The 125162-nt window shown below is 40.9% G+C and overlaps 2 protein-coding genes across 4 annotated transcripts; both read left to right on the top strand.

The window, feature by feature from the left end:
- The first annotated feature begins 8123 nt into the window (after nt 1-8123).
- On the top strand, nt 8124-47082 carry commd5 (COMM domain containing 5). 3 transcript variants are annotated; one of them, XM_060832022.1, is made up of 8 exons: nt 8124-8715; nt 10805-10914; nt 13826-13986; nt 14463-14491; nt 27293-27343; nt 34219-34314; nt 35238-35313; nt 46055-47082. In XM_060832022.1, exons 1-8 carry the CDS (start codon nt 8360-8362, stop codon nt 46154-46156), a joined length of 981 nt encoding a protein of 326 aa, XP_060688005.1. In that variant the 5' UTR covers nt 8124-8359; the 3' UTR covers nt 46157-47082. The 3 variants fall into 3 exon arrangements, with proteins under 3 accessions (XP_060688005.1, XP_060688006.1, XP_060688007.1); XM_060832023.1 differs by having other exon boundaries at nt 8671-8743; XM_060832024.1 differs by having other exon boundaries at nt 8689-8734.
- A 15314-nt stretch (nt 47083-62396) lies between these two features.
- LOC132820099 (LON peptidase N-terminal domain and RING finger protein 3-like) lies at nt 62397-100647 on the top strand. The gene is made up of 12 exons (XM_060832020.1): nt 62397-63115; nt 69218-69336; nt 69461-69583; nt 70519-70674; nt 78231-78465; nt 79248-79332; nt 86407-86521; nt 88016-88137; nt 90905-91063; nt 98435-98597; nt 99290-99439; nt 100259-100647. Exons 1-12 carry the CDS (start codon nt 62488-62490, stop codon nt 100415-100417), a joined length of 2214 nt encoding a protein of 737 aa, XP_060688003.1. The 5' UTR covers nt 62397-62487; the 3' UTR covers nt 100418-100647.
- The last annotated feature ends 24515 nt before the right edge of the window (nt 100648-125162 follow it).

The following is a 125162-nucleotide window of genomic DNA, read 5'->3' as shown; positions in this document are numbered from 1 at the left end:
ATGCTACCTTCTCCCCAACCCCCCACCCTCCTCTAGCTTATCTCTCCACGCTTCAGGCTCACTGCCTTTTTTCCTGATGAAAGGCTTTTGCCCAAAACGTCGATTTCGCTGCTCGTTGGATGCTGCCTGAACTGCTGTGCTCTTCCAGCACCACTGATCCAGAATCTGGTTTCCAGCATCTGCAGTCATTGTTTTTACCATAGCATTGACACTGTCCATACTGCATTATTACTGCCCTTACCCAGTGTCACTGCATTATTACTGCATTGATACTGTCCAAACTGCATTATTACTGTTCTTACCCCAATGTCACTGTATTATTACAGCACTGATACTGTCCCCAGTAACGCTGTGTTATTACTGCAGTGATACAGTCCGTACTGCGTCATTACTGTTCTTACCCCGTGTCACTTCATTATTACAGCACTGATACTGTACATACTGCATTATTACTGTACTTTCCCCAGTGTTGCTGCATTGATACTGTCCGTACTGTAATATTACTGTCCTTACCCCAGTGTCACTGCATTATTACAGCATTGATACTGTTCATACTGTATTATTACTCTCCTTACCCCAGTGTCATTGCATTATTGCTGTGCTTACCTCAGTGTCACTGCATTATTACAGCACTGATACTGTCCATACTGCATTATTACTGTCCTTACCCCAGTGTCACTGCATTATTACTGCATTGATACAGTCCATACTGCATTGTTACTGTGCTTTGCCCAGTGTCACTGCATTATTACTGCACTAATACTATCCATACTGCATTATTACTGTGCTTACCCCAGTGTCACTGTGTAATTACTGCATTGATACTGTCCATACTGCATTATTGCTGTCCTTACCCCAGTGTCACTGCATTATTACAGCACTGATACTGTCCATACTGCATTATTATGGTCCTTACCCCAGTGTCACTGTGTAAGTACTGCATTGATACTGTCCCTACCGCATTATTACTGTCCTTACCCCAATTTCACTGTGTAATTACTACATTGATACTGTCCATACTGCATTATTACTGCATTGATACTATCTATGTTGCATTGTTACTGTTCTTACCGCAGTGTCACTGCATTATGACTGCACTGATACTGTACACACTGCATTATTAGTGTGCTTACCCCAGTGACACTGCATTTTACAACACTGATACTGTCCATACTGCATTATTACAGTCCTTACCCCGGTATCACTATATTATTACTGCATTGATACTATACACACTGCATTATTACTGTGCTTACCCCAGTGTCACTGCATCATTACAGCACTGATACTGTCCATACTGTATTATTATTATCCTTACCCCAGTGTCCCTGCATTGATACTGCCCATGCTGCATTATTTATGTGCTTACCCCAATGTCACTGCATTGATACTGCACTGACACTGTCCATGCTGCACTGTTACTGTGTTTACCCCATTGTCACTGCATTACTACTGTGTTTACCACAGTGCCACTGCATTATTACTACATTGATACTGTCCATGCTGCAGTATCACTGTGCTCACCCCTGTGTCACTGCATTGATACTGTACATGCTGCGTTATTACTGTGCTTACCCCAGTGTTATGGTATTCATACTGTCCATACTGCATTATTAATGTGCCTACCCCAGTGTCACTGGTGGAGAAGTTGACATTTTGGGTGTAATCCTTCTTCAGGACTAGGGGTGAGTGTGGGGGGAGCTGCAGAAAAAGGGGGTGATGGGGACAGGTTGGTGAAATGGGGATAGGTGAAGACAGGTATAGGGAATGACCTGATTGGTCAATGGGAGGAATGAATATAGTTGGTGGTGGCAGGGTGGAGTGGAAGGGATGGGGAGGGGCTGGGAAGGGAGTTGGGGGATGGGAAGAGAGGTTATTTGAAATTGGAGAACTCAATGTTGAGTCCAGGCAGAAGGTGAGGTGTTGTTCCTCCAGTTTGTGGTGTGGTTCGTTGTGGCAATGGAGGAGACCAAGGATGGTCATGTTGGAAAGGGAGTGGGAATGGGAATTAAAATGGGCAGTTACTGGGAGGTCCAGTCAGCCCCTGGAGGCCAGGCTGTAATACTCAGCAAACCGTTCCCTCAGTCTATGTTCAGTCTCCCCAGTATAGAGAAGACCACATCGGAAGCACCTGATGGAGTAAACGAGTTTGGAAGAGAAGCAGGTGAACCACTGTCTCACCTGCAAGGACTGTTTGCCGCCCTGGATGGAAGTGAGAGGGGTGGTGTACCAGTAGGGTTTGCATCTTTTGGGTTGCAGGAGGAGGTATTTGGGGGCTTGGGGGTCGGGGGGCGGGGAGGGGTTCTGTGGGGCGAGTGGCGCAAATCAAGGATTGGCAAAGGGAATGGTCCTTATGGAACGTAGAGAAGGGTGGTGAGGGCAAGATGCTCTTGGTAGTGGAGTCTAGTTGGAGTTGGCGCAAGTGGTTCAGGATGACACATTGGATGCAAAGACTAATGGGATGGTAGGTGGGGAAAAGGGAGACTCTCTCTTTATTATCTTGTGGGTGTTTAGAGCAGTGGAACAGGGAGTGGTGGTGGTGTGGCAGAGGGTTGTCTGGATGACAGAGGGAGGAAAAGCACATTGTTCGAAATAGGTGGACATCAGGAATGCTCGTGAGTGGACTGTCTCCTTGTCCAAGCAGATGCGATGGAGGCAGAGGAATTGGTCGAATGGGGTAGAGTTATTGCAGGATACTGGGTGGGAGGAGGTGTAGTCCAGATAGTTATGGGAGTCTGTGGGTTTGCAATAAATATCTGTCGGGAGATTGTTGCTGGAGTTACTGTCCTTACTTCAGTATTACCGCTATTTACTGTTACTACCCTTAATTCACTGTTACTGTCAATGTTTTACTACTACTACCATTCGCTGTTACTACCCTTACTTCCATGTTACTGCCATTCAGTGTTACTGCCCTTACTTCAGACTTACTGTCATTCAATGTTATTTCCATTACTACAGTGTTACTGCCATTCAGTGTCACTGCCTTTACTTCAGTGTTACTGTCTTTCCCTGTTACGACCCACACTTCATTGTTACTGCCATTCACTGTTACTGCCCATACTTCAGTGTTATTTCCATTCAGTGTTACTCCCCTTGCTTTGCTCTTATGGCCATTGTTTCACTGTTAATGCCATTCACTGTTAATGCCCTTACTTCAGTGTTACTGCCATTCGGTGTTACTTCCATTACTGCAATGTTACTGTCTTTCACTATTACTGCCCTTACTTTAATGTTACTGCCATTCACTGTTACTTCCCTTACTTCACTGTTCCTGCCATTTAGTATTACAGTCATTCACTGTTACAGTCTTTACTTCAATGTTACTGCCAGTCTATGTAACTGCCATTACTTTAGTGTTACTGCCATTCACTGTTATTGCCCTTACTTTGGTCTTACTGCCATTCATTGTTACTGCCCTTACTTCACTGTTACTCTCATTCACTGTTACTGCCCTTCAATGTTATTGCCCTTACTTGTGTTACTGTCATTCAGTGTTACTACCCTTACTTCAGTGTTACTGCCATTCAGTGTTACTACCTGCAACAAGATAACTGCCCTTACGTCAGTGTTGCTGCCTGCAATTTAAATATTACTACAAGGTAAAGTATTTTACTATTGCAAAGATTGACCCTACTTCAGTGTTACTACCTGAAATCTGATGCTGCCTGAGCTGCTGTGCTCTTCCAACACCACTGATCCAGGAAAAATTAACCCTTTGTTTCACCCCACACAGCTGCTGCCAATCTTGCTGAGATTCTGCAACATTTCTGTTTCTATTGAATAATATTTCTTGATGATTTTTGTAGGATGTGGGCATCACTTGCACATCTAGCATTTATTTGTCATGTCTAATTGCCCCAGTGGTCAGCTGCTTCTTGATGCGCTGCAGGAGCAGAGGCAATGCTTCAGTTGTATCTTTTGCTGGCTCATAATTGAGAGACTAAGGTAAGGCTCTGGTTTGAATCCGACCACCCCATGGGTTGTGAAATTTGAGCTTTTAAAAACATATGGAATTACATGTCAAATGATGACCATGAAATAATTGTCTTAACCTTCCATCCCATTTACTAATGTCCTTTAGGGAAGGAAATCTGTCCACAGCTATTCAGGCTGATGTGATTCAAGACCCAGCACTGAGGTCAACTCATAGTTGCCCCCTGAAATGGCTGAGTAAGTCAATCTGCATCAAACTGCTAAAATTCTTAAGGTGATAAGAAGATGCAATAATTAGTGTTCAGATTTCTTAACATGGAAGAACCTTCTTTAACATGAATATTATAATTATAGACAATAGACAATAGTTGCAGGAGTAGGCCGTTCAGCCCTTCGAGCCTGCACCGCCATTCAATATGATCATGGCTGATCATTCCTAATTAGTATCCTGTTCCTGCCTTATCTCCATAACCCTTGATTCGACTATCCTTGAGAGCTCTATCCAACTCTTTCTTAAATGAATCCAGAGACTGGGCCTCCACTGCCCTCTGGGGCAGAGCATTCCACACAGCCACCACTCTCTGTCTGAAATGGTCTACACCATATTTTTAAGCTGTGCCCTCTGGTTCGGCACTCACCCATCAGCGGAAATATGTTTCCTGCTGCCAGAGTGTCCAATCCTTTCATAATCTTATATGTCTCAATCAGAAATAGAAAGACAGAAAATATGAGAATATCTCTTGAGCCTGATTCACCATTCAATGTGGTCATAGGTGATCATTCATCTTGACATCTTGATCAGATTCTCTCCCTTGACATCTTTATTCTCTTAAACTCTATCTGCTCCTCCACCCTCAACACCCTCACACCCCAGTTTGCCAGAATTTTCAATATTACAATTATATCCCGTCTCATTCTTGTAAAACATCTGTAAACTAAGGTTCAGTTGACCTAATGTCTCTTCATCCCAGGAATCAGTCTGGTGAACTTTCCCTGCATTCCCTCAAAACAAGTATGTTTTTCTTCAGTAAGGAAGCCGAAACTGCACATGATCCAGGTGTGGTCTCACCAACTGCAGATGCTGGAAACTAGATTCTGGATTAGTGGTGCTGGAAAAGCACAGCAGTTCAGGCAGCATCCGAGGAGCAGTAAAATCAACGTTTCGGGCAAAAGCCCTTCATCAGGGTATCCTGCTTTTGTACTCAAACGTTCTCACAATGAAGGCTTACCTTTTAACACCCTAAGTGCTTGCTGCAAAGGCTTGCATGCCTTCAATCCTCCATCCTGGGGAAAAGATACCTACCATTATTCCTATCTATACCTCTCATTATTTTATAAACGTGGGTAAGGGCACCTCTCAATCTCCCATGCTCTAGTGAAAAAAGTAATGTCATTGACTGTGTGGATGGCATGGTGGTACAGTGGTTAGCACCGCTGCCTCACAGCGCCAGAGACCTGGGTTCAATTCCCGACTCAAGTGACTGACTGGGTGGAGTTTCCTCCCACAGTCACAAAGATGTGCAGGAGAGGTGAATTGGCCATGCTATATTGCCCCTAGTGTTAGGTAAAGGGGTAAATGTAGGGGAATGGGTGGTTTGCGCTTCGGCGGATCGGTGTGGACTTGTTGGGCCGAAGGGCCTATTTCCACACTGTAAGTAATCTAATCTAATCGAAGACCAGAAATTTAATAAGCCATACAATGCTGTCACGAATGCAAGTAAGAGATTGGGAATTCAATGGTGATAGAAGAAAAATTGTGAATACTATATGCTTTAATGATAAAAATATTTATTGATATAAGAACGATCTTCAGAGCAAACTCATATTCATTTCGAGATAGTGCCTCACAGTAACTAAAAGTTGTTTTACCACAAAGTGTCGGACACAAATATTTAGAGACAATGCTGGAAAGATTAATGAGAATGCTTCAGAAGTTGATTTATATAGAGCCATTAGAAAGGATGGCACTATTATATTTGAAGAAAGTTGGGAGGAATTTTGATAAAGTTTACCAAAATTCTGAGAGGTCTGTTCAAGGTGAGCAACCATCCCAAATTTTCCGATCTGCCCCATAATTAGCTGTAAGGTATAGGGTTTAAATTGTGCAGAATAAGGGAACAGGTGTTGCTTCTGCAAAAGCTTATATTATAAAATTAAGCTGCACATACAAATACTAAACAGTGAGAAGCGAAAGCAGGTAGAATTATCTATGACTAATAGGGCAGAGCAACCGTGTAGGGGGATGTACCAGTAACAGGAGAATAGTGTGCCAGTCGCAGGGGGGATATGGCCAACGGATGGAATTCAGTTTGGCAGGATGATCGCACGAAGACAGCAAACTATGCCAGGATAGTCACATATAAGGAATGAGATAAATAAGAGTAAGGGGCGACAGGCTTAGAGTAATGGGAGAAGTAAACAGAGGTGGAGTGAAGCTAGACAAAGGTGGAGTGAAGCTAGAACTTGTGATACGCTACGCGCCACAGCAGAAGTAACCAATAGGGTGAAAGGGGAGGACCGGGAGATGCAGCTGAACAGCATAAATCAGAATGCAACCCTCAGATCGGGGTGCTTACTTGTTAGGCACCTGTTCTTGCAAGTACGTATCAATAAATTTCGCTGCTTCAGAATTTCACACAGACTGAAATTTATTAATATGTGAGTTTTATTTCTCACATTAGCCATTCCAGCCTGGGCCACACCTTCCCAGGATGTGTTTGTCCTTGTTTTAATCTTGGTCAGTGGGCTGTATGATTATATGTGACTACAGGCTGCAGCTGTTTGATGGTTGCTTAGGTTGGGCTGGGCACACCAATCTAACATTAGTCAATGTGAGGGGGCTCCAACACCTGCTGTCTGGCAGCATCTCTCCCACCCCCCAGCCCCTGAGGCTGGATGGAGTAGATGGGAACAAACTGTACCCATTGCTGGGGTAAAAAATGAGGTCTGCAGGTGCTGGAGATCACAGCTGAAAATGTGTTGCTGGTTAAAGCACAGCAGGTCAGGCAGCATCCAAGGAACAGGAAATTCGACGTTTCGGGCATAAGCCCTTCATCAGGAATGAGGAGAGTGTGCCAAGCAGGCTAAGATAAAAGGTAGGGAGGAGGGACTTGGGGGAGGGGCGATGGAGATGTGATAGGTGGATGGAGGTCAAGATGAGGGTGATAGGCCGGAGTGGGGTGGGGGCGGAGAGGTCAGGAAGGAGATTGCAGGTTAGGAGGGTGGTGCTGAGTTGAGGGAACCGACTGAGACAAGGTGGGGGGAGGGGAAATGAGGAAACTGGAGAAATCTGAGTTCATTCCTTGTGGTTGGAGGGTTCCTAGGCGGAAGATGAGGCGCTCTTCCTCCAACCGTCGTGTTGTTGTGTTCTGCCGGTGGAGGAGTCCACTGCTGGAAGACATGACGTGAAGGTGCCAATGTTGGACTGGGTTAGACAAGGTCAAAAATCACACTACACAAGGTTTTCGTCCAGGTTATAGTCTAGCACCTGAAGGAGGAGTGAGGCTCCAAAAGTTTGTGATTTTAAATAAACCTATAACCTGGTGTTGTGTGATTTTTTTTTGACATTGCTGAAAGAATGAAGGAGCAGATTGGAGAGCACAGTTTGGAGATGGTTCCAAGAAGCAGTGGTGGTATGGAAGAGGAGCAGTTCCACCCAGTGCTGGCATGAGGGGCAGGCTCCCTTGGAGGGGGATGAGGGGGGTGAGGGGGGGATGAGGGGGATGAGGGGGGGGTGAGGGGGATGAGGGGGGTGAGGGGGGGGTGAGGGGGGTGAGGGGGATGATGAGGGGGGTGAGGGGGATGATGAGGGGGGTGAGGGGGGTGGGGGGAGTGTTTGATGTTAGGTCCATTCAGGATTTTAAAAGGTAATTGGATTATTATCTGAAAAGATTAAAAAGGTGCAAGTGGACCACCACAGACACAACGGGCCGAATGGCTAAACTGCAACTAATGTGTGAATGAGTTACTGTTTGACATGTCTGACCCTGCCCCATGAGACCTGTCATTGACCGTGTACAACAGCGGATGTGAGGTCATGAGCGGGGCGGAAGTGTTGTCGCCGCGTGGATTAACGGTGAGTTCATGGGCGGGGCGGATGTTTCGTCACCCGTACGTACCCAGCTAGGCGGATGTGAGGTTAAAACGGGGCGGAAATGCTGTCGCTTTCCGTCGTTGCCGACAACACTCAGTCTCACTAACACCTGATGAAGGAGCGAGCCTCCGAAAGCTTGTGTTTTCAAATAAACCCTTTGGACTATAAAACCTGGTATCGTGTGGTTTTTCACCTTGGCCGACCAGGCAGACGGGAACAAGTGCGGGGCGGAAGTACTGTCTCCGGTTTGGCACAGGCGGAACGGATGTGAGGTCATGAGCGGGGGCGGCCGGACGGTCACCGGTTTTGGGGAAAATTAGCGAAACGGATATGAGCTCACAGGCGGGGGCGGAAGGATTACCACCGGTTTGTGAAAACAGCGGGACGGATGTGAGGTCACGGGCGGGGGCGGAAGGACTGTCGGCTGCCTGGAGGCATCGGAACGGATGTGAGGTCACGGGCGGGGCGGAAGGACTGTCGGCTGCCTGGAGGCATCGGAACGGATGTGAGGTCACAGGCGGGGCGGAAGGACTGTCGGCTGCCTGGAGGCATCGGAACGGATGTGAGGTCACGGGCGGGGCGGAAGGACTGTCGGCTGTCTGGTGTCATCGGAACGGATGTGAGGTCACGAGCGGGGCGGAAGTTAAGTCATTGCCTGGGGAACGGATTGTGAAGAGACACCCGAAGTGAGTGTGGAGGCTGAATGTGAGGGAGGTTAGAGCTGACTACCTTGGGGGTTATGAGGGTATGGGGCGTCTGTGGTCCACAGCCAAGGAGCAGCCTTAACCTTTGAGTGCCTTGATGCCAGTTTTTTTTAATGTGGTATACAGACAGGCGGGGGCTGTGTCCCTTTAACAACAACAACAACAACAACAACAACTGTGGTAGCACCATGTCCTCTGATCCTCTGATACAGGGGGACCACACCCTCTCAATGGCGAAGGGATGCAGAGCTCATGAGATGCAGAGGGATCTGGGTGAGCTGGCCCATGAATTCTGCAGAGTTAGTCTGCAATTAATTAGGAGAAAGTGAGGGCCGCGGATGCTGGAGATCAGAGTCGAGAGTGTGTGGTGCTGGAAAAGCGCCGCAGGCCAGGCAGCCTCAGAGGAGCAGGAGAATCCATGTTTTGCGTACCAGCCCTTTGTCAAGAATTCCTGAAGAAGGGCTTATGCCTGAAATGTCGAATCTCCTGCTCCTTGGATGCTGCCTGACCTGCTGCGCTTTTCCAGCAACACATTTTTTAGCTCTAATACAAAGCTCTGATCACCAGCATCCGCAATCCTCACTTTCTCCTTATACCTGAAATGTCAACTCTCCTGCTCCTCTGATGTTGCCTGCCTGCTGTGCAATTAATTAGGAAAACTAATATAAATGTTGTCATTTATCACAGGCAATTTAATGCAGAAATAAGGAGATTATATTTCAATTATACAAGACATTGATGACGCTGCAACTGGAGTACTCCACACAGGCTCAGGGCACCTTTATTTAATGAAGAGTGAAAAATATTAATGTTGTTCAGACTAATGCCTTGAATGGGCAGGTTGTTTTTTGAGGCAAAGCTAGTGGGGGGGCTAGCCTCCAGTATCAGCTGGAGTTTAGAAGAGTAAGATGTGAATTGTTTGAGACTTTTTATTAACGGGCACCTGTGGGACCAGGAGTGTGCTGGTTAATCAAAAGGTCCACATAATGTAAAAACATACAGTAACTGATAGAAATGTAATACTTTATTTACAATATAAATCACTTAAATAATAATTCAACCTTGCCTTATATAAAACTGACAAGCTGAGAACCTTCCCACTTGCACTGATGGGCTAATAATTGACTGGGTTGGATTTTTCCTGCTATTTGTATACAGAACATGCTTGGGCAATTTTCCACATTGTCGGGTAGATGCCAGTGTTGTAACTGTACTGAAACAGGTTGGCTGGGGAGTGGTGAGTCTTGGACCACATGTTGTCAGTAGTATTGCCGGAATCTTGTCAGAGATTCTTGCAGCCCTTTCTTCACATCAAATGGAGTAAATCGATATGGTTGAAGAGTGGCATCCATGATGCTGGGACCCTCTTGGAGGAGGCCGAGCTGGATCTTCCTGTCACCACGTCTGGCTGAAGACTGTTGAAAATGGTTCAACCTTGTCTTTTGCACTGATGCATTGGTCTTTTCCATCATTGAGCATAGGGGTTTTTTTGTGCAGTCACCTCCTCCAATAAGTTATTTAATTGTCCATCACCATTCATAATTGGGTGTCGCAGACCTTAGACCTGATTCATTAGTTGTGGAATCACATGGCTCTGTCCATCATTTGTCACTTATGCTTTTGGCAGAAAAGTAGTCATGCTTTTTATTTTCCGATGGTTAACACTTAATTCGTATACTTGGCCGGTTCTGCTCTTGCAATGTCCTTCTGCAGTCTTCACTAAATCGGGGTTGATCTCCTGGCTTGATGGAATTGGTACAGTGAGGGTGATATCATGCTGCGAAGTTACAGATTGTTGTGTGTGATTCTTCCACTTTATATATGCAAGGTACCTAACACTTACTGTAAATGCTGCTTACAATGCTGCTGTCTGCCTCTATTTTGAAACCCTAATCCATAAACTCACCATTCGTCTCTGGGGTAAAAGATGGGCAGGTAGAGTTGAGATAACAAAAAGCATTTTATCTAATGAAATGCTGGAACACACTGGATGGGCTGAATAGCCTACTGTAATTCTTGCTATGTTGTCCTCAGAAAGTACTCTCATTTGGCGTAACTTTATTTGCTTTAGCATGTCCCACGGAAGTTGTTTCCTTGGATCCAGAACACCAATGGAAGTTGACTTGATGGTAAAGCAGTTAAAGGATTTAGACAAAGAAATCTTCAGAAAAATACTTAAAGGTGAGTGTTAATGGTTATGACTGGGATTATAATTTTGCTAAGAAGATAGGCATCAAATTCCAATTTTCATGGGTTCTAAAAATACTCAAAATTGGTAGTTACAATGTCTGTAATGAAATGTAATGAAATAGAATCATAGAGTCTCACAGCACCGAAACAGAGCCCTCAGTCCAACTCATCCACTCCAACCATATATCCCGAGCTGACCTACTCCCATTTGCCAGCATTTAAATCCTTCATATTCATATATCTATCCAGATCCCTTTTAAATGTAATAATTGTACTCACCTCCACCACTTCCTCTGGCAACTTGTTCATACATGCAACACCCTTTGTCTGAAAAAATTACTCTACAGGTCCTTTTTAAATCTATCTCCACCCACCTTAAAAATTATGAATGGTGATAGAGTGCCAACCAACTTCAGTGGTAATACATAAAAGAGGCAGTCAGAATCCATGACACTTGCAAATTATGAATTAAGAGCTGCCTTCAATGGACTGATCCCTTTTACAACTTCGAACATGGGAGGCAGCCTGTTACAAAGCTGCAGAATCTGGAACTTTTGCAAAGTTAAAATCACTGACATTTTGAACTTGCAGTTTACTTCACTTCTGTCTTCATATTCTGGTCTGGTCAGTGCATTCTATTAGGCACTATGAGGTAGCAGCAAGTGTTCTCTATTTGAGTAGGGAGTCTGCTCTATCTCTAGATTAAATACTTGCTCAGCTCTTAGTCCAGATGTTGATTAATTTCCTTGCTGCCATATATGCTGGTGGCGGTCACAAATCACAACATTGTTACAGAGCAGAAGGAGCTCATTCAGCCCATCATGTCTGTGCGGGCTTTCCAAATGAACTCAGTGCCATGTTTTGCCTTCTGAACATTTCAGACACTAACCTGCTCGCTGCACATCCCCAGAATTGTACAGTTTACAGGTTTAACTGAATTGCTTGCATCTCACAATGAATATATTTTAATCAACAGTATTTTAACTTTGCTTTTGTGCCAAATATCCCTTTTACCTCACAAAGGCTTTAAATTCTGACTGCAGCGGAGATGCTGCCCTATGAATTCGACAACCAAGCGATGTCTCATCTGCCTTCTTAAATTGGATATAAAAGATTCCCCAAGCACTATTTCACTACAAATAAGCAGTTTACTTGGCAATGTTTGTCTCTCAAGCAGCACCATTAAAAGTAGATAAACAAAAGTGAGTTGGTCTGGATGCTGGAGTTCTGAAATTAGAAACAAAATATGGTGGAGGACATAGTCAGATAGACAGCTTTTGAATCTTTAACATTCTCCAGTTCTGGTAAAAGATCATTGACCTGAAACACACACCTTGTTTCTTGCTCCTCCAATGCTGCGTGATGCTTTGAATGTTTTTATGATGTGAACATTATTTATGTCACATGTTTGTGTGTGTCTTTGCTGTGTAAATTGATGATCAAGTGTTTTGAAACCGCACTAGTGTGGGAAAGGCTCTGTAAAAATGGACAGTTTCCTTTTTCCTAAGGTTGAAGTTTATGTATAAGAGAAATATTTGTCCTCAAACAAATAATCTTTTGACCCTCCCAACCTGCCTGCATTGCATCTGCTTTTGCCTCTGTTTTACTGAACTTAATCTCATTACTATTCTTCTGAATCTTCAATGGCATATCAAGGGGTCAATGTCTTTCGCTACTGTACCTCATTATTGAGAAGCCATTGTTCTCTCTGTTAAGTTTAGCCATTAATGGGATGTGGGTATTGCTGACAAGACCAGCATTTTTTTTGTCCATCTGTAATTGCCCTTCATAGAGCAGTTAAGAGTCAATCACGTTGCTGTGATTTGGAGTTACACGTATAGCTGATTTCTTTAGTGAAGGACATCAGCGATCCAGGTGGGCCACCATGTCTGAGACAACCTTCATAAGTCAGACTTGTGAATTAAATGCAAAGTCTGCCAACTGCCATGGTGGGATTTGAACTCATATTCCCAGTATCTTAACCTTGGCTTTTGACTTACTATCCGTGACATTACCACTGCACCACTGTCTTTGAAAGCACTTTACAAGTGCAAGTTGGTTACTGTCCTGAAAGGAAGTCCTTCCTGGCGCATACGAGCAAAACAAATAGGAGCAGCAGTAGATCGTGTGCCCCACCAACCGAATTTGTGAATCCCTATTTCCCTTTCCATTCCCTTTCCTAAAATCATCGTTTTCTTGCTTTGATCACATTGTGAGGTTTGAAATGTGCCACAGCAAATTCTAAGCCGATGAACTTTGCCCTCTTCAACCATAAAACATTGAGTCTGCTCTGCCATTCAATGAGATTATGGCAGTCTGATGATCCTCCTTTTGGAAGTTACCACCATCTTCCCTGAATTGTACTATTTCCTTCTCTTGTTGTTCCAGAGTCTCAAAACCTTGCACTTAAACTCTTCTCCCTCTGCTAGCGTCATAGTATTTTCTTGCTGAAATAGTTTCACATGTGGGTCATCGTATTCGGCTTTTCATCCTTCCTTCAAAAATAAAAAAAAATTAAATGCAGCTTGCTGTTGCATATGTGTTGTGGAACAAAATCATTAGAGCTATTAAAATGTTTTCCTGTGGATGCAGGTTGTATTGCACTTGTATCAAACAGGAAGCAGTTTATAAGAATGTGCATTGTTTTTAAAACGTTTACTAAACTAATATTCTAGCCAAAATCTAGAAATAGTGGTCTTCTGAACTTGAACAACAATATATTGATAATGCACAAACTGTTGTGCCCTTTCTAATGTTGGGTTTATTTGAATTTCAGCCCTGATGTGTGATGGATGAAAAATTTTGACTTTGTCTCTTTTTTTTTTAAAAGCAATGCTTAAGTTCTGTACCACAGACCAGATATTAAATATAATTTCACAGAAAGCACGATTATCTTCCATAGCTGTCGTCAATTCACTCGAAGGAAAAGATTCCAGAGAATCTGTGAGAAGTATCGTCGAGACAGAAAGCCTGTCTGAGGAGCAGCTAAGTTATATCCTAGCGGGCATGTACACTTTGCTTGGAGAAGCTCTGCGGTTACCACAAACATCCCTCAAGCAAGAGGTGAGTGTAAGTTGTGGATAAAATAAAGGAAAAAAAATCCAGCCCTACGCGTGGCTTTTAGTCGCACCAAGCATAAAGCCAACTCAGATGACATAAGCTGTGCAGTTCTGAAAATGCTCATGACTATCAGTGCAGGTTGGATATGCAGACTCCTGATGTTTGACTGCTCGATGTCTTCAAAAATAATCAACTCGATAATACTTTTTTGTTTACTGAATTTAGTTAAATAGAACAGTGGCACACTGTTTTAATCATGTAACTGAGTTGAATCAAATGATCCCTGACCCACCCACCGCAAGTGTCATAATTCCAGGAAAATCTAATATAACCCAAGGATGTCAGAGTTTGATATTCAACCTGCATTAGAGTCAACTAGTTGTGTGTATGCTTGCAACCTTCGTATCTAAGTGTTGTTAGTCTGTGAAAATGGAACAACGTGCTTTCTGATTAAAGTTTTGTTTGAATTTTGTTTGCAGGTTTTTAAGGGGGATCTAAGGGACCTCAGGTAAATAATACATTCTAGTGCTGAACAAAGAAATGAAATCTTTTCACATTAATGAATTCATTTGTTCCTATTGCTGTACAAAGTTAAGAAAGTGAAGGATTTTTACTGATTTTGCTGGCTGTTAGAAATTTTCAGTGCATTTGGTGCTTTGAATAGCAAGTGTTTGAAGATAGGTTCTGTTCTTGGATTTGCTATAGTACGTTAGCACATGAGAAGCTATAAAGTCAGTCGCCTGAGGTATAGCATAAGCCTAATTTTTGGAATTCTCTTGAAAAATCCTCTGTACTTTTAAGGCACTCCTTAGACTTTGCAACTTTGACCAAACTTCTATTCTAATAGCTTGCCCCATCCTCATATCTCTTTGTGCTAATCAGTGTCAAATTCTATTTGGTAACTGCTTCCATGAGTTGTCTTGGGATGTTTTACTACATTAAATACACTTTATTGTACTAATTGGTGACTGCTCTGAAAGGAAATCACTTCTGGCCCACAAGAGGAAAACAAATAGGAGCAGGAGACGATCATGACCCTCACCAACCAAATTTGTCAACCACCATTTCCTTTCTTCCCCTTTCATAAAACCATACTGACTTTGTTTGATCACACTGTGATGGTTGAAGTGTGCTGTGGCAAATTCTGACCCAGTGAACTCTGGCCTCCTAACCCATAAGGTTGGAGCATAGTACAGCATTCTGTTATGGATCAGGCCAAATCGCCCAATCCTCAAATATATTTAAAAACGTAGCCTAGATGCCATATTTTTATTTTGAAAATAAGTCTAAGGCATTGTATTCCAGATGCAATTTGATCGGTCAAACTACCAGGCTTGAAGCAAAACTCACTTTATTATTGCGCTCCAGTTAAAGTACAGACAAAAAAAACTTAATTGTAACTGTATTGAAATAATTAACAAGATAATACATATGTTAACTACCTCTAACTTGCTGTTCCAAGATAGTAGCATCTCATAAAGACACCCGTGGCAAAGGCAAATTCAGTAAAATAGATTGTCTGACATGTAACACTCCAATCCAGGAAGAAAAACATCAAGCGAAAGCTCTGAGAGAGAGAGAACTCTAGCATTATGCTATAGCAGGGAGAGATACATTTCAGCTTCCCAACCCAAACAGCTACTGCAAGTTAAATTAAAACCCTGGTTCTGTTGGGGGCTTAACCCCACCCATTCAGGCTGCTTTTATTGTTTTAACTTGAAACAAAAAATGCAAGGCCTCATGCTGTTTACTCTATTGACTTGGAGCAGACCGTTTGACACCTCTGCCTCAAGCTCTTCATGAAAAAAAATGACAAAATACAGCTCTTAAAGCTCTAGTATCATCACAATTCAGCCCATTGAGTCTGTTCTGCTATTCAATGAGATCATGGTTGGTCTTATCATCCTTACTTTCACTTTCTTGCCAGTTTCCCATAACTCTTGATTCCCTCTTGACTTAGAAATCTCTCTAGCTCAGCCTCTACAACACTCTGCAGTAACAAAAATCATTAACTTTGAGAGAAGAAATTCGTCCTCACCATGAAATTACGCTACCTGTTCGAAGACCCTCCCACAAGGGGGAACAATGTTTCTGCATCTACGCTGTCCAGTCTTGTATGTTTCGATTATATTCCAATGATTACAGATAAGGGGTCCGCAACTGTTCACAATATTCCCTTCTGTGGTCCGATTAAACCTTATGGTTTTAGCAAAATCTCTGCACTTTTGTAATCCGTACTTTTTAATGCAAAGGCCAATATTCTGTTTGCCTACCCGATTACATGTTGAACTCTGAAGCCAGCTTTTTGTGATTTATGGGTAAGACCCCCCCCCCGCCCCTCCAAAATTCCTGTGTTCTGTAGCTTTCTGCAGTCTTTCTCAACTAAAAACATATTTAACTCCTCTATTCTTCCTGCCAAACTCATTACCTCATGCTTTCTTACACGAGCAGCACATGTTTTATTTCCAAGTAACAGCACTTCACGGCTCTTTTGGGTCCTATTTTTAAGATTATCGATTGAAAATGTGTAAAGAATTCACTAAGAAGTCGTGAACTCTTGCTGCTGTAGTCAGCATCTAAAACATGTACCAGTTATTTCTGGAGATCATCAATTACTCAGGCACAGACAAAGGACAATTCAGTTTTATTCATCGGGATCCAGTATTGTCTGTTCGACAACAGTTGACGGCTTGTGTAAAAAGGAAAGTCTGATTTCATGTTTTAGACTGTAGATCGTTTATCAGAACTGCCAGGTGGTTTGACAAAAATAGGTTTCAGCTTCTGGAGAGAGCGAGAGACAGAAAAAAGTTAAAGGAAATTTGGATTGAATGATCAGCAAACATTCAAGTTGAATCAGAGAGGTAAAGGAATTGGAGGAACAATTACTTGAAAAAAGCATTAGAAGTTTCTGCCAGTTTCCTACTCTTAGTTCCTTATTTGTCAAGATTTGGAGGTGCCAGTGTTGGGCTGTACAAAGTTAAAAATGGCACAACACCTTGTTATAGTCCAACAGGTTTAATTGGAAGCACGAGCTTTCAGCGGCTGCTCCTTCAAAGTTATATTCTCAAGTGAACTTTAACAATAGGTGCCATGTTGACCCAGATAATGCATTGAAGATGTGAGGTGCCCTGCGCGAGGCAATGTTCAGACTGATTCTAATCTAAAAAAGGGATTTACCAAATCTTACATGGAGTCATGCAGTTTTTGAGCAAAATAAAATATAATTCTGCAAATACAAATTCACCCCACAAACTTATATGTGTATATTAGCATGCGCGCGCGTGTGTGTGTGTGGGTGTGTGTGTGGGTGTGTGTGTGGGTGTGTGTGTAGGTGTGTGTGTTTGTGTGTAAAGGGATATAAGTCTGGGAGAGGGTGCATGAGCATATGAGAGAGGATCTGCGTGAGTGTATGGGTCTGTAGGAATTGGTGTCTGTGTCTGTGTGTGTGCAAGACATGTCAGAGTGTTGACACAGATACCACCATTGCATGTGGGGACACCTCCCACTATGTATGTGGCAGGTACTCCTGTGACTCGGCCGACATTGTCTATCTCATACGCCGCAGGCAAGAATGGCCTGAAGCATGGTACATTGATGAGACTGAGCAGAGGCTATGGTAACGGATGAATGGACACCGCACAACAATCAACAGACAGGAGTGTTCCCTCTCAGTCGGAGAACACTTCAGCGGTCTGAAACATTTGACCTTGGACCTTCGGGTGACTGTCTTCCAAGATGAACTCCGGGACAAGTAACAATGAAAAGTGGCCAAGCAGAGGCTGATAACAGTGTTCGGTACCCTGGGGATGGCCTCAACCAGGACCTTGGGTTCATGTTAAACTACAGGTGACTCCACTGCACCACACACCCACACATAGACATATACCCCTTTACACTCACACTCACATACACGCACTCTCTCACAGGTACTCCAACCCCCCCCCGCGCACACGCACTCGCACACACACAATTTTGTGGGATGAATTTGTACTTGCAGGATTACATTTTATTTTGCTCAAAAACTGCATTCATCCATGTAAGATTCTGGAAATCTCTATTTTTAGATTAGAATCAGACTGAACATTGGGGCACAGACAGCCTCACACAGAGCACCTCATATCTTCAGTGCATTATCTGGACCAACATGACACCTATTGCTAAAGTTCACTTGAAATTGTAACTTCAAGAAGGTATGGAATTTACAAATGAAAGAACTGAAACCAACATGCCCATTCTAAAAGAAAAGAGACTTAATAAACAATCCAGGTCTTTTTCAATACATAATTTCAGGTACATCGCTCTGTAAACTAGTGCTGTAAATTCTGTCCTATGATCTTATACAGATCAAACGGCTGAAGCTAGTGCTTCTAAATTAAACCTGTTGGACTATAACCTGGTATTGTGTGATTTTTAGCTTCCTTATTTGTACTACCCAAGAATGACAGCAGATGGCAGAGGAACTGGAATTATATCTGTATTCTACCACTGAGGTTAATCAAGAAGATTGTTTAATTTAAAATAAACCGGATGATGATGATGATGATGGTTTGTGAATATATGTGCTGTGTTGCAAGAGGTATGTAAGATGAATGTGTGATTAAACTTACCTTCATTTCCAAAATGTGAAGGAAAATTATTTTCCAAGGACTTCAAAACGTTGCAGTTGCTAGTCATAGAATAGAACAGCACTGAAGGCCATTTGTTCCATATTTCTGTTGCTTGCTTCTTGAAGGATCTATCTTATGAGTCCTATTTGCTCACCATCACCTTGCACTTTTCTCCCCCTGAACAGCATCAACTGATAATTAATTAGCACTTTGAATGTACTATACTATCCCAGGGCACTTCACAGGAATGTTGTACAACAAAATTTGGCACTGAGCCACTTAGGCCAAACATTTGGTCAAAGCAACGCATTTTATTGAGCATCGTAAAGGGGTGCGGGGAGATTTAGGATGCAAATTCCAGACCTTAAGCAGCCAGAGGCATGGTTGTAAATTGAATGCACACATGTCAAATATTTACCCACTTCTTAGGGTAAGTTTTCTGTTTCTGAATTTAATTTGATCCGGAGGTGCTGGTGTTGGACTAGAGTGGACAAGGTCAGAAGTCACATAACGCTAGAGTATAGTCTAACAGGTTGAGTTGGAATCACGAGCTTTCTGAGCGCTTGTCAGGTGAAGTGTAGAGAGGCATGTAGACACAGAATTTGTAGCAGAGAGACCAAAAGATCATACGAGTGGTGTGACAGGAGTGTCAACCAGTTGAATAGTCTCTGCAGGTGATTGAAGTGTCAGCCAGTGTGAGTAAAGTGTCAACAGCTGGATAGCAAGCAAAGGGATCAGCTTTAATCCAATTAATTGAAGCAGTGATAATTGCAAAAAAAATTAGAAGGAAGGAGACAAACTAAATGGCTGGAATAATGTGAAAGGTATAGGGTCGCGTGCTTAGGGTCTAACCAAAGTAACAAATAATCCAGACCTGTACAAGCTAATTAAAGTAGAGCGATCATAGCAAGTTATCAAGGTAATGGTGTCAAAACAGGACAGTAAGGAAGATTTTACAGGTACAGAACAGTATGGTGGGGTACATGTAGCGCAACATGGACCCAAGATCACGGTTGAGGCAGTCTTTGTGAATACGGAACTTGGCTATCAGATTCTGCATTGTTTTGTATCTCAAAGGCCACCTTGGAGGTTCTTACCTGAAGATCAGAGGCTGAATGTCCTTGATCACAGAATGCATAGTGTCCGTTCGTCCACTGTCATAGCATCTGCACCTTGGGGCATCCTTGTCTGCAGCATATCAGGTGGATGACATAGGCAGAGTCACATGAGTATCTGCCATGTATGTGGTGGGTGGTGTTCCTGAGTATGATGGTAGTATCCATGTTGATGATTTGAACTTCTTGCAGACATTGCTATGGCACGGTTGTCTGGTGTTGTGGTCAATGTTATCCTGAAGGCTGGATAGTTTGTTGTGAACGTTGGTCTGTTTAAGGTTTGGTAGTTGATTGAAGGTGAGAAGTGGAGGCATAGGGATGATCTTGGCGAAATGTTCATCATCATCGATGACATGTTGAAGGCTGCAGAGAACATGGCTTAGTTTCTCAACTCCGGAGGAATACTGAACAATGACGGGTACTCTATTGGTCATGTCCTGTGTCTATCTTCTGAGGAGGTCGTCACTTTGTTTGGCTGTGGGACATCAGAACTGGCGATTGATAAGTTGAGCATCATATCCTGTTCTTATGAGGGTTTCTTTCAGCACCTTTAGGTGTCTGTTGCATTCTTCCTTCCCTGAGCAGATCTTGTGTATACATAAGGTTTGTCCGTAGGGATTGGCTTCTTTAATATGTTTCGCGTGGAAGCTAGAGAAGTGCAGCGTCCTGAGCTTGTGTTAGTGAGGTACTGAGGTGTCCATCATTGATGGAGATGCGTGGGTCCAAGAATGGGACTGATTCTGAAGAGTAGTCCATGGTAAGTCTGAAGGTGGGATGAAACTTGTTGATATTGTTGTGTAGTCGTTTCACTGAATCGTCGCCGTGAGTCCAAAGGATGAAAATGTTGTCAAAGTATCTAAAGTATAGTGTTGGTTGGAGGTCCTGTGCAGCAAGGAAGTCTTGTTTGAACTTGTGCATGAAAATGTTGGCATATTGGGGTGCAAATTTGGTCCCCATGGCTGTTCTGTGTCTGGATGAAGAACCGGTTGTTGAAGGTGAAGATGTTATGATTGAGGATGAAGCAGATGAATCGTAGGATGGTGTCTGGAGATGGCAGTTGTTATTGAATATTGTTGTTGTTGGGGGTGCTGGTGTAGAGTGCTGAAATATCCATTGTGAAGAGGATTGTTCCTAGTTCAATTGGTCCGTGGGTATTGAGTTTCTGTAAGAAATCTGTAGTGACATGACAGAAGCTGGGGTTTCCTTGTACAATAGGTTTCAAGATGCCCTTGACATAGCCAGAGAGGTTCTCTCCCAGGGTACTGTTGCCTGATACAATGGGATATCCAGATCTGTTGATTTTGTGTATCTACGGAAGGCAGTAAAAGTCTCTTATGAGACAAGTTTGCAGGATGAGGGTGTGTAGGATACCTTGAAGGTCTGGATCAAAAGTCTTGATCAGCCTGTTGAGTTGATGGATGTGTTCTTTGCTTGGATTGGCAGGTAGATTCCTATAGCGTTTCTGGTTGTTCAGTTGTGAGTATGTTTCCTTGCAGTAGTCTATTCTGTTCTCGAACAGATGTCAGAAGTAGTTTCTTTACTCGGAGTAGTTGGGGCATGGAATGCACTGCCTGCAACAGGAGGAGACACACCAACTTTAAGGGCATTTAAATGGTCATTGGATAAACATATGAAAATGGAATAATGTAGATAGATGGGCTTCAGATTGGTTCCGCAGGTCGGCGCAACATCGAGGGCCGAATGGCCTGTAATGTTCTATGTTCTGTATGATGATGACTCCTTGTATCGACACCATCACCAGTTGTATGATCTTTTGATCTCTTTCCGATAAATTCTGTGCCTATGTGCCTCTCTGCACTTCACCTGCTGAAGGGGCAGTGCTTTGAAAGCTTGTGATTTCAAATAAACGTGTTGGACTAAACCTGGTGTCGTGTGACTTCTAAATTTAATTTGAAACCCAACAGTAATTTGTGAATTTGAGTTTTTTTTTTGGTTTTGATCATATTTACAGTGAAAAATATTGATGTTGTGAAAGCTAGTGCTAGGCACCCCATGTGGCTTGCTTCACCTCCCTCTGTCGTTTTGAGGAAGCTGAGTTTCCCTACATGAGAGACTGATTTTCAAAGCTTTAATATGAGATGGGGTGTGAAATCTTGGAATAATAAGTGCAAAATTAGAAAACTCTAGCAACATTTTTTAAAAATTAAAATGATACAAAAAAGCCAGTATTAAATTCGAAAAAGAAAAATTAAAAAACTTTCACTTGGCCATTATCTTTTAACCAACATCATGGAACAATCCTGTAATGTCTTTTTCAGGGACCTTTCCCAAAGGAAATTTGATCCCATAAGAGAGTTGTGAATGCATGGAATGCGTTGCCAGTGGTAGTGGTGGAAGCAGAGTCATTAGGGACGTTTAAGATGGACATGCACATGGACAGCAGTGAATTGAAGGGTGTGTAGGTTAGGAATAATCCACGCACAACATCATGAGCTGAAGGGCCTGTTCTGTGCTGTGCTTTTCTATATTCTATAATTCCAGCTAATCTAATAACAACATTGACCAGACTTTAAGGGTACTTAATTATAAAGCATTTTAGAATGCTTGAGCATTATTAAAATAAACATTAAGTCATTGTTAAGTGAAATAATATGCATTTTTAAGAATTGGAAAACTAACGTTGATGCATCATAGTCAAAGCTTAAGCTGTCTGTTAGCAGAATTCCCTTAATTACAGAGAGTTTGTAATAAATTATGTATAAATCATAATTTTATGAAGTAAGTGTTTTGGCCTCCAACCTCTTCATATTTGTACCCAACAAGCAAAGGCACATTAATTATAAAAGCTGTAATTAGACCCTGTTCATGTGGTATCTTTGCTGTCCCTGTCTCTTTTGTGTTTTTTTTTGGTGCAATTTGTGTTCACATTTTTAAGTGCTATGCTACTTAGAATCATTTCTGTTTCAAAATGGGAGTTTATGTAAATTTTTAACATCAGTCGCTGATCTGTTTTCCTAGTTGCAGCTGTTTACTTGCATTAATCTGTCAAGTGTCTCACGGTACACCAGTACTAAGACCATTCTACTACTGCGTGTCTAATTTAATGAATGCTAAATTTCTCAGATCTTCTCTTGGAGAAGATTATTCCTCATTTAGTAAGCAGTTCCAGATTAAGCAGTCCTTTCAGTTCCATGTTACTTGCAATGAGATCACTTACTTCCTTTTGAGAATTTGCTTGAGCTTTCCATAATGGTATTAACGGATTAACTGAAAGACCATAAGATGTAGGAGCGTAATTAGGCCTGTCGAGTCTGCTCCACCATTTGATTATGGTTGTTATGTTTCCCAACCTCATTCTCCTGTCTTCTCCCTGTAACACTTGATCCCCTTACCAATCAAGATCCGATCTATCTCTGTCTTAATTACACTCAATGAGTCGGCTTCCACAGCTGTAAGTTACTCACGTTAGCCATCCTCTGGCTGAAGAAATTCCTCCTCCTTTCATTTGTAAAGGGTTCTCCTGAGGCTGTGCCCTTCGTTCCTAGCCCTTCCTACTCGTCGAAACATCTTCTCCACATCCAGTCTATCCAGGCCCTTCTGTATTCTGTACAACAAATTTACAGAAAGGAAGCTTCCACTAATGAGTAATATGTAGATTAAATCTCCCTTCTGATTCTGATCGAGAGAAAAATTTTGTTCAGGAAATGAAAGACATTAGATAAACGCAATTGAATTTTTTTTAAAGCGTGGATTTGAATTAAGTAAACGTAACTAATTTTCCTCAAATGCGTTGAGGATGTCCTGTTCAGACGATCATTCTCATGATAAAACAATTGGTGGCACAGCTGAGATTTATCGGCCATTTCTAATGCTAAGAACATCCCTTCCTTGAGCCAATTTTTATTTGTCATTATTTGAAACAGCCAGATCGCTATCTACACCACTTCAGAGGGCATTTAAGAATCAGCTTACAGTTAAGAGCAGGAATAGGCTGTTCCGCCCCTTGAGCCTACCCCACTGTTCAGTAAGGTCATGGCTGATCAGATTGTAACCCCAAATCCGCGTTTCCGCCTACCTTTAATAACCTTTCACCTCATTGCTTAACAGGAATCTGTCCACCCCTGCCTTTTAAAAATATTCAAAAACTATGCTTCTACTGCATTTTCAGGAAAAGAGTTCCAAAGACACTCAACTTTCTGACAGAAATAAAATTGCCTCACTTCTGTTTTTAAATGGTTGATCCTGATGGAAAGCAGTTACCCCCAAGTTCTTCACTCTCCAATGAGAGGAAACAGCCTCCCCACATCTCCCCTTTCAAGGCCCTTCTAAGTCTTCCAAACTCCAGCAGATACAAGTCTAACCCATGCAAGTTTTCCTGAGAAGGTAACCAATTGTTCCCTGTATTTGTCTAGTAAACATTTAAGCTCTTCCAAAGCATTCGCATCTTTCCCTATAAAAGGTAACATCTATTGGACACAGGAATTGAGATGTGGTCTCACCTTATATTTGAAGCATAACTTCTCTACTTTAGAAAGAATGATGATCTATTAGCTTTCTTAATTACTTGATATCTCTGCGTATCGATCTTTTGTGATTCACCTAGATCTCACTGCATCTCTGAACTCTTCAACATTTTACTAATTTGTTCATGTGCTTTTTGATTCTTCTTGCCAAAATGGGCAATTTGACATTTTCTACATGATACTCCATTTGCCAGATAATTTCCTTCTCACTTAACCTGTCTATAGCCCTTTGTAGCCTCATTATGTCCTCTTCACGACTTAGGTTTCCATTTATTTTTGTGTCCTCAGTGACCATACCTTCCTTATCTTCGTCACATTATTTGTGAACATTTCAGGCCCCAACAGAGGCACAACACTTGGTACATCTTGTAATGTTGACAAAGGCCCATTTCTGCTTATTTTCTGTTAGCCAGCCAACCTCTGTCCATGCCCATGTACTAGCCTCCACGCCTCAAGCTTTTATCTTCTGCAACAATCTTTGATAAAATGCTGTCTGGAAATCCTACAGTCAGCATGTGTTACTTCCTCCAAGAAGTCTAATAGGTTGATTAAATATTACTTTCCTTCCACAAAACAATTTTGCCTGTGCCAGATTACCATGAATTCATACAAGATTCCTGCTGCAACTTCTTTATTGACCTTCTCAATGTAACAACTTCATTTTCCCTATGTCAAATGTTAAACTAGCTGGTTTACAGATTTCTGCTTTGTCTCCCTCCCTTTTTGAATAAGTAATTACATTTGCTGTCTTCCAATCCAATGGGATCTTCCCCAAATTTTGAAAATATTGCAAAATTAAAACAAATGCATCAACTATTCTGCTATCCCAGAAGCCACTTCTTTTAAGACGTTAGGATGAAGTCTGTCAGGGCACTAGACACTTATCAGCCCACAACTGCAACAATTTACTCTGGTCATTGTCATTTTCCAGAGTTCCTCCTTTCCTTCCATTTCCTGATTTCTAGCTGGAATGTTACGTTTTGTATTGTATTGTAATCCCAACTGATGTTACTGAAAGAGTCAGATCCCAGGTTGAAATGTGGCCTAATAGATCAAATTTTGTTTGTTTTGGTTTTGATGAGACATTCTCTACCTGAGATGCAAATCCACAATGCTGCGGATTTTGTTTTAACAATAAAACAGAGGCTTATTAACTGGAAGAAGTGAAGATAAAATAGAACATATCCCCAACTTATAATACTAATTCAAAGAGTTTTAAATACGCAGTGAAAGTATAATCCTATTAATCCCAAAAATTTGATTACAAGTTTCAAAATAAAATAATATCTCTTATGCAATATCCAAGTCACCCTTTTCACATACTCATCTAAGAGAAAAAGATATTTCCTAAAACCTTGATAGGTTTAAGTGTGACCTTTTTCACTTTTCCTAGATCGGAAACAATGATGACTTCCCCCTGTCCCGGTGCTACTATACACCTGAGTTTAAACATGTTCAGATTCAAGATTAGGATTTTATTCTAATGCTTCTGGTTTGGAACCATCACTGACTTATTCCAAAGTAATTTAGTTTTACTATATTCTCCCCTTCTTGGCAGCAAAATTCTATATAACTGTTTCCATCCAAGGACTTAACTGATCAAAACAAAAGTTTAAAGCAAAAAGCCTTAGGTGTTTCACAAAGCTTACAAGCCACAAGTCTAGACCGAAAGCATAATGGTTAACTTTGCTAAGTCATAAAACGTTCTACAGTAAACAGGAACTCATTACTGTTGTCAAAGTAGCTGTGACAGACTGTTTCAAAATAAATCACCATGGCTACAGAAATACTTGGGTTAATTATTAAATTCAGGCATGCACAAAACTCATATATCCGAATCCGAAACCTGAATTTTAAATAAATGATTTTAAAATACATACAAATCAGAATATTCATGTCACTTTTATGACCTCCATAGTGAAGACTAGTGCAATATACCTGTTCACTTAATGTGATCATCTCCTTATTTTCCATTATTAATTCTCCATATTTTCCTTTTCTATTCTTCAATTTTATTCAGCCACTGAAGTTGCAGGTAGGCCACTGTTCTGTACCTGAATCTTCTCAGTTTTCTTCCATTTAAGTATTTATTAAATTCTGTTTTGAAAGTTACTATTGAAATGTCCAGATCACAACAAAGTGCTTATTAATCCTGCATTCCATTTTGTTTCACTTTTCCCTAGTCACACCTTTCCCTTCATTTCGCTTGCATCCTATAATATCTGTCCAAGATCTGCCTGTTAACAATAACACACAGACTTATTAAACAGAACAAACGAAGGTAGAATATATCAAACTCTTGTAACACCAATTGAAAGAGTGTTAAATGCACAGTAAAAGTATACTTCCATTAATCTCAAAACACTTTGTTCCAAAACAAAGTAGCACCTTTTTTTGCAGTATCCAAGTCACCCCTTTTTCAATATTCATGTCAGATAAAAGATCTTTCCTAACGCCATAATATCTTTAAGATTTAAGTGTGACTGATCTTACTTTTTTTTTAAGATTAGATTCCCTACAGTGTGGAAACAGGCCCTTCAGCCCACAAGTCCACACCGACCCTCCAAAGAGCAACCCACCTCCCTCTGACTAATGCACCTAACACTATGGGCATTTTAGAATGGCCAATTCACCTGGCCTGCACATCTTTGGACTGTGGGAGGAAAGCAGAGCGTCCGGCGGACACCCACGCAGACACTGAGCGAATGTGCAAACTCCACACAGACAGTCACCTGAGGCAGGAATCAAACTTGGACCTGGTGCTGTGAGGCAGCAGTGCTAACGACTGAGCCGCCCCTAAACCAGAAACACTAGCGGCTTCTTCCTGGTGCTATCCTGTATGTTAATTGCCTGTTCTGATGAAAGAATAGTCATATATTCTAAACCAGGACAATCTGAGGCTTGGAGGGGAATTTGCAGCATTCAATGTGTTTTATTTTTGTAAAATATTTCCTTGTATGCAAGTTTACACCATGTAGAGAATGAAACAAGTGCATATAAAAAGCAATTTGATCCCTTTCCCACAACCTGATTTTACAATCAACATTTGGAACTTGCCTTTATGATCAGTACTTGACTGTTTCCTAACGTTTCTCTATTTCAGGATTCCAGAGGAATTTATTTCTGACTTTGCGAGTGTTGTGTTTGGCAACAGGTTAGTTGTTATTTTTAATTGCTCATGAGGTATCACTGAACAGACTACAATGATGGGCTTCAGATTGGTATGACAGGTCGGTGCAACATCGAGGGCCAAAGGGCCTGTACTGCGCTGTAATGTTCTATGTTCTATGATTTTTAGTACCTCCATTATAAGTTATGTCTGCTGCTTCAAGCCTTCATTTATATTTCTTTGAATTATTTTCTTGTGAGCAATCAAGTTTTTAGATTAGATTAGATTACTTAGTATGGAAACAGGCCCTTCGGCCCAACAAGTCCGCATCGACCCGCCGAAGTGCAGCCCACCCATACCCCTACATTTACCCCCTTACCTAACACTACAGGCAATTTATCATGGCCAACTCACCTGACCTGCACATCTTTGGATTGTGGGAGGAAACCGGAGCACCCAGAGGAAACCCACGCAGACACGGGGGAGAACGTGCAAACTCCACTCAGTCAGTCGCCTGAGGTGGGAATTGAACCCAGGTCTCTGGCGCTGTGAGGCAGCAGTGCTAACCACTGTGCCACCGTGCCGCCCATAAGTTAGAACAGGGATTCCGGTCATTTATTGCTTGTCACACAGTAAGTAGAGTATGGCTAATCAGTTGATAGAAAAAGCGCCTTAACCCAGGGCAGCTGCTTTAAGCTGTTAAAAACCAAAGGGACTGCAGATGCTGTAAATCTGAAACAAAAACAGAAATTGCTGGAAAAGCTCTGCAGGTATAGCAGCATCTGTGGAAAGAAGTTCCGAGATAGGGTCATTTGACCTGAAATGTTAGCTCTGACTTCTCTCCACAGATGCTGCCAGACCAGCTGAGCTTTTCAAAACAAAAACAGAAATTGCTGGAACTGTTATTTGTTGGAATCAACTTAAGCATGAAATCTTGATACTCTCTGATGTAAAGATTTGGTAGTTTATTGCCAATAATTTATAGTGCACAATTCAGTGATTGGATCTGGTATTCATTGGAAACAGAATTGAGTAAAATCACCAATAATATTTTTTATGAATGTTAAAATGGAAAATTAAAGTTATAACGGAGATGAGTAAAAGCATGATCTTAGACTCATGTTCAAATCAGTCTGTACTGCTAAAATGAAAATTATTTCCTCCACCTCCTTTACCTTGAGCTGAATTTACAACCTAATGCTGTCTCTCTGACAAAGGTTTGTGTCTATATGTTATCACCCACATCTCTCTCCACTAATCTGTTGCTGAAGCCCACATCTGTGCTTTTGTTACTTAAGGACTTGAGCAGACCAATGCTTTGCAGACAAATCTTTCTTCTTCCTACCCATGCCATCAAAACTCTGCCTCCTTCCTGGCTATCACTGTGTTGTTCACTTTTCACCTCTCTGCTCACTAACCTATCATAGAATCCCTACAGTGTGGAAACGGGCCATTTAGCCCAACAAGTCCACACTGACCCTCCGAAGGATATCTCACCCAGACCCTTCCCCTATTACTTTACATTCCCCCCGACTAATGCATCTCACCTACACATCCCTGACCACTATAGGCAATTTAGCATGGCCAATTTGCCTCATGTGTGCCCCTTTGGACTGGGGAGAAAACCGAAGCACCTGGAGGAAATCCAGGCAGACACTGGGAGAATGTGCAAACTCCACACAGACAGATGCCCGAGGTTGGAATCGAACTCCGATCCCTGCTGTTGTGAGGCAGCAGTGCCAACCACTGAGCCACCATGCTGTGTATGTTGACCTATGTTGACACCCAGTCCATTGATACTTTGATTTTTAAAAACAACTCTCATCCTTGTTTTCAATTCTCTCCATGACCTTGTTCTTCCTTTACTTTGCAGCTGCTTTCAATCTCTACAGTTCTCTAAAGGAGTTTGTATACCACCCACCATGGCTCTTGTGTATCACCCACTCACAGATGCCAATAGAGTGCGTCATCCCTAAAACTCTGAAATATGAAATGTTTCAAATGTTGGACTGGAAGCAAATTGACTGTTAATTATCATTCATTGACAGTCTTAAGCAAAGACCCTCTTTTCCCTCCAGTCTATTCCAGATACCAGCAGGCTGAAGTTGGAATATGAAAAATATACTATTAATTTGTAGTATTGAAAGTCAAATCTGGTGGTTTAATTATTTTATTCTTTGTGTGCCTGTATTTGTCCCTTCTTAAAAAGATTCTTTCTCGATTAATAACCATTCAGCTGATAGGGTAGTTTTTGTTTTTATTCATTCATGGAATGAGGGCATTGCTAGCTAGGTCAACATTTATTGCCCATCCCTAATTGCCCAGAAGACAGTTAAGAGTCAACCACATTGCTGTGGGTCTGGAGTCATGTGTAGGCCAGACCAACTAAGGATGGCAGTTTCCTTCAGTAAAGGACATTATTGAACCAGATGAGTTATTATGACAATGGTCATCATTAGACTCTTAATTACAGACTTTTTAAAAAAAATTAAGTTCAAGTTCCATTATCTGAAATGTTGGGATTTGAACCTGGCTTCCCTAGAACATTCTGGATCACTGGATTAGTAATCTTGTGATAATACCACTCAGCTATCTCATTCCCTAATTGAGATTGGTTGTTCCCTGCCTAAGGTAGACCAAAAGGGATTCCACAGCAGTTTGTTTTTCTTCTCTCTCTTTCTGTGTTGGTTTTTCCCCAAGCTTTGTTTCATTTTTCCCCTTGGCTGCCATCCCCCAATTTTGGAGAGTTGCATGACTTCAGAATGCCACATTTCCCCCTTCCCCCCAATGATATTGTGGAAGTTTATAGAGTAGGGGGAATTGGTCATGTGTTTCTGCACCCCACTGTGCCTGTCCACTTTTTGTATAATAAGGAAAATGTGTTTTCATAAACTGCAGCTGTAAAAGAACATTAACTTTATATTGCCTCCAAACTTCTTCTCAGTGCCATTATGTTAAACCGGGGCACATGGGCTACCTTTAAATTCTAACTGTGTTTGATTCCAACATCCTTTCCAACCAAGCATTTCTCTGTTAGGAGTTTAATGTGAGAGCATAAAAGGTTTATTGCGAATTGAGTGGTTAAGTCTGCATGCAGCTTGACCATTGGATTAGTGAATGAATACAAATGGCGTCATAAAATCAACAGATTAATTAATTTAGCAGTGATTGATAATTAATCTTCTCCAGGAGGCAATAGATTAGGTTCAGAACCAAGAGGAGTAGAAAATGCTAGCTACTGATTATCCCTGGCTGTGAAGCATATGATAATCCACCTCTTCAGATATGGGTATCAGGTAAGGATATTCACTGACTGAGTTGTGATGGTTGACCAATCTCCATACTAAGAGAAAGTGAGGACTGCAGATGCTGGAGATCAGAGTCGAGAGTGTGGTGCTGGAAAAGCACAGCAGGTCAGGCAGCATCCGAGGAGCAGGAGAATAGACGTTTTGGGCAAGAACTTGGATGCTGCCTGATATAAATGACCACGCGTAGAGTGAAATATTTTCATTATAGATGCTGGGGGTACATGGCTGCAATTGCCATGTATTTTCACATGCACCTTTTTCAAAACAGTCTGGGTATTTAACTGTTTTAAAAAAAAATCAGAATAGACGATGCTTCATCCGCTATCCATAGCAACAGTGAAACCGTTCTATCTCTGTGTAACAACAATGCAAGAATTTAACTCCAGAGATGGTGAATTTCTTGGCTGTTAGAGATACTGGATAGAGAGGTCGCCCTTCGAAAAAAGATAGTGTTGCCTTGTAAAAAGGGCTTGATGATTAAAGGCCATTGTCGATAACTTGAATTACCTGTGGTTTCAGAATGCTTGATGTTTAGTTTATATTATGGAGATTATTTGCATAGAGTCATACAGCATAGAAACAGACCCTTCGGTCCAACCGTTCCCTGCCGATCACATTCCCAACCAACTAGTCCCACCTGCCTTTTCATTCACCTTATCTATACCCCTCATGATTTTATAAAACCTTGATAAGGTCACTCCTCAAGCTCTGACGCTCCAGTGAACAAAGTCCCAACTTTCCCAGTATATTTTTGTCTTAAACCTGCCATCCCTGGCTACAGCTAGGTAAATCTTTTCTGAACTTTCTCAAGTTTAATAATATCCTTCCTATAAGAGGGCAATCAGAACTGTGTACAGCACTCCACAAGAGGCCTCACCAACATCCTGTACAACTTCAACATGACATTCCAAATTCTGCAATCAAAGATCTAAGCTATGAAGGCAAGCATACTGAATGCCTTGTTAACTACCCTGTCTACATATGACGCAAATTGCAAAGAATTATGTACCTGAACCCCTCAGTCTGTGCCCAGAGCCCTACCATTAATTATATAAGTCCTTTCCTTGTTTGTTTTATCAGAATACGATATCTTGCACTTGTCCAAATTAAAGTCCACTTATCACTCTTCAGCTCAATGACCCAATTGATCAAGATCTCTTTGTAATCTTAGATAACCACCTTCACTGTCCACTGTCCATCAATTTTGGTTTCATCTGCATACTTACTAACCATGCTTTCTATATTCTCATCAAAATCATTTATATAAACAAAAACGGACCCAGTCACTAATCCCTCAGAACACCTGCTGATCACAGGCTTCCAGTTCGAAAAACAACTCTCATCCACACACTGGGTCTCCTACCATAAAGCCAATTTTGTATCCAGTTGACAAGCTGCTTGAAAGGGTTCAGAAAAGATTTACAAGGATGTTGCCAGTGTTAGAGGATTTGAGCTATAGGGAGAGGCTGAACAGGCTGGGGCTGTTTTCACTGGAGCGTCAGAGGGTGAGGGGTGGCCTTATAGAGGTTTACAAAATTATGAGGGGCATGGGTAGGATAAATAGACAAAGTCTTTTCCCTGGGGTCAGGGAGTCCAGAACGAGAGGGCATAGGTTTAGGGTGAGAGGGGAAAGATATAAAAGAGACCTAAGAGTCAACTTTTTAATGTGCAGAGGGTGGTACGTGTATGGAATGAGCTGCTAGAGGAAGTGGTGCAGGCTGGTACAATTGCAACGTTTAAGAGGCATTTGGATGGGTGTGTGAATAGGAAGGGTTTGGAGGGATATGGGCTGGGTGCTGGCAGATGGGACTAGATTGGGTTGGGATATCTGGTCGGCATGGACAGGTTGGACCGAAGGGTCTGTTTTCATGCTGTGCATCTCTATGACTCTAATTAGTCTACTATGTGGAACCTTGTCAAAGGCTTAACTAAAGTCCAAGTAAACAACATCTATTGGTCTGTCGTCATCAGTCTTTTTGGTTCATTCATTAAAAAACTCAATAAGGTTTTGATTTGAAGATGCCGGTGTTGGACTGGGGTGTACAACTTAGGCCACTATTACCTGATGAAGGAGCGGCGCTCCGAAAGCTAGTGCTTTCAAATAAATCTGTTGGACTATAATTCGATGTTGTGTGATTTAACTCAGTCAAGTTTGAGAGAGATACGATTTCCCTCATACACAACCTTGCTGGTTCTCCCTAATCAGTCCTCGCCATCTGTCTTGAGTTTTTCAGAGTAACTGTTTATACAGATTCACCATAGGAGGAAAGACCAAGTTTATTTATAAAATAGAGACTGCTTTTTATTGGAGTCAAGAAGGGTGTAATTTGCTGAAATTATTTAATATTCTGAAGGGATGAGACTGATTATCAGAAAGAGTCTATTTATTCGAAGGATCTGAAGGTTTGAAGATTCTAATCTAACGTTGAATGTCTGAACTTTAAGACTGACAGGAGTAACTCTCAGGGATTCTGTGCAGTTCCCACAGGAGTTGGTGATTGGAAGCAAAGACTGTCAACATTTAAGAAAGGATTGTTGATGGGATCTAGCAATGGGTCAGACTCATGGGGATAGTTCTAAAGCTAATGAGCAAGATGAATACAGACAACCTGTTTCAGAATTGCAATTTCTGTGTAATTCTGGCAATGGTTAGAATGGCCCACAACAGAAAAATCAGGCAGAAACTCTCTGCAGGAGATAAAAACTAGTTTGTGAAATGTTCAATTTCTTGCAGAATAATTTTCTTAACTTATTACTTGGCTTGTGTTCATATTAAGTGGTCATGTGACTTTTGAAAGCATCGTATTTGAACTCTATTTTTAAATGCTCACAATGGTATTGGAGTATGAAAGTAACAAAGTCTTGATGCAACCTCGGGGCATCGAAGATGAGACTTTGCTGAGAGTATTGTGTGCAGCTTCGGTCTTGTTACTTATGGAGGGGATAGACAGGGTGTCCCTGGTTTGTGACCTTGTTCCATTCTTGAGTCTGTTGATTCCACACAAATTGGAACATGGTGCAGGGCAATATAAAATAGCCTTTCATAAGTATTAAGAAGTATTTGTATGTCGACTCTTTAAAATTGCACCTTGAATTTCTAAGTATGACCAAATTGGACGTCCACACTCTGGGACCCCTTTACCTGCATTCAGAAACACTCAGAGAAGGTAAACTAGGCTGTTTGATAAGATGAAAGTTATCTTCAGAAGAAAGCTTGAATAGATTGGTTGATACTCATTTGAGTTGATAAAAATAACAGACTCTTACTGAAACATAGATGAATCTAGAATTAGGAGACATACTTTAAAAATCAAATATCTCCAATTTAAGACCATGATGAGGAGAAATTTTCTTGGTATGTGGATGTCTCGGCCTTTGGGATTGCCCTGCTCGCTGAACAGTGGAGGCTGTCATTGAATATATTTGAAGCTTGGATTAGACAGAAGTTTGGTTGACAAGTGAGTGGAGGGTCATTGGAGATAAGCGGCAATATACAGTTAGGATGCCATCAGATTAGCTGTGATGTCACTGAGTAATGAAACTGACCTAACAAACCACTGCTCCTGCTTCTTAATGTGATGGTCATATCATAAATACTATTTTTGATTTTAGACGGTCAGTACTGGAGACTGCAGCCTTGCAAAACCGGACTCGATTGCCAACTCTTAAGGATTTCAGATGGAGAGTTGATGTGGCTATTTCTTCCAGGTAAAATAGCATTTTCAATTTTTTTTTCTGCCTTTTGATTTTTATTTTCAGACGACCTACATTATTTTTCTGCCCAAGTATCCTCTGCCCAGGTTTCTGTTGATGCTCCTATCTTCCTGCCTGGAATCTTGTGGCAGGTGAACAAAAGTAGCACAACATTCTTAGGAACAATATTTCAGATTTATATAGTCGCCTTACCATGGCAAGTGGCCTCAAAGTGCTTCGCAGAAGTACAATGAAACAAAATTAGACCCAACACCACCAACAAAGTTAGTGGGATAGATGACTATGAAGAGAGAGATTTGAAGGGGTGAGTTGTAAATCAAGAAATAGGAAGATTTCTGTAGTGCCTTGACCTTAATGCATTCAGAGCTCTTTACATCTGATGAGGTTTTAAAGGGTAGTCACTTCCCAAAGCTTGACAATTGCACGTATGAGGAAAAATTGACAAGACTAGGTTTATTTTCTTAGAACAGAGGAGGCTGAGCATTGTCTTAATTGTGGGATAAAAAACTTGAGATTCTTAGACGGAGTTGCCTTTCCATAGCGGACAGGTCAATTACCAGGGGACGCAGCTTTAATGTGATTGGTTAAGAATTGGAAGGAACTTGAGAAACATCCATTTCACCCAGAAAGTGGTGGGTTTCTTGAATTTACTGCCCTGTTTGGTGATAGAGGTGAAAATCATTCTCATTTGAACGATACGATACCTGGATTATGCACCTGAAGTATTTTAATCTCCAAGACTATTTGCCAAGTGTTGGAGAGTGGGCTCAAAATAGAAGGCTCGTTTTAATTTCACCAATGCACAATTGGCTGAATGGCCTCTTTCTGTGCAGATTTTGGTTTCAGGTAATTCTCAATTTCGAGCAAATGATTTGTTTGTCTTTATTCTGACACTCATGCTGATTTTCTGTTCGTAGTTCTCTGACTCGCGCCTTGCAGCCTGCTATACTGATGCAGTTAAAACTGTCGAATGGTAATGTCCATCGTTTTGAAGTGAGTACATTGCAGAAAATTATATTTGTATCTTTTGGTATACTCTTTATCAACTGACTTGAGCCAATGGTCTGAGCCCTCTCGGGAACTGAATTTGAGCCCAATTGCTGCTGGGTTTTTTTTGTAGACTTTTATATCTACGAACGAAGCGGTCTCACACTTTGATTTGTCGTGCTAACTTCAGTAGCACTATGTCTTCCAGCATGTCCTTGGCAGAATGCTTGGATGAAATATTGGAGCTGGCTATAATAAAACATTGATGCTGTAGTTTGATCCTGTCCTGCTTCATGACACTGATTCATTAGGGTTTTCAGTTGCTGGGCATCTGTTAGGTGTCAGTTGGCAGAGTTGTCAGCTCTGTGTCACCATGTTATTGGTTCACGTCCACCTCTAGGATTTCGATACAAAAAGTTTAGGCTGATCCTCCAGTGCAGCACTGAAGGGGTGCTTGAGATGGCATCTTCGAGGTGGTCTGTTAAACAGAGATCCCATTTTCTCCCTTGGGTGGACATAAGAGATGATATGACACCATTTTGAAGACAAGAAGTGAAATTATCCCCAGTGTCCTGACCAAAATTTATCCCTCGATCAAAACCCCTAAAATAAATTAGCTTGTTATCATATTGCTCTTGGTGAGCACTTACTATTTACAAATTATTTGTTGCTTTGCCTGCATTACAACAGTGGCTACGTTTCTAAAGTACTTTGTTCACTTTAAAGCATTTTGGATCATCCTGAGATAGTGAAAAACACTAAATAAATGAAGATGTTTGTTTTCGCCAAGTTTTGATTGGCTCCTCAAGACTCAGCAGGTCCCAACCCTCTTTGTTCTTAATTAAAACTAAAAACATATTCTCTCTCCATGTGGGATCATTTAGATACTTCCCAACATCCTCTTCCATCTTCTATTGATGTGTTCCACTATTATCATTCGTTACTGTTTCAAACTAATTTAATGAAAGGCAGTATTTTGCTGCTGTACGTTCCTGAAATATAACGCAGATTCCAGTACTGGTCTTAATAACCATGATTCCCAGGAAACTAAATCTTGCTGTTGTAATTAGTTTAACTGAATCGGGTAAATCCTGTAATTCCTGAGCTAATACCAGAAGATTGCCATTACATTTGGTAGCTTGTTATAAAATCCCCATTGATTTACTAACATCCATCAGGTCCTGCAATCCGCTCTGGCTATTCACAATAAAAACAAAGAGAACTGCGGATGCTGTAAGTAGAAACAAAAACAGAAATTGTTGAAAGAACTCAGCAGATCTGTCAAAATCTGCAGAGAGAAACCTGAGTTAACCCTTTGGATCCAGTGACCCTTCCTCAGAACTGATGGTAGCTAGGAATATGTTGTTTTTTATGCAGAAGATAGGGTGAGGGAGAGGGGATAAGGAGTAAATGACAGTGGGAATAGAGCCCAAAGAGAGAGAAGAACAGTTTGACAGGCAAAGGTGTGACAGGAGGGTGAATAGTTATTAATGGAGACTGTTAGTGACTAACAGTGGGTTGTGTTAAGTAGCAGACTGTGTGATTACAAAGCCTGGTGTGCGAGGTTTGGGGTAAGGACATGGGAGAGTCCAGAAGGCTGTCTTGTTCCCAAGTGGAAAATGAGGGGTTCTTCCAGCTTGTGCTAAGCTTCACTGGAGCACTGCAGCAAGCCTGAGACAGATGTTGGCCAGGGAACGGGCTGGTATGTTGAAGTGATAGGCAACTCGAAACCCAGGGTCTTTTTTGCAATATCTGCTTTTTATTTCTGGCAATTTGCATGCTGTACTTCACAATACCATCAAGACCATAATACTGTTCTCTCAAAGTCACCTTGCCCTTAAGAGCAGGTACATTTTAAAGAAATGTTATTGAGTTCCTTATGCTGACATGATTTAAATAAAAGGAGAAAGTGAGGATTGCAGATGCTGGAAATCAGAGCTGAAAATGTGTTACTGGAAAAGCGCAGCAGGTCAGGCAGCATCCAAGGAGCAGGAGAATCGACATTTTGGGAATAGACATTTCAGGAATAGACGTTTCGGGAATGAGCCCTTCTTCAGGAATCATTCTCCTGGTCCTTGGATGCTGCCTTACCTGCTGCACTCTTCCATAATTTAAAAAAAAAGTTCATTTGTGGGATGATGTAATTGAAGGCAGGATCAGCATTTTGTTGCTCGTCCCAAATTGCCATTTGAGAAGGTAGTAGTCAGCCATTTTCCTGAACCATTGCAATTGTGTGATCTGTAAAGAATTGTTCTCCATTTTGGCACCCAGTTGATAGCTTCAGAACCATTTCCAATGAGATCAGAGGGCTGAAAACAGACTTTTCCAAACTGCCTGTCCTGCCAAATTCAAGATGTCAAGTCTCGCCTAAACGTATAACCAGATATAGAAACATCACACATTGCAGCAAAGGGAAGGCCTGAGATCTGTGCAGGCTGAACAACCAAAGCCTGTGGGATTTAGTTTCTCCAGGGTTTTAAAAAAAAGTGTAGAATTTCGCTCTGTGAACAAATTGATCTAACCCTAAATGATAGGTTTTTGGGATCATAACAGGGAAATCAAATTATAAATTTAGTTAATCAGGAAATAAGGGAGGGGCCAGTGCTGAAAATGAATTGTAATTAGAATCTGAGATGCATCAAACTTATATAAGTATGAATTGCTGCCAATTGCAAACGTTATATAACCCATTTGGTTGGCTGCCCATTCCTGCACCGACTTCTATTAAAGGCTACAAACTGCAAGCAAAACTATTTGGTCTGAGCATTTGTGACATTTACTTAGCATTAAATCTAGGTTGTGACTTTCTCCCATAAATTTGCACAGCATTAAGAATGAGAGCTGTGAAGATGACACTACATTTGACTATTCCAATATTTCCTGGGAGGATAATCACCCTGTATCCTCTCAACTTCAGGTCATGCAAAACGCAGCTGCTGTTGTCCCATCTCACTCCTGTTTGTAGTCACCCATCAAGGCTTTTCTGACCTACATTGACTTCCAGTTCCCCACTATATCAAGGTTAGAATTAGTTTCCCGGTGTTCAAATGTGTCCATTGTCCATTTCTCCACAATCCCTGTAACTTAATTCAGAACCATAACCTCCAAGCACTCTTTGACTCTTGGCGCAAATGCATTCCACTGTTGCCTGTATTGATTTAAATGGCAACCATATCTTCACCCACCTGGGTCATACACTTTGGAATTCTGCCTCCTTGAGCTTATCTGTTTCTTTATCTGGGTTAAGGGCCCTTCATTAAATCTCATTGGTTGGTCACCCTACCTAAAATATCCCCCTTTGGTTTAGCTCCATTATTCATCGTAGAATCATAGAATCTCTACGGTGTGGAACAGGCCATTCAGCCCAACAAGTCCACACCGACCTCTGAAGAGTAACCCACCCAGACCCATTCTCCTCCCCTATTACTCTACATTTACCCCTGACTAACATATCTAATCTACACATCCCCAAACACTATGGACAAATTAGCATGGCCAATTCATCTAACCTGGACATCTTTGGATTATGGGAGGAAAGTGGTGGAGCACTCGGAGGAAACCCACACAGATACGGGGAGAATGTGCAAACTCCACACAGACAGTCACCTGAGGCAGGAATCAAACCCAGGTCCCTGGTGCTGTGAGGCAGCAGTGCTAACCACTGAGCCACCATGAATGAGTTAACGATTCTTTTTTTCTTATTTCAATGCATACTTTATTCACAAAAAAAGATTTGTTTCTTAAACTTAATTAAGAGCAACTGCCTGGGCGTGAAAACCAAATGAGCTGGAATGAACTGGTAGACTGGGTTTTGGGATAGATCAATTAAGAAACAGTGACAGTCATTGCAGCGTGTATTTCAGTGTATTCAGATAAGCATATTGCTCCTGCTGCAAAAAATGGAAGGGCGGACTCATTATCTGTGGTTAACTAAAGAAGTTAATGAAAGCACCAAACTAGAGGAAAAAGCTTGTAATTATGCAATGATGAGTTACAGAGATCAGATGATTGGACCGAATATAAAGACTGGCAGAACATGTCTAATTGGGAGAAAGGAATGAAAGTATGAAAGGAAGCCAGTTTGAAATTGAAAAGAAAAATAGATAGCAAGGGTTCAATGGATACTTCAAAAAAAAAGATAAGGGTTTAAAAAGAATATTGGTCCTCAAGAGAGAATGGGTAGCTAATAATAAGGAAATGACAGATGAAATGAGCAAATCTTATGCTTTTATATTCACTGTCAGGGATATAAAAACATTGCAGTAATACCTGTAAATCAGGAAATGGAAGGGAGATATGAATTTGATGTAGAAGTTAATGATCGCCTGGGAAGTGGTACTGAGCAAACTAAGAGAGCTGTAGGGCTGACAAAACCCCAGGTCCTGATGCATTTCATCCTAGTGTCTTAACAGTGATGAACAGTAAGTGGTAGATGTGTTGATGTTAATTTCCCCCAATTTACTAGATTCTGGACAGACTTCATTAGACCAGAAAGTAGCAAATGTAATCCCTTTATTCAAGAAGGCAGGGAGACAGAAAATAGAAAAGATCTTTGTAACTGGGCACTTAGAGAATACCCAAGGTGATAGGAAAGAGCTGGAGAAATTGTATTTAATCAACTTATTTGAGTTTTTTGAGGAAGTGAAAGGGGGCCTGCAGACATATAGTGGATTTTCAGAAAATCTTTAGCATAGGTTATTTCGCATAGTAGAACTCATGGTCTACTATGAACTGTGGCACAGTGGTAATGTCCCTATCTCAAGTTCCAGCTGCTGCACAGGTGCAGCGCAACATATATAAAACCACACAACACCCAGTCATGGTCCAACAGGTTTATCTGGAAGCACTAGCTTTCTGAGCACTGCTTCTTCATAAGGTGATTGTGAAGCAGGACCACAAAACACAGAATTTATAACAAAAAATTACAGTGATACGATGATACATTGAACAAACCTAGATTGTTAAGTCTTTTAGAATGGATTTGCTGGTTTTGGTTGTTTAATATGTAAATTCCAGAACTACTTTTAAGTCACATTCTCAAGAAAATTTAAGGTTTTATAACCAAGGTGACATCTCAGCTTAGACAATGCCTTAAAGGTGTGAGTCAGACTGGTTCTATTTCCAAAGTGGAATTTACAAATATTATATGGATTCACTGACTGCATTGACTGCTTGCAGGTTCTGCAATTTTCAGCATGACTCAAGATTGGTCTGACTCACACCTTTAAAGCATTGTCTGAACTGAGACATCACCTTTTGGTTGTAAAACCTTAAATTTTCTTGAGGATGTGACTTAAAAAAAGTTCTGGGATTTACATATTAAAGAACCAAAACCAGTGAATCCATTCTAAAAGATGAAAGACTTAACAATCTTGGTTTGTTCAATGTATCACTGTATCATTATAATCTTTTGTTATAAATTCTGTCTCTTATGGTCCTGCTTCACAACCACCTGATGTAGAAGCAGTGCTCTGAAAGCTCCCAAATAAACTATGGCCTGGTGTTGTGATTTTTAACTTTGCCCACCTCAGTCCAACACCGGTTCGTCCAAATCATCATAACATGTATGAGTGAGTTGATTAAAAATATCTATGGGGGTACCTGTTAGCATAGATGGTTGTTGGGCTGTTTTGTGAAAACAGTGACTGTATAAGTAGATCTTTTTCTGATTTTCTAGATGTGACAAGTAGAGCATTGCAGGGGTCTGCACTGGAGGCTCAGCTTTTTAACAGTTATATCAATGACCTCGATGAAAGCAAAAGCATGGTAGCTGAGTACACGAGTGCCTCAAAGGTAGGAACCTATGTGAAAAGGACATGAAATTGGATATGGATGAGTGGGCAAGATCTGGCAGATGGCACATAAAATGGCAAAAAATGAAATTATTCTCTTTGTCAGGAAGAGTAGAAAAACAGAATGTTGTTCAAATAGAGAACAGCTGCAGAATTCCCAACTGGAGAGAGAACTGGCTGTTTAACTACAAGTCACTAAAAGTTAATATGCAAGTACAAGTGATTAAGAAAGCAAATGGGATGCTATACTTCATTCAACAAGAATTGAGCATTAAAAAAGTAAGTAGGTTATGCTTTGGTTAAATACTGGTATTGGTGAGACCATATCTAGAATACCATGTTCAGATTTGGTCAGGGTTTACTAGATTGATGTCTGGATGGAATGGGTTGTCTGGTAAGGAAAGGTTGGACTGACTGGGCTTGATTCTTTTGGAATTCAGAAGTGTGATTGAAGTATAGATCCTGGATGTACTTGAGAAGGCGGAAATGGAAACAATGTTTCTTTTGGGTGAATCCAAAACTGGGGGCACTGTTTGAAAATTAGGGGTCACCTTTTTAGGGAATGAGAATTTCTTTTCCTGAGATTTGAGAGATTTTGGACCATTCTGACTTGCCAGACAGCTGGGCAGGACTATTGAATGTTTTCAAGGCTGAGAGATATTCTTGTTGGGCAATGAAATCATGGTTATGTGGGAATGTAGAATTCAAGACAGAAACAGATCAGCTGAGATCTTCGTGCATGGGTACCAAGTTTGAAGGGCTGAATGGTCACCTTCAGCTCCTAGTTCATATATTTGGATATTGCATGAAAGGCTGCTTTATTAATACAAAAGTTGTTTATTCTACAGTGTATGCTAATATAATTTTGTAATGTTCAAGTTTGTAAGCACTCTATTATCATAAAAGCGATTATAAAACCAAAGTCTTCCAGTGTGCATTATAAATGAAGTTAAACCAAGTGTTATCAGGGATATGCTATTGCATTTAATAGCAAGCCATTAACTTTCTTGAGTATGTGACCATTTTTTATAAAGACCAGAAAATGATTCCAAGCAAAATTCTTAATGTGTCCATTAATCATCATCATGAGGTGGAACTTAAGTTTTTTTTAACAAAATAAGAATAGTCTGTGTTGCGTTTAATACTGAAGATATAACAAAGCAGCCCATCCACTCACACCTTTCCAATACACTACAGCTACACACCAAGGCTCCTTTAGCAGGACCTTGCAAGCCCCCAGCCACACTGAAGGACAAATACTTGGGAAAGTCATCATTTACAAGTTCCCTTAAAGCCACATGGTCTTGAAAAAATATCATTGTTCCTTCACTGTCTTTTGATCAAAATCCGAGAGCTGTCTTTCTGACAACAAAGTGAGTGGACCAATACCACATGGAGACAGTGGTTCAAGAAGGCATTTTAGCACTACCTTTTCAAGGGCATTTGAGGATGGGCAATATATCAATCAGACCCCATGAATTCACAAATAAAAACAAACACAATTGTCAACTTACCGAGCATTGCATGCCAAGATTACTTGATTTTGTGACCATTGTAGTGACTATTTACTGTGTTTATTTTTAAACATCAGTAGGATTGAAAGTGACCTCAATTCTGGTTAGTTTATTAAAGTGGGCATTGACTGATTGCTAGTCTATGTCCATCCAGTTTTGTGTCTTCCATTCTGCTTAATATTAAAATTAGACTATTTAATTCTTAAAGAAGAGTTCTGTGAATTGTAACAGTCATTGTTTTCTCTGATTGTTCCTGTGTTTTGATAGTTGAAAGGTGCCAATTCAACCTCTGTAGTCTACATTCAACTAATTTTCAATGCATTGGTCCCATTCCTATAGTAATAAGGTTGTACAGCACAGAAACAGACCCTTCAGTCCAATTCATCCATGCTGACCAGATATATCAAATTTATCAAGTCTCATTTGCCAGCATTTGGCCCATATCCCCCTCAACCCTCCCTATTCATGTACCTATCCAGATGCCTTTTAAATGCTGTAATTGTACCAGCCTCCACCACTCCTGTTAGAAATCCTTGAAAAAATCTGCAAAGCTGCGTAGATGTTTTAATTGATCTGTCCATATGTGATATGAGACACCTCTGGAACAGGTGGGATTTGAACTCAGCTATCTGGCTATGAGGTCGGGGCACCATCACTGGGTCACAGCACACTGAAAAAATAAAATGCACCTGGGTCCCCAGAGCTTCACCTCTTACCTCTTTAGATTGTTTAGCAACAAAGCCAATAGGCCACTGTCAACCCCGGTAGTTGTATATTTTCTCAGAACAGTGTGACTTTAAAACCAGAAGGTGAAGTCTTTGTTTTAGATACCGTGCTGTGCAAGGATTTCTCACTATTTATTGTTCATTCCAGTTGTGGCCTTCGGTGTATCTGATTTTTCACTTGTTACCATTGATTGATTGATGGGATTTAGGTGCAAGCTGTTTAATTTCTCCCTAAACCTCTTAGCCTCTCCATCTTCTCTTTCCTCCTTTTAAGATGTTCCTTTATAAATACAGTCTCATCACATGACCCAACATCCCCTTTTCTGGCTCAGTATCAAAATTGAAATGCCTTGGAACATTTTATTACAACTAAGGTGCTTTATAAAGCAAGTTGTTGTCGTGTACCCGGGGGAACAGAAAAGGTGTACCCAGGGCGGTACATGAAACAAGTTTTCCTCAATTCCAAAAGTGATCAACTGTCAGTCAGTTGTTCAGCTTGAACAAGGACACAAGAACACTAATCCAAGAAGACACATATTCAGAATTTTCAGTGAGATCTGCCATGTGATTTAGCAGACTATCTGACTTACAAATTGTCATTGTGTGCCAGCATTTTCAGCTTCTACTCCTGTGGTAAATGTCAGCCCAACGCTGGCAATATGGCAAGTATCCATCGAAAATCCTCTGTCATTAATAGCATTGAAACTGAGATAGATTATCCTCCCATTCATTGGTTTCTGCTCCCAAGTACAGTGATATTGAGCCAGTATTAATCTTTCTATAGCTCCAATTGATTGTGAAGTTGACCATTGATGCTGGAAAATTTGATGGAAAGCTGAAGCACCAAGAGGGTCTTCCTGAAGGTGTTGGTAACAGCGACTTGAAATTGCGAGGGGCAGAATTCAGTTTATTGCAAGTGCAAGCACTCTTTTTCCATTAGCCGCAGCAGTATTGTAACTGAAAGCTAAATGAGCTTTATTTTACTGTAATTCCAATGTCGATTGATGAGGCAGAGTTCATGAGACAATTGAGCTGAAGGGCTATTAAATGCTGCACAGAAGTGGACCACTCAATCCACTCGGTCCATGCTGCTTATAATGTTTCATTTTACTCATTTCTTCTCTATCATGCCTTTATCTAGCTTACTTTAAATCCATCTATGCTATTTGTTCCATATGCTGACCATTTCCAGAGTAAAGGTGTACCTGCTGAATTCACCTAGAATATGTTTTAGATCTGGTGATGGGTAATCAGGCAGGTTCAATAAATTATGTCAGAGTAAAAGATACACTCGGAAACAATGATGAACATGGTTGAATTTCTCATTCAGTTTGTGTGGGAGGAACTTGGATCTGAAAAACTTCAGTTTAAATGGGAGTAATTGCAAAAGAATGAGGATAGAGCTGGCTGGAGTGGACTGGGGAAAGAGTTTAGCAGTAAAGACCATTGTAGAACAATGAGAGATGTTTAAACAAAAAAGTTCATGGCTCACAGCAAAGATATAGTTCAGTGAGGGAAAAAGAATCTAGGAAGGGGTTATTGTTAAACAGAAAGAATAAATATGATGTGGCAAAGATTAGTGGTAAGCCAATGGATTCGGAAAGCTTTAAAAACCAACAAAACCCAACCAAAAGCATAATATGGAAGGAGGAAGTAAATTCTGAGGGTAAACTTAGAAGTAATATCAAGACAAAACAACAAGAGCTTCTTTAGACGTATGAAAAGGAAGAAATAAGTCGAAGAGATCAAAAATTTGGAGTGCTTGTCCACAAATCACAAAAAGCTAGCATTCAAATTCCATGGGTAAAAGGGAAGGCAAATGGAATGTTGGCCTTTATTTCAAAGGAAATGAAGTATAAACATAGGGAGGTTTTGCTTAAAATTATGTGAGGTACTGGTCAGACCACAGATGGAATACAGTGAACAAGTTGGAGTTCCTAATCTAAGGAAAAATATAGTGGAATTGGAGGCAACCCAGAAAAGGTTCACTAGGTTAATCCCAGGCATGAAGGTACTGTCTTATGATGAGAGGTTGAGTGGATTGGGCCTGTACTCATTATAAAAATGAGACAACCTCATTGAATCATGCACGAGTCTCAAGGCATTTGACAGGGTATTTACAGAAAGGTTGTTTCCTCTTGTGGCACAGTCTAGGACCAGAGGGTATAACCTCAGAATGAGGGCTTGCACATTTAAGATAGAGATGAAGAGAAATTTCTTCTGAGGAAAGTGAATCTGTGTAAGTCTTTACTGCAGAGAGCTGCCAAGGCCAGAATATTCAGTATATTCAGGGCTGAGATAGACAAATTTTTAATCAGTAAGTGAATCAAGGTCAATGAGGAAAAGGCAGGAAAGTAGAGTTGAGGATTATCAGATCAGCCACGATCTCATTGAATGGAGGAGCAGACTCGATGGGTTGAATGGCCTATTTTTGTTCCTCTGTCTTATGGTCTTCTGAGATTTAATATCAATGTATATGCCCTGGGTCATGCAATAACAATCCTCAGTTTATCTTTGTCAAATGCTGTTACAATCTTTAAAGTCAGGTCATCCCTCAGTTTTTCTCTTTCTACAGAAAAGAACAAGATATCTGTTCAACGGGTATAATCTCTCCCTCGTTGTAAATACAAGATATGTTGATTTTTAATAACTTCCAGTATATTACTAACTGGCAAATATGTCCATTTCATTACTCCCTGTGATGTTATTTTTGTAGGTACCAGTTTCAAAGTTCCAGGAAATGCGTTACAATGTTGCCCTAATCCTGAAGGAAATGAATGACTTGGAAAAGAGAAGCATTCTCAAAATTCAAGATTAGCCTATTTGTCATCAAAACGAAACTGCAAACCAGTGTTGTATGTCAGGACCTTTATCTATATATAATATATAGAGTCTTTATATCAAAGGCAAACTAGCTTTATTAAAGCTGCCTAACCTAGAGAATTTTCCATTATTTTTATTACATGCAATCATGATTTGTGAACTGGGACCACTGGTATGTCACAACTTCTTGAATTAATTTCAGTATTCAACAGCCTTAAAATGCCTGTCTGTCTCAGAGGCAGCCTGTGTATCAGTTAGGGCTGATGCAACTGGTATGATAGATCAGCCCAAGTCTCCTACTGTCCAGGAGTTTATTTAATCAGGAAAATTACATTGGCAGTAGTCTGTATATAGAGTGGTAGAGAGAGGGGAAATTTTGAATTATGGAGTAAAATCAAACAAAATTATGCAAGAAATTTGATAAGCAAGGGCAAAAGTACAAGTTAAAACTGGAAAATGACTAAAGAATGAAAGTCATGTGTTTGAACATGACCAGCCCTTTTATGTAAGGTTTTGAGTGGAGTGACCTTTAGCTTGTACGATAACAAATCTAGTTTCAAATGTAATATAAACCTCAAAACTGGTGGAACTTGGTATAAATGGCACTATACTTTTGTCATTTGCTTTTTCAGTGTGGTAAGTTTCTGATCAGTACAGAACCCAAGCATTGTGTTTGTGGCTCCAAATCAGTGAAAAATCGATTTGCAGAGGAAGTGTATTTGTCTAGGCCTATGTGTGAATGTACACCTATTTATCTTGCTTCAAGGATCTTGGATTCAGACAGGAACTATTGATGTCAAATCTTCAGACTTGCATTGTAAGATCCCATTTGTTACTCAGTTGAAGCCTAATGTTTTCAGTGTAAGTCTCTCCCAAAACTGATAAGAACTGGGAAGCAATTAAAACAATAAAATATTTGAACATGGTTTGTCTCTCAATCTCTCTCTCTCTCTCTCCCTCTCCCTCCCACCCTCCCTTTAAAACCTCATGACGGTATCTGACATTTTCATGAGAAATAATGTCACTGCAACTTTACCAAATGGAATCTTTTTCATGTGAGATTATTTATGGTAAACATCAGCCTGCTGATCTCAAGTGTTTACAGCTGATCTCAACATATCCTCATAGCCGCACAGTGGCCAGCGTCCCTGCCCCTAGATCAAGTCCCACCTACTCTGGAGAGTTGCAGTAGGAAAGGTTTAGAACTCTCTTTGATGCAGTAGTAGTGTCCCTATCCCTGGATCAAGAGATCCAGGTTCAAATCCCACCTGCTCCATAAGTGCATAATAACATTTCTGAATAGATTGATTAGGAAAAATATGTCCGATTTTTAAAAAAAACGTTGATAATTTTGCCACTATAACATCAACAGGAAAACAAGCTGGAACCTTTGTCAGCATTGGTCACCTGCTGTGATCTTGGAGTGTTCTTGGATTTAGTTTGACAGTCTTAGAGTAAAAAGTAAAATAAGAATTTCCTGATAAGTTATGCAATTCCTATACTTATTGTGATTCCTTACATCCCATGTGCATTCTTTGAAATGTTGCATGCATAATGATGGTATTATGTAATTATTACTTGACTCATTTGGTAACATCCACATCTCCTGAGTCAGAAGTTTCAACGTTTCTATCTCAGTCAGGTTTTCCCGTAGTCTAGGCTCCCACATGAGTGCAATGCTGAGGGAAAGCTGTGTTGAAACTCTTAAGGAGAGCTGAATTATTCTGGTACCCTCAGCTCATATTTCTACCTCTACGAACATCAATAAAAACAAATTAAGTTGGCATTCATCCAACTTGCGCAATGTGTGCTAATTGTATTTATCCTCTTAAATGTCTCCAATTAATTGAAATTGAAATTGTACATAACATGTTTTGGAACATTGAGTGACATTGTAAGGTAGAGAGATGTTTTTGTTTACACTAGTCATTCTTTACAAACCACTTTGAGCTTGCATAATGACATTCAGTACCAAATGAGATTTCAAATGTTGTATAACTTGTTATATAAAGGTGTCGTAGTTTTTATATTCCTCTCAGACTTAGAATTAAGGACACAATTTCAAAATAGTGTCCCATTTAAGATGGAGCTGAAGAGGAAATTATTTCTGTTTATTAGTGTTTGGAATTCTCTAACCCAGTGAGTAGTGACCGTTGGATAGTTGAACATATTCAAGACTTGAGTTAGATTTTTAATGAAGCGAGTCAAAGGTTCCGAGGGAAGAGGTTGAGGCAGGCAGTAAAGTGAAGTTCAAACCACTAACCAATTAGCCACAATCTTGTTGAATGGCAGAGCAGGCTGAATGGATCGAATTGGTTTCAGTGTGAATAGAAAGCAGCTATTCCCCATCTTCAAAGGATAGATAACAAAGAACCATTCGATTGTTGTGGTGTTGAGGTAGTATTCTGAACATTAAATCGAGACGCTGTGTCCTACTCGCACCAGGAGTGAGTCTGACTTGCTCCAGGAGTGTGTCATAACATCTCTGAACAGGTTGATTAGAAAACAACTAACATGGGGCCACAATTCTAAGACATAAGGAAAGCGGTTTAGTGGGGATTTCTTTTCATCCAGAGTGAATGCACTTCCTGAGAGGGTAGTTGAAATAAGTAACCGCACAACCTTTAGAAAATGCTTGGGTGAGCAGTTGAAATATGACATTCAAGGCAGTGGTCAAGTGCTGGAAAGTGGGACTAGTGTGGATTTAGTGTAGCTTTGGCAATACAGACCTGATGGGCTGAAGGGCCTCATCTACACTAGAGATTCTAGGTTCTCATTTTTCCAATATTTTGATTACGTCTAAGAGTTGGAGGAATTCTTCAATTTTAAATATTTTAAGAAGTATGAGAATATTATTTCACAAGGAGCTAAAAATAAATTTCAATGCCTAAATTTCTGTGCCCGACTTTAACCTAAAATTTCTTGAGGCATACAATAATTATTATTTTGTTTCAAACGCACTTACAACTGTCAACATTTCAGTGATGCTAATCTCAATAGTTGCATGTCTGTTAAAAGTAGGCATTAACAATTTTAAGTGGTTGTTGACAGAAAGGATCTGGGGATCAAAGCCTTAATAAGGCCAGTGTGATTAAACAATGGAAAAGTAATGCACCATTATGCTAGATAGAATCTTGCTATTTACGATATCCTTTCCAGTTCTTTCAAAATGTATTATTTCCAGTTTCTCTATGATGCATTGCATCCTGTTTACCTGTTGACCTACTGCTGTGCTCTTTATGATCTCCGTCATCAATTCAGAACACTTGCGATTTTCAGTGTTGTTCCAATAAAAAACCATAAGCATGTCTATCTGGTAATGTCATGGAAAGTAAGGGGCTAAAATTTACTGTTAAAACAACAATGAGAATAATACTCACTTTCTTTTTAATGCAAAGTTGGTGGAGCAACTTCATGAACGGAAGTAAATTACAGTTAATTATGAAAATCCAAAAGCTGCTGTCTGAGTTGCACCATAGCATTAACTTTGCAAAACAAAATCATATTGCTGGCTGCTATGCCATTAAAATATGCTGTTGTGACATTGATGTGTTTGCATGCTTGATAGAACTAAACACATCAATAATTTGTCATTTAAAGTAAGTACCTTTTACCACTGTAGCCAATGTTAATTACTGACAATCAACTTCTCTGGCATTGAAACCAACTATTACGGAATCAGAGAAACGTTAGGGTGCAGAAGGAGGCCTTCCTTACTCTTGGGAACTATGCACCTATTGGTAAAGCTGAGGATACTGTATGCTTTATTCACTGCTCTCTTCATCTGTCCTTCCATCTTCAATGATTTGTGCACATATACATCCAGGTCCTCTGCTCCTGCATCCTTTTTAGACTGATGTCTCTACTTTATATTGCCTTTCAATATTTTTCTCTACCAAAATGCATAACCTCACACCTCTCTGTATTGAACCTGTCTGACCACTCCAGCTTTTGGAACATAGAACAATATGTGCAGAACAGACCCTTCGGTCCTCGATGTTGCACCAACCTGTGAACTGACATAAGCCCATCCCCCTACACTATCCCATCATCATCCATATGTTTATTCAAGGACTGTTTAAATGCCCCCAATGTGACTGAGTTAACTATATTGGCAGGCAGGGCATTCCATGCCCTTACTGCTGTCTGAGTAAAGAACCTGACTCTGACATCTGTCTCAGATCTATCACCCCTCCATTTGCAGCTATGCCCCCTCATACAAGCCGACCTCATCATCCTAGGAAAAAGACTCACTGTCCAATCTATCTAATCCTCTAATCATCTTGTACGTCTCTATTAAATCCCCTCTTAGCCTTCTTCTCTTAAATTAGAACAGACCCAAGACCCTCAGCCTGTCCTCATAAAACCTTCACTCCACACCAGGCAACATCTGGTAAATCTCCTGTGCACCTTTTCCAATGCTTCCGCATCCTTCCTGTAAGGGGGTGAGCAGAACTGTACACATTATTCCAAGTGAGCCGCACTAGATTTTTGTGCAGTTGCAGCATGACATCATGGCTTCGGAACTCAATCCTTCTAACAATAAAACCGATGATCTGTATGCCTTCTTAACAGCACTATCGACCTGCATGGCAGGGATCTGTGTACATGGTCACCAAGAGCCCTCTGCACATCCACACTACCAAGAACCTTTCCATTGACCCAGTATTCTGCCTTCCAGTTATTCTTCCCAAAGTGAATCACCTCACATTTAGCTTCTTTGAATTCCATTTGCCACTTCTCAGCCCAATTCTGCAGTTTAACCAAGTTATCCTGCAACCTGCAACATTCTTCCACACTGTCCATCACTCCACTGCTATGTCCTTTTGGAGTTCTACACCATTGTTTCATGGTTTACAATTCAATGTTTGACTTATTTTCAAACTTTGAAATTGTCCCCTGCACACTAAGATATATCAACAAAGTTTATGAGAAGATTTGTAGCTCGGGTAATCATTAGCTGTCTTCCTGTTTGCCCTATGTAGTGTTTTGTGCAGTCCTTGCATGGAATTTTGTACACTACATTGGAAGACAGCTAACGATCCTCATCCTTGAACACCAACTAGCCACGAAATGACATGACCAGCTATCCTTAGTAGCCACACACTCAGATGACAAGCAACATGAGTTCGACTGGGACAACACTACTATTATAGGACAAGCCAAACCGAGAACAGCCAGGGAATTCCTAGAGGCATGGCATTCATCCACAGATTCAATCAATAAGCACATCGACCTGGACCCAATATACCGGCCACTGCAGCGGACAGCTGGAACTGACAACTGGAAGCAGCAGGTACAAATCACTATGAATGCAGGAGGAAACATCACAGAAGCGCTTCACAGGAGGCTGCCAAGCACTGAGGATGTCACCTAGACAGGGGACGAAACGTCTGCAACATAAATTCCCAGCTCGACGAACAGAACCACAACATATTATCAACAAAAGTAACAGTCCCAATCTCAACCTCTGGGGACCTCCACTAACAAACTCCCTCCAGCCTGAAAAGCATACACTATCCATTTTCCTTTTCCTTATTACTAAGTTAATTTTGTAACCATGTTGCTACTGTCCCTTTTATACCATGGTCACAAACTTTTCTCGCAAGTCTGTTATGTGGCACTGAATCAAATGCCTTCTGAAAGTGCAAGTGCATCGTATCAATATTGCTACCCTCCTCAAGTCTTTCTGTTACTCTTTTCAAAAAACTTCAGTACATTAATCAATCGCAATTGCCCCTTCATAAAGCCATGCTGACTTCCTAAACAACCCACCTTTTTCCACATGACTGCTAATTCTGTTCTGCATAATTGTTTATAGAATTTTGATCTGATTTTGATTTATTGTTGTCACTTACACCTAAGTACAGTGAAATGTCTTGTTTTGCAATACAGGCAGACCATAACATACAAGGGCATAAAGATCATAGGGTGATTGAATGGATCAAGGTGTAGTAATTTTTACAGACTTAAAATTGAGGTTTAAAAATGCTGAACGATTGTAAGAAATAAAGAGAGCTTACAAAGAGGCTCCGTGTGTACATGCCATCTTAAATCCAGAAGCATCCCCACCACTAAGGTTAAACTGACTGGTCTCTAATTGCTGGATTCATCCTTACAAATGTTCTTGAATTATGACTGCATAACATTTGCAATTCTCCAATCTTCTGGCACCTCCCTTGAGTCCAGGGAAGACTGAAAGTTTGCAAGTACAGAGTTTCATTTCTCCAGGTATTTTTCAACAATTTGAAAATGCCATTTTCTTTTTACTTTTCCATTGTGCATTTATTCTGTAAATCCAGTGTTTCCATCCCACTCATGGAGTCAGAGAGGTACAGCACAAAAACAGACCCTTCGATCCAACTTGTCCATGCCTACAAGTATCCTAAATCTAGTCCCACTTGCCAGCGTTTGACTCCTTATTCATGTTCTACCTCATTTGACCAATAGCAAAATAATCCACTCTACGTTATACTCCACCTTATGTGTTTTCTCTCCATTTGCTTATAATTAAAGTGATACATAGTTGTTCTGTTTCCAACAATCTTCTTTTATTGGATCAAACAGGCACAGAGAAAAATATCTAAACATTAAAAAATAAGTCTATTAGCAAAACTATATAAGATTGTTAGAAGACTTGAGAAGGTAGCTGCAGAAAGGTAATTGAAGAGTCTAGGACCTAAGGGCATTATAAGAGGTTGCACATTGAGGATAGAGATGAGGAGGAATATTTTCTCTCAAGAGAGTGAGAATCTGTGGAATTCTTTACCTCAGAGGGCTGCCAAGTATATTGAATGATCAAAATCACACAACACCAGGTTAGAGTCCAATAGGTTTATTTAGAAGTGCTAGCTTTTGGAGCACTGCTAGTCGGGCAGGATCATAAGACACAGAATTTAGAGCACAAGATCAAGCAGTCATGCAACTGACATGACATATTGCTTGACATGACATAATCTAGGCTGCTGTTAAATCTTTCATTTTTTAGAATGAATTGCAGGTTTCAGTTCAATTATATATAAATCCCTGAACTTTTTCAAGTCACGTTCCTGAGATACCTTTAGGTTTTTATAAAAAAAAACTGACATCTCAGCTGAGACAGTCCATTAAAGGTGTGAAGTTAGAGTCTGTCTGTATTCCAATCTTCAGTCAGACTGGTTTTGTTTCCAAAGTAGGAATTTATAAAATGTCACATGGATTGACTGCCTGTAGGTTATGTGCTTTTTGAAGAAAATATAATGCAAATACAATTCTGCAAATGCAAATTCACCCCAAAGATTAATATGTGTGTGCATGCATGTGAGGGAGTGTATGTGTGAGAGTGTATGTGTGCATGCTTGGTAGTGTGTGTGCATGAGTGTGATGGAGTAGAAGCCTGTGAGAGGGTATGCATGTGGGTGAGAGTGTGTGTGGGGGGGTGTACATATGTCTGTGTATGAGAGAGGGTCTGCGTAATTGTAAGTATGTAAGGGTGTGTGTGTGTGAGAGAGAGAGAATGGATAGTGTAGTGGGGTCATCTATAGTGTGACATGAACCCTAGGTCCTGGCTGAGGCCATCCTCATGGATATCGAACTTGGCTATCAGCCTCTGCTCGGCCACTCTGCATTGTTGCATATCCAGAAGTCCGCCTTGGAGAACGGTCACCTGAAGATCCAAGGCCGAATTCCCTCATGCCAAAAGTGTTCTCTGACTGGGAGGAAACATCCCAGTCTGGGAATTGTTGCGTGTTGTCCATTCATCCGTTGTTGTAGCATCTGCTTGGTCTCACCAGTGCACCATGCCTCGGGGCATCCTTGCCTGCAGCGTATGAGATAAACACCATTGGCTGGGTCACATGAGTTCCGGCTGCATACATGGTGGGTGATGTCCCCACGTGTAATGGTAGTATCCATGTCAAAACTCTGACACGTCTTGCAGTGGTTGCCATGTCAGGGTTGTATGGTGATGTGATTGTGTTGTCCTGAAGGCTGGGCTGTTGGCTGTGAACTATGGTCTGCTTAAAGTTTGGTAGTTGTTTAAAGGTGAGGAGTGAAGGTGTAGGGAAGATCTTGGTGAGGTGCTTATCCTCGTCGATAATGTGTTGCAGGCTGCGAGGAACATGGCGTAGTTTCTCCACTTCCGGAAAGTGCTGACAATGAAGGGTACCTATCAGTCACTTCCCATGTCTGCCTCCTGAAGAGGTCATTACGGTTTCTCACTGTGGCATGGCGAAACTGGTGATCAATGAGTTCTCATGAGGGTGTCCTTCAGCACCTTCAGGTAACAATCGCGTTGCTCCTCATCTGAACATATCCTGTGTATAGGTAGGGCTTTTCCATAGGGGATGGCTATTTTAATATGTTTACCTGATGAAGGAGCAGTGCTCCAAATGCTAGTGCTTCCAAATAAACCTGTTGGACTATAACCTGTTCATAACTTTGTCCACTCCAGTCCAACACCAGCACCTCTACTTCAAGTATAGTCAAGGCTGAGATTGAAGGTTTTTAATCAGTGAGGGAATCAAGGGCTATGTGGAAAAGGCAGGAAAGTGGAATTGTGGATTCTCAGATCAGATCATGATCGTTTTGAATAGTGGCAAATTTGAGGGGCTGAATGACTAAGCATTGATCCTATGATCTTATACATTTCCACATTCTGCAACAGGAAATTTTGACCTATTATAATTCAGTATAAGTCTGAACTATTTGAGTTTACAAGATGTAAGTAATTCCAGCACAGTCCCTTGAAGAATACAATATGCCACACCTTAACCTTTTGCCATATGTACACTTATACGGCTTAATCCCAAAAACTACTATCTTTGTCTTAATTGTCTTATGTGGAAATCATGTCATAATGCTTAATGAAAGGGCTCTGGTTTAATAGCTGTGGGATACCCATCCAGAGGGGTGGTCTTGGCTTGGTGTGGTGGTTGCAAGTTTGACGGACTTGACTTGGCGTGAAGGTCTTGTCAGTGTGGAGGTTGTCAGCAGCTTCCAGGTTTTCCAGAGTTCGTCATCTTAATCAACTTTCCCCCAACTGAAATTAATCTGAGATGAACTGTCTTAATTTTTACTTATTTCTTCTTGTCTATGACTTCTGTCATTAATACAGGCTCTGTGGTATGGCGACTTATAAAAATTCTCACTCTTTTTTGTAAAAATACACTTGACAATAAATTGCACATAAAAAAGCAATACTGATCTATTTCATATCACGTTTATAGATTTCTAACATTTGCCTTCTCCATCTTTTGAATAGAATGTTGGAGAGTCATAAACAAGCAGATTTGAGTTATTTTAGTAATACTTCTTTTTGCTTAATAGTTCGATAATAATCAGTTCGATAATAATCAAAATGATGACTAGCTGTAAACTTACAATTCACTGGCTAGTACAATACATTAATGAGATTTATTTTGGAATGAACCACTGATGTTGTAATGGAAGAATCCAATTGTCCCTCCTTGAAGGGAAACAAAATGGGTCATTAGGTACTTAAAATATTTGTTCCACAAACCATTATGATGTGCCACTCTGCCATGTATCTGGGTCAAATATAAACAGAACCATTAGTTATTTTTACCCCATTATTGTCAAATTGTCTAAACATTTATCCATAAACAATGGAATTTATTTCAATAATGTAATCACAATTTTCTGCACAGTCATTGGGAGTAGCTAATATTATAGCAACATATGTAACCAAAAAAATTGATTCTGAATGTTTTTACCCTGATACCTAATCTGGGGCACTGTTTACATGCTGATCCATTCAATATCTTAGAAGATTTCATTGTAATTTCCTGCAGCGTTTACCACTCATCTTTCATGCATCAACTTGGTCATGGTGGTTACCTTTCAGGATACATGCATTTAATGAGTTGACAATGCAGCAGGAGTCAGAGCTGCATCAACTGAAAGACCAAAGTTCTTTGGTGAAATGGGGCTTTCCCCCCCCCCCCCCCCCCCCCCATCTCTAATCTAGTTGCTAAGAAGTAAGAAACAAACAAGACCAGAACAGATGAAACAGATGAACAATGGAAAAACTTGCATCCTTTGAACATTTCAACCCATGCTGTTGATGTCATCATTGGCTGTCCAGCCAACTGAACTAACCAATTCCCCTACCCAAGTTATGAATGTACTAATAGTGACACAAGCTGTTTTTCCGATGTTAATGTATAAGTACAGTATTTAGAGTCATCGAGGTGTACAGCATGCAACCAGACCCTTCGGTCCAACCCGTCCATGCCAACCAAATATCTCAACCCAATCTAGTCGCACCTGCCAGCATCCAGCCCATATCCCTCCAAACCCTTCCTATTCATATACTCATCCAAATGCCTTTTAAATGTTGCAATTGTACCAGACTCCACATTTGGGGGAATGGTGGAAATAACTCCATTCACTTTGCCCCACAACCACCATCCCAACTTCCATCCCCCCCACCTCCAACCACCAGCAGCTCCCTGTCCTTTGAAATAGCGCCATAGGATCCTTTAGGTCGAACTAAGGAAGTAAAATAGAGCCTCAGTTTCACAGCATCTGGCAGTGCAGCTTCCCTCGGTGCTGCATTGCTAATGTCAGCCTTCATTTCTGGTCTCAAGTCAAATGTCAGTTAATCTGTTTATAGGTGTTGGGGATAAATATTGATCAGGACACAGGGGATAACCTGGATGTAAGTTTGCTCACTGAGCTGTAGAGTCATAGAGATGTACAGCATGGAAACAGACCCTTTGGTCCAACCCGTCCATGCTTTCATTTTCAGATGTTGTGTCACCATACTAGGTAACATCATCAGTAAGCCTTTGGTGAAGCACTGGTGTTATAACCCGCTTTCTATTTATGTATTTAGGTTTCCTTAGGTTGGTGACATCACTGACGATGTTACCTAGTATGATAATGAAACATTTGAAAACGAATCTTCCAACTCAGCAAGCAAACTTACAACCACAATCTCAACCTGAGTTACAAATCTTCTCAAAACTTGCCAACAGAGGAAAGCCATTCTGTACTTTTCCAGATAATACCTTGGGATATTTTACCCCTCTAAACAGGTTCTTGACCAGATGGGCCAATGGGCTGAGAAGTGGCAGATGGAATTTAATTCAGATAAATTTGAGGTGCTAGATTTTGTGAAGGCAAATCTTAGCAGGACTTATACATTTAATGGTAAGGTCCTAGGGAGTGTTGCTGAGCAAAGAGACCTTGGAGTGCAGGTTCATAGCTCTTTGAAAGCGGAGTCGCAGGTAGGTAGGATAGTAAAGAAGGTATTTGGTATGCTTTCCTTTATTGGTCAGAGTACTGAGTATTGAGTACAGGAGTTGGGAGGTCATGTTGCGGCTCTACAGGACATTGGTTAGGCCACTGTTGTAATAGTGCATGCAATTCTGGCATCCCTCCTATCAGAAAGATGTTGTGAAACTTGAAAGAGATCAGAAAAGATTTATAAGGATATTGCCAGGGTTGGAGGATTTGAGCTATAGGAGAGGCTGAACAGCCTGGGGCTGTTTACCCCGGAGTGTCAGAGATTGAGGAGTGACCTTATAGAGGTTTACAAAATTATGAGGGGCATGGATAGGATAAATAGACAAAGTCTTTTCCCCGGGTTGGGGGAGTCCAGAATTGGAGGGCATAGGTTTAGGTTGAGAGGGGAAAGATATAAAAGAGATCTAAGGAGCAACTTTTTCTCACAGAGGGTGGTATGTGCATGGAATGAGCTGCCAGAGGAAGTGGTGGAGACTGGTACAATTGCAACATTTAAAAGGCATTTGGATGGGTATATGAATAGGAAGGGTTTGGAGGGATATGGGCTGGGTGCTGGCAGGTGGGACTAGATTGGATTGAGATATCTGGTCGGCATGGACGGGTTGGACACTCAGGATCTTTTTCCATGCTGTACATCTCTATTGACTCTATATTGTGCTTACTTTTTAAGGTTTCATCTGAAAGCCAGCATTTCCAAAAGTGTGGCACTTTTTCAGTTTTTAGTGGCAGCCTAGGTTGTGTAAAGGCTGGTTAAAATGTAGGCTGAATTCAAACTGGCCCATCCAATGTGTCACCTTGCTCTCAACCATTAGCAAAGTGTTTGACTACAAATGCTACTTATTCACTAACAAGCTGTTGATCATCGCTGCCAGGATCTTGATGCAGGATCTCAGTACAATGTTAATTTGGAGATCCAGAGGTGAGGTTGGAGTGAGTTCTTTTGCCATCAAGGTGGTATTTAATTGAGTGTGGTCTTGAAGAATCTGGGAAAATTGAAGTCAATGGGAATCATGATGAAAGCTCTCCATTCATGGTGGAGTCATATATAGCACAAGGGAAAATGCTTGTGGTAATTGGATGTCGATAATTTCATCCCCAAGACATTGCTGCATGTGATCTATTTGGAAATTCCACAGGGTATAGGTCCAAACACCTTCAGCTGTTTTAACAATGACCTTGCCTCTATTGAAAAGTCAGAAGTGGAGATGTTTTTTGATGACAACAGGGTTCAGTTCAATTTACAACTCCTTAGATACTCTACCTGGATTCATAAATGGCATGTAATCTTTACCCATCCAAGTGCAAACCAATGACCATCTCCAATGAGAGGCATCTAACTGTTAACATTCAACAGGATTAGCAACATTGAGTTCCCCACCATCAGTAACCTGTATGTTACCATCATGCAGAAGTGTAACTAGACCATAAGAGAAAGTCACAGACTGGATATTCTGCAATGACTTTAACTCACTCAAAGCTTTTTTTTTAAACTACCTATGAGCACAAATCAGAAATGTGTTGGAATACTCTTTGACAACACTCAAGCTCAGCAATATTGGGTACAAAGCAGTCTGCTGGTTGGCACCTCATCCACCACCTTAAACAAACACTCGCTCTGGTATCTATCCACAGTGACAGCAGTGTGTATCATCTATGTGTTGCAAAGCAGCAACTCCTTCCTAACATGTCTACCACCTGGAAAGACAAGAACAGCAGGAACACTATCCTTTCCAAGTCACTCACCATCCTGGTGCAGAACTATGTATCCATTTCTTCAAGATCACTGACTCAAAGTCCAGCAACTCCGTTCCTGACAGGCCAATGGGTATCCGTAAGCTACAGCCATTATAATGACCCAAAATTAGAGTTGTTTTAGTTTTGGCAGTGATAACAACAACCCATGGGGATATTTTGTTTTGAAAAATTCTCTCCAAAGAACTTGAATCAATGGTCCCGAAGCCAAATTGTTGCAACTGAAGGTGAATTGGTATTGTCAGTTTATTCTGCTCCTGCTGCTGTAACTTATACCTAACAGGTAATGATTGTCATTGATCATATGCATCGTCATATTTGTCCTTTCAATGGAGTGATCTGAAACCTTGTTTGAATTGCTAAATTCAATTTTAATTTTGCTACTGGCTGCAGTCTTACAAAACTTACCAAGAGATTTCTGCACGATTCCCTTTTTAAATCAATGTTTTGTTGCAATCTCTTAGGGTCATAGAGATGTACAACATGGAAACAGACACTTCAGTCCAACTTGTCCATGCCAACCAGATATCCTAAATTAATATAGTCTCATTTGCTAGCACTTGGTCCATTTCCCTCTAAACCTATCCCACTCATATACCCATCCAGGCGCCTTTGAAATGTCATAATTGTACCAGCCTCCATCGCCTCCTCTAGCAGCTCACTCCACACACACACACCACCGCCTGTGTGAAAACATTGCCCCGTTGATCCCTTTTAAATCTTTTCCCTCTGACCCTCAACCTATGCCCTCTAGTTCTGGACTCCTCCACCCCAGGGAAAATGCCCTATCAATGCCCCTCATAGTTATATAAACCTCTATCAGGTCACCCCTAAGCCAACTCCTATACTCAATGCTCTGACCAATAAAGGGAAAAAGTACCATATTAGTTCTTCACTATCCTACCTGTGACTCCATTTCCAAGGAACTATGAACCTGCACTCCAAGGTCTGTTTGTTCAGCAACACTCCCCATGACCTTCCCATTAAGTGTATAAGTCCTGCCTGGATTTGCCTTTCCAAAATGCAGCACCTCACATTTATCGAAATTAAACTCCATTTGACATTCCTCAGTCCATTGGCCCACCTGATCAAGATCCCATTGTAATCTGAGGTAACCTTCTTCACTGTCCACTGCACCTCCAATTTTGGTGTCATCTCCAAACTTACTAACTATATCTCCTACTTTTACAACCAAATCATTTATGTAAATGATGAAAAGCAGTGGATCAAGCACCGATCGTTGTGGCACTCCACTGGTCACAGGCCTCCAGCCTGAACTCAATGGACTTTTTAAAAAAATGTTTCCATTTTATTACTTGATGTTGATGTTAGTCAATATTTGAGATGCCAATCATGGCCTGAATGTGATCCCCTCTGTAATCTGGTGACCTGGATACATTTGGAGAATCATCTTTGTCATTTCCCAGAGAAAGTGAGGACTGCAGATGCTAGAGATCAGTGTTGAAAAGTGTGGCACTGGAAAAGCACAGCAGGTCAGGCAGCATCGGAGGAGAAGGAGCGTTGACATTTCGGGCATAAGCCCTTCACATTCCTGACTCTTTGTTCTTTGAAGCATCGACACTCCTGCTCCTTGGATGCTCCCTGACCTGTTGTGCTTTTCCAGCACCACACTTTTTGACTTTGTCATTCTCCAAGCAGCCAGAAAAACGCCAGAAAAATTGGCTGTCCACTACTGAGCAGCAAGGTGTCCATTTCAGATCCCATGTAGAGATAATGGTGAAGAATTCCACTGCAAACCCACCCTGTTGGAATTTGACCACACAGTACCTGTAAACACATTCACCCTTTCATAAGGAAAATTCGCAATTTCATGCTTGCACGCTGTGTGCCAGACTGGTTACAGGTTAACTCCCTGCCTGTTTTGCTTGTATAGATTGCACCGAGAGCAGTTATGTAAGGAGTGAACATTCCGGTCATCGTGACACACAGGAACGGTTTCTGTGTGTGATAGAGAAATAGCAAGTTCTCAATAGAAACAGAAACACAGTTATGTAAACAACTTTCAAAAGTCAAGCTTTTTGACTGGACCATTTCTGTTGGAAAATTAATCTGCATTTCTTTGTTTTGGTTACAATAATATATTTGAATTCATTTGATTTGATTTTTTTTCCCTCTGAACAGTATTGGATTTGTTCACTTTTGAATATTTACACAGTCCTGCAGCCATTGTGGCCGTGTTGTCATTGTTAATTTGATGAGAATTGTTGAGATATTTGGTTTTATTGATGACACTGATAGCTAGCCCTAAAACTCTTTCATAGGTCAAGGAAAAAGCCTCCTGTTTTAGCATCTCTAGCTTTTTTTTTGTTTTTCACCTCAGAAAAACTTCCAGCGCGATCAGAGGTTTTATGTAAACGGACACTGTCTTACATAAGGGTGATGTAATCTACACAAACACACTTACAGTCGACAAGAGAACATTCTGTGAATCAAAGTTACCTAAATCTAAATTGTGGGCGACAGTTAGTAACAAGCAGGTTAACAAAATGTATTTGTGTTTTTGCAAACCAGCTGAGCCAGGCAGAGAATCTCACCTCTGTTATAGCACATTGGCAAGATGTGGGTCGGTCAGTATTTTAGTTTTAATGCAGGAACAGTTGGGAGTAATTGCAGATTTGATATAAAAACATAATCACTTATTTTAACAAATATTCCAAGGCAGACGCCAGCATTCAGGAGAGGGTTATCAATATAATATTTGGGTGATATATTGTAGGGCTGGTGCACTGCATTGCCTCTTTATTTCGCGCAGATTAAATATTTAGCTCTTGCAAGTGGGTGTGTGTGTGTGTGTGTGTGTATACTGTACACAGCACTGTGCATGGTGACTTGTCACAGTTTATCAATAGCTGTGGGGAGTAAAATAAAAACAGCTTCAGAGGGAGCGGGGAGGGCGGGGAGAGATGTCAATCCGGCAATCCCTCCACCCACCCCCACACACACCCCCTCCCCAAAATAAAATAATTCAAAATAAACAGAATGTTACAGAACTTGCTGGTTTTGTAACAGTCTGACTCAGGCCAATAGGAGGCAGGGGATGGCTGTCATGTGACTCTGGGCTTTATGTAACATTTTTTTTGCATTGTGGTTGGCGTTCCCTTGCTCTATAGGAATTGGAAAGGAAGGGGAGGGGGTGCATTTCAAAGGGTTGGGAGCCAGGCAGTAAATGAGACCGGGGTGTCAGAGTGAGGGAGAGCTGGTTTGATTTGAGTGGGAGGGGGCAGAGAGCCCTGGGTTTGGATTTAAAGGGGGTGGAAGGTGGTTTCATCCTCCTCTTCAAACCCACCCCTCGCTACTCCAGCCATGGGTTCACAAGGAAGGGGTCTGGACGTGATGCTGGAGCTGGCTACGGAGGCGAGGGATTTCCAACTGGCCGCCGAGATCTACCAGCGGCAGCTGCGGGCCAGGCAGCAGCAGCAAGCCGGGGGCGACCCGGAGGAGATCCGCTTGAGACGTGCCCGCTGCCTGGTGCTGGCGGAGAGGCTGAGCGAGGCGCTGCAGGAGTACCAGCTGCTGTCGGCTCAGGGCAGCCTGCGAGCCGAGCACCTGGGCGAACTGGTGGCTTACCTCGCCCGGAGCCTGAGAGTCAGTCAGGGCTGGGGAGAGGGCGATCCTCCGGGCGGGGGCTTGCTGAGCTGCCGCTGCTGCACGGGCACCTTGTTCGAGCCGGTCACTCTCCGCTGCGGGCACACTTATTGCAAAAACTGCTTGGAGAAGGAGCGGGACAGCGGAAGGGCTTGTTGCAAAGTTTGCAAGGAGAGAGTGCCCACCGCCGGACCCTACAGAGTCAACGTGGTCCTGAACAGTTTCTTAGGCAAATACTTCGTGACGGAGACTAGAGCACTCGCCCTCCGTCACGAAGGCAACAGCTTATATAAGAAAAACAAACCCCTGGCTGCCTTAGAGAAATATCATCAAGCTATTGTATTAGGTAATGTCTTGCTGTTCATTCTCTGTGCGTCAGCTGCTGCCTTCAGTTCTTCGGGAGGGTGTGAATTTGGGGGCGACCGTTCTTAAAACTTCTGAAAGTCTACGAGTTGCCCAGCATTCGTTTCAAAAGGGAGATGGTTGAAGTGTTTTTTTTCATGTTGTTGCACGTTTAAGTTTGACATCAGGTAGTGAGGGAGCTCAACCCTAATTTGTTACTGGCAAAATAAGTGTGATGGTGTTTTTTTTTAAAAAATGACCAGGTCGAACTTTAATGGGAGCGGGCATTGGGAGAGTGTTTCCCGGAGGTTAATGGAAAGGTTAAAAAAAAAAGCTCGAAGTATTCCAGATGCTGGAAATTTGAAATAGACCCTGAGTTTGTTGGGGAAACTTAGCAGGTCTGATGGAGAGACTCTTCCTCGGAATCCACACTGGACTCGAAACTTTACCTCTGTGTCTCTGTCCACAGAGGCTAGCAGACTTGCTGAGTTTCTCCAGCAAACCTCTGGAGTTGTCAGGGTGTGTTGCATAAGGTCCTACCTATTGGCCGTTTGTCAGAGACCTAGGTTTGGAGACTAACTGTTGTGTAACCTAGGTGGGGAAAATTGGGTCAAACAGACAGTTCAATATCTGAAGCTTTTTATTTGCAAATCGGTTTCAATACTGCGTTTGTGTGTGTGTTTTGAATGAATTTAAAACAGGAAATGTTAAAAAGATATGGCTTTAGGAACATTCTGTCGCAATAACAACTTTCCAGTTAGACGCCTCTCTCAGAGGTTTTTAAAAGGCGGATAATCGCACTCATTAACAGTTCTAAAACGTTATTTTGGACCACACTTTATCCTTCTATAATACGCCCAGCAACGTGAAAGAATCAATACTTCAAAGCTTAAAAAGTTAAGGTTTGATCTTCCTAATACCATTTACCTCATGCTCCTAAACAGAGCAGTCTTTAAAAAGCTCATTAGCCTAACAATGGATTCACTTCCAAAGTCACAACACTTATTGCAAAGTAAAAATTGAGAAAATAGTTTTGCCAGCTATCGCTATGTAACATTTGACAGAATAATTTTATGCTGATAACCCTAAATCACAATCATTTGATTTTTTTTGATAAATCTAAATCCAAACTAAGATACTAATTCCTTAATCTTCAAACACAGTCCAATGCATTATTCACATTTAACCATCATTAGCTTCCTACTCTGCTTCAAAACCGGTTTCCTGAGGAAGCAAAGAAACACAGATCTTTTCTGGATATTTACAGTAATACAACATTGAATGTGGCTGAAAAGAGAGAGAGAGGTTACTGAAATCATTATATTCCTTTGACATTTCCTGAGCATTTGCGCCGATGTATGCAAAGTTTAAAAACTTCAGCAACATGTCTTTCTTTTTGGCAGTGTTGAAGTTTTGTAGGAAGAAATGGTTATAGTGTCACTGAGTCATACAGCGTGGAAACCGACCCTTCAGTCCCACCAGTTCGTGTTGACCACAATCCTAAGCTAAACTAGTCCCACCTGCCTACCTCTGGTCCGTATTTCTCCAAACACTTTATACATGTACTCAGCTAAATGTCTTTTAAAACATTGCCTTTTTTGAAAAAAATGGGGGACAGACTTCGAACAAGAGTGCAACAGCCTTCTATGATCGTCATAATTATGAATTATTTATATTTTACTTTCATTCCTTAATCATATGTAACAATCCCTCATTGTCATTTAGAAACATTTATAAATAAACAAAATGGATAAACACATTGGATTTTCTCCAATATCTCTCATTTAAGGTACAACTGCAAGAAAGGCAATGATAATTCTCCCTTAACCAGGTCAGAGTCATTTTGCTGTTAGTTATGATATTTGGATTTAAAAATTGGTTTCTCTATTGGAAATAAGATTGGGTTTTATCTCTTTTTCTAAAACTGTTAATGTTATGTGTGACTGAGTCACCAACCTGTAAATTGGAAGTTCTGTTCTTTAATATAGTTTCAAAATTATATTGTCTTCCCTGGTCTTTTGTGTCACTAACTTTGGATACCTTTTTGGAGAGGTAGTTGCTGAAGAGCGATTTCTAGACTTTTGTGATACCTGGGCTGATATAATATGATTGAATGAAGGGCTTATGCTCGAAACGTCGAATTCTCTATTCCTGAGATGCTGCCTGACCTACTGTGCTTTGACCAGCAACACATTTGCAGCTGTGATCTCCAGCATCTGCAGACCTCATTTTTTACACTACATAATGTGATTGAAACCTGTCAAAAAGGTTTATAGTGGGTGGCACAGTGGTTAGCACTGTTGCCTCACAGCGCCTGAGACCCGGGTTCAATACCCGACTCAGGCGACTGACTGTGTGGAGTTTGCACCTTCTCCCCGTGTCTGCGTGGGTTTCCTCCGGGTGCTCCGGTTTCCTTCTACAGTCCAAAGATGTGCAGGTTAGGTGAATTGGCCACGCTAAATTGCCTGTAGTGTTAGGTAAGGGGCAAATGTAGGGGTATGGGTGGGTTGCGCTTCTGCGGGTTGGTGTGGACTTGTTGGGCCGAAGGGCCTGTTTCCACACTGTAAGTAATCTAATCTAGTAATGTCACAGGAATGTACAGCATGGAAACAAACATTTCGGTCCAACTCGTCCATACTGACAAGAAATCCTAAATTAATCTAGTCCTATTTGCCAGCATGTGACCCATATCCCACCTTACAAAGAGACCTTAGGATGTAGATTCATGTTCCTGAAAGGTGGAGTCCCGGGTAGACAAAGTGGTGAAGAAGTGTTCGGTACACTTGCCTTTATTGGTTAGTGCATTGAGTACTGCAGTTGGGAAGTCATGTTGTGGCTGTACAGGACATTGGTTAAGTTACTTTTGGAATACTGCGTGCAATTCTGGTCTCCTTGTTATAGATTAGCTTAGATTCCCTAAAGTATGGGAAAAGACCCTTTGGCCCAACAAAACCACACTGCCTCTCAAAGAGTAACCAACCCAAACCCATTCCCCTGCCCTATATTTATCCTTGATTAAAACGCCTAACACTACAGGCAATTTAGTGTGGCTAATTCACCTGACCAGCACATCTTTGGATTGGAAGAATGCTGTGAAACTTGAAAGGGTTCAAAAAAGATTTACACTTCCTCATTGGCAACATTCTTGTATCAGGGATGAGCAGGTAGTGAAAGACTTAAGTTTAGGTTGTGTAACAAAGGCTCAGCTTGCATGACTTTGACCAGATAAGAACTTGCAGTAAACAGTGAGGTGCTGGAGGCAAGAGTAGTGGGTTAACAAGGTGAAAAACATCCATTATATGATGCCAATTAACACGGTGAAAAGCATCCATTATGTAATGTCAGTTAACAAGGTTAAGAATATCCATTGTATAATGCCAGGTGGCTTAATCTTTACTGTTGATGCTCACCGATTGATTGGGTGACCATTATAATGTAGATGTTGCCTTATTTGGATGCTGCTCCCTGTAAGTGATGATGTATTTCCTTAAGAATATGCGGTTCAAGAGAAGACCGAGAACTCATGTCTTTGTGCACATGGGCAATTGTTCTGTCTCTCTCCAGGGCCTGGAATAAAGGTGAAGGAGGTAAAACCATACTGTGTCTCTGAGTGTTTGCTTCAACTGATTCTGGGGTAGGGAAATAGGATGACACAAGATTTGGAGGGTTTGAGCTTCACGGAGAGGCTGAATAAACCTGGAGTGTCAGAGGATGAGGGGTGAGTTCATAGAGGTTTATAAATTCATGAGGAGCATAGATGGGATGAATAGCGAAGGTCTTTTCCTTGGGGTAAGGAATTCAAAACTGGAGGGCATAGGTTTAAGTTGGAGTGGGGAAGGATATAAAAGGGTGTTGATGATAGAAGTCTCAGGTGGGAATTTGGCTTTCTCTACCTCAATTTGAAAATTATTATCCATGCAATATGTCTGATTCAGGATGGTTCCAAAAAGGGGTGAGGATTGTAACCCAAAAATATGGTAGAAACTACTGTATCACTGTTGTAGTTATGGTTCTACAATTGTCTTTGGAAAGCAAAAATCTGAAGAGGACAAGTCAGTGATTACAGAAAAGGAGAAACAAACTCATCAAGCCTACACTAAAACTCATGGTGACTAGAACTTCATAACTAGACAATTTATTTGACCCCATCTGCAACCAACCGTCCCATAGGCAATGTCAGGACAGGATAAAAACCCAGGGCCATTAGGAAGAGCAGCATTCCGGAATATTCCTTGGTAAGCGCTACACTTCATTTGATTGCCTGAATCGATTGCCTGATCCAGTGCTGCAGGCTGAGAATTGGCAAAATGTAGCCAATTCAATCATGCCACCATGGGCATGATCATATGATTTTAAACTTGTCACCTGCATAATGAATTTTTGAAGACTTTGTCATTTCAGATTTGGGTAATAGCCTCCTCCATTTATTCCTTTGCTGATGAATGTACCCAATTTTTGTTTCGTCACAGTGAGAAAAATAAGTCGCAACCAAGATAGTCATCTTTTAAAATAAATTATGATTTCATAAATATGTATCCGTGGGCAGAGAACAAAATTCAAATTTGTATCTGGCTTTCTTCTTCCAAGAAAAAATATTCTTAGAATGAAGCAAGTTTCCTATCCTGAAGATAAAGTTGGTGTAACTGAGATGAAGTTGTAAGAAACACACATTTTTGACGTGCTTGCATCACTGCCTATTTCTGGTTTTAAGGCATGAATCACTCAGGGCTAATGACCCTTATCAATCCATCAGGGTTCGCGTCCTGCCTGTTATGCGGGATACTGGGGTTCGATTCTCAGATGGGAAGGACATCTTTATTTTTGAACGGTGAAGCAGATTCAATGGCCTGAATGGTCTACTTTGCCTGATGGTTAGATGGTTTTGGTAGGCACGTCTGTTTACTTTGTTCTGGATTTGGAATTTTTGATGGCCAGAAATCCTGGAGTGAAGGTGAACGACATGGTTGCCCAGGTGTGGTCACTCTGTTGCAGTCGAGTCCATCTGTACTATGGTTTGGAATTTACAAATATTCAAACAAAGAAACAACAGTAGGCTACTCTGCTCTTGAAGACTGCTCGACCATTCAATAAGATGATGGCCAAACCGATTTTTCACTTCGATTTGATATGTGTGTGTATCCCAACATTCCCGGTAACCTTTCATCTTTTTGGTAATCATGAATCAATCTACCTCTGCCTTAGAAATATTTAAAGTTTTGCATCTGCTTGACAAGAGTCTTTTTATTGTGACCGTTTTTATATTGTTTCACTTATGCATGACTATAAATGACGAAAAGGTATTGTATCTTTATTCCGTTCTCAGGTTACTGATGGACAATCTCTTTGATTGAGTCATGTTGCAATAAACATCACTGATTCATTATTAACTTTTAGAATAGAGTTGAAGCAGAGGATCCGTTCTGAAAGATTTGAATCCTGTTAACAATAATTGGTGTGTTTGATTGAATGGTCAGGTGGGTATTGGATGATTATTTGGATAAAATAATAAGAAAGTTTGAGGAAAAGGCAAGAGATTGGCATTAGGTAATGAGGCTTCTTCGCTGAGCTGGTGAAGACACATTTGGCTGAATGACCTCCCAGTTTTCTTTTTATTCACTCGTGGGATGTGAGCCTGGTTGGCTGGTTATTGCCTGTTTCCCCCCCCCCGAGAAGGTGGTGGTGAGTTGCCTTCTTGAACTGCTGCAGTCCATGTGCTGTAGGTAGACCCATATTACCATTAGGGAAGGAATTCCAGGATTTTGTCCCAGCCACAGTGAAAGAGGACATCCAAATCTAATTACTTTGGAAATGGAATTTCCCATTTGAAAATCAATGGAGAGAGCAACAAATGTGTGATGTTACATCCAAGTGAAATATCCATAGATATCCTTGCATAAGCAACAAGGAATGTTGGAAAAAACAAAAGTTAAATTATTTTGACCTTAAACACTGACAAGAAAGAGGAATACTGAAACTTGGAAGTTGACCTTTTATGATAGTTGAAAGCATAGATGGAGTTATTCTCTCAACAGGCTCTTGGTGAAGCTGTGGACAATTTCAATGAATAAAGTGATAATTATTTGGCATCTTTGTGTTTTATTTTCAGCCCCCAAAGACCATTTGCTGTTGAGCAACCGTGCACAGATTAATGCAAGTCTGAAATGCTTTGAAGATGCGCTGCGCGATGGAACTGCTGCTTGTAACATCCAGCCTTTCTGGTCTAAAGTGAGATTTTAAACCTCTCAAATACTCCATGTAGTTCTGTTTGTTTCATCATTATAACAGTTTTAGTTATATTGCAGGGTAATCGATATGTGCATCCTAAACAACTGGTGTGCTTTGTTGCTAGGGTCATTTAAGAAAAGCACAAGCGCTAGCAGGTCTGCAGAAAATGGACAAAGCTTTGAAGGAGTATCTAATTTGTATTGCTTTAGATTCCGAAAATAAAACAGCAAAAATGGAAGCCCAAAAGGTAACGAAGCATTCATATAGTCAAATTGGAACACTTGGATTATATATGCAAAATAAAGGCTGCCTAATTTAGTGTAAATTCGCAACCTTTGATTGAAGTATTTTAAGATTAAGTTAGTAATGATAGACTACTTAGGAACAAAAGACGTTTTGAGTTTGTTCTGCCACTCAATTAGATTATGGCTGATCTTTATCATAACTTTGATTACTCATTTGATTCCTTAATAATTTTATCAACCTCTTCTAAACTTGCAATTAAACAAAAGCTTATTGGGGACAAAAATACGAGATTTCCACTATCCTTTGTATTAAAAATGCTTTCTGATATCACTTATTATTGTTTGAGTACTAATTTTAAGTTGATGCTCACTTAATTGGCTTAAGTAACTCTTGTTGGTGAAGGGAGTCAAAGGTTATGAGGGGTGGGCGTGAATGGCATTGAGACCACAATCAGATCAGCCATGATCTTATTGAATGAAAGAGTAGGATAAAGGAAGTGAACTCCTGTCCCTAATTCCTGTGTTCACTTTTTGTATTCGCTTTATATGAAAGTTAACCCCTTTTCTCAGGCAGGATTGTTTTTCTAAACTCAACTTTGATTGTTTCCAAGTGCAGAATGTAACAATAGAAATTCATTTCATTCTTAAATGCAAATAACATTTTTTCTCGCACAATATCTCAAGCATTTTTGTCTACTGCTGGCTTACATCTAATGCTTTTAAGCATGAAGTTTGATCCTGAACCAAATCTAACATTTATTAAAGTTTATGAAACATATGAAAAATTGTAATGGTATATCTTTTCAACCAGTCATACTTGAACAGTTCAATCTCAGAACGACTTGAAAACAGCATTCAAATTCAAGTCATCGATGCTGAAACCAGTTTTTGTTGTTAAAACAAAGAAAAATCCTGCTCCTTTATTTCTCCTTTCCAGATCCTGTGTGATTTGCTTTCACCCATTGCTGAAAATATACATCAAAGGTTACCTGACATAATGCAGCTTATGTCTCCACGATCACGAATTAAGGGAATTGTCCTGAACTCGCTGAATTCTAGAAATCCGAGCAATGTATTTGAAAATTCGTGCAAGGTATGTGCAATAAAACATCTTCAATTTTCACGCTGAACACAGATACTTTAGTGAAAGATGAAAAGAGAGGTTTCTTTATGCCTCAAAGCATTCTTAATCTTAATGAATCACTTAATCAATAAAGCTGCATTCATATAGTTCCTTTGACATGATGAAATGTTCCAAAGTACTTCACAGGAGTATATTCAATAAATTGACTGAAACAAAGAAGGAGATGCTGAGGGGAGTTGGTGGTCTACCGGTATTGTCATTGCGCTTGTAATTTAGAGGAAATGTTAAAGAAAAAAACTAAAGAGGATGTCGTAAATCAGAAAAAAGATCAGAAATTGCTGGAAAGGCTCAGCAGGTTTGGCAGCATCTGTGGAGAGAAATCAGAGTTAACTTTCCACAGAACCACAATCCTGTTGTAATTCAGAGACCCAGCCGAAAGCTGCGGGGACATGGGTTTTGAATCCCACCTTGTGAGCTGGTGGACTTTGAATTCATTTCATCAATTTGAAATATAAAGTTAATCTCAGCTATCATATGATAGCTATCATTTGGGGAAAACCCATCTGACTCACTCATGTCCTTTAGCTAAGGAGATCTGCCATCCTCAAAAAAATGGCGAGTCGTCCATTTGTCCCACTAAGTCTGTTGTGCTATTTGACGTGACCATGGCTGATACTCTATTTCACTGCCATTCTCTCCCTATGCCATTTGACACTTAAGTTTCAAGAAATCTATTTCTTTCTGAAATATATTCAGTGACTTCACCACCACATCTTCCTGTGGGAAAGAACTTCACAGGTTTGTTTCAGCCTATCCTGAGACTCTAACCCCTCATTTTAAATTCTTCAGTGACTGAAAACCTCACCTCTACATCAAGTCTGTCCAGCCCTGGAAGAATTTTCTTTGTTTCCTAGAGATTCCTCCCAACCTTCTAAACTTCAGTGAATACAGTCCCAGATGACACAACCTGTCCTCGTGTGAAAAGCCTGCATTTCCACGAATCAGTCTTGTTAACCTTCGATCTCAATGGCAGTTCTGTCTTTCCTTCAATAAGGAGACCAAAACTGCACATGATACTCCAGGTGTGGTTTCACTTAGGCCCTGTACAGTGGCAGTAAGATTTCCCTACTTCTGTTCTAAACCCTCCTGCAATAAAGGCCAACATACCATTTGCTTTCCTAACTGCTTGCTGCACAACATGCTAAATTTCAGTGACCAGTGTGCAAGAGGTTCCTTTGTATATTAACCTTAACCCATCTGTCACTAACTAAATAATACTCTGCCATTCTGTATTCCCTACCAATTGTCCAAGTTGCACAGCATTTGCTGTGTATGCACCCCCTCTTTGACTGGTCTAAATTCCTGATGAAGGGCTTATGCCCGAAATGTCGAATTTCCTATTCCTTGGATGCTGCCTGACCTGCTGTGCTTTAACCAGCAACACATGTTCAACTAAATTTCCATGAGCCCGCTTTATGTTCTCTTCACCATTCTGACTCGCAGCTAGTTTTGAGTCGTTCACAAGCTTGTAAAGCATTGAATCCTGTTGGACCTCACTTGTCACTATTTTTCCACTTTGAAAATGATCCATTTATTTTCATTTTTTTGGTCTACTAAGCAATTCCTAATCCACGCAAGTCCGTTCCCACCAATCCATGTGCTTTGATTTTGTGCAATGACCTGTTATTTTTATCAAAGACTTTCTGAAAATCCAAATACACAACATCTACTGGCTCTCCTTCATCTTTTGTACTTGTTACATCCTCAAAAAAAACTCTAGTAGGTGTGTCAAACATGATTTCTCATTTATATATCCATGCTAACTTTCTACTGGTATTCTTAATTGCCCTACTATCACATTCTTTAGAATAGATTCAAATATTTTCCCTCTACTGATGTTAGGCGACCTGGTCTGTAATTCCCAGTTTTCTCCCTCCCTCCTTTTTTAAACGTCCTCCAAACTGCCAGGACTGTCCCAGAATCTACAAACGTTTTGAAGACAAACGCATTCATTACTTCTGTAGCCACCTCTGTTAGTAGCCTAGGGATTCATCAGTTTTCAATTGCATAAATTTCAGCACTCATTTTTGCCTAATACTAATTTTCATCAATTCCCCCTTTCTATAAGACCTTGCTTCCCCAGCAATTCTGGGAATTTATATCTTCTTCACTGAAGTCAGTGCTGAAGTAGTTGTTTAATTGCTGTGCCATTTCCTGGTTCTCCATTATCAGTTCTCCTGATTCAGTCTAAAAGGGACCTAAATTGATAAACTAATCTTTTTTTCTTTCTCAGTATTTATGGGCAATCTTATAGTCTGCTTTTATGTGCCTTGCACATTTACTCTCATACTCTGTTTTTCCCCTCTTAATTAACCTTTGTCCTATTTCACTGAATTATAAACTACTTGTTCTCAGGCGTGGGCGGCACAGTGGCACAGTGGTTAGCACTGCTGCCTCACAGCGCCTGAGACCCGGGTTCATTCCCGACTCAGGCGACTGACTGTATGGAGTTTGCACGTTTTCCCCGTGTCTGCGTGGGTTTCCTCCTGGTGCTCCGGTTTCCTCCCACAGTCCAAAGATGTGCGGGTCAGGTGAATTGGCCATGCTAAATTGCCCGTAGTGTTAGGTAAGGGGTAAATGTAGGGGTATGGGTGGGTTGAGCTTCGACGGGTCAGTGTGGACTTGTTGGGTCGAAGGGCCTGTTTCCACACTGTAAGTAATCTAATCTAATCTAATCTTACCTATTTTCGAGCAGCTCTTCTTTGAGCCTAATGAAAGGGATGGCTGGAAAATGGGAAGCCTTCAGAAATGAGATAACATGTGTCCAGAGACAGTATATTCCTTTAGGTTGGAAGGAAAGGCTGGTAGATGTAGGGATTGCTGGATGATGAGAGAAATTGTGGGTTTAGTTAAGAAAGAGAAGGAAGCATATGTAAGGTATAGACAGGAGATCGAGTGAATCTGTAGAAGAGTATAAGGGCAGTAGGAGTATACTTATAAGGGAAATCAGTGGGGAAAAAAGGGGACATGAGATAGCTTTGGCAAATAGAATTAAGGAGAATCCAAAGGGTTTTTACAAATACATTAAGGACAAAAGGGTAATTAGGGAGAGAATAGGGCACCTGAAAGATCAGCAAGGCAACCTGTTTGTGGAGCTGCAGGAGACAGTGGAGATACTAAACGAATATTTTGTATTATTGTTTACTGTGGAGAAGGACATGATAAATATAGAATGTGGGGAAATAGATGGTGACATCTTGAAAAATGTCTATATTACAGAGGAGGAAGTGCTGGATGTCTTGAAATGAATAAAAGTGGATAAATCCCCAGGACCTGATCAGGTGTACCCTAGAACTCTGTGGGAAGCTAGGGAAGTAATTGCTGGGTCCCTTGCTGAGATATTTATATCAACGGTAGTCACAGGTGAGGTTCCAGAGTACTGGAGGTTGGCTAATGTGGTGCCACTGTTTAAGAAGGGTGGTAAAAACAAGCCAGGGAACTATAGACCAGTGAGCCTGACATTAATGGTAGGCAAGTTGTAGAAGGGAATCCTGAGGGACAGGATTTACGCAGATTTGGAAAGGCAAGGACTGATTAGGGATAGTCAACATGGCTTTCTGCATGGTAAATCATGTATCACGGATTTGATTGAGTTTTTTGAAAAAGTAACCAAGAGGATTGATGAGGGCAGAGCAGTAGATGTGATCTATATGGACTTCAGTAAGGCGTTCAACAAGGTTCCCCATGAGAGACTGGTTAGCAAGGTTAGATCTCATGGAATACAGGGAGAACGAGCCATTTGGACACAGAACTGGCTCGAAGGTAGAAGACGGAGGGTGGTGTTGGGTTGTTTTTCAGAATGGAGGCCTTTGACCAGTGGTGTGGCACAAGGATTAGTGCTGAGTCTGCTATGTTTCATCATTTATATAAATGATTTGGATGTGAGCATAAGAGGTATAGTTAGTAAATTTGCAGATGACACCAAAATTGAAAGTGTACTGGCCAGCGTAGAAGGTTATATCAGATTACAAAGGGATCTTGATCAGATGGGCCAATGGGCTGAGGAGTGGCAGATGGAGTTTAATTTAGATAAATGTGAGGTGCTGCATTTTGGGAAAGCAAATCTTAGCACTTATACACTTAGTGGTAAGGTCCCAGGGAGTGTTGCTGAACAAAGAGACCTTAGATTGCAGTTTCATAGCTCCTTGAAAGTGGAGTTGCAGGTAGATAGGATAGTGAAGAAGGTGTTTAGTATGCTTTCCTTTATTGGTCAGAATATTGAATATAGGAGTTAGGAGATGTTGCGGCTGTACAGGACATTGGTTAGGCCACTTTTGGAATATTGTGTCCAATTTTGGTCTCCTTCCTATCAGAAGGATGTTGTGAAACTTGAAAGGGTTCAGAAAGATTTACAAGTATGCTGCCAGGGTTAGAGATTTTGAGCGAATAGAGGTTGAATAGGCTGAGGCTGTTTTCCCTGGAGCGTTGGAGGCTGAGGAGTGACCTTACAGAGGTTTATAAAATCATGAGGGGCATGGATAGGATAAATAGACAAAGTCTTTTCTCTAGGGTTGGGGAGTCCAGAACCAGAGGGCATAGGTTTAGGGTGAGAGTGAAAAGAAATAAAAGGGACCTAAGACACAGCGTTTTCACGCAGAGGGTGGTGCGTGTATGGAATGAGCTGCCAGAGCAAGTGTTGGAGGCTGGTACAATTGCAACATTTAAAACGCATCTGGATAGGTATATGAATAGGAAATGTTTGGAGGGATATTGGCCAAGTGCTGGCAAATGGGGCTAGATTAGGTTGGGATATCTGGTCGGCATATACTAGTTAGACCAAAGGGTCTGTTTCCGTGCTGTACATCTCTATGACTCTCTGACCCTCTGACTCTCTGTTAATCATGGCTGGGCCATGGTCTGTTTCAATGCCCAAAAGGAATGTATAACTGATGGAAGGCATGCATTTGCTCCTTACATATTAGCCATTGTTAAAAATCACAGGCTATAGTCCATCAGGTTTATTTGGAAGTACTAACTTTCAGACCGCTGCTCCTTCATTAGGTAGCTATGGAGCAGGATCATAAGACATAGAATTTATAGCCAAAGATCGCAGTGTCATGCAACTGAAATGATTTATTAAACCTAGATTGCTGTTAAGTCTTTCATCTTTTAGAATGGGTTGCAGGTTTTGGTTCATTAATATGTAAATCTCAGAACCTATTTCCAGTCACATTCTGGAGATAACAAAGAAGTCCTGAGATTTACATATTAATGAACCGAAACTTGTAACCCATTCTAAAAGATGAGAGACTTAACGGCAATTTAGGTTTGTGTAAAAGATGTTTCAGTTGCATGATACAGAATTTATAAGAAAAATGACAGTATCTTATTATCCTACTTCACAGCTATCTGATAAAGGAGCCGCGCTCTGGAAGCTAGTACTTCCAAATAAACCTGTTGGACTATAACCTGGTGTTGTGTGATTTTTTAACTTTGTCCACCCCAGTCCAACACTGGCACCGCTACATCATATTAACCATTGTCAGTCCACTGACATGGCTTTTAATGAAGTTACGCAATCTACCACAGCCAACTCACCCATCAATACCTTTGTACTTTCCTTTGTTTAGATTTAGGACCATAGTTTTGGATTGGATGACTTCATTTTCTATTCCTTTGAAGAATTCTACAATGCAACTGTAACTTTTTCCAAAATGCCTTCTCACAACAACATCGTAAATTAACCCTGTCACATCGCACAAAATCAAATCAAAGATAGTCTGCCCCAAATTGATTAATCAAAATACTGTTCTAATAATCCATCTATGTGTACTCCAGGAATTCATAAGTCATAGTATTATTTCGAAAATGTCCCCAGTCTATAGGTAGAATAAGATCATTCATGATTACTGTATCAGCCTTGATGCATGCATCTCTAATATCCTGTTTTAATGCCATCCCCTACCTCACCACTACAGTTTTGATTTCCGCAGATAATTCTCATTAATGTTTCGTGCTCTTGTTACTTCTTAGCTCTATCCAGACTGATTCCATGTCTCAATTTCTTGTGCTACATCTGATTTCGCAATTGCACTGGTTTCCGCTTTCAGTAATAATGCCACCCTACCGCCTTTTCCATTTTTTGTCTTTTCCACCTTCCTAAGGATTGCATGTCCTTGGACCTTCTGTTCTCAACCCAGAGCCGTTTCTCCCTAATTGTAATCATATTGTACCTGTCTGTAATTATTTGTGCTGTTAACTCATCTTCCTTATTGTGAAAGCTCTGTGCATTCAAATATAATATCTTTAAACTTGTCTTTTTGACATTTTTACACTTGTTCTTTGTACTCCAGCCCTATTTGGTGCTAGTGCTTCTTTCCTCTGTCTCTTAATGTTGCTTTCCACTTTTTTATCTTTAATTTCCATCTTTGTTTCCTCACTCGTGTCTCCCTGCTAAGATCTGTGTCCCCCTGAATCATGTTTCTCGCTCCATATATTCTGATGGCAAGACCTCTTTTTAACTATGTAATTGGTACGATAAATTTATAAATAGTTAAATCGATAATGACCTGTTCTCTCTTGTCCTTAAGATTATCATGCAACGTCTCAGTGACATCCTTGATCCTGGAACCAGGGAGACAATGGACTATCCTGGTGTCATGTCAACGGCCGTAGAAATGTCCGTCTGGGCATCTCTGTCCCCACCAAACATTCAGCTGGGCCACCCCTGGTGCCTGGGCCTTGGCTTTGACTGTATTCCCCTGAGAAACCACGTGACCCAGCAGCATTCAAAGGCAAAAATCTGTTAGAGGGAGAGATATCCCCACTTCCTGCCTGGTGCTATTAACAGGTCATGGAGTTGTACAGTATGGAAACAGACCCTTCGGACTAACCCATCCATGCTCACCAGATAACCTCAATTAATCTAGTTCCATTTGCCAGTATTTGATGAACATCCCCCTAAACCCTTCTTATGAATCAAAAAAAATCTTAAACTGCTGAAATATAATAACTACAGAAAATCTAGCCTGCAATGGCCCACATCCCTCTAAACCTTTCCTATATTCCTACTGAGCAAAAACAAAATTGCTGGAAAAGCTCAACAGGTCTGGCAGTATCTGTGGAGAGAAATCAGAGTTAACCTTTTGGGTCGAGTAACCCTTCCTAGAACTAGTTTCTGATTTACAGCATCTGTAGTTCTTTTGGTTTTTATATTGATCTTGAAATTGTCTGATTGAACTCTATCCACCAACTAAACAGCCGTGGTAATTCTGTGGAAAGTGAAACACAGTTAGCTCAGGATCTCAGCTTGAAATGTTAACTCTGTTTCTCTCTTGCCAGGTGCAGTATGCCTTATGTATTTCCAGCAGTCTACATGTTTATTTCAGGTTTTCAGTATCTGCTGTGTTTAACTTTTGAATGATAATTCAGTGATGGACTATTTCATATGGACTCATGGGCAAAAATGCAATTCTTTCAGGGTATTGTTCGATTAATAAAGTGCTTTATTTATTCAATGTCAGATTCTGTCTCTCTTTATAATTACATCATTTTGTCTCTTCAAGGTAAATGTCGATACAACTGGCTTTGAAACCAAACAGGAATGGAAGTCTCACTCCTACTGTAACTCAACGAAACCAGCTCAAGTAATGAGTGAAAATCAAGACACCTTGAAGAATTTGTCCACAGAACCAGCCTTGAAGATTTCCGAAAAGAAGAATACTTTGAAAACACAGCACAGTGTTATTAAAGAAGAAGAACCTGGAACAACTGAAGGCTACACCAAATGCAATAAGCGAGGTATCCTTGGGGTTGAGTGCATGTTAGGGTGCATGCAAGAATTGGTTAAGTTTTGTTCTTTGAACCTGGGGTTTTCACCACTTTCGACATGGCATTCAGCAATTCTTTCCACTTATACATGAGATCAGTGGTTAACTGGACCATTTTAAAATTTTCTTTAAGTGACGGAGAAAGTTAAGGGAGAATGACGGAAGTTTTTTCACACAGAGGGTGGTGGGTGCCTGGAATGCACTGCTGGTGATGGTGGTGGAAGCAGGCATATTAGCAACATTTAAGACATATCTTGATTGACACATGAGTGGGAAGTGGACAGAGGGTTGAAACTATGTATGGACAATAAGTAGTGGCACCAGGAATTGGTGCAGGCTTGGACAACTGAAGGGCCTCTTCCTGTGCTATATTGTTCATTATGTTTTATAATTTTTTTAAAAATCCATAACTTGTTCTTGTACTTTTAAGAACCATGTTCCACCATTCCATCCATTTTTATCCATGAAAATCACTCGTGGTAGCCAATTTTCCACTGATCATACTCCAATTCTGGTCAGTTCTAGCACTGGAAAAATCCATTTCCTTCATTGTAATCTTAAGTAAATAAGGATTCTAAAATCAAAACATCTCATGAACAAAGGTTTTTCTTATTGTTGATATTTAATAATTGATAAAGATTATGTTATAAATCATATTATTATGTTTCAGTATTCAAGAAAAGTAATTTATATTCTGCTTAATATCACACTGTTTGACTTATGTAATTTAACATGTTTTATTCAAACATGTAGCCAGGTCACAGAGTCCCAGGAGAGAACAAGATACCTTACCAAAGCTTGTTGATGCGTTTGACCTGGAGTGCTCCCTATGTATGAGGTACGTGCTAATCCCCACTATTCTCTGCATGCAAACGTTATCATTCTGCTTGGCTCATCTCTTTCTTGACTCTCTCTGATTGACTGATTGTGGTGGCTCTGTAGTTAGCACTGCTGCCTCATATTGCCAGGGACTCTTGTTCAATTCCTGTGACTGTCTGTGTGCGTTTCCTCCTACACTCCAAAGATGTGTAGTTCAGGTGAATTGGCCATTCTAAACTGCCCATAGCATGAGGTGCATCATTCAGAGGGAAATGGGTCTGGGGGTGGGTTACTCTTCGGAGGATCAGTGTGGACTTGTTGGGCTGAAGGGCCTGTTTCCACACTGTTGGGAATCTAATCTTCAGAATTATTGACTTATATTTATATAGCACCTTACAAGACCTTGACCTCTCAAAACACATTAAGTAAAAGGAAACACTTGTGCATTATAAGAATTGTAGTGACCAATTTGCACACAGCAAGTTTCTAGAAGCTGAAATGTATTTGCGACCATGCAGCAACTTTGTAGATTTTCTGGTAATTATCACATTGCGTTTGTGTACACATTTGCTCTGCAGATTGACTGCTACATTTCAAAAGAGGCCATTGTTCTTTCATGGGGTGTGGGAGTCACTGGCGAGGCCAGCATTTGTTACCCATCCCTAATTGCCCTTGAGCCAATTAACTAGTCGATGCTTGATCTCCGTCTAGAATGGCACCAACAATATTGCTAAGGTGATGTCAGCACAACCAGATAAATAAGGCAGATTCCTTCCTGAGAGGGCATGAGTTAAGTGAATGGTATTTTACAATGATTGATGATGGCGCTACAATAGAGTAGCTTTATTTGTCATTTCTACCATACACAACTGATACAGTAAAAATGAGACAGCGTTCCTGAGACTAGCTTTCAATTCCAAATTTAATAAATGACAGAATCCACAGTAGGATGTGAAGCCATGTTTCCAGATGTAAATCTTTGTCTCAAGATTAGAGAATTCAGTAATATTACTACTGCACCACCGCCTTCCTCTGTTTTTACACAGCATGCAAGTTTGCTATAAAGTGCCTTGGGACATGCGGAGGTTGTGAAAGGGATTTAGAGAGTGACAGGAGTGATGGAGAATGAGGAGAGAGGACATCACTGAGTCTTTTGTTACCTGGCAATATAAAAAGCTTGGCTGAAACCTATAGGAATCGAGTGCATAGTAATTACAGAAAGCAGTTTTAAATTTCAAATTTTCATGTGTATATGAGGCAACATGCATTGATCTATAATATGCAAACATCAATGATAAAGCACAAACATTAATGTTTTATTGACAAACTGGGGTCTGGTTTGAGAATAATTTGGGGAAAACTCATCAAAAGCTTTTAACAAATATGCAATTTCCTCAGCAGCACTGCTGCCTCAGTGTCAGGGATCCAGGTTCAATTCCAGCCTTGGGCAGAATGTCTGTGTGGAGTTTGCACATTTTCCCTGTCTCTGTGTGAGTTTCCTCCCACAGTCCAAAGATGTGCAAGCTAGGTCAAATGGCCATGGGAAATTGCCCCTAGCACTCAGGGATGAGTCTGCTAGGTGCATTAGTTTGGGGAATGGGTCTGGGTAGGTTACTCTTCTGAGGGTCAGTGTAGGCTTGTTGGGCTGAATAGGCTGTTTCCACATTTGGAGGGATTCAATGAAGCAGTATTAACCCAAACCACATACAATATTTATTCTTCTTGAAATGCAAATCATCTCAGAACTGTTTACTTACGTAGGATGATTTTTAAACAATTTCAAATTTGCTGATGACATTCAACTTGACCCTGTAGCGGTATCTCAAACAGGCTTATTGGAGGATAATTAATAAGGTACACAGAGAAAGCAGATCATTTTAATTCTATAGCGATGTGCACAACATAAGGAGGCCACATCTTTACACAGTCATATCTCTAAAAGAAGTTAACTTACAGTTAGTAAGTTTGCAGATGACACCAAAATTGGAGGTGTAGTACACAGCAAAGAGGGTTACCTCCGATTACAACAGGATCTTGACCAGATTGGCCAATGGGCTGAGAAGTGGCAGATGGAGTTTAATTCAGATAAATGTGAGGTGCTGCATTTTGGGAAAGCAAATCTTAGCAGGACTTATACACTTAATGGTAATGTCCCAGGGAGTGTTGCTGAACAAAGACACCTTGGAGTGCAGGTTCATAGCTCCTTGAAAATGGAGTTGCAGGTAGATAGGATAGTGAAGAAGGTGCTTGGTATGCTTTCCTTTATTGGTCAGAGTATTGAGTACAGGAGTTGGGAGGTCATGTTGGGAGTACATTGGTTAGGCCACTGTTAGAATATTCTGTGCAATTCTGGTCTCCTTCCTATTGGAAAGATGTTGTGAAACTTGAAAGAGTTCAGAAAAGATTTACAAGGATGTTGCCAGGGTTGGAGGATTTGAGCTATAGGGAGAGGCTGAACAGACTGGGGCTGTTTTCCCTGGAGCATCGGAGGCTGAGGGGTGACCTTATAGAGTTTTACAAAATAATGAGGGGCATGGATAGGATAAATAGGCAAAGTCTTTTCCCTGGCGCGGGGAGTCCAGAACTAGAGGGCATAGGTTTAGGGTGAGAGGGGAAAGATATAAAAGAGACCTAAGGGGCAACTTTTTCAGGCAGAGGGTGGTACGTGTATGGAATGAGCTGCCAGAGGAAGTGGTGGAGGCTGGTACAATTGCAACATTTAAGAGGCATTTGGATGAGTATATGTATAGGAAGGGTTTGGAGGGATATGGGCCGGGTGCTGGCAGGTGGGACTAGATTGGATTGGGATATCTGATCGGCATGGACAGCTTGGATCAAAGAGTCTGTTTCCATGTTGTACATCTCTATGACACTATCTATCCCACTCCCCTACTTACACACATTGTCCTGAATGTTATTCATTTACACATATGTATCAAATTCACTTTGAAAGGTACAATTTAATATTTTACTATTCTTTCATGTGGTGTTTTCCAGATTATAACATGGATCACGTTTTTTTCATTTTTTTTTCCTGTCTGTGTTTTATTTGCCTATTATCTGTGTCCTTTGGTTAATAACCCTCCATCCAGTAAAACTTTTCTCACGACTTAACCACATCAATCTCCTTTACAATCTTTGTTAAAAATCCCCCAACATTCACTGCTCAAATGAAAACAAAACAGCGTATCCTTCCAAATCCCTGGAAACCCTTATCCTACATACATTATTAGGAAAAATAAAACCACATCAGCCAGTCAGTCATGAAGTATGAGGAGATTATAGTTGGGATGCAGTTGGACAGTGAGAATGTTTGCATGGATTCGTGCTAGAGAATTGGAGGTTTATGTGAGACTAACTGCTACTGTTTTTGGAAAGTTTTGGAAAGACCAGAGATCTTTTTACTGGAAAACAAGGAAGGGAGTCCATCACATAGAACATAGAAAAGTACAGCACCGAACAGGCCCTTTGGCCCACGATGTTGTGCCGAGGTTTAATCCTAATGTAAAATATAATAACTTAAACTCCACAACCCTCAACTCACTGCTATCCATGTGCATGTCCAGCAGTTGCTTAAATGTTCCCAAATGACTCTGCTTCAACCACCACAGCTGGCAGCGCATTCCAGGCGTAAAGAACCTACCTCTGATGTCTCCTTTATACCTTCCTCCTTTATATCTTCAAACTATGACTCCTCATACCAGTCAATCCTGCCCTGGGGAAAAGTCTCTGGCTATTGACTCTATCTATTCCTCTCATTATCTTGTACACCTCGATCAGGTCTCCTCTCTTCCTCCTTCTCTCCAGAGAGAAATACCTGAGCTTATTCAACCTTTCTTCATAAGACAAGCCCTCCAGTCAAGGCAGCTTCCTGGTAAACCTTCTTTGCACCCTCTCCAAAGCCTCTGTATCTTTCCTATAGTAGGGCAACCAGAACTGGACACAATATTCCAAATGTGGTCTCACTAGGGACTTGTAGAGCTGTAGCAAAACCTCATAGCTCTTAAACGCGATCCCCCTGTTAATGAAAGACAAAACACCATGAGCTTTCTTAACAACCCTATCCACTTGGGTGGCAACTTTGAGGGATCTATGTACTTGCATACCCAGATCCCTCTGTTCCTCCACACTGCCAAGAATCCTGTCTTTAATCTTATATTCAACATTTGAGTCCAACCGTCCAAAATATATCACTGCACATTTATCCAGGTTGAACGCCATCTGCCATTTCCCAGCCCAGCTCTGCATCCTGTCTATGTCGCGCTGCAGCCTGGAGTAGCCTTCTATACTATCGATGACAACTCCAACCTTTGTGTCATCTGCAAATTTACAAACCCACTGCTCAACCTCCTTATCCATGTTATTTTTAAAAACTACAAAGAGCAGAGGCCTAAGAACAGAGCCCAGCGGGACTCCATTCAACACTGACCTCCAGGCAGAATACTTTCCATCTACAACAACTCTCTGCCTTCTGTCAGCCAGCCAATTCTGAATCCAGATAGCCAAATCCCCCTTATCCCATGCATCCTGACTTTATGAATGAGCCTACCATGGGGAACCTTATCAAATGCCTTGTTGAAGCCCGTATGCACCACATCCACTGCTCAACCTTCGTCGACCTGTCTTGTCACCTTCTCAAAGAACTCAATAGGATTTGTGAGGTATGACTTGCCCCTCACAGAGCCATGCTGACTGCCTTTAATCACACTATGCTTTGTCAAATAGTCATAAATCCTATCCCTCAGAATCCTTTCCAAAACTTTGCTGACCACAGATGTAAGACTGACTGGTCTGTAATTGCCAGGGATTTCCCTCTTACCCTTCTTGAAAAGAGGAACAACATTCACCTCCTTCCAATCCTCCAGTACGACTCTTGTGGAGAGTGAGGAGGAAAAGATCCTCGCCAGTAGCTTAGCAACCTTCTTTCTCAGTCCCTGGAGCAGCCTGGGATAAATCTGATCTGACCCTGAAGACTTATCAATCTTAATGTTTTCCAAAATTTCTAGCACATCATCTTCATCAATCTTGATCTGGTGAAGACTGCATCTCAGCTCCTCTAAGTTTTCATTCACGACAAGGTCCCTTTCCTTGGTGAAAACCAAAGCAAACAACTCATTTAGGGCTTCCCCCATCTGCTCAGACTCCACACACAGGTTCCCTCCGCTATCTCAGAAATGGACCGAGGAGAGCCAGGAGGGGACACAAAAAAGGCTTGGCAAGAAGGATTAGGGTGAATGCAAAGGCATTTTACTCATACATAAGGAATAAGAGAATGATCAAAGATAGGGCCAATCGGATAGAGCAGAAATGATTTGTTTGAGATGAATACTGTGAGTCTCTAGGATGGTAAGAGCCAAAAGTGAAATAACGCAAGCGTGGCTTGGACATGAAACAACAATTTTACTGAAGATCCAAGATCAATGCCTGCAATGTATTGGGTCGGTTTGAAGAATGGAATCTGCTAGTGTATTTTTCATGGTGCTGGACATGAGGTAGGAAGACCAAGAAGCAGAAACAACCAAAGAAATACTGTTGGCAGCACTGAGAGTGACTTCTCTCAGAATTAGTTGCAAATATTCCTAACAACCCAGCTAGTTTAGAATTGATAGGCTTTTACTCACTAATCCTTTTTATTACTGTGAACTGATGGATGGGGATTTAGTCACTGTTGCAATACAGTACAGGAAGACATAAGGTAAACCCCATTGGTTTCTGACAAGTGTGCCCCTCAGGGTTATCAAATATCTTAGCAAAGGAATGATTGCTTATAGTCTTGTCTTGATCCCATTGTGGTGGTGGTTAGTTACACTTTGCTCAAAACATCTGAATTGTGATGGCAACATGCGCATCATGGCCTGGAACTATAGTTAGTGATGTTAGAGTCTCTGATGTTCCGTCTATCCCATGCCTGACTCACAATCTCTCCGGCTTTTATCTCCTGCCATTGGCTTGACTTAGAAGAATTAGCAAGCTCGCATTTGGTCTTTCGATTGTGTTATAAATATACCTTCCTTCGTTTTTAAGTCCGAGAGTGGAGCACTGGATTAGACATCCATGATCTCTTTATTCCCTAATAAATATGTCAAAAACACTGGCTTAATTATATTTAGATTTGCAATTAGGTGTCAAAATATGGTTCTGCCTCTGCAGGATCACTTACAATAATTTAAAACTCCTGTATTTCAGACATGCATAAGAGTCTGGCCTACATGTAACTCCACACCCACGGCAACATAGTTGACTCTCAACTGCCCTTTGGGCAACTTAGGGATGGGCAATAAATACTGGCCTTGCTGTTGACATCCAGATCCCATGAATGAATAAAAAAAATCAGTTGCCAAAACACTTTCTTCATTAACTCGAAAATTAAACAGCAGCTAATTTGAATGTAAGGTAAAGTATGGATTAAAACCAATGACATAGCGTTTTCTTTTCAACTGCTGTATGACTTTATTTAACTGGTTCACTTAAAATAGCATTTAAGTGTTTGTACATGTAAACTGTGTGATGCAGTAGGTTAGACAATGGATTCTCAATTCTGAGACTGGGGCTCAGATCTAGCTGAGGTTATGGAGTTGAAATTCTCTGCTGCTGGCTGCTTGGCTTCAGTGTACAGTGAGTTTGAGCAGTGTGTATCAGACATGGGTAAAAATCTGTCCTGAGTTTAGCATTAATTGGCACCTGTGCAATCTCTGCTGAAGGTAATGGTCCAACATTCACTGTCGTGCATGAAGAGGTTTCACCTGAGGTTGCAGCAGTGTGAAGGGGACCAAAAGCAGAAATTCCTGGAGAGGCGCAATAGTTCTGCTGAGTTTTTGCTTCAGGTCGCAAGCGTCCGCAATCCTTTGTTTTATTTTAGAGTGAAAGGGAGCTTTGCTATGAATCTGCCCATCTTTCACCTTTCCTGGGAGAGTGCTGGATGCTGCCCCTGGGTCATTGAAATGAGAATTTTCCATTCTCTGAGCACTAACATCCCCGCCCTTAATCAGCATTTTAAAAGAAAGTTTACATTTCTGCCCTGACAATAGTTTCCATATCTTACCTCTGTCGCAAGATGTTGTGGTCTGCGTTTGTTTATTTTGTTTTCTTTTAGGCTGTACTATGAGCCCATCACCACGCCATGCGGGCACACATTTTGTCTTAAGTGTGTTGAGCGGTGCATAGATCACAGTCCAAAATGTCCTCTTTGTAAAGAAGTCTTACCTGAGGTAAGTCCAATCCATGCATGAAACCATCCATTGTGATCAGTGTTCATTCCATGGTGTACTGTAGCATGCATATATATAGCATGTACTGTGTTTACACAGCTGATAGCATTAACTATATAAACCACATTTAAAAAGGATATAGAACAGTACAGTACAGTCCCTTCGGCCCTCGATGTTTTATCATACTCTAACGTCAAACTAACCTACTTACCCTACATTTTACTGTCATCCATGTGCCTATCCAAGAATCGCTTACATGTCCCTAATGTATCTGACTCTACTACCACTGCTGGCAGTGCATTCCACACACCCAGCACTCTCTGTGTGAAGAACCAACCTCTAATTTCTCCCCTAAATCTTCGTCCAGTCACCATAAAATTATGTCCCCCTTGTGATAGCCATTTCTGCCCTGGGAAAAGTCTCTAAATATTCACTCTATTTATGCCTCTCATCGTCTTGTACACCTCTATCAAGTTGCCTCTATCCTTCTTCGCACTAATGAGAAAAGTCTTAGCCCTCTCAATCTTTCTTCATAAGACATGCCCTCTGGTCTAGGCAGTATCCTGGTAAATCTTTGCACCCTCTCTAAATCCTTCCTATGATGAAGCAACCAGAATTGAACACACTATTCCAAATGTCATCTAACCAGGGCTCTATAGAGTTGCAGCATAACCTTGTGACTCTTAAACTCAATCCCCCGCTAATAAAAGCCATTACACCATACTCCTTCTTAACAACCCTGTCAACTTGGGTGGCAACTTTGAGAGATCTATGGACATGGACCCCAAGATTCCTCTGTTCGTCTACACTGCCAAGAATCCTGCCTTTAACCCTGTATCTTGCATTCAAATGGAACCTTCCAAAAGGAATCACTTCACACTTTTCCAGGTTGGAGTCCATCTGGCACTTTTCAGATTTACTAGAAGGATACCAGACCTGAGAGTTTATAATTATCAGGAAACTCTTAACTGCCTAGGCATTCATTTCACTGGACAAGAGAAAGTAGAGGAGTGACCTGATGGAGGTTTGATTGGAAAGATGTAGATAAGGTGTTTTTGCTTGTCTACAAAACTAAAACCAGGGGCCCCAAATGTCAGACTCAGTAATGCATGCGTTTGAGAATTTAGCAGAAATGAAACTCACTATCGAATGAGCTTACTAGGTAGATGCCTTCAAAGGAAGCTGGATAAACACAATGGCTAAATTAAAGAATGGAAGATGTTTTGTGGTGGGTTTAAGGGTGTAGGAAGGCTTGTATGGAATATCAAAACCCAGTTTTGACTTGTTGGGCCAAATGACTTGTCTGAATGTTAATATTAATGCGAATGCTTTCTAAAAATTACCACACCTGAGCAGCTCCATTTTGGATGGAGTGATGTATGTCAGTCAATCTAAATGATGCTGTGGTTCTGTATTTTAGCATCACCTGTACAGATTGTAATGGCTTCTCACCAAAGTGGAAATGTTGACAGACTCTTTCTTCGTTTTTTTCAGTATCAGGCGCTCAGAAAGTACAACCGAACTGTTCTAATAGAAGAACTAATTGTGCATTACTTGCCTGAGGAACTTGCTGAACGGAAAAGAGTTAATGATGAAGAGATGGCGGAACTGTCAAAGTAGGTCAAAAGTGAAATTTTGGAATTCCAAAACAAATGGCAGAGAATTAATATCAATTATCTTTAAAGAACTCTCTCTATCAGTGCTTTTTTTTTCCAAGAATCAAGATATTAAAATATTATTCTTTGTGTTGATGTGCATTTATTGTCACCAGCCTCTTTCTGTAGATCTTTTTGGACATATTTATCCACTGCCTGAAAATACTATAACCTGAGTTTTTGGTGCAGGTGAATGAGAGCCAAATTATGTTTTAAAAAAAATGAACTAATGTACATAGTTCAAATGGTAAGTTGGCTAAGGTCAATAGGGTAAGGCAGTTAATTACAGACCCCTGGAGTGCGTCACCGAACAAAGAGACCAAGGGTGCGGGTGTGTAGTTCCTTGAAAGTGGAGTTGCAGGTAGACAGGGTAGTGAAGAAGGCATTTGGTATGCTTGCCTTCATTGGTCAGTGCATTGAGTTTGAGTTAGGATGCCATATTATGGCTGGACAGGCCATTGGTTAGGCCACTTTAAAAATACTGTGTTCAATTCTGATCTCCCTGCTATAGGAAGGATGTTGTTAAACTTGAAAGGGTTCAGAAAAGATAGCAAGGATGTTGCCACGGTTGGAGGGTTTGAGCTACATGGAGAGGCTGAATAAGCTTGGGATTTTTCCCCTGAAGTGTCAGAGGCTGGGGGGTAACCTTATAGAGGTTTTTGAAATCAAGGGGCATGGATAGGATAAATAGTGAAGGTCTTTTTCCAGGGAAGGAGAGTTTAAAATTAGAGGGCATTGGTTTACCATGAGAGAGGGATGATTTAAAGGGACCTGAAGGGCAAGTTTTTCTTTCAGAGAGTGATGCATGTGTGGAATGAACTGACAGAGAAAATGGTGGAAGCTGGTACAATTACAACATTTAAAAGGCATCTGAATGGGAATTTGAACTGGAAGGGTTTAGAAGGATATGGACTAAATGCTGGCAAATGGGACTAGATCAGTTTAGGATGTCAGGTTGGCATGGATGAGTCAGACTGAAGGTTCTGTTTCCATGCTATATAACTCTGTGACTATATTTAACAATGCATTAACACAGCATACTTACCTTTTGAAAGCTAGATGTGCACTGATGCAGCATGTGTCATGCACTCAGGATGTTCCAAACTACTTTATAACCAATTATTAATCTGTGACTGATAATCCTGATAAAACGCAGGCACCAATTTACACAGAGCAAGCTCTCATAAACAACAATGTTAAAAATCACACAAAATCGCAGCTAGTTACCTGATGAAAGAACAGCTCTCCAAAAGCTAGTACTTCCAAATAAACATGTTGGACAATAATCTGGTGTTGTGTGATTTTTAACATTGACCACCCCAGTCTAACACCGGCACCTCCTCATCAAAACAACATTATTGCACAATTTGTAGTGATGTTGATTATTGGGGACACAATTTCTTCTTTGAAAGAGTGCCATAGAATCCTTTACATCCACTAGAGAGGGCAATCAAGGTCTCGGCCTAGTGATCTTTCTGAAAGCCGATGCCTCTTGGACCGCAGTCCTCCCTCAGTCTTGTGCAAGACTGTCGGCCTCCTTTTCTCACTTGGGTGCATTGGTAGGCTGGGACGAGACGGGAAGACTTGAACCCAACTTTCTGACTCTGAAGTCGGCACTAAACAAATGGTGGATGAAATTGTAGAATCCCTACAGTGAGGAAGCAGGCCATTCGGCCCATCAAGGCAGAGGTGGATACTGCAGATGCTGGAGATTAGAGTCAAGATTAGTGGTGTTGGAAAAGCACAGCAGTTCAGGCAGCATCCGAGGAGCAGGAAAAATCGATGTTTCGGGCAAAGGCCCTTCATCAGGCATGAGCTCATTCCTGATGAAGGGCTTTTGCCTGAAACATTAATGTTGCTGCTCCTTGGATGCTGCCTGACCTGCTGTGCTTTTCCAGCACCACTCTAATCTTGACCCCATTTGGCCCATCAAGCCCATACCAGCTCTCAAAAGACCTTCCCACCCAGACTCATTTCCCCATCCTCACCCTGCAATCCTGCATTTCCCATGGTTAATCCACCTATCTTGCACATTCCTGGATACTATGGGCAATTTAGCATGGCCAGTTCACCTAACCCGTGCAAATTTGGACTGTGGGAGGAAACCCATACAGACGTGGGGAGAATGTGCAAATTCCACACAGACAGTCACCCAAAGCTGAAATCGAACCCAGGTCCCTATTGTTGTGAGGCAGCAGTGTTTACTAATGAGCCACCGTTATCACACCCATATCATTTTGTAAAATTTATGCTTATGGGTCTTAATGACCTAAGAAACAGACCCATTGCCCTACTCCCTGAATAACCACAACTATCAGCTTGATCACAACTTGTACTCACACCCATTCACAGGACCCCATTTCTAGTCAAAGTCTCTGTTGGCTTGAGGTGGTAAGGCTCTCATCTAGGTTCCTGTGACATACAGCAAAAATGGTGATAGAAACTATTCTTGTCTCAAGCATGACGCTATCATGTTATGATAAATTTGAATGGGTCACAGCGAAGATGCAGGAATAGATCAGATTCATCTCATTTTGAAAACGCTTTAATAAGAACAATATTAATGTGTGATTGGATTGTTGAACACAAGCAGCAAGGATAATTTCATCTGGAACTGAGCAATCTATACATTCATTTATATTAAAATGTTACTGAAATATGTAAGATGGATTATGTGCTTGATAGTTAAGGGATGTGTGCAAAACAAAATCTTGTTTCTTTTCTCCAGTCTCAACAAAGCTGTGCCAATATTCATCTGCACCATGGCATACCCCACTGTCCCATGTCCACTGCACATCTTTGAACCCCGTTATCGATTAATGATCCGGAGATGCATGGAGACTGGCAACAAACAGTTTGGAATGTGCTTGAGTGATCCAGTTAAAGGGTAAGCGGTGTTCCACAGAGGGTAAAGAGCTAAATTAGATTTTTAAATTCCATATTTTGACTCTATTCAGAGGTGGTTCTTTTCCCTCCTTTTGAAAAGGCCATGGAGTGTTTCCTCAAACGCTCTTGTTTGTCAAGTCCAATTTTTAAAAAAACACTGATCCCCAACAGAACTGTCTTTGGGGTTAATTAGAAGCCTGGCTTATTCATAGCTGACAGGGAAGGTCAGAGACAGCATAAAAGCAAAACAAACAGCATTCAATGTGATGAAGATTAGTGGGAAGCCAGAAAATTGGGAACCCTTTAAAAACCAGCAGAGGATAACTAAAACAGCAATAAGGGGGGGAGAAGATGAATTATGAGAGTAAGCTAGCTAGTAATGTAAAAGAAGATTGCAAGAGTTTAAGAATTCCAACAGGAAAAGAAAGGCAAGGGTAGATATTAAGCAGCTGAAAAATGAGGCTGGAGAAGTTGTAATGGGGAGCAAAGAAATGGCAGAGGAACTGAGTAGGAACTTTGCATCAGTCTTCACCAGCAGCATTCTAGAACTTCACGAGAGTCAGGGCCAGAGGTGAGTGTAATAGCCATCACAAAGGAGATGATACTAGAGAGGATGAAAGGGCTGAAGGAGGATAAATCCCTTGGAACAGATGGAGTACAGCCCAGATTTCTGAAGGAGATAGCTGAGGAGGTTGTACAGGCATAAGTGGTGATCTTTCAGGAATCCCTGCAGTTAGGAGAGTCCCAGAGAACTGGAAATTGGATAATGCAACAGACTGTTTAAGAAGGGAGGGAGACAGAAGTCAGGAAACTATAGACTGGTTTGCTTAACCTTGGTAATTTGGCAAGATTTTAGTATCTATGATGAAGATTGAGATTGCAGAGTTCTTGCAATTAAAATAAACCTGAGTCAGCACAACTTGGAATTTTTTTTTGAGGAGGTAAGTTAGACAAAGGAGAACCAGTAGACATGATCTATTTGGACCTCTAGGAGACCTTTGACAAGGTGCTGCACAGGAGGCTGCTAAATCAGATAAGGGCCAATGGTGTTAGGGACAAGGTACTGGTATGGATTGAGGATTGGCTGACTTCTAGAAGGCAGAGAATAGAGATAGAGGGGTCTTAGTGAGTTTTGAGAAGATTTGTAGCTCAGGTTGAGGTTCTGGGTGTAGGTTATCTCGCTGAGCTGAAAGGTTCATTTTCAGATGTTTCATCATCGTACTAAGTAATATCTTCAGTGAGCCTCTGGACGAAGCACTGCTGATTATTCCTGCTTGCTGTTTATGTGTTTGGGTTTGAAACTGAACCTTCCAGGTCAGCGAGCAAACCTACAACCAGATGAAGGATCTTTTCAGAATAGCAGCAATGATGAGTTCCACAGGGGTACCTATTGGAACCATAATGATTGATGTTATACTTTAACAATCTGGATGAAGAAATTGAGGGCATTGTTGCTACGTTTGTAGATGACACAAAGACAGGTGGAGGGACAGGTAAGCCAAGAAAGGACTTGGACAGGCTAAGAGAGTGGGCAACTAATTGGCAGGTGGAATACAATGTGGGAAAGTGTGTTATTATGCACTTTGGTAAGAAAAATAGAGGCATAGACTACTTTCTAAAAGGGGAAAGCCTTTGAAAATCTGAAGCAGAAGAGGAGCAAAAATGTATTCTAAGGCTGTATAAGGCTCTGGTTAGCCTGCATTTGGAATATTGTGAGCAGTTTTGGGCCCCATATCTAAGGAAGGATGTGCTGGTATTGGAGGGGATCTGGAGGAGGTTAACAGGAAAGATCGTGGGACGAAGGGCTTGTCATGTGAGAAGTGGCTGATGACTCTGGGTCTGTACTGAAGGGAGTTTTAGTTGAAACTTACAGAATACTGAGAGGTCTGGGTAGAGTGAACGTGGAGAAGATATTTCCATTAGTAGGAGAAACCAGGACACAGCCTCAGAGTGATGGGACAATACTTTAAAACCTAGATGAGGGGGAAATTTCTTCATACAGAAGGTGTTGAATCTGTGGAACTCATTGCTGCATAAGGTTATGGAGGAAAAGTCATTGAGTATAAAAGTTTGGGAGAAGATTTGGAGCTTGGATGCTCATTGTGGTTCTGTTCGCCGAGCTGGGAATTTGTGTTGCAGACGTTTCGTCCCCTGTCTAGGTGACATCCTCAGTGCTTGGGAGCCTCCTGTGAAGTGCTTCTGTGATGTTTCCTCCGGCATTTATAGTGATTTGTATCTGCCGCTTCCGGTTGTCAGTCCCAGCTGTCCGCTGCAGTGACCGGCATATTGGGTCCAGGTCAATGTGCTTATTGATTGAATCTGTGGATGAGTGCCATGCCTCTAGGAATTCCCTGGCTGTTCTCTGTTTGGCTTGTCCTATAATAGTAGTGTTGTCCCAGTCGAATTCATGTTGCTTGTCATCTGAGTGTGTGGCTACTAAAGATAGCTGGTCATGTCGTTTCGTGGCTAGTTGGTGTTCAAGGATGCGGATCATTAGCTGTCTTCCAATGTAGTGTACAAAATCCCATGCAAGGACTGCACAAAACACTACATAGGACAAACAGGAAGACAGCTAACGATCTGCTGCGTTGCGAAGGAAGCTTAGACTTGAGGCAAGCTAAACTCTACCTTGGAGTCTGCCTGTGACATTAAAAGACAAATGCATGAATAGGTGGGGAACAGAGGGATACAAATGCTTAGGAATTGGGCGATAGGTTTGGACAGTACAGTTGGATCGGCTCAGGCTTGGAGGGCCGAAGGGTCTGTTCCTGGTCTGTAAATTTCCTTTGTTCTCTGTTTGTTCTTTGAAGACTTGGTTCTTACGAGAGTAAGGCAAGGGGTCTAGAAAATGATAATTAAACAGTTTTCAGAGATCATAGGCATTACAGGGCTGACAGATGAGTTTGAACTGAACGAGGTCGGGACACTGATCTGCATGACATATTAGGCCACGAACCAGAAGCTTGACCAAAGAGGTAGGATATAAATTATGTAATAAATGGAAGTATAAGAAATAGAGAGGAATCGGGATGGATTTTCAGGGCGAAGGGAGCTGAAGCCCTTTCCTCCAATGCTGATGCTATTAAATGTGTGTTTGCAAACCTTTAGAACTGGAGGTCTCAGAGGTTTGTAGGGTTGGAGGAGATCATAGGGTGTGGTCGTGGAAAGACTTGCAAACTTGTCTGTTTATTCATGGTCTATAACTACAGAAAGAAATCATTCAGATCATCATCCTTGTGCCATTTGCTTAAAGACCCACCTAGTTAGACTAACTACTTTGCCATTTCCCCATAGTCATACAATCTTTGTCCTCCAAGTATTTAAGCAATTCTCTTGAAATTTCCTCTTGAGTCCATTTCCCCTGCCCTTTCAGCTGCTGTATTCTGGATCAATATATCATACCGCATTTAATACATAGGAATAATTTCCTCAAAGAAGTTCAAAACAAGAGGATATATCTTTAAGGTGAGAGAAGAAGGTTTTATAAGGGACCTGCGGGATAACTTTTTCACATATAGGGGGTGGTTTATATGTGGAATGAATTGCCAGAGGAAGTGGTCAATTCAGGAGCAGTTACAACATTTATAAGACATTTAGACAGGTACATGAATAGGAAAGGTTTAGAGGGATGTGGGCCAAATGCATGTCAGTGGAACTAGTTTAATTTTGGGAAACTTGGTTGGCATGGACCAGTTTCTGTGCTGTATAATTCTATGATTAATCTGTAAGTAATAACGCATTCCTGGTCTATTTGCCAATAAAACAGTTTCCTACAGTCTTTCTTGTTAAAGTTGCTTGTGCTGATGATGAAGAAGTGTGCAACATCGCTCTTATTAACATGACTTTGAAGAGTCTGGACTCAGAGAGAAAAGCTTCCCCATTTTCTTATGAGTTGATTTGTCCATGCCTCCTTAGCTTAGTGAGCTGGATGGCTGGTTTGTGATGGCAATATTGTGGCTTTAATCCTCACACTGGCTGATGTTACCAGGACAGAGTCTCCTTCTCAACCTCTCCCCTCACCTGAGGTGCGGTGACCCTCAGGTTAAACCACCACCAGTTGTCTCTCTGCCTAATGAGAGAGAAACCCATGATCTGGTACGGCTAAGGTGACCTTATTTTTACATGATTCTCTTCGTTCGGAATTTACAATTTTGTTTTCAGTAGCTTTTGTTTTATTATTTCTTGTTACTGTGGTCCTGAGATAATTGATCTGAAGTACTAGATATTTGGGGAAAGTTAATAAATTATGGAAAAAAATGAATAATAAATTATGGGAAAGTATTTAATGGAGCTAATATAAGAAATTATTATGGACAGAATAATGAAACTGAAAAATTAATATATCTTGATTTTTAAACTGTACAGTAGGTAGGGGAATTGCAAGTACTCTTACTATGATCTTTTCAATATATCTTGATTGATTTAATTTTTGCATATATTTGAAAGTTCAGTATTTAAAAAGAGACTTTGGGGGAGCTGGTTAGCTTTGTTGGCTGGACAGCTGGCTTGCTAGTGCTTCACTGGATGAAGGAGCAGCGCTCTGAGAGCTTGTGATTTCAAATAAACTTGTTGGATCAATACCTGGTCTTGTGTGAGTTTCGACCTTATCCACCCCAGTCCAACAACAGCAACTCCACATCAGTACTGTACAGAAACAATACCAACAGCATAGGTTTGATTCTTACACTAGTTGCACTCTCCATAAAGAATTGTCTCTCCGAACCTAGCCCCTTGCCTGAGGTAGGCTGACCCTCAAGTTAAACCACCACCAATTCTCTCTCTCTCTCTCTCTCTCTCTCTCTCTCAATCTCTCACACTCTCTCTCTCTCTCTGTCTCTCCTCTCTCACACTTTCTTTCTCTCTCTCTCTCTCTCTCCTCTCTCACACTCTCTCTCTCTCTCTCCTCTCTCTCTCTCTCCTCTCTCTCTCATCTCTCTCTCTCTGCTCTCTCTCTCTCTCCTCTCTCCGCTCTCTCTCTCTCCTCTCTCCCTATGTCTCTGTCTCTCTGATAAAAGAGTAGCTCTATAGTCCACTAGGACTATGACACCCTTACCTTTTATCTAAGGGAAAGAGAAGGTATAGAATTGCAGAATCAGTGCAAAAAGAGACTATTTGGCCCATCAAGGTTACACTGACCCTCTGAAGAGATCCCACCCAGATCCACCCCATAACCCATATTGGATTTGTTTTAATAATGGTTAACCCAGCCGACCTGCACATGGCTGGACACTATATGGGGCTTTTGTTTTTAGCATGACAATCCACCTAACCTGCACATCTTTGGTCTGTGGGAGGAAACCCATGCAGACACGGGGAAAGCTCCCCACAGACAGCCACCCGAGGCTGGAATTGAACCTGGGTCCCTGACTTGGTGAGGCAGCAGTGTACCACTGTGCTGCATTATGAAATTTACAGATCAGTTAGTCTGGTATGTGAAGTGGGGATGTTATTCAAGTCTAATATTAGGGGCACATTGACTTAGCACTTGGAAAAATATGAGCTGAATAGAGAGAAATTTAAAGTAATTGCATTGGATTGCTGCTCAGTACTTCCTTTTCTGGAGAATAAAACTGCAAACCCCAGCATTACTTTTTAAGATTTACACTTGAATTCCCATTGTTCCTTTGCCTCATGTTGGCTCTTATTTTCCAAGCGTTTTATAGCTCCCCCGCTCTTCCTGCTAAAATCTACCTTCTTGCTCACTGCTATATTGAAATTCGTTCATAAATCTCACACCCATGCTGTTAATTAAAAGCTTTCTTTGCTGCAGGCTTCCTCAGTATTAACTATAACCCCAAGTAGCATTACTTTCTTCACTCAAATAATCTATAGGAGGAACCACACTTCATTCCCCAAAAGTTGCTTAGCCATGTCTGAAAGAAATTAAATCACTAATGCTAGAAAATAGTGTTTCAAACAGAACTAGCTGTGCAATATAACAAAATTGGAACAGGTGTAACTTATTCAGACACTTGAGTTGATCCTTTCCACATATTTTCCCAATCACTAAGTCAATATGTCCCTAATATTAGATTCTAGTCACAAAGGGAAGTTAGATAAGTATGGAATAAGCTGCCAGAGAAAGTGGATACAATTACAAGATTTAAGAGGCATCTGGATGGGTACATGAATAGGGAGGGTTCAGAGGGATATGGACCAAATGCTGGTAAATGGGCCTAGATTAGTTTAGGATATCTGGTCGGTATTGACAAGCTGGTCCGAAGGGTCTGTTCCCATACTGTACATGTCCATGAATAGAAAGTTAGGCTGATTAGGTTTCATGAAGCAGGGTTAAAAAGAAGCTGATGTGGAGCAAAAGCACTGGCATAAACAAGTTGGGCTGAATGGACACTTTCTGTACCATATTCTGTGTAGGTCAGTTCATGTAGGAAGTCCTGCTCTACTTTCATGCTGTGTTCACTGCCAAAGTAACTAACAGAAGGCATTTGCTTGTTGGCTGTATTTATGATCTGGATACAATTGACTGCATAGATAATGTTTCCAGATCAGGCAAACTGACTCTGCAGCTTGTTCTATGCTCTTAGCTTTTCCATTAGATATGCGTCACTCTGAGATGGAATTTCACAGTTGGCCCTCCCTTGGCTGGATGATATAAAATCTTTCCCACTCTGCTCCAAATTCCTTTAAGGTAGCGTTATGCAACAGGTGTGCGAGCCAAGTTGTTCAATTGCTTATTCAATAGCCTGGAGATCACGAGTTCAAATCCTACCAGGTCAGGTTTCAGAAGTGAAATTCAGTAACAATTCTGGGATAGTACCTGAAAGTAAAATTGAATCAAACTGGTTAACTGGGGTCTCTGAGGAACAAGAGTGTTTGACTCCAGCAGGACACCATACTCTTGAGGCCAATGGGCAATAAATACCAGCTGGTCATGTTCAGATCCCAAGATCAAATGAGCTGTGTATGTTAAAGATTATAATCACTTTATACAAGTTCAAAGCATACCTTATTGAAACAAACATCTTGCATTTACATTGCGCCATTAATTGCTTCAAGACCTTCTGGTAACAGCTGTTGCAGTACTTACAAAGTATGTATATATGGTAAAGTAGGAAACATAATGACCAGTTGATGCAGAACACATTCCCACAATTAAGCTGTTCTTTGAAATAAGTCTCTACCTGTGAAGGCAAACACAGCCTCATCTTAACACCTCATTTTGAAGGCAGCTCCTCCAGAACTGCAGCATTCCCTCAGCACTGCATCAGGATTGTCAGCTCAAGTCCCTGGCGGAGAATGTGAGAGAACAACATCCCGACTCCGAACTGAGAATATGACCCATTGAACCATTTTAATCACTGCACAACCGGTTACAGTTTTGAGATAACTGTTCTCATTTTATCTTGCACAGCTTTGCTGACTATGGCTGTATGCTGGAGGTCAGAAGCGTTGAGTTATTTTCGGACGGTCGTTCAGTCGTGGACACTATTGGCAGGAGAAGGTTTAAAGTGTTAAGACACAGTGAAAAGGATGGATACAGCACTGCAGATATTGAATACCTCGAAGATAAAAAGGTATGCTTTATCAAGAATACCCTGTATCCATTGTTTTACCTTGACGAATGCAGACTGCTGTTGATGGAGTCAATACGAAAGACTATTTTTTGAATTAAATCTTATTTGTCATTGGATTTTTTTTCACCGTTCGACAAACTGTGATTAAACCCACAGCAAGCCAGCTACTGCTGTAAATCTGAAACAAACACAGAAATTGCTGGAGAAACTCAACAAGTCTAGCAGCATCTATGGAGAGGTGTAGAGTTAACCTTTCAAGTCAAGTATGACTCTTCTTCAAACCCACTGAGTTTCTCCAGTGTTGTCTCTGTTTGTTTCTGACTAAGCTCATAGAATTATACAGTGCCATAGGAGGCCATTTGACCCACTAGTTAGTCCTGCTTTTTAACCGCAGCCCTACAAAGTTATTATTTTCAAGTATTTATCAATTCTCTTAACAGTCACTATTGAATCTGCTTCCATTACCCTTTCAGTCAGTGCATTCCAACTCACTGCTTCACAGAATTTCTCCTTATTTCTCTCCTGGTTCCCTCACTGCTTAACTTAATGCATGAAGAATGCATTGGTTGGTAGTAGGCAAAGCTGGTAGAAGTGTATCTTAAGGCATATGCCATTCATCTGGTCATTTGCCAGGAAATTTTTCTCGTGTGCACTGAATCTTCTGTAATCTCCTGAACCTTGTCACCTAACAGGTAGAGGGAGAAGACTACACTGAGCTTGTTCGCCTTCACGACCTTGTCTATGATCAGGCATACTTGTGGTTCAGCTCACTCAAGCAAGTACTGAAGACTCGAATTCTGAGCCACTTTGGACCAATGCCAAGGAAGGATACAGATATACAGGTGCGTTAGCTCATAGCTGCATGTGTACCAGAATTACTTTTGGAAATTATTTTAACACATAAACATCCAGCCCCAAGCTTAACCAATAACCGTTACGTTGCAGCAATTGTTTTTTTGACTGAGTGACTGCATAAGCCGTCTCCCACCCCTAACTCCATCAACATCAGCTTCTACTCCTTTCTCATTTGTTTTGGTAACATCCTTTAAATGCTTCTACGCTACTCACTGACCCTCACTATGTTTTGTGGGAGGGAACTCCACATTCTAACCAACCTCTGGTTAAAGAATTTTCAGTTGAATTCTCTGTTGGATTTGCTAGTGTTCAACTTGTAATTATGGTGACTGGTTTCGGATTGTGACACAAGTGGAAACACCTTCTGTCCATGTAGCCAACCAAACCCTTTCACAGTTTTAACCATTTCCATTAGATCACCTCTTGTCTTTTCTAAGCAAATGAGTCCCAGCTTGTTCCAAGCTGAAATGCAATTTTTCATTGATCTTTCTGCTTGGTTGCTTGAAGTGTTCTAGCAATCACTTTTTATTTCCTGGACTCTCCAAGAACTCGATTCAGGCAACTCAAGAAGTGGAGGCTGGTAAAATTACAACATTTAAAAGGCATCTGGACGGGTATATGAATAGGAAAGTTTAGAGGGATATGGGCTTTCAAAGGGGACTAGATTAATGTTCAGCGTGAACGAGTTGGATCAAAGGGTCTGCTTCTGTGCTGTTCATCTCTATGACTCTTAAGTAGAACTGATATTGAGCTCAGTGTGTGTGGTTTCAGCTGACTGTTGTTTTATGTTTTTGTTTGTTCTCCAGGCCAGTCCCAATGGCCCAGGCTGGTGTTGGTGGCTGCTCGCCGTGCTCCCACTTGAGAGTCGGGCTCAGCTTCCTTTCCTCGCCATGACAGCTCTTCAGGAACGCTTGAATGGCATTAGGCGTGTGTTATTGTTCATGTCGCGCAACTCTGCACGGTGACTGAGTGACTGGTTTGGACCACAGCTCATGTGTGCTGTGGTAGGAACCCCTGTTGGCTCCACAATAGTGACGTTTTTTCTACATTCATGTCTTATCTGAAGCAGTCTGATAAAAAGGGTATCATCTTTTTGAAGGATGTGCATAGTCGGTGATTTAAAGAGTGTTACTGATAATATAATCAATTGACGGCATTTAGTGCTAACACCTCAGTACCTTCTTTTATGACTATTTTTACAGCCTAAATCCCAATAATGTCTTATTTTGAGAATGTATATTTTTGTTAAGTCATATGTATATTTATGGAGCTACGGAAGTATGAAAAATATTTATGCATTCTTATCTCCTCAGAATTCAGTCTGAGGCTAAGGTAAAATATCTGTAAGGAACATACACACTATAAAATAGATTCAAATGATGAAATGTTCTAATGGACATAGTGAGAGGAATGTACTATTTATTTCTGGAAAACAAATACACTGGGAAGCAAAACATTTTCATGCAATCTTTCTTTTTAGGGTGAATCTTACAACTATTTTGTTAAACATATGCTACACTCGATATTTCTCAATACTCTTTGTATGATCCAGATTCCAACTTTTCTCCCACTTCTGCCCTTCATTGCAAAGAATTATGAACAAACTGAAGCCAAGGAGGTAGGCAGATAATTGTTTCACAAGAAACCTAACAGTAGTTCGTAGGCAGAGTCAAAAGTCACGCGACATTAGGTGATAATTCAAGGTTTATTTGAAATCACAAGCTTTCAGAATGCTGCTCCTTCTCACTTCACCTGATAATGGAGCAGCTCTTCAAAAGCTCGTGATTTCAAATAAACCTGTTGGACTACAACCTGGAGTAGTGTGAGTTCTGACTCGGTCCACCATAGTTCAACACCGGCATCTCCATGTAGTAGTTTGTAGCTGTGAGGAGGCATACGAGATCGCTGGAGTTGTCAAATACCTTGAATGTTCCTATTCTCTCTCGTCTTACCCCCCCTCCACCACATGAAGCTGCAAATCAGTGCCTCCTTGCAGTGACACAGCTGAGATCAGGGATTTCAAACTCTTCTAGCACTGCAGCACGGTGCTGTAACCCATTGTGCCATTCTGCCACCCACAATTTCCTCTGGGTAAAATGTGTTTAAAGCCTAATGTTAAGTAGCATTTATAGTCATAAGAAGCACTTGTCTTCCATGGATACCACTGTGTCCAGCACAAAATACAAGGATGGACCACTTAGTTTGGGGATTTTTTTACTTGAAAGCATGTTTGCACCTTGTCGGATTTTGGATTCCTGTTATATTATCAGTAACATTCAGTTTAACCTGAAAATGTGCACATTCCTTCTCATGCGTTCTCATAAAGCCAAAGCTAAATATATTTATTATCTTATTTTTGCAACAATCCATGTCATATGCACGCAGCATTCAGAGGTGTGCAATAATTTAACCTGCCTATACCTATAAAATTTGTCACATTCTTTGTGAAGTATAATGTCATAATCTTAAGTGAAACATCAGGCTGGTATACTAATGTGGATTAGGGTAGAGTAGCAGAATTCTGCTTTTTAATACACATTCTGATTATATGAAATACTGTTTGTTGAGAACATTATGTATGTTTTAAAAACACTGTATCTGAAACACGTAACTTTGTTTTGACCTAGTGAGTGTAATTGTGGAATTAATTTTTATCTAAACATGATCTTGACTGGTCGATGCCCCTAGCCTTAATAACTCTGTTAATTGCATTTCCGACAGTTAGCAAAACTGAACAATGTTGAGTGCATTTCGATTGACCCCACACTCTTTCATGCTTGAATGTAACGTATTGCTTCAGTGGGACACCTCAGATATGCTGTGAAGTAATTCTGATGGCCTACCTACTAACAAAAGGCTAGGGGTTTGGTACTGGCTGATTCTGAGTGATCATATGATAACCTGTCTTACTTGCATTCAGTGGGCTTAGTTTAAAAATTTCTGATTGAAACCAAGCCCCAAATTATTTACACATGTGCCATCTTAAGGTAACACCCAATCTGAAAACTAAAAAATTAAGAGGCACGTTTACTGATATAAGAAACAAGGGACAAACAGATTAGTGGTAGTCTCCACTGCAGAGGTTTCATTGTAACTATTCGCTCATTTTGATGTGGTGTCTTAGCAGTGTTTGGCGAGTAAGCACAACTTAGCATAGAACTTCAATAAAACAACTGTGCCTCTTTAAACTATTTTTCTACTTAAATTATTCATGCATGTTATTAATATTTCGGCTTAGTCTGTATAATCCAGCATACTCTTCCCCTCACAAAGTCTTTCTTTTCTCACTAACTAATGGTGTTTGTTTAACATGAAGTGAAAGTTCTGATTTGATCACTTAGCAGTATTTTCCTCTCCTTTGCAATTGACCAGTTGATGTATTTAAACTGGATAATGATGCAAATGAAGACTTGATGTCAATATCTAAATTTCCATCAATTGGTGGAAGAATTTTGTTAAACCACTTATTCAGTGGAGTGAGGTGAAGACCAATTTTGGTTTATTATCCTGTGTACATGTTAACATGTGAAGATCAAAAGCAATAGAGGTCAAATACAAGGGACACATCAAACTGAAGTACGTGCATTGTATTACATACTAACATATAGTAACGTCAATTTCCCAATGTATTTGTAGATTAAGGAATCCATTTAAACTATCTTAAGGCACTTATCCAAAATGAATAAAGTGTTGCATTGCTCCATTGTGTCAGAGGAGTAAAGGGACAAAAGTGGGGATTTGGCATGAGCCTATTCTTCAAGATCATCCTTCGATTATATCTTAACTTGGTCTGCCTGGCTTGGTTCTGTAACTCTTAATACTTTTGCCTGAAAAAATTCTACCAATCTTGTTTTCTGTTGACTCCTTTCTTGGGGGAAATGAGTTCCAGATTTCTGCAAACTTTGAGTGAAGAATTACATCCATTGAATACCCCTGGCTCAATTGTAAGGCCAATCCTGATGTTGGACACTCCCAGCAGAGGAAACAGTTTCTCTAAACTCCTTTTGATCATTTTTAATCACCTCCATTAAGTCACTGCTTAATCTTCTTTATTCAAAGAAATACATGGGTTTTCTGTGAAACATGCCTGATAATGGAACTTGACTTAATCAGTACTACCACTAGATACTATTATTTTCACAATGCTACCACGAAGATCAGCCCTCTGCTGACTTCCTTATGCATGAAGAAATTCTTTCACTAGTTTTGACTAGTTCTGATCTCTTGTTCTAGTTTCAGATTTTCCCAATTAAAAATATTTAAAACAACTTGCATTTATATAACACCTTTACAATAAACATCCCAAAGTGTTTCATGTGAACGTACCAAACAAAATATAACTGACAGACACAAGGAGATATTAGAACGTCATTTGTCCGGAGAGGTTGATGTTAAGCGGCTTCGAAAAGGAGGAGAGAGAGAAGAGGAAAGACTTAGAGGGGAAATTTGATGAAGTATATTACTTATATATTTTTATTTTCCAACCATCCTGTTTTAAGACTATAGTGCTCAGTTTTTCCAATCTATCCCTCACATGGAATGTACAACACCAAAACAGGCCTTCAGCCAACTATTTGTGTTGGTGTTTGTATTCTTTGATGTCAGGGATAATTTTTGTTCATTTTTCTATATTTCCTCCATAGATTAAGATGTTGTCTGACTAGAGAATGTATTAATTTAGCCAGGTATCCTCTCACATCTTTCTGGTTGAGCGTTGCAACTAAGCGTTTGTTCTGATTATTGCTTCTCTTTGGTAATTGTACGCACTGAATTTTTTTTAACAGCCCCAAATCTCAATTCACCTCTTACAACATCCTTTGTGATGCCTGTTTCTCCTTCCAATACAGAGGACTTTACATTTGTCTACATTGAATTTCATGAACCAAAGCTACGTTAATAATGACTTGACCTGTTCAGTGCTGAATTGAAGTGAACGTCATCATGTTTTACTATTTCATTTTGTGCCTTTACTTCCTTCTCCCATCTACTTCAAGCGCCATCCAAATAGTTGATCCTGATATTGGAGAGACTAATTTGGAGTGGTTTCTTATGTGTTGTCACACTGCATTTATTGCAACACTTCTGACTCTATGACTTCATTTTATTTCTGGAACTCTGTCCCCCTTCAAGCTGTCAAAGCAGAGGGAACACTTGGAGCTTTCAAGATTGAAATCAGGAGACCTCAACAGAAAGGGAAATGGAATGAGGGCAGATAAAAGGAGATACAGAGGTGCACATCATCCATGATCTAACTGGATTGTAGAGTAGTCTGGTGGGTCTCAATGACCTTGTAACTGTAAAGGAATGGCCAGAATCTAGATCATCCTCCTGGGGAATGTGCTTGAGACAGATTCAATCAAGGAAACCAAGAATTGCAGGGCTACAGGGGAAAAGCAGGGGAGTGGGACTAGCTGAGTAGCTCTTACAGAGAAACATAATGGGCCAAATAGCCTCCTTCTATGATATTGTCATTCTTTGATTGTAATGATACTCTATTTTTTCTGCAGTTAGTGGAAAAACAAAAGGGCAGATGCCTCCTTGAATTTCTGAGATTTAGTGTATCTTCATTTTTGCATTCTGTGATAATCGTACTGCTACTCCTGTGAAATTAACTGAAGAGTTTGTTGAATGTCTTTGTGTCCATTGATGTTATTTAGTAACTAGTCACTATGTTTCTTGTTTATATAAATGGGACACTTGAGAAACAAATGTTTAAATAAACTAAGAATTGGAAGTGCAATTAAAATGAAGTGTTTGTGGTGAATAAGACAACCATGATGTTAAATAAACTCATGCTTACCCTGTATTTTGTGGTCTCAATCTTGAGCTTAATTCTAAACACAGTGCTTCAAGTTTAACAAAGACAAATGTGATAAAAACACCGTTAATCACATTTATGAGAATAACAATGCGGTGCAAGTTGGAATATCAAAGTCTTTTTGAATAGAAGATGTTCAATTGTTCTCTGATGTGTATTCTGGTTTTAGTAATACATGTTCTTTGACAAAACCTCTCACGTAAGCCCATAACCATCACCACCTAGTGGACAAAGGCAGCAGATATGCAGGGTAAAAACAATGACTGCAGATGCTGGAAACCAGAGTTTAGATTAGAGTGGCGCTGGAAAAGCAGAGCAATTCAGGCAGCATCTGAGGAGCAGCAGCAACACAGGAACACCATCGCCTGTGACTTCCTCTCTGAGCCACAGAGCATTCTGGGTTGGGTCCATACTGGTCATTCCTTCAATATCATTGGGTAACATCCTGGAATTCCCTTCCTAACAGCACTGAGGATCTACCGATAATCCAAGGACTGCAGCAATTCAAGAATGCAGCTCACCACCACCTTTTCCAGGACAATTTGAGATAGGCAATAAATGCTGATGTTGCCAGGAATGCCCAAATCTCAAATTACATTTTTTTAAAAAATGAACATGCAATCTACATTATCAAAAGTGACACAACTGATACAAATCCATTGTGTCCAGTATAAGGCATAGGAAGCTTACACAGGGTAAAAAGATAAAGCAATGTTTTTTCTTTGTTGGACAAACAAAAATTATTGCAGTGCACAAAAATCAAAAAAGTAATGTATAAATACAATGATTGACCATAAATCCAACAAATTCACTCAGAAATTGAGACAAATTGATTTCAATGGTCTTACTGTCTACTTAAGTCAAGGACATGCCAAAAATAATGTGGAATAACACCGTAGAAGATCATTTGCTGTGAACGAACAAAACTTAAGGAAACGCAGTCCAAAGATGTGCAGGTTAGATGGATTGGCGATGCCTATAGTGTCCAGGGATATGCAGGCGAGATGGATTAGCCATGGGAAATGCAGAGTTTCAGGGATGGAATGGGTCTGTGTGGGATGCTGTTTAGAGGGTCAGTGTGGACTTGATGGACCAAATGGTCTGCTTCCACACTGTGGAAATTCTGTGATTCTATATGCCTCTGTTATTTTGAAAATTCCTACAGGAATTGCCTCATTATGATTTAAATTTGGCCCCTGCAGTTCAGCTTGGAGGCCAAATTAAATTCTACACTTGCTGTGCAAACTTTGGGAGTCTGGCCAGTGAAAGGGAGATGTCATCTACTGACTCCAAAGGAGCTCTGAATTTTCCAGCAATCCTGAGCATCTGAAGCAGCTGGCAGTTTTTCTTCAGCCTTTACAGGAAATAATCATCTCTTTGCTGATGTTGTTGTCCTCTACTCAACTGATATTGTGGCTGTACAGGACATTGGCTAGGTCACTTTTTGAATATTGTGCGCAGTTCTGGTCTCCTTCCTATCAGACAGATGTTGTGAAACTTGAAAAGGGTCAGAAAAGATTTACAAGGATGTTGCCAGGGTTGGAGGATTTGAGCTATAGGAAGAGGCTGACTAGGCTGGGGCTGTTTGCCCTGGAGCATCAGAGGCTGAGGGTTGACCTTATAGAGGTTTATAAAATCATGAGGGGCATGGATAAGATAAGTAACAATGTTGTTTCCCTGGGGAAGGGTTGTCAAGAACTATAGGGCATAGGTTTAGGGTGAGAGGGGAAAGAGAAAGAAGGGACCTAACAGGCAACTTTTTCATGCAGATGGTGATAACGTGTATGGCATGAACTGCCAGAGGAAGTGCTGGAGGCTAGTACAAGTACAACAACCAGATGGATATATGAATAGGAAGGTTTGGAGGGATATGGATCAAGTGCTGGCAAGTGGGACTAGATTGGGTTGGCATGTCTGGTTGGCGTGAACAAGTTGGACCAAAGGGTTTGTTGCCATGCTGTACATCTTGATGACTGTATGATGGACAAATAATTACCCTACCCTGCTATCTATGGTAACCTGTTTACCTCAACCTTCAAGTTGAGGTAGCAGTTGACCTGCTCTCCCCTCAAAGAGCTAAATCTACCTCTCTCCCCATAACCAAGGAATGTCCTTTGGGTGTGAAGGTTGGGGTGAGTGGGGAATGGAAATGCAAGTTGAAACAGAGATGGGGATAATTGTAGAAAAGTTACCAGCATTGATACATTTGTCTTTGCTAGTACCGGGTATATAATGAAGCACTGTGATTTGGTTATGTATTCAGATCATTCCTGACACATTCAAAATCAAATAATCACTATTTTCATATTGTGGCTTGACTGTACAAATTTGTTACCAGGCTGCAGAGAATAGATTTATTTACTGGGTCAATAAATCAATGATAGGGCAGGAGGTTAGTGAAATTATTGGGCACAGAGTAGTCCCTGGGTTGCAAACAAGTTCTGCTCTTGAGTCCATTTGCAAGTTGATTTGTCCGCAAGCTGTACCACAATGCAGGACAGTAAAAAATAGCTCTTGGTAATTAAAAGGGAATACTCCTATGCTGGATCATTAAAATTAATTAATATTAATGCTACCTTGCATGGGATCACATTCATAAATATGAATGCTCGTAAGTTGGCCGTTTGCTGTTGGAACCCTCTGTAAACATAAAAGTGGAGTGGAGAAATGAGTCTGATTGGGTTGTTCTACACTGAGCTGACGTAGACTTGATGGGTGAATGACATCCTTTTGTCTCAAGGCTCTACTTTAGGAGACACAACAGTCTTGAGGACAGCAGGCAATTTATATTTTTCACAATGTCTAAAAGATAAATATTGGTGATGTCAGTGCTGTTCTTACCCAGATGAATTCCTCATGATCTTTTATGTCTCACCAGAATGGTGACTCGACAGACTAGATGATGTGCCTAGAGCTGTGGAGTGGAACTTGGATCTTGCAGCCTTTTCATGCAGAGACATGAAAGTTGCCCTTTGAACCATATCTGAGGCAGTATGCAAAAAGCATGTGTACAGTTTTATTATTGACCACTGGAGATTTGTACTTTCAAGATTTTACCAGAGGCTGCAAAGTTAAAAAAAACAAATTATTTTAAACTGAAGTCTGAATTGTGTGTGTTATAAATAGCCTTCTTATGATCTTTCTGTTTCTGTGAATTACCTCATTTGCAAGTGAATTAGAATGTGATTTAGCCTGTAGAAAATAGCTTACTGTGAATACATTCTGGTGAGGAGTCACTGGACTCAAAATGTTTCTTTCTTTCTACAGATGCTGCCGGAACTGCTGAGCTTCTCTAGCAATGGCTGTTTTTGTGATGTGAATACAATTCAGCTTAACAGGAGCTGTGCTCAGCAATCAGTGCAACGCAAGCTGGAGAAACAACATCTTAGTTCCTGTTTCGGCCATTTGACAGCCTTTAGGACTGAATATTGAGTTTCACAATTTCAGAATATGACTTTTGGTACTCCTGCAGAAGTGTAGACTTGGTGGGCCATAAGGCTTTTTCAATATCGCATGATGCTGTAAACTGGAATATCAGCTTTGATTGTTGTGTTTAAGTCCTTGATTGTGACTTGTCAGACTTGAACCCACTGGTCCAGCTGTGAGGGTGTTGCTCAGAGAGCCACAGCTGACACATGTCAAAGCTCTACTATCTTTGGTGAAGTAATTCTGTAGCCAATGTATTTTGAGTGTTTTTATTTTTAATGAATGGATTAACAGATAGGGGAGGAAATGGCCTCATGGTATTAACATTGGACTATTAATCCAGAGACCCAAGTAACGTTCTAGACACAAAGTTTGAATCCCGCCACTGCAGACAATCGAATTTGAATTCAATGGAAAAGAAATCTGGGATTAAGAGGCTAATGGTGACCATGAAACCTTTGTCAATGCCAGAGAAACACATTTGGTTCACTAATGTCCTTCAGGAAAGGAAATGTGCCACCCTACCAGGTCTGGTCTACGTGTAACTCCAGAAACACAGCAATGTGATTGATTCTTAATTGTCATGTGAGTAATCAGGGATGGGGAATAAATACTAGCCTGGCTTGTGATGTGCTCAACTCATGAATGAATGAATGAAAAAAGAAAGATTGAAAACAAATAGGTACCACTTCAATTAAAGCTGTGGAGGTTCAGTGGCCTAATCAAAAACAGAAAACTAACAGGCTCGAGGGGCTGAATGGCCTACTCCTGTTCCTTACAGAGAGACATAGATAAGCTGCAGAGCTGGGCTGAGGGGTGGCAAATGGAGTTAAATGTGGACAAATGTGAGGTGATTCACTTTGGTAGAAGGGGCAGGTATGCAAAGTACTGGGCTAATGGTAAGATTCTTAGTAGTGTAGATGAAAAGAGAGATCTCGGTGTCCATGTACACAGATTCTTGAAAGTTGCCACCCAGGTTGACAGAGTTGTTAAGAAGGCATACAGTGTTTTAGCTTTTATCAATAGAGGGATCAAGTTCTGGAACCATGAGGTTATGCTACAGCTGTGCAAAACTCGGGTGCGGCTGCACTTGGCGTATTGTGTACTGTTCTGGTCACCACATTATAAGAAAGATGTGGAATCTTTGGAAAGTGTGCAGAGGAGATTTACTAGGACGTTGCCTGGTATGGAAGGAAGGTCTTACAAGGAAAGGCTGAGGGACTTGAGCCTATTTTGGTTAGAGAGAAGAAGTTGAGAGGTGACTTCATAGAGACATATAAGATAATCAGAGGGTTAGATAGGGTAGACAGGGAGAGCCTTTTTCTAAGTATGGTGACGCCGAGCACGAGGGGGCATAGCTTTAAATTGAGGGGTGATAGATATAGGACAGATGTCAGAGGTAGTTTCTTTACTCAGAGAGTAGTAAAGATATGGAATGCTTTGCCTGCAACGGGAGTAGAGTCGCCAACTTTAAGTACATTTAAGTTGTCATTGGACAGGCATATAGATGTACATGGAATAGTGTAGGTTAGATGGGCTTCAGATTGTTATGACAGGTCGATGCAGCATCAAGGGCCAAAGGGCCTGTACTGTGCTGTAATGTTCTATATTCTATGTTCTATGTTGCTGGAGAAACTCAATAGGTCTGGCAGCAGCTGTGGAGAGTAAAACAGAGTTAATGCTCTAAGTCCACTGATCCATAGAATCCCTACAGTGTGGAAACAGGCCTTTCAGCCCAACACTTCCACACCAACCCTCCGAAGAGTAACCCACCCAGACCCATTCCCCTACCCTATACTTACCCTGACTAATTCACCTAATCTACACATCCCTGAGCACTATGGGCAATTTAGCACAGCCATTCCACCTAACCTGCATATCTTTGGATTAGGGGAGGAAACCCACACAGACATGGGGAAAATGTGCAAACTCCACACAGACAGAACCTAAGGCTGTATTTGAACCTGGTTCCCTGGCATGGTGAGACAGCAGTGCTAACCACTGAGCCACCATGCCATCCTCCCTTGTCACAAGTGAAAGTGATTGAGAATTGAAAGTATTTATATCAATGGCAGTAGTGGAGTGGGAAGAGGTGATTGTCAGGATTGGAGGGAATGGCTGAGATGATCAAATTAGAGATGGTGCCCAGGTGAGAGAGAAAAAAATGGAAGCAGACAAAAGAATAATGCCTCCTCTTCCACCCAGGTGCCTGCAGTGGACCTGACCAAACCCCATCAAAATATGTACTGAAGATAGTCTAGACTGTAATGTTTTCTTATTTTAAATTTAAGTGTAAGGTGTTGTGTTCCAGATGCAATTTGGTTGGTCAAACTACTCACTGTAAAGTAAAACACACTTTATTCATACCCTGTAGTTAAAATACAACAAAAGAAAGAAGCAATTAGAATAATTTAACTCTGTTGGAAAACCTAACAGAATAATAGATTATTTCACTACTAAACAGTAACTGTTCCAAAATTGTTACGTCCCATAAACACACCCATGGCAAAAGGCAAGTTCAAAAAAATCGATTGTCTCACAGGCAGCTCTCTAGTCCAGGAGGAAAAAACATCAAGCGAAAACCCTGAGTGAGGGAGAAGGTAGCAGGAAGAGATAGACTGCAACTTCCTCTGAACTTCAAAACCCAACAACTGCTCCTAATGAAAAACAAAAACTAAAATCTTGGTTCAGTGGAACCTTAACCTCACCCAGTCAGGCTGCTTTTATTGTTCCAACTTTTAAAAAAAAAAGGCCTCACAAGCAGTTTACCCTAGTGGCTCTGAATATGCTGCTTGGTACCTCTGCCTTAAAACCTTTCTTCCATAAAAAATAATAGGACCAAATACACCTCTTAAAGAAAAGTATTGTCATACACCTTACAGCCCTCATGACTCAGCATTGAATTTAACTACTGCAGAGAGTTGATGCCTCTGTCCATGATTGCTATCCATCCTCACATCCCCAGGCCTGTTGCTCCCAGCACAATCAGCCTGTCTTCCTGTATTTACTGTTTCTGTTTTCACCCATTCAGCAATTTTGTCTTTCCTGGCTTATTAGTAGCAATCCCTTTGACTATTTCCCTTTCTCTTTTCTCTCTCAGTGAAGGAATTGAAGGAAGTTCTGAAGAAGAGTAACACTGGACTCAAGAGGGTAAGACTGTTTCTCTCTCCACAGAAACTGCCAGACTTGCTGGAGATTCTCCAATAATTTCATTGTTGTTTTCAGTGTTAATGAGTGATAGTCCATGTGAGTAGACCTCTTGCCATTTATTAGTGAGAACCTGGTTAAAAAATGTGATTTTTCTGTTCTAAGCATCGAGAAGTTGCTTGCTGGGCACCTCATCTGAGCTTTCCAACTTCCTTACCACTTGCCTTGTAGTTCAGGGGTTGGGAATATTAACCCCAATGTTTCCACTCTCAAAGTGATCTTGTTGAGTTATTAAGGGAAAACTTGCCTTTTACTTAGATTCTGTAATCAGCTGCCTTGGTTGACATTTTGTCTATGGTATGGAGAACCAATAATGCTTTGTCTCCATAAGGACAATAGAATCCAACCATGGAGAGAATCACAAATATTTATATGTTTTTAGTATTCTCATAACTTCAGGACATCCCAAAGCACATAACAGTCACTTGGACAATGGAAGGAAACTATCACCTTTATTCCTTTACTTTAATGTGAACATCTAACGTCATTTCTTTATTTTTCTTCTTATCTGAAGAATAATGGTATTGCTTTAGTTTTAACTGTGTTTCTCTATGTTACTTCTTGTACTGAAGTTTTGTACTTCGAGACCTTTATACCTAAGACAACACCATGTGTGGTGACATTGTACACTTTTCACTGTACTCCTGCACTCCTGTATTTGAGTACACATGATAATAAATCAAATCAAATAAAATGGAGCAACAAGTTTTCACACAGAAAATGAATACAAGCAACAATGTGCTAATGGCTGATTGAATTGTTTGTTAGATTTGCTGGTTGAAGTATAAATATTGTGTCCTAGTGTTATAGGTTTATTTGGAAGCACTAGCCTTTGGAGCGCTGTTCCTTCATCAGGTGGATGAAGAAGCAGCGCTCCGAAAACTACGTCTTCCAAATAAACCTGTTGGACTATAACCTGGTGTTGTGTGATTTTTAACTTTGTCCACCTCAGTCCAACGTCAGCATCTTCAAATCATGGAGTCCTAGTGCGGAATTGTATGAAACAGGTAGTTGTGGTGGGAAAACTGACCAACCCCTGGTTATAACACAACACAGATTAAGGCTATAACAAAGTTCAAAAGTATTGATAACCTCAGCAGGACTTGAAATCAGCTAAGTCCACATATATTCTTTAACCTTGGTAGACTTTGGCGGAGCTTCATTCGGCTGGCTCCAATAAATTCTGGGATACTGACTAAGCCCAAATAAAGACATTCCACAAAATTCTCTGAACTCCCAACAAGGACAAGATTGTGAGATGACGAATGTGGCAAAAGGTTTTGGGAAGACAGCATGATAAACCAGCAGTAATAACACCGATCGTAATTCAATATACCGGTCCAATGGATGACTAGCCTCTCATGATAGTTATTGATAGCTATTGATAAGTTTTAATTATAAAGATTCCTGATTCTCTCTCTGTAAACACGAACTTGTGAGAGAGACTCAGAGCCGTAATCAACTCTCTCTCTTTTCCAAGCTCAGCCACTCTGCATGCAGCTTCCTTGTTAATAAAGACCAATTGTTTTGTCTGACCAAGTGTTGTTGAACTTTCATTGAGTTTGTTTAGCTCTTACAGTCTCACAGCCCTGTAGCTATTTTTAATCCATTTCAACACTGGAATCATAGAGATTTACAGTTCAGAAAAAAAGCCCTGCAGCCCTTTGAGTCTGCACTGTCCCTAAATTCTGGATTGAAGAGTGGGAAGGTATCTCTTACTCTTCATCGAACAAGTCTCTCTCGAAAGGGCATATAACTTTGGTTTAATGCCTCATCTAAAATAGAATGATGATTTAGGCATGCAGCTTCATCACATCCCAGTCAACTCATTTACCTGATTCATCTCAGTTACCTGCCCCGCAATGTAAGATATCAAAACAATCAAAAAACTCCCATGAGAGTTGATGAAAATGAAGCTGTGCTCAACAGAAATAAACAAGTTGGTTTATTAAGTAAAAGGAAATTACTGAATAGAACACCTGGCAGGGTTATATAAGTGTTGCCATGTTTATGAAGCTTGACTGGTTTTATTGTGTTGCGGAACTTAGAAAGGGAAACACATAGATTTTCCAGCAAACTGATCTTTCTTTCTGCTTAGCTGGTTGGTTACAAATAGTGCAATTATATAATTTTCTTGAAAGGAAGATTGCCACATTGCGATATCACCTTAGTAACAGTGACAGATATTGCTAACTTTTTTGTTCGCTCACGCATTGGTTTGTTGGGAAGGCAGTAAAGTGCTGTCATTACTGGACTAGCAATCTGGACACTCAAACTAATGCTTTAGGAATATCACTACAATGAAATTTATATTCAGTTCATGATTAAAACCTGGAGCTGAAAGTGTGACATTTGGTCCCCAGCCAAAGTTCCCAAATTTGGTACAATTCCAAATGGAATACCTCCCTTGATTGGTCACGATAATAGCTATGACATGGAGGTGCCAGTGTTGGATTGGGGTGGACAAAGTCAGAAGTCACTCACCACCCGGTTATAGTCCCACAGGTTTATTTGAAATCACATGCTTTCGGAGCACCACTACTTTGTTCCTGGTGGACTGTAACCTGATGTCATGTGACTTCTGACCTTGCTTACAACAAGGTTAATTTAAACAGGACTCTTTCCTCATGGGTATCTTTTCCAACCCCAAACATATTTAAGTTTTAAAAGAAGCCAATTTAATGAGGCTTTGTGGAGTTAAAGAAGAAAACAAACATGCAAAATGAGAGAAATGGTAATGGAATGCGACACACATGCACACAGATTAGAAATGAGGAGTGAATACAAAAACTAAATGTAAAAACAAATATGAGCTTGGTTTGCTTGTCCTTGATGAATGGATTATGAAACACTGTGGCCATTAAGGTGGGTCATTCTGATAACTCCGAACTTGGCAGCTGAGTAGTTGTCTGGTGATTCTTCATTTTGTAGTTATCTGAAAGGGACTGGTCCTATTTTCTTCATCAGTAACTTTGCTGACATGACTGTTTCAACAAGCATTGAGACATCCTTTCCTTTTACCTGCATTCACCAGTGGAAGATCTCAAATGCATCCCTTCACAGGATACTTTAACAAGGTGGGAACTTAACAAGATAGCCCACTAGGAGAAAGTGAGGTCTGCAGATGCTGGAGTATCAGAGCCGAAAATGTGTTGCTGGAAAAGCGCAGCAGGTCAGGCAGCATCCAAGGAACAGGAGATTCGACATTTCGAGCATAAATCCTTCATTAGGAATGAGGAAAGTGTGTGTGACATTTTCACAAACTTGCAAAGGAGCAGCCTCCAGCAACAGACCTCCCTCTGGATCCTCCTCTCCACCCTTGCAGCCATGTGTCGCTACCTACATTCCCTGCAGTCAGCCCTACCCCAGCTCAGGACAACACTCTCACAAACTTGCAAAGGATCACACACGCTTTCCTCATTCCTAATGAAGGGTTTGTGCCTGTAATGTCGAATTTCCTGTTCCTTGGATGCTGCCTGACCTGCTGCACTTTTCCAGCAACACATTTTCAGCCCACTAGCACACCAGCACTCTAGCACACAAAAACCAAGCACTGCAGTACAGTTTTTAACTCTCTTCTGTGTATTATTCTGGAAGAGTAATAACTCAAGCATGTCTTTCTTTGAACTCATATGATGTTTACAGTCTGGGACATAACCTAGAGGGGATAGTTTATGTTGAGAGGGAATAATCAGTCCATCATTATTTATGTAACTACAGAGAGATCATCATTCATTTTCTATGACATCTCTCCCTTTGAAGTGTAGCTGACTAATATTCACTTGGTATTCTTTAGGTGCAGTATTCTATAGCTCTGTGAAGACCCAGTGTAATTCAAACAGAAATGTTTCATGTCACTGAACTAATATTTTCAACCACCTTTTGGCTGGCATGTCCCTCTTATAAAATAAACATATTGCACTTGAAAGGTAATGCAAGTAATTTGCGGTCATGTTCTGCTGTCATGTCAAAACTTAGTCTAGGGGGATACAAGATGGTGGCGATCTGATAGGTCTGCTGTGCTGGGCTCACCATAACCCAAATAAAGTGGTGCATTTACCGCTCCTCCCCTCAACAGCTATCTCTTAGACAAATTGGGAAAATAAAGCAAAACAAAATCTCTAGAACCTTTTAAATTTTGATCCTAATGTTTTGGGAAGAAGATGGAGACAAATAAAGGAAAGGAAATGCGAGGGTCTCAGCAACCAGGCCACTACCCTGCAGTGCCAGGCAGAGCCGTGGTCCCAACTCCCACAGTGGTGCTTTTGAACCCAATTAACTTAGTCACGGAGTTTTTCACACTCCAAGAGAAAATCGAGTCAGTGTTGGGACCGATCTCTGCCATGCTGCAAAAGCATGAGCAGGAGATCCAAATGCTTGAGTGACGCATCGAGGCGATCAAACAAAAGACCATGGCATCAGAGACTGCAGCTGAGAATTTGGAGGGGAGGATCCGAATGCTGGAAAGCCAGGTTCAGGTCCTGCTGGAAAGGCTGACAACCTTGTGAATCAAGGTCAAAGGAAGAACTTGTGGATAATCGGGTTCCTGGAACTTGAAGAAGGTGAGGACCTGGTCAGCCTCCTGGAGCAGTGGCTGCTGCAGCTTTTGGGGCTGGAAGTCGAGGTGGGTCCGGGTCTGGGCCAACTGGATCGCGATGTGCAGGTCCAGGTCGGATCAGCGGCCCCACCCGGTCCTAGTACAACTCCAGTATTACAGGAGAAACAAATGATAATGGAAACCTCCAGAAGACTGGGAAAAGACTCATAGGCCCTGATGTACAAGGGGTCAAGAATTATGTACTTTCAACTCTCCTTTGGGGTTGTAATCAAGAATGGAAATCTTCTGATGAAGTCAGGAAGAGGTTGAGAGACCTGAATATCAATATTCTACAAGGTACCTGGCATTCTACTGCGCTTCAACCATGGAGGGTCTGTTTACAGCTTGACTCAGAGAAAGCAAGGGATTTTCTAGACTCTTTGAAATAGATGGTCTGGGTCAGAAAAAAAACTATGATATACCCTTTACTGTCTTGGTTTTTGGTTTTATATGTATCACATTGCTTTGATGTAAACTTCCCTTTTTTCATGAATTCCTGTTATTCCCTTGATTCCTCTGGATGTGGGGTGGTAATCTCTTTTATTAAAGACAAAGGGGGTGAATATTGGAGGGGAAGGGTTGGGTGTCCACTTTTAATTTTTCATGTGTGCAAATAATAGGTTTCCTTTGTCTCTGTAGTGCTTGAGTATGGGACACAGCTTTAGCTGGAAGGAACCATGATGGTAATAGGGATTGGGATGAGTGGCCCCTATTGGTGAGAGGGACAATCTCCAGTTATTTGATGTTTGTTCATTTGTTTGTTTGCTTGCTTAATTTAAGAGTAGTGGTTAGTTTTTTTTAGTTTTTATAGTATCTGTCATGGTAGTTTTTAAATTTTATAAATCCTGTTTTTTTCCACTTGGCGCACCATGACTAAGCTTCTTCCCCTTTCGGGGGCAGTGGGCCACTTTAGACAGTTATGGCAAGTGGTTTGTTTAGATGGTTCACCTGGAATGTAAAGGGAAGTCATTCCCCAATCAAAAAGAAAGAAGGTGCTCTCAAAACTCAGAAAGGAGAGGATTGACAGCATCCTGCTACAAGGAACAATTAAATTACAGCAGGGAGAGTTTGGTAGGGTATTATTTTCCTCTTTCAATTCTAAAAGCAGTGGCCATACTAGTACAGAGGAACCTCCCATTTCAGATAATAGATCAAATTAAGGATGAACATGGAAGATTCATTACCCTCAAGGCCTTAATACACCAGGAACAATATGGCAACCTGAACATCTGTTGCTCCCCCCCTCCTGGTGCACCTCCTTAAATTCTTAATTGATGCATTCTCTGAATTGATGGCTTCAACCATCCAATGGACCCCAAGGTAGACAGGATGCCAAGGGGTGTTTCAGGTATCTCTCTGCAATCCAGACAGTTGGTGGACTTATATGGGGAGCTGGGGTTGGTGGATGTTTGGAGATGTCTCCACCCTAATGGTAGGGATTTTACCCTTTACTCCAACCCACACAAGTGTCACACAAGAATTGATATGTTCTTTATTCCATCAATCTGTCTGGATTCGGTGTTATTTTGCAGGATTGGGAATATAGCCATTCCAGACCATGTGGCAGTGAACTTGGATGTCAAGATTAGAGGTAATGGAATAGATGCGTGGCACATGGATCTATTTCTTTTGAAGGATAGCAAAAAGACTACTTCAGAAGGGAGTTTAGGCCTTTTGGGACATTACCTTGGGTACGGCCTGTAACCCATCAATGATTTGGAAGACCACCAATGTTTATTAAAGGGTATTAATTATTTCATACTCAGCACTTACCCAGGCAGTGAAGAGAGAGGTCTCCTATGTGAAACAAAGGTTATTTGAATACAGTGATGAGCCAGGTAGATACCTGGCATATTTGGCCAGGAAGAGAAGTGTCCCACCGTCCATTGTATCTGTTATGGAGAGAACTGATACTATCACTCACGAGTCTAAAAGGATTAATGCAATATGCAGGAAATTTTACTCAGAGTTATACCGGTTAGATAATTGTGAGGATGAAGTAGCAAGGATGGAATCCTTTTTTGAGAATCTGGACCTCCCAGGCATAAATGCAGAGCAAACCTCTCTTTTGAATGCACCCTTAACAATACAGGAGATACAAGAGGCAGAAAGGCAGCTCCAAAATGGCAAGGCACCTGGTCCAAAGGGGTTTCTGAGCGAGTTCTACAAGGATTTCATAAACATGTTGGCTGAGCAAATATTGTGTATATACAACCACCCATACAGCCACGGCTGCCTTCTGACCTCTCTTAGGGAGGTCAATATCTCTCTTATTCTAAAGAGAGTGAAAGATCCTGAGGACTGTGCCTCGTATCGTAAGGTTAAATGTAGATTTTAAAATCCTGTCTAAGATGTTAGCTTTGAGGTTGGAGAAGGTACTGTCCACTATCATAAGGGAAGACCATACAGGTTTTGTTAAGGGTTGTAGCTCTTCCAATAATATTGAGAGAGTGCTGAATATAGTACAGGTACATCAGCAGAGGTCAGTTCTGGGCTTGGTGGTCTCCTTGCACACAGAAAAGGCATTTGACCTGGTGGAGTTGCTGTATCCTAGAACGTTTTGGCCTTGGGTGAGTGGCAATGCTGTAGAACAACCCTATGGCGGTGGTCCTTACTAACATCGTAAAATCAGATAGTTTTAGCATTGGCAGAGGCAACTAACAAGGGTATCCTCTCTCGCTGCTGCTATTCACTGTAGTAATCGAACTGTTGGCATTAGCTATTCAGAAGAATCTAAAATAGTTGCCCCAAAGTTAGCAATGGGAGAGTACAAAATTACTCTCTTTATGCTGATAATGTTCTTCTCTTTTTGGCTAACCCAGAAAAGTCTGTACCCTGGTTAATATAAAAGGTTAATTTATTCAGCATTTTCTTGTGTTATAAAATTAATTTTACAAAATTGGAAGCATGCCTGTGTGGGGCTTGGCGGGAATACCTGAGGTAGACGACGACACACAATTTCCTTTCTGGTGGTCACAAAAAGATTTTCTTTACTTGGGTATTTTTATTACCTCCTCTCTCCACCAGCTGCAGAGAGCTAAATGTTGTGCAATTGTTTGAAAGGATTAAACAAGAGTTTCAGCGTTAGGAGTAGTTACCAATATCATGGTTAGGCCGAATAGCCCTGATTAAAATGAACGTTCTTCCCCGACTGCTGTACCCCATGAGAATGCTCCAGTTGTTGCGGTCCAGATAAATGCTACAGAGGCTCAATGGCTGACTTGGATCCTTCATTTGGTGTTGTAGGCACTCTGTTATGAAATTCACCAAGTTACAACTCCCAAAGGGCATGGAGGGGTTGATCTCCCAGACTTTAAGCGATACTTTGGGAAATAAAGAACATAAAAGCATGGGAAGGGTTAAAGCATGAAGACCACTGGCAATCTGTGGTCTGTGGAAGGCAGGATGGGATAAGAATAGTGGAATGCTCTTACACCAATTAGCAGAGTAAGGTTATGGCTGAAAGGTCACTATAGCGAGATGAGATAACACAACTAATGAAGCAAGTTTCTCTGTTAAGTGTTGTTATGACAGGATTGGGACCATAAATATTTGGGACATGACATTAAAATATCTAATTAATAGTTAGTAGAGTCAGCTTGAGACAGGAGACTATTGTAATAGATGGAATAGCTAAATATCTATCATGATAGGTTAGTCTGGGATGGAAGATCACGATAGCAGAATTAGCAATAAATGTCTAACCGTGATGATAGAATAACATTAGTAGAATGTACAACTAAAGAGATAATGGGAACTAACATCACTAGTTATTGAGTAGCTAGAGTGAGGTACTTTGATTAAAATAGTCGGAAATGCTGATAAGCTAACAGAAACATGATAAAAAATGGTATAAAAATCCACGAACCCTGAGGATCGTGAGGCATTCGAGAATCTGCTTTCTCAGTGTCACGGTTTTTTGTTTGCAAATAAAAGATCTACTTCTTGAGGAACTCTCTGTGTCTCCTGATGATTCTTTATATTTTCTCCACAACATTACCAAATAAGCGCCTCATTGTCCTATGTGAGTGACTAGGTGTGGAAGGATCTGAGGTCAATATGGTTTGACATCGAGGTCCCCCAGCCAAGGTGTCCCCTCCTTAATTTGCTGTTTATGGATAGGATGAAATCTGTTGCTGGGCATTGTAGAAATCCAATTATGATGACATGGTTAAAGTGTGGAGGATGTTGCAGCAGGGCGAGGGTATCCTGCATAATAGATTCCGGCTTTAAGGCATGTGAGGTCAAGGGAGTCTCTTGTTTGGGCAACCGATTTGAGGGAGAAGTCACGCATATTTTGACCAGCTGAGTTACAAATATGGGCTACCTAGTCAGGACTTCTTCCATTATTTTCAGATTAGGGATTATGCACAGAGAAGGATCACGCTTTTAGCTCAGCCTTACAAATCCGACATGGAAAGAAGAGTGCTTCGGTGCACAGGCATGCTTTCAGTCAGTATCCTATACCATTTACTGACAGGTGGCACCTTGGAAGATATGGAAGGACTCTACAGAGTCTGGAGTCAGGAACTAGAAGTAGAAATCTCATCTGAAACATGGGAAGACATATGGGAGAATGTGAAAAAGATCTCAATATGCCATAAAGTACAGGCCATGCAATTGAAGATTCTCCACAGAGCATATATGGCCCTGGAGTGATCAGCAAAAATCAAGAAAGGCATATCTCCAGGGTGCCCTAAATGTAAAACAAGCACTGGCACCCTTACACATTGTCTGTGGTCAGGTCACAAGATCCATAGGTACTGGGATGCCATAACGAATGAGGTAGAGGAGATCCTGGGAATTGAAGTTAAGGTGGATCTGGTGTCCCTTCTTTTGGGACTGCCGAATCTGCCTTCACTAGATGAACATGGGAAGAGATTATTCAACATTCTCATGTATTTTGCAAGGAAGAACACTTTAATGAGCTGGACCTCAGAAAAACCCTCTCAGGTCGCATGGGGTGGCGTAGATTAGTGTTGGAGCACATTCCTCTGGATTTGCTTATGAAGGTTGTGTGCCAGAAAATAGAGCTATTCTGTAAGACATGGCGTCCCAATTTTTGGATCATGTAGACATAGACCTATCAGCCATATTAATCAGGGTCTTTATATAGCCATGACGGCCAGATTTGGCGGTCCGGGGGACCTTGGGGGTTGGGGGGTTGGGGGGGGGGGGGGAGATGGCTGGGGGGGTGCATTAGAAGCTTGAATAAATATGGGTAGAATAATTGATTCTCCTGTGGATGGGAACCTCAGTCGGCATGTACGGGTGGTTTAATTTAATTTAATTTAATTTAATTTAAGTTGATTTTATCTAATTTGACCTAAGTTGTTAGTATAATTTAAGCTAATTTAAACTAATTTGCTAAGTTCAATTGTTTATTGAATTGTAACATGGAAAGTTGTTCTGTACCTTTGCGATAAGTTTTGGTTTGTTTTGTGGTGTAATAGGTAGTTTATTCTTAATGTTTTCATAACATGAGATTGTGATACTACCTTTTGACTTTTTATAATATTGTAAAATATAAAAACCTTTTTCAATTACAAAAAAGTTAGCCTCAGTGATGGTGACCAAGGAACTTCTATCAATTATTGTAAAAACCTGTCTGGTTCTCCAAGTTCCTATGGAGCAGGAAATCTGCTACCTTTAGCAAGACTGGCTTAGGTGTGACATTAGATCCATAGCAATGGAGTTAATTATTAAATAGCCTCTGAATTTGTTTAACAACCTGCTCAGTTGTGGAAAATTATTACAATATCAAAACAGGATTAGAACTACGGGGCAAACCCTGCATCAACTAAGACACCAGAAAAAAAAACACTGGTAAATACTTGGGGCTAATGCCAACATTGGAAGAGCTGTCTCAAAGATTAGTTAACAACCTGGCATAGATATATTTATTAAATTATACCTTTCAAATAAAGCCCAAAACATCACCATTACCATCCCTAGATATCCAACAGTTAGGAGGAGGAGGAGATTTCGCAAATTACCTCATCTTCAGGGAGCCCAACACATCTGAGTAAAAGGTAGTGCTGAAACATTTGCAAAATATCTCTAGTTGGATGTTACATGCCATCTTGACAGCCTATAAAAGAATAAAAAGAAGGGGAGGTCTTTGCTGACAGATCCAGAATTTATTAGCCATCCTTAGTAGGGCGGTGATGGTCTACTGGCATTGTCACTAGATTATTAATCCAGAGATCAAGGTAATGTCCTGGAAACCTGGGTTCAAATCCTGCCGTGACAGATGGTGGAATTTGAATTCAATAAAAAATCAGAATTAGGAGTCCAATGATGACCATGAATCCCTTGTTGATTGTCAGATAAAATCTATCAGGTTCACTAATGTCCTTTAGGGAAGGGTATTACCATCCTTAACTGGTCTGGCCTACACATGACCCCCAACCCACAGCAATGTGTTACCTCTTAACTGTCTTTTGGGCAATTAGGGATAAGTAGGAAATGTGAGCCTGACCTGTGATGCCCACATCCAATGACTGAATTTAAAAAGAAACTGTTGAGCAGCTGATGGTGCACTGACTTCTTGAACTGTTGTAGTCTGTGTGGTGAGGGAGAGTCTATATGGTTGTTGAAGCTGTTTTGCTGAACTGTTGGTTTGCAGAGATGTTGGTCAATCATGGTGTTGCTCTCACCTGGCTTGTCCTCTTGTGCTGGGTGACCCTAGCCTGCTAGAACATTCTTTAACAACCACATAACTTCTGCTTTTATCACATAATTCATGAACTGTTTATCTGCAGAAAACACTAATCAGCCAAACGTTATCAATGCGTGAATGGAGCATCTGGAGTGTGCATGGACACAAGGTCTGAGAACAATAGTTTGTTACATACAATCCTGAGAAACTACCAGCTCAGCATCTTTTGTGCTATGTAAATCCGCGGTGATTGGGAAGCACTTTGGAGATACATCTAGCTATACTAAGGAATGGTGTGCTCCCCATGATATCATGCAATAAATCTTGTCAATGTCAAGGTCAGAGTCCAGAAAATTTCTTCAACATTAGTGCTGCTAAGGAGGGCATGGCAGGTGTTTGAGAAGGAACTGAAAAGGAATATTGGAGTCAGCTGTTTTTGTCCGTCAAGGTGGTAGAGATGGCGGGTTTAGAAGGTGCTATTGAAGGAGTTTTGGTAAGTACTGCTGTGCATCTGGACCTGGGGATTTGTCCTCTTTTAAACTTGCGAAAACCTCCAATGTCTACTCACTCTCTCTGGTAAATTGTTCAAGAACCTCACAGTCCATCTTCCCAAATTCAGTATCTATCGCCTCGTTCTCCTGAGTGAGGTCAGCTATGAAGTACTCACCTGACACTCTACTTTAGTTCCATGCATAATTGCCCACTTTGTCCCTCATAAGTCCTACTCTTTCCCTGATTATTCACTTCCCCTTGATATACTAATGGACTATTTTGGGATTCTTCCTAATTGTTCTCACCATAAATTTTCATGGCCACTTGTTACTCTCCCAATGTTTTTTTTTAAGCTTTCTGACCTGCACTTTCTATACTCCACTAGCTCCTCCATTAATTTTCTCCCTTTGAAACTATTGCACATGCCTCTTGAATAATCCAGGTGTCTCTGGGCTTATTGTTGCTCCATTTCACCTTAAAGATTGGCCTGTGCTCTTTCCAATTCCTTTTTTGAGCATATCCCACTGTTATGCTTTGAATTTACATACAAATAGCTTTTTCCAGTCTACTTTGATCAGACCCTGTCTTATTTTAATAAACTCTGCCTACATGGACAACATCAGACTCACTTCTAATTCCAGACTTTACTGAATTCAAATTTCATCATCAGCCAAATTAAAATTCAAATAAATTTTAAATATGTATCACAACATTAGCCTGGGACTCTGGAGGGGTAGCTGAGTGAAATTCCCATCATGCCCCTCTTGCACCAAGAGTACTGCCCTGGGGAAGCCCTGCAGAAATGTCTTGGGACTGAAGTGGACAATCTTCCTTTGTGCTAAGTATGTTTCAATCTAGCAGACAGCTTCCCCATGTATTTAATCGTCCTATTGCTTTCTTGATGCCACAATTGGTGAAGTGTTGGCTTGATATCAAGGGCAGCCACACTCAAAAAAGGCCATGGTGAAGTCAGGAACTAAGTGGTGCTGTTACCTAAAAGAATTGATTTGAATAAATGCATTGTTGTTAAATGTTGCACAACAGAACTAAGAGGTAACTAGAGAATACAGGCACACAGACATATAATTTAAATTGACTTGAAAGCCATATAATTAAAGGGTTTAGCAAGTTGCATGATCTCTGAGATTGTTTGCAGCCACCTGTTGCATCATTTAACCCATCATTATTTCTTGTAAGTATAAGCTTCAGGTTTGTTGAGTTGGATTTTAACCACTCATTGAGTGTAAGTCTATTGTCCCATGTCAGCAGTCAGATGTTGTTTTTATAGCGTGGGTTTCTGCTACTTAGACTGCAGTATATTTACTGCAATAGCTTAGGTTGTAAACTATTGTATAATTCTCTCCATTGGTCGGCTTGCAATAACAGATCAGTTTCCTTAATGATACAAACAGCAAAGGACAATTATTAGCTTACTAAAAGACTTGTTATTTTTCATTGAGAATAAATGTAATTTCAGGAGATCACTCAGTGGCTTCCCAAGAAGAGTAT

This window comes from Hemiscyllium ocellatum, chromosome 11, assembly GCF_020745735.1.
Source record: "Hemiscyllium ocellatum isolate sHemOce1 chromosome 11, sHemOce1.pat.X.cur, whole genome shotgun sequence".
Lineage (NCBI taxonomy): Eukaryota > Metazoa > Chordata > Chondrichthyes > Orectolobiformes > Hemiscylliidae > Hemiscyllium > Hemiscyllium ocellatum.
This window is presented reverse-complemented; position numbering and strand designations above follow the sequence as displayed.

Coding starts and splice junctions, on each gene's coding strand:
- LOC132820099 (XM_060832020.1), top strand. CDS start 62,488: ATGGGTTCACAAGGAAGGGGTCTGGACGTGATGCTGGAGCTGGCTACG. Junction 69,337..69,460: donor TCCAGCCTTTCTGGTCTAAA/GTGAGATTTTAA, acceptor CTTTGTTGCTAG/GGTCATTTAAGAAAAGCACA. Junction 88,138..90,904: donor GAGATGGCGGAACTGTCAAA/GTAGGTCAAAAG, acceptor TCTTTTCTCCAG/TCTCAACAAAGCTGTGCCAA.
- commd5 (XM_060832022.1), top strand. CDS start 8,360: ATGAGCTCACAGGCGGGGGCGGAAGGATTACCACCGGTTTGTGAAAAC. Junction 14,492..27,292: donor GGGGATCTAAGGGACCTCAG/GTAAATAATACA, acceptor TCTCTATTTCAG/GATTCCAGAGGAATTTATTT. Junction 27,344..34,218: donor AGTGTTGTGTTTGGCAACAG/GTTAGTTGTTAT, acceptor TTTTGATTTTAG/ACGGTCAGTACTGGAGACTG.